Below are 144179 nucleotides of genomic sequence, written 5' to 3'. Positions count from 1 at the left end.
ATAATTGGAGAAGTATTGAACTTATTGAGGAACATAAGAGTGGCGTTCGTATATTTAGATGAAGAAATGATGAAGAAAATAATTACTGCAATGATAAGACCGAGGCTTGAATATGCAACAATACAGTGGGCTCGAACTTAAAGAAACACATAAGGAAACTAGAGAAAGTACAGAGGGCTGCAACAAAATGGTGCCTGACTTAAGAGATTTGACTTATGAAGACAGACTGAAAAGAATGCAACTTCCAACCCTGGAAAACAGAAGAGAAAGGGGAGACCTGATAGCAATATACAGAGTGATGATTGGCATGGAAAAATGGATAGGGAAGATCTGTGTATGTGGAATGAAAGAATGTCGAGAGGGCATGGGAAAAACTAAAATGGCCACTTATAGGAGAGATGTGAAAAATATAGCTTCCCTCATAGAAGGGTGGAAGCATGGAATAGTTTAGACGTGGAAGTGGTCAACGCAAGGAATATTCATGATTTTAAGAAAAAGCTGGACATTAATAGATATGGAGACGGGACAACACGAGCATAGCTCTTTTCCGTATGTTACAATTAGGTAAATACAATTAGGTAAATACACACACACACACACACACACACACACACACACACACACACACCGCTGAGAGAGGACGGCTCTCCGCTGCGGACGGAAGAAGGAAAATACCTATGGTGTTACAGGGCCCGGGTAACTCTAAGTTAGTGTCCTGTTAATGTCCTACTGTCTCTTAGTGTTGAAAGTGAGGATATGGAGAGTGATCCCTGAGAGGAGAGTGTGGGCGGTGATTGTTTTGGCCGTAATCAGCTGACAACAACAAAATGGCGTCTAGGCAAACTAGAGACTTTGAAGGTTTTATTACTACGCCAAAAGGACTGGAGAAATTTGATATGGATGCAAGAATCCAGGCACTGGAAAGTAAGTTTCTAAACATTTTGTCAATAGAAGAAAAACTGGATAGAGTTCTAGCCGAGAATGATTCGTTCAAAAAAGATATCTATTTGTTAACGTTAAAGAGCTATTGAAGGAAAAAGTAGAGATGGAGAAAGAAAACCAACAACTAAGGAAACAATGTGAAGAGATGAAGGCTAAACTCATGGAAATGGAGATAAAATATCCGAAGGGGACTTGAGGAAGGAGGAATGCCTTAATCTAATTGATACCAGGATGAAAGAAGTGAACCATGAACATCAGGAGGTACAAAGGTCGTTTAGGAGATAGTAAAAAGCAGGAAGAGGAAAATAAAGGGATTACAGAGGAAATGGTAAAGGCACTAAAGGAAAATGAGTATGTGGTGAGAGATATTGCTGAAAAGAAAAATGTGTGATCATAATAGGATTGAGGAGGAAACTAACAGGAACTGGCAGGACAGGAGGGATAAGGAAAATGACAGGATTAAGTCTTTACTGAACAAGATCTCTGTGGAAGAAGAGGACCTATATGCTGAGGTAGAAGAAAGTGTGAGATTGGGAGCTTTTGAGGAAGGCAAGAATAGACCATTAAAATTGAAATTAAAGTCTCAGGTGGCAGCGGAGGCCTTGTTGAGGAGGGCTTGGAAACTTAAGGACTCTGAGGAAACCAAAACAATTTACATAAGAAGAAATATGTCACAAGATGAGAGAATGAAAATGAAGGAGCTTGTAACTGAAGTGAAGGAGAGGAATGACGAAAGAACAGAGGAGGAAAAGACCAAGTTTTTGGAGGATGAGAAATGGGAGGCTAAAGAAGTGGTGGATAAAACAGACGGAATAGGCATTACATGGAAGAATGAGACTAGGAATGGAATAAAAGTGACTTACACGAACATAGATGGATTTCTGTCTAAGAGGCTAGAATGTATGGATTACCTAAGAAATAACGAACCGGACATAATGTGTGTAGTGGAAACAAAGCTAAGGCCGAAATAAAGCTAGACTGGTTTGTTGTAAAACACTACAAAGTATGGAGAAATGATAGAAAAATAAAGGAGGTGGTGGTATAATGGTTCTTACTAAGGAAGATCTGATAGTGAAGGAGGTGAACTATAGTAAGAGAAATGAGGAAGTGATAAGTATGCTTATAACAGATGGCAAGAGGGACATTAATATTATAACAGTATACATACCACCCAGAACCAGTGCTTGGGAATATGAACAGTACCAAATGGTGATGAGAAATACTCTAGACAGAATGAAGCAAGAACTCATCAGAAAGGATAGAGTGATGATAGTTGGAGACTTTAATTGCAAAGAAATAGTGTGGGAAGACTACGAAGTGGTGAACGGTGGTGAGTGGGCAGAAGAATTGTTAAAGGTAGCAACAAATAACTTGATGACACAGTGGGTGAGATCACCAACAAGGTGCAGGGGACAAGATGTTGCAGCAAGGTTGGATTTGGTATTTACCAGGGAATCTCTAAAAGAGGAAATTGAACATGAATGTCCCTTGGGAAAAGCGATCATGATGTCCTAAGCTTTGAGCTGGATACAGAATTAAGCACGAATAAGATTGTGGAACGAGGGAGGAAAAATTAAATTATACTAGGGCAAATTATAACCATATAAGGGAGTTCTTTAATGAAATTGACTGGTCCGTGGTATACCAGGAAAGGGATATGCAATTGAAATACGATAAATTTATGGATTTGTATAACTCTGCTGTGAAAAGTTTGTGCCATATCACAGAAAGAGGACTTTAAATAATAAACAGTGGTTTAATAGAAATTGTGAAGAAGCAAAAAGAACAAAGAAAAGGCATGGAAGAAACTTAAGAAAACAGTGATGTATTATCAAGAGAAGTCTACAAAACAGCAAGGAATAGATATGTTGAAGTAAGGAGAACAGCACAGAAGGAATATGAACAGAGGGTGGTGGAAAACTGTGATAGTGACCCAAAAATGTTTTACAAATTCATAAATGGAAAACTAAATAAAGGGAGGCAATAGAAAAGGTAAAAACGGGAAGAAGTATATGAAGATGCTGGAGATATAGCTGAAATTTTGAACGACAACTTTTGCAAAGTGTTTACAAAGGAGGAGCATTTTATGGGAGGAAGGCCTACGGAAATAAAGCAAATGCAGGACATCATGGTTACTAAGGAAGATGTAAGGAAAATTATAAGCAATCTGGATATTAATAAATCAATGGGGCCTGATGGCATATCTGGGAGGTTGCTAAATGAATGTAAGGATCAATTGTTGAACCCCATATTTGATATTGTGGAAACCTCCATACGAACAGGATTAGTCCCGAAAGAGTGGAAAAGAGCTGACATTGTGCCTATATATAAGAATGGTAGTAGAATGGAACCGCTAAATTATAGACCAGTATCGTTGACTAGTATATTGTGCAAGGTATGTGAAGAAGTAATTAAAGCTAAGTGGAGTGAGTATCTAGAAAGTGAAAACATTCTGAGTGAAAGGCAGTTTGGTTTCAGAAAAGGAAGATCGTGTGTATCCAATTTATTATGTTTTTATTCAAGAGTGACTGACATACTACAACATAGAGAGGGATGGGTGGATGCTATCTACCTGGACTTGAGAAAGGCCTTTGATAAAGTACCACACAATAGACTGATGTGGAAACTAAAGATGATTGGAGGAGTAAATGATAAACTAGCAAAATGGATGGAAAATTACTTAATGGGAAGAGAAATGAGAACAGTGGTGAGAGGAAGGAAGTCCGAGTGGAAGAAGGTAACCAGTGGAGTTCCACAAGGGTCAGTGCTGGGTCCCATCATGTTTTTGATTTATGTTAATGATATGCCAGTAGGAATTGACAGTTACATGAACATGTTTGCGGACGATACTAAAATTATGAGGAGAGTAAAGAATGTGGAAGATTGTAACAAGTTACAGGAAGATCTTGATAAAATATATGAGTGGAGTAAGGAGTGGCAGATGGAATTTAATATAGACAAGACCCATGTTATGAAAATGGGAAGAAGTAGATACAGACCAAACAGGGATTACAGGCTGGGTGATGAGAAAATTAAAGAGACCAATGAGGAGAAAGACTTAGGAGTAACCGTGCAAAACACTTGTCACCGGAGAAACACATTAACAAGATTTTTGGAAAACATACAACATGCTTCAAAATATTGGCCTTGCATTCCACTACCTAGATGAAGGAATGATGAAGAAGATATTATGTACCTTAATAAGACCCCAGTTAGAATATGCAGCATGTGTCTGGTCACCGCATATGAAGAAAAATGTGAAGAAGGTGGAAAGGGTACAGAGGCTGGCAACAAGGATGGTACCAGGACTCAGGAGTTAGACTATGAGGAAAGACTGAGGAAGCTGGAGTTGACCACATTATAAGAGAGAAGAACAAGAGGAGACATGATAACTATGTATAAATTGGTGAACAATATTGACATACTGGATAGAGAGTTGATAAAGGTGACCACAAGTAATCATCTCCGAGGACATGGAAAAAAGCTAATAAAGGACATCTGTCTAAATGACGTGAGAAAATACAGTTTCCCGCATCGTAGCATTGATAAGTGGAATAAACTGAGCAGTGATGTCGTTGACACGCTGTGTGTCAACCAGATGAAAGAGAGATATGACAGGAATGGACAAGGAGACAGGACACAGAGAGCTTAGCTCAGGCCCTGTAATACACAAATAGGTAAATACACACACACACACACACACACACACACACACACACACACACACACACAATTAGGTAAATACACACACACACACACACACACAACAAATTTTCTAATCTCTTCTCTCTCTCTCTCTCTCTCCCTTCGTTTTCCTCTCCATTCCTCCCTCCCCTCTTCCTCTCGATAGATAAGCTACATGCGTCCCGCTTGTGTCTAAAATATTAGCAAATGTCACTCTCTCTTTCTCTCTCTCTCTCTTTCTCTCTCTCCGAAGAGAGAAGCGTCCACTTTCCTCTTCGAAGGCGATATAGTGATTAAAAAATAGCAGCATAATACACAAAGACGACAAGTATGACAAGCTTGCACGAGTTTCCCGCGCTCGGGCGCGCGGCACTACCACCCGTATATTATACAGACGGACTTTTTTAACATCCGGCGCGAAGGGGTTAAACATACCACTCAATAAAACTACCTTTATAAATAATATGCCCAAGTTAATCCAGCACTGCATCTTGGAATGGGTCCCCCTCCTGTATAATAATCTTATTGTAGTGTTTGACAAAAGTCCATTCCCTTGACCATCCAGCTTTAGACAAGATGTGGCATATTGGCACAGACATGGCACTGGCCTGAGAGGCTGCAGCCGTGCAGACACTGCTCGCCGTGTATTTGGCAGAGTCAACACCAGAAATGGTAAGCACATGCTTAATCCATCTTGCAACTGTATCTCACAATTTTGTGCATGAGTGGAGAAAAATCACAAGTGATCCACAGATTTTGGACATAGTTGAACATTGTCACTTGAATACTAATGTCAATGAAATTGGTTATTTGTGTTTTGAGGATGTGGAGTATAACTTTAGCTTGACGGAACAAATGATTCTTTCACAGGAAATTTCTTAGTTATTGGAACTTATTGTTGTTAGAAAAAGACAGAGAAAGTCAGATCAGATAATTTCCCCTGTGTTTTTGAGGAAGAAAAAGGATGAGGTTACAGGATGGTACTTAATTTAGAGAAATTAAACAAACACATTTCCTATACACATTTCAAAATGGAAAATTTTGAGCAAGCTATCAGACTTGTAAATAAAGGTGGCTATTTGGCGTCTGTGGATCTAAAACATGCCTATTACTCTGTTAAGATTGCGGAGGAACAACAAAAATATCTTTGTTTTCAATGGCATGGCAAAGTTTATCAGTTCACCTGTCTTCCCAATGGAATTTCAGAAGGTCCTAGACTTTTTACTAAGCTCATAAAACCTATTTTTGCAACTCTAGGAGGAAAAGATTTTACCATCACAAGCTTTATTGATGACACGCTCATTTGTAGTGCTTCTTTTACAGGGTGCTATGATTGCATTTATTCTACTGTTGACTTATTTAGGAAAATGGGCTTTTGTATTAATGTTGAGAAATCTGTGCTAGTGCCCACTAAATGTATTGAATATCTTGGTAATGTCATTGATTCTGAGATAATGATTGTTACCTTACAGGTATGTAGGAAAGAACAAATTCTCCATGGATGTAGACAATTACTAGCTAAGACTTGTGACAAGATCAGAGAAGTGGCCTGGGTGATTGGGCTTCTAGTTGCTGCCATCCCAGCTGTGGAACTTGGGAAGTTACACTATTGTCACTTTGAATCGGCAAAGATAACAGCATTGCGATGGAGTTGTGGGGACTTTGACAAAAAGATGTTGATCACAGATGAAATGAAAAATGATTTGATGTGGTAGATTGAACATGTTGAGACCCAACATAGGCGAATAATTCACCCAGGTCCTGACATTGTTTTATACACAGATGCTTCAGATTTAGGTTGGAGTGGTTGCCTCAATCATCAGTCAATTAATGGACAATGGTTGGCAGAGGAAAAGAGGGTTCACTTTAATGCCTGGGAACTCAAAGCTGTGCTTCTTGCATTAAAATCTTTTGCAAATGAGGTTAGAGGAAAGCACATTAAGGATTTTTGTGACAATACTACAGCAGTAAATTACATTAATGAGATGGGAGGCATTAAGTCTGTGACTTGTAAAAATGTCTGCACTGATATTTGGAAATGGTGTTTGGATTATGATGCATGGGTCACGTGTTCTTATATTCCTAGGAGTGATAATGTTTTGGCTGATACAGCATCTAGGAACTTCAATGAAAGACATGAATGGAAGTTGGATGAGAACATTTTCAGGGATTTATGCCACAGTTTTGGCACACCCAGCATTGATTTATTTGCCTCAAGGCTGAACAGGCAAGTGCCTTGGTTTTGCTCCTGGAGGCCAGACCCAGAAACAAATTATTGTGATGCATTCAGTTTTAATTGGGCAACATTGGGACTTGTTTATATTTCCCCCCCTTTCTCCCTGATTGCTAGATGCCTGCAGAAGTTCAGAGCAGAGGGGGCTAGAGGTTGGATGATTGTTCCATTTTGGACATCCCAGCCTTGGATGGGTACACTTCTCAGGCTGCTCGTAGAATACCCGAGGATCATAATGAGGAGGAAGCAAGTGCTGGTGTGGCCCCTGTCGACGGAAGAACATCCCGTCATGTCCCATACCAGGTTGATGACCTGTCTACTTTCTGGGAAAGCTTGCGAGTATGAGGCGTATCCGAGAAAGGTATGGACCTTATCTTGGCATGATGGAAACCAGGCACTAGGAAACAATATCGATCACATGTCAACAGGTGGGCACAATTTTGTCATAGATGGGATATCGATCCCACTACTCCCACTGTAACTGATGTAAATTTTTTAACTGAAACTTTCTACAGGGGTGTGGCTTACGATTGTGTCAATACAGCGAGGGGAGGCCCTATCCTCGCTGGGGATAGTTGTGGATGGCTGCAGGGCAAGCAACCACCCCCTAGTCAACAGGTTAATGAAGGGAATTTTTAACCTGAGGCCTTCACTGCCTAGGTTTCAGGACACTTGGGATGTCAAGCCTGTTTTGTCAAAATTGAAACAGATGGAACCCTTACAGACTTTCACAGAAGGACCTTACATTGAAACTTGTCATGCTGATGGCACTTACACAAGCTGCCAGAGTTCAGACCCTACATTTGCTAGTGCTAAAGAATATTAGGATAAAGGAAGATGCTATTTCTCTTTGGTTATGGAACAACATTAAACAATGTTGTCCTGGATTTAATGTTCAGTTTGTAAGATTTTTGCCTTACACAAAGGACAAGAGATTATGTTTTGTGTAGGACTTTACGCACATATCTGGAAAAAATGGAACTCCTCCGAAAGGAGACTGAGGAGCAGGATGGAAGACTCTTCATAAGCTTCAAGCCACAAAAATCTGTATCAAGAGATACAGTTGCAAGATGGATTAAGCATGTGCTTACCATTTCTGGTGTTGACTCTGCCAAATACACGGCGAGCAGTGTCTGCACGGCTGCAGCCTCTCAGGCCAGGGCCATGTCTGTGCCAATATGCCACATCTTGTCTAAAGTTGGATGATCAAGGGAATCAACCTTTGTCAAACACTACAATAAGAATATTGTACAGGAGGGGTACACATTCCAAGATGCAATGCTGGACTAACTTGGGCATATTATTTATAAAGGTAATTTTATTGAGTGGTATGTTTAAAAATCGATTTTGAACGGGTTTCAGATACACATATCCCTAAGAACTACTGAGATACGTCACCCACATATCTTTAAAACCTCATGCGAATGCAAAGTTTCAGCAGAATAGTGATTTGCTGATAAGAAATTACTGAAGTACATGAGACTTACCATAGGTCAGTTGAAATGTGCTTCGAGTTTTATGAAGCAAATCACTTCTGCTGAAGGGGAGCATTCACATGCCCTCTGCTCCTCCCCTTCCACGAAGCCAACAGGGGGTTTCTTTTCTTTATTAGGAATCATTAGTCTTGTTTATCATGTGGGTGCTCGTATTCTTCAAAGTCTGTCTGGGAGTGAACAGAGTTTCCCACAAAGATGTGTTGAGATGTGGAAAAGTTTGAGTGAGGAAGTGGTGTCAGCAAAGAGTGTGCATAGTTTTAAAGAAAAATTGACGAAGTACACGAGACTTACCGTAGGTTAGTCGATATGTGCTTCTAATTTTATGAAGCAAATTACGTCTGCTGAAGGAAGCTTTCACATGAGATACACCATGTCACCCCGCGCCGCCAGACTTTAAAGTGTACGACAATTCACATGATAAAAACTTTCTTCACCAATACCGTGGTTAATGTTGTTCATTTCACGTCACTTCATACAATTATGGGTGGGAGAAGAGGGCATGTGATAGTTTCCATCAGCAGACATGATTTGCTTCGTAAAATTAGAAGCACATTTCAACTAACCTACAGTAAGTCTCGTGTACTTCATCAATTTTATTCCAGCAAATCACTTTTCTGCTGAAGTACGCTTTCCCATGAGGTTTTAAAGCCATGTGGATGTCGTACCTTAATATTGTTATTTTCATATTTCTTCTTTATTATGTTAAGAATCCGTGCTTTTAGCTGGTTAAATAAAACTTTGAATAACATCTAGTGTTTATTGAGAAATTATAAACTGATGACATCCAAACTACTTTATGGCACCTTTAACAATTAACTAACTATTCTAATATTGCTTCTTGGAAGGGATCAGTATCTTGGGTTATGGTTTTATCATAATATTTGGCAAATGTTGCCTCCCTAGCTAGCCCAGCCAGCCTTTGCCATGATGTGGGCAACCGGAACTGCCATTGCCCTGGCCTTTGATGCTGCAGCTGGGGGAACACTTCCAGCAGTAAATTTTACAGTATCCACACCAGACATGTGAAACACTGACTTGATTCACCTAGAAACTGTGTCTTTAGAGGCATTTTTATGTGGTTTAATGAAACTAATGAGCGATTTGCTCTCATCTTCAACATTACTTCTTATATGCTTAGTTCTACTGATATACATTTTCAAAGTTTCTAATACACATATTTTTATCCTTTTTGTAAGCTTTCACTTTGATAAACTAAACATTGAAATTTGGTCTGCACTGCTTAATATTGCCTGCTAAACACATACATATAAAATCCTTGCCTATGATGATTTCCTTTAAACTGGAAGTGACGCCCTTTCCATATAAAGCGGAGATACTTGCGGCTGTCTGGATTGACTGGGATCTGAAAATAAGCATCCTGGAGATTGATGGCAGTCATCCAGTCGAGTCTGTGGATGGTGTACATAACCGTCCTCACTATTTCCATCCTGAAGGGAGTGGTAGTCACATAACGATTCAGCATGGATAAATCGATGATTGGGCGAAAGCCTCCTGTATTCTTGGGCACCACAAATAGGTGACTGTAAAAACCTGGTATTGCAAACGTCTCCTCTATTGCTCCCTTTGTCAACAGACGTTGGACCTCAGATTCTAGTGCCTTGCCCTTCTCGGAACCCGGAGGGTAAGAACGAAACCCCAAAGGTGCCAAGGTGACTGGTGGAAGAGATGTGAAAGGAATCTTTTAACTTTCGCGAAGGATGGAGAGAAATTATGCCTCTGCTCCAATTGCCACCCAACTGTCTAGATTCTTGGCCAAACAACCTCCTACTGGAATCTGGGAAGGCGGTTGATTTACTTCCGAAAAAACTTCCCCATCTTCTTAGGGTGAGAAGCAAAAGGAAGACTAGAGGAAGACCTCTGATGTTGCGGTGCTCTTGAACGAGAGGTCGGTGTGGAAACCGAAGTCCGGTGAGAAGTATCACCAGTGGGCGCTGGGTGGGAACCATGATCCACCAGTGGGGTGGCAGTAGCTAGCCTTGGCTTAACCAGAGCCCGAGCTGCTGCTTGCTGGAAAGAAATGGAAGCGGCCTTATCTGCCACTCGAAGTGCTTCTTTAACCTTGTCTTCATTGAAGAGGAAGGCCGAGTCAATAGCTGACTTCCTGAGATCAACCTTGGTAGCAGTCTTAAAAAAAGGGGAAAGGTGAGAGAGAATTGCCTCCCGTCTCATGGCCTTGACATTAGTTAGAGCGAAAGCTGAATCTTGAGCTGTATCCAGCATGGCAAACTGAATGCTACGGAACAGTTGGTCAACTAAGAGCTTCTCCTCCTGATATGGTTGTAAAGAGGAAACCAGTCTGTAAAATGCGCCAATAGCCCAAAACAGAAAATTCTGTGCCTCACGTTGGCGTGCTTAGATACCTTCCAGGCGAGACATATCTGCATGCTGTACCACCACCTGCGGGTCTTTACCCTTAGTGGTGAGGGCGAGGGCTAAGTCTGTGTTGAGTTTGGCCGCTTTCCCAGCAAACTCATGTCTGCTGACCCCATAGATCCTCCTGTACCGGCCAGAAGGGTAGCGAGCAAGTGATGGCCGGGAGCCTTCATTAGCACAACAAAGAGCTTTGTGGCAGCCTGTAGAGAAAAGTCCATTGGCTGTGCCCTACACCATCCTGACTTCCCCTGGGGGCACTGGGCAATGAGATCCTTCCGCATATGCAAGAGCCTCCGGAAAATACTGGGCAATATATTCCATCATGGATTGGAGGGGAAACAGTCTCTCTGTTATCCCTTGTGTCAGCTTCCTCCTCAGAAGAATCTACGCCGCGATCTTCAAAGTATCCTGAAGAGGGGACTCCTGGCAACCCTGGATCTCCTAATGGACCTCGGGTTCTAGTATGCAGAGAAGATCCTGGATCCTGAAGTGATCCTAGAACAGATCCTTTTGCTTCAGGGTGAGGAGCAACAGGGTGAAACTGTTTATGGTGGAAAGAGGCATAGGAGGTGGCGTCTGTACCTGGCACTCCTGTGTGCCTTGTGGACCGAGAAGGGGCGGGAGGCATGGCATGGATCGCACCCCTCTCAAGCTGTGTGGGCCCTAGCGTTGCACAGCTGGACCCTCACCCACGGTCAGTGGGCAGAGGTGCTGTACTGGACACACACGCCTGTTCCTGCCCTGACCCCGTCCTGAAGAAGATCCTACATGTAAAGGATCCAGATCTCACTCCACCTCAGGACAGGATCGCTTGATCCTCCATGGATGATCCTTAGGGGTCCTAGAGTGTTTCCCCCATGGTACAATAACGAGAAACAGGTAGACGCATGAGAGTCTTGAACTCACAGCCCTACTGGTAAGTCTTCTGAAACACTGTTTCTGTGACGTCATCCACTCGCCTAGCCAGCTCTGATTGCAATAGTCTACTACTCAATAAATCATGAATAATTAATATAAAACTTTTTTCTTTTCATGATCCATTACTCATGCAGTTGAAAATTGAATATGATACACATTAGTGATTGAATGTTGATGATATTTCATAGAGATAGACAAGATAAAGACAAGTCAGATAGCCTAGTAGATGTGGCTCAAAAACATTGTTAGTGGATTTTTCAAGCCATATACATTATGCATAATTGTATAATGCACACTGATTTCCTCTGATCCTCTTTGCCTTCATGTACCTTCGTCGTCTTCCTCAGCACCTCACTGTTCTCTCTACATATAAAACTACAAGAGGCTAAAGGCTAATGCACGTATGAGTCTAAAGGCGATCCACACTATACAGGGACGGTCACGCTCTGTTTACTGTGCTGTCACATACTAAATGCATTTCAGTGGGGACCGTAAGCCATTGAAATGCATGTGATATGAATGGACTGTGAGTGCATACCGCTATTTAAACGTGGCAATCCATTCCTTTAGGTTGCATCGGCCCTAAACTATTCACACTTCATATAGGTACTTTATTCTTGAGTGTAAACCCATGGTACAATAACGAGACATCAAAAAGTTATTGTACCATGGTACAGTCAGTAGCCTGTAAGGCTGGCATAGCCTGTAAATTATGGACTAGGTCTAGGCTACTAGTAGAACTAATTTCGTTCATTAAGCATAAGCAGATTATACAATTTCTAATTTGGAGTGTTGAAACTGATCAGATTTAGCCAGTAAATCTAAGTTTCCTTACCTGTATTTTTTGCAGAAAGGCCACTTCCATTATTGTGTCCACAAAATGGCAGATTTTAATCAGGGACTGCCTCAGTTTTTAGATCCCTCCAACTCCTTGGAACTGGGGAACCTAATAACTCATATTTCAAATTGCGCTTAATTTGGGCGGAACTAAAATGTTGCTCACAAATCATGGCATTATTTACGTTTACTGTGTCAGCATGATAGCATTTTTGGAGCCACTGTCTTGCAATGGTCTTGTTATTGGGGAATTTATAATAATTAAAATTACTAGACTTGGCAGGCGTGCGTGCATCCATACATTGCACACGGTCTAGCTTTGTCCATACTAACAATAAGAAATTAATATTAAGGCACATGAAACATACAATCCAAGATCAAATTCTGCCACACGTGTACACTCACTCGAAGATATGGAGTTGTTTACACGACCGAATGACGTCACTGAGTCAGCTGGTGGTTCCAATAATGTTCTCGTGCGTCTACCTATCAAAAAGTTATTGTACCATGGTTTCTCCCCCATGGATCATGTGGAGGGACAGCCTGATCTAATCCTAACTCATCCCCAGGCCTCTCCTACTCCCGGTTACCCCCCTGCCGGCACATCAGCTAGGAGTGACTTCACACTCTGCCTTGCGCTGAAGCCGGGAGGGGGGTTGGTAGCGGACTGCACTGCACCTTGAACTGAGAGCGAGGGGACAGCTGTAAGAGAGGCGGCATTAGGAGTTAACCTGCCCCTTCTACTTCCTTAGACACCATAGCTGATACCATATCAGGGAAGGAAACATGTTTACTGCCTTCCTGAAACCCGAGGAAAGCAGCCAACTCCTTAAAAAAACTTTGACTTATCCCAAGGAGACACTTTGGATCCCGGAATCTGAGAAATCGAATCCTCAGGCCCCACTGATCCAGGTACCGAATCCCTGTCTGATCCTGAAGCCGTGGGTGACAGGACCGTGCCACGAGAATCAGAACATTTGGTAAAAAGCTCCTGAGACTGGCCTGAAGGGTTAGAGGCTTTCTTCCTAGCTTTAAAGTCTCGCCTCTACTGTAAAGTCTGTTGGAACTTAAGGGAACTGAGCACCCGCCTGGGACTCCACTCAGCACACTCCCGACATCTGTCGTTTACATCACAGAAACCATCACGGCAGACAATACATACAAAGTGTGGATTGTTGTGGGCACTCCCAAGGACTCTCCTGCATCCAGACGAAGCACAGACTCTCCTGACAACGTATGAGGCCGAGAAAAAAGGTGATGAAGAGCCCAGCGGTGAGCTGGTGGCATGGCGGGTTGAGTCCTGGCCGCCGCTAACACCAGTCGCCGCTATGGACAAACTCACCATTGCCATAAGAAGGAGAAGGCGACGACAAGCCCTCCTGAACTTCCTGATGGCCAGCCATAAATGCAAACCGGTCCTCATAGAGGAAACAGCTGGGCAAAAAGTGTTCCAGAGCACTGTAACTGAGTCCGCACGCAAGCGCGTCTCAAGAAAGAAATGACGTGGCTGGCTGAGGGAGATGGTGTTGCCGTAACTTACCAGGGGTTACCAGGGTGGAATACGACAAAAGTTTTGAATGTGGAATAGACGGCTGGGTAATAGGGAGCATTGTAAATGCTAATATATAAGAAACAGGTTGTTTGTGAAACAAACGGTATGTTCCATCTGGCTTAAGACGATGGAAAAAATTGACAGAACAGTAAAAACCCAACGGAAATCGTTGAAGACGAGAGAAAAAGTGCTAGTGTGACACTGCCTTAAGTGCTGCCGCCTAGCAGGATCAAGGGATCGCTCGCATGGTAGGTTTGAATATGCTTGGGGGCAGCTCCAGATAGTAGCGAATTCCAGATAGTAGCGATCCGGCTACGCGAGTGATTATGGTATAGATTTAATATAAGATAAATACATTGTTTATTGTATGCATGATATAAATGTACTATATTGCCCAAAATAACAACTTAACCCGCAAAACTTGGGACACGTCGATAGACGATCACGCAAGACTCGGGGCACGTTGACAGACAATTAGGCTTTTTATGGCTATATTTTGGTTGTGAGCTGGCAACATTCATCAGGAGTAAACATATGCTATACGTCACTGTGTCACCAACTTCCACGATGGATGGTGGGAGTGACAGTGATTCACAGTAACCGATTCCGCCACCTCTCCGCGTGCCTTACATCTACACCTTGGGTCTCTCACCATGTTGCAGGGAGACAGCTTTTGAATGAGAGTGGTATCAGAACAGGAGAGAGAGAGAGAGAGAGAGAGAGAGAGAGAGAGAGAGAGAGAGAGAGAGAGAGAGAGAGAGAGAGAGAGAGAGAGAGAGAGAGAGAGAGAGAGAGAGAGAGAGAGAGAGGATACAAGGGGCCTGTTTTCTATCGCTCTAGCCAAGGCCGCTGAACCGGATTGGACACAAGGCCATTTACACCGATGATACCACTTCATTCAACCTGTAATATTTTGGTAACCATAGCATCTAAAGACTTCTGGTTTTTTGCATCGCAAAGAGGAAGAGTTGCTTGTGGGCAGAATACCACTTGTACTCACTTGTTTATTGAATTTCCAAGTGTAATCAATATGTGAATACAGGCTATTTTGTATGTTTCTTGCCAAACTTTTACTTTTGGGACCCATGATCACAGGGTCTTGAGTTCACAAAACTTAAGAAAAAATACACACTGCTGAGGAGCACAGACACATACATGCAGAAAGGATGAACAACGATACACAACAAGGGCTGAATGTTAGGGTGGACACGGGTAGCGGAGCGATTGCTGCACCACCTACCAATGGCTATTCATATCTTAAAAATATTTTCATATTTCGAGGCGTAAATTACATGAAATTTTTCGTTGTATATAAAAAAAAATCGTATGTTGGGGGGTGTTTGTATCTCAAGGTATTATTGTACAGGGACTCCTCACAATTCGACGGGGTTAGGGCAGTTTTTCATCAGTCGAATCAGCACTTACTGGAATCATGAAGCAATTTTTCCCATAAGATACTTAAGAATCAGGGGGGATAGGGACCAACCTCCAGCCTAAAGCCCCTCAAAACATCACTATAACCACTAAAAAACACTAACAGACTAAATCAGTACTATCAAAGGCTTCATTTATATCTAACTTTTTTTATTAAACACATTAAGGTGCTGTACAGTACATGTTTTGGAAATAAGAACACTTGCAGCGATTTTGCGGTACAGGGGATCCTCATGATTCGAGTGTTCAGTTCGAATTATCGCCAATTTGAACTAGGTTAATTAATACCCAATTCTCAAGGTTCAACCGACTGACTCAACAATTCGACATTCATATCTCGTGCGCCACCCACCCAGTCAAATCCGCCGCCACTCCAAATTCGCCGCCAGCCTGCCAGGCAGAAGTGTAAACCAACTTAATCTGCGTCAATCTCGCCCCAGCCGGCGTTCAGACAGGCCACGCTCCACCGTTCCACCTCCTGCCTCCATGCCACTTCAACCATGCCATGCAAAGCCACCTTTAGCCCCCAGCCCTAAGAAGCACAATTTCCTGTCTTTCAAAGATAAGCTTGAGCTTATAAGAAAGTGTGAGGCAGGTAAAACTCACAGTGTCATTGCAGCACAAATGGGTGTCCCTAGATCAACAGTATCAACAATTTGGAAGAACAGGGACATGTACCGCGAGACCGCTACATCATGCAAGTGTTTTTATTTCAAACATGTACTGTACAGTACTCTAATGTGTTTAATAAAAAAAGTTAGATATAAATGAAGCCTTTAATAGTACTGATTTAGTCTAAGTTACTGTTTTTTAGACGTTATAGTGATGGTTTGGGAGGTCTAGGCTGGATGTTGGTCCCTATCCCTCCTAATTCTTAAGTATCCTATGGGAGAAATTGCTTCACGATTTGAATAAAAGATGATTTAACCAAGGAAAAACTGCCCTAACCCCATCGAATTGTGAGGATCCCCTGCACTTGTCCCTGTTCTTCCAAACTGTTGATACTGTTGATCTAGGGACAGCCATTTGTACTGCAATGACACTGTGAGCTATACCTGTCTCACACTTTCTTATAAGCTCAAGCTTATATATATATATATAAATGTATATATATATATATATATATATATATATATATATATATATATATATATATATATATACATACAGTAAGGTCTCGGTTTACGTCAGAGTTACATTCCTGAAACATGACGTAAGTCGATTTTGTACGTAACTCGAGTTTCCGTACATTTCAAAGCATATTATCGAATTTTCAACCAATCATTGTTTATGGTCATTCAGGTAAGTTAAAGGTTATATTGTTATATTATTTACAACTATGTAGGAATATGAAACACAAGCTTGTTTTTGTTGTTGATTAGGGCCACGAACGCGAAGGACTGTAGGTTGCCGAGAGGGATGGACGCCTGAGGCCGCCAGGCGGGTGGGCAGGTCGAATGTTGTGACGCCCACAGGGTGGACAGCTGGGAACGTAGTGCATTGCGGTGGGAGTAGAAGCGTGGGCAGCGGGGCAGGAAATGCAATAGGAAAGGGCAATAGGGATCAGCAGACAGGCGCAGACGGTGCAAGTCAGCTGTGAGTGTCGTGTGGCCCAGGTGAAGGCTCCGGAGTTGTTATTGTTGTGATGGGTGTGCGAGCCCTCAAAGTCGTCAACCTCCCCGTTGTCATGGTAACGGGCTTCCCATTTTCTTCTTCCCTCCCTCACACACAGCTGCTGCCTCCCTTCTCATGTCTTTTAATTATGTCCTCTATTTCTTGTAGCATAATGGTTTTCCTTTTCTTAGCATCACTGCTGTCATTAAGAAGTTTTCTCTTTGGTGCCATTGAGCAAGATACTAAGAACTTGAGTCAGTAAACGCAGAAGTAGGATAACACTCTTCCCAGGGGCGATGGTGTGGTGGAACTGAGGCAGGGTGTTATTGTATTTAAGCGTGAAGCGGGCGGTGTGGCGGGCAACCACCAACAATAACAATAAATCCCGCACTTTACGACTTATAAATTTTCAATTTTTTTAATCTTAAATTGCCTTATAATGGACTGACATAACTACGAGTTTGACGTAACTCGAGACCGACGTAACCCGGGACTTTACTGTATATATATATATATATATATATATATATATATATATATATATATATATATATATATATATATATATACGTATATATTTTTTGTCGTAGCCTAACAGTGAAAAGTAGTTCAGTTGTTGTTGTTTTCGGGCTTCGACGATCTCACAGATCCTATGAGCCTTGGTGGTGGCCTGTGAGGTGATCACAGGTGGGGTAGTTGTCAACACTTCTTCAGGAAGACGCAGGTGAGGCGGAGAACCGCAGCTCAGTGTGAGGAGTGGACGCTCGCCGCCGCCAGCAGGGTGGGCAGATGAAAGGTAGACACACCCAAGGCAACAAGGTGATCACGGAGCACAACATGGTGGGAGTGGAAGCGGGGGCAGTGTTGCTGTTGCGTCAGACATATCAAAAGCTTTTGATAGAGTCTGGCATATAGCTTTGATTTCAAAACTGCCCTCTTACGGCTTCTATCCTTCTCTCTGCAACTTTAGCTCATATTTCCTTTCCGACCGCTCTATTGCTGTTGTGGTAGACGGCTACTGTTCTTCTCCTAAACCTATTAATAGTGGTGTTCCTCAGGGTTCTGTCCTGTCACCCACTCTCTTTCTATTATTCATTAATGACCTTCTTAACCAAACTTCTTGCACTATCCACTCCTACGCTGATGATACCACCCTACATCTTTCCACGTTCTTTCAGAGACGTCCAACCCTTCAGGAAATTAACAGATCACGCGGGACGCCACGGAACGCCTGACTTCCGATCTTTCTAAAATTTCCAATTGGGGCAGAGAAAATCTAGTAGTTTTCAATGCCTCAAAAACTCAATTCCTCCATCTATCAACTCGACACAACCTTCCAGACAACTATCCCCTCTTCTTCAATGACACTCAACTGTCTCCCTCTTCCACAATGAATATCCTCGGTCTGTCCTTTGCTCATAATCTTAACTGGAAACTTCACATCTCATCTCTTGCTAAAACAGCTTCTATGAAATTAGGTGTTCTGAGGCGCCTCTGCCAGTTTTTCTCGCCCCTCCAACTGCTTACTCTATATAAGACCCTTATCCGTCCCTGTAATTAATGACCTTCTTAACCAAACTTCTTGCCCTAGCCACTCCTACGCTGATGATACCACCCTACATCTTTCCACGTTCTTTCAGAGACGTCCAACCCTTCAGGAAATTAACAGATCACGCGGGGACGCCACGGAACGCCTGACTTCCAATCTTTCTAAAATTTCCAATTGGGGCAGAGAAAATCTAGTAGTTTTCAATGCCTCAAAAACTCAATTCCTCCATCTATCAACTCGACACAACCTTCCAGACAACTATCCCCTCTTCTTCAATGACACTCAACTGTCTCCCTCTTCCACAATGAATATCCTCGGTCTGTCCTTTGCTCATAATCTTAACTGGAAACTTCACATCTCATCTCTTGCTAAAACAGCTTCTATGAAATTAGGTGTTCTGAGGTGCCTCCGCCAGTTTTTCTCGCCCCTCCAACTGCTTACTCTGTATAAGAGCCTTATCCGTCCCTGTATGGAGTACTCTTCGCATGTTTGGGGGGGTTCCAGTCACACAACTTTGCTTGATGGGGTGGAATCAAAAGCTCTTCGTCTCATCAACTCCCCTCCTCTGACTAACTGTCTTCAGTCTCTTTCTCAATGCCGAAATGTTACATCCCCTTCTATATTTTATCGCTATTTTCATGGTAACTGTTCTACTGATCTTGCTAACTGCATGCCTCCCCTCCTCCTGCAGCCACGCTGCACAAGGCTTTCTTCTTCCTCTCATCCCTATTCTGTCCAACTCTCTAATGCAAGAGTTAACCAGTACGCTCAATCATTCATCCCTTTCACTGGTAAACTCTGGAACTCCCTCCCTGCATCTGTATTTCCGAATTCCTACAACTTGTCTTCTTTTAAGAGGGAGGTATCGAGGCATTTGCTTCCCTAATTCTGGCTGACAGTTTTGGCACTTTTTGTACTCTTTGGAGAGCCAGCGCTCAAGTGGGCTTTTTCCTAACTTTCTTTTTTTTTTGCCCTCGACTGGCCCTCTTCCCTACGTTAAAAAAAAAAAAAAAAAAAAAAAAAGGAAGTTCGATGGTTTCCTCGACTGTCCTGCACCAGGGACAGTAGGGGTCTGATGATAGACCCAGGCAATGCAGGTGTGCTGTGAGTCTTGTGTGGCCCAGACGGAGGCAGGTGAGTGCTACATCTAGGATGCGGGACTGTTTCCTGACCCAAGGCTGTGGAGATGAGTCACTACAGTAAAGGCCCATAGAGGTGACTCGGAGAGCGGTGTTGAGTGAAGAGTCCCAGGATGAGTGGCAGAGGCGAGATATGAGCCGTTTGGCAGAATAAAGCTGGAGGGGTAGGGGGGTAATGTTTACATGGGTTAAGGCCATCTTGGCAGCAGCATCCACCACCTCATTCCCCTGGATGCCCCTGTGGGAAGGCACCCACTGGTAAGTGATATCCCAGCCAGTGTTCAGGAGATGGAGGAAGGTGCTCTGGATGGAGTGGACGAGGGTTGTGGCGGAGGATGGCTGCCAGGACAGGAGGAGAGAGAGAGATGAGCGGGAGTTGGTGTAAATTACCACCATGGACTTCGGGTGAGAGGTGCAAAGGTAGATGAGGGCCCAGAGAAGGGCAAAGAGCTCCGTGGTAAGGACATCTGTGTACTCAGGAAGCCTCCATGTCTTACAGATAGCTGTACTGGCGTCATATATAGCTGCTGCCGAGGAGGGCAGGGAGGCATCTCCAGCTTTTGGAAGTGGGGTGCTGCTAATCCACTCACAGATGGTTTGTGAGGAAATCCAGGAACGTGGAGAGCAAAATTATGGGAGACGTCCAGTCATGAAGGAAAAGGTGAGTAGGGGTTGACAGGCTGTGGAGGTGGTGGTGGTAAGTGGAGAATGGTTAGGCTGAGCAGGGCATGCACTATTAGTGGCTGACGGGCAGCGGGGAGCCATACAGGAGCTTGCTGATCCACCCCTGAGTTGGAGTGGAGGGTAGAGAGGGGATGGGAAGCAGGTAGGTCCAGTATCCTGTTGTATTGTTGGCACAAGGTCATCCATCTATGGGTGGACAGTGGAGAAACATCATTCTCTGCATGTAGAGAAACAACTCGGGAGGATCTCATGGCCCCCATAAGGATCCTCAAGGCAGCATTCTGAATGGGGTCAAGCTTGAGGAGGTTGGAGTAGGCAGCTGACCCATAGAAGCAGCTGGCATACTGCATTTTGGCCCTGATGGTGGTCTTATAGTAGTGGAGGAGCAGGTCACAACTGGCTCCCCAGCAGATGCCAGCTATTTGCTTCATCACATCCAGGCGTTTGTTGCAAGAGGTACGGAGATAACTGATGTGATTTACCCAGGAGAGGCGAGGGCCATCCAGCCGCAGTCCAAGGAGGGTGTGTGAGGTTGAGTATGGAACAACCTCCCCACTTAAGGTGACAGTAGGTGGAGTTGGAAGCTTTCTCATGGTGAAACACATGAGAGAGCTCTTTAAGGCACTAACTTGTAGCCCCCAGGTTGTCATCCATGCACCCAAGGCGGTGGCAGCCTCCTGCAGGTGGTCCTGAGCCTCGGAAAGTGTGGGTGCTCGACTGACGATGGTAATGTCATTAGCATAGAGGAGAAGGTGAACCTGTAGGTCAGAGAGAAGAACATTGAACAGAAGGGGCCTGAGAATGAATCCCTGAGGTACGCCACGATGAATTCCTTGGGAAGGTGACAGTGATGCACCAACGGCCACTTGGAATGAGCGACCGGTGAGGAAGTCGCGCACCCAGGCAAGGGTGGTGCCAGTGATACCCATGAGTGCCAGCTTGTACAGGATGCCCTCATGTGGTGCTGAATCAAATGCTCCCTCCAGGTCAAGGAAGAGGGCCGTCATGACTTGACACTGGCGGTAAGTGTCACAGATGTGATATCCAGGATACTCCAGTGAGGGTGGAAGCCACACTGCTCCTCTGCTAGCTTGATGTTAGCTTCTAACCACCAGGTGAGGTGGGTGTTGACTAACCTCTCCAGCAGCTTCCCGATGCAGGAGAGGAGGGTGATGGGCCTGTATGCTGAGGGGAGTGTAGGGTCCTTTCCAGGCTTGTGGATGGGGATGAGGATGGCGGGTTTCCAGGTGGATGGAAACTGTCCCGATTGCCAGCTGCTGTTGTATAGTTGTAGGAGGCAGGCATGTAGGGGTGGGGTGAGGTGGCGGATGAAGTCGTATGGGACTTTATCAAGGCATGGCGCCTTACCGGGTTTTAGTGTAGCTAAGACTGAGGAGAGTTCATGAGGCTTGAATGGTTGAGCAAGGGATGGGAGAGCTGGAGAGGAGACTGCAGTTTCAATAACTGAAGTAAGGGTTGGAGGCGGACGAAGAGGAGGAGGTAAACCAATCTTGAGGTGGAAGTGCTCTGACATGATTTTTGCTTTTTCAGGGTCAGCCAGTGGGGTAGAATCATCATCAGAAAATGAGATGTTCTGAGATACCAACTTGCCCTCCATGGAGTGGAGAAAGGACATGGTACGCTTGGGAGAGGAGCGGAAGGAGAGAGTGGAGCAGTGCAGGTCCCATGCATTCCGCTTTGCCTTGAGGATGGTCTTGGCACAGATGGTGTCTAGGCGGCGGTAAGCACGGCCAGCCTGGATAGTGGGGGTCCTACACCACTGATTCCAAGCCTGGCGATGGTCCTGTACTGCCTACGCACAGGCTACATCCCACCAGGGCTTCCCAGGGCGGCGTGGATGACGACGGGTGATGAATGGGAAGGCAGCTGTGCCAGCCTCGGACAGCACCCCAGCAATGGTTGTTGCGGCTTCATCCAGGGGAAGATGTTGGGTGTCCAGTGAGGAGGGAAGCGCAGCCACGTACCAGGACCAGCCACAAGAATTGAGCCTCCAGCGGGGCATGCAGCCAGGTTGGGGTTATGGGAAGACTTGTGGGAGGGAGGCGAAAAAAAGGGAGGTGGTCGCTGCCCATGTAAGGTCCAGTGCGGAAGGTGGAATCCTTGAAGGTAGGGTCTCCAAGGAACAGGTCGAGCACCGAGGCGGCACCAGTATGGGGATGAAACCTGGTCACTAGTCCAGGAGGGCTGAGGAGGGATACATGTGTTAGATCTAGCAAGGCTTGGAAGAGAGCGTTGCCAGAGGTGTTGTGGTGGTGAGGTGGCAGGTCAGGCTCTCAACATGTATGATGGGCGTTAAAGTCCCCCATTATAAGCACTGGAGGCTGCAGGGTGGAGAAGTAGTGCATAAACTCTTGGTGGGCAGCTGCACCCCCAGCAGACTGCCACCGTGAGCCAGCCACCACTAAGTCCAACCTTGGCAGCAACAACCTCCAGACGCCCATCTTGAGACTGAGGAGTAGGGAGAGGCGATGAGACGAGGGAGTCATGGATGGCGAGAAGGAGTCCTCCTCCACGTCCTTGACCACGATCTTTGTGGATGATGATGTATCCCGGAAAGGAGAGGGAAAGATGAGGGGAAGCCAGGTCTCACATATGCTGACCAAAGACGGGAGGGTATCACCTAAATGCGTTTGTAGTTCCTGTGTTTTGGAGAGAAGGGATCGGGCGCTCCACAACATAAAGGAGAGGGCCATTACGGGAAGAGATTAGTCAGGATTGTGGAGACAGAGGGCCAGAGGGTGGTGATAATGTCCGGGAAAGACACTCCTTTCCGGTAGAGGTGGTAGCCATGCCAAAGGAGGTCGAGGATGCTGGGGAGGAGCTCAGATACAGAGGGAGAAGTACTGGCAGTGGCTGTAGGAATGGTGGAGTCCTGGGGTGAAGAGGAGGGTCAAGAAGGTGGAGGTGAGCTAGAATACTGGCCAGGTGCTTGACGAGGGTGATGGTGGGGTGTCTGTGGGTGGCGAGCATTCCTGGGATGATGGTGGACCTCGGCCTCAACTGTTACAGGCAGGAGCCCGGGCTCAGCATCAGGTATTGGGATGGGTGGAGGAGGCTGTACACCCGAACGCCTACCTACATGGGTAGCAGGTGGTGTAGGGATGTGAGGAGTGGGCATGGTGTCCTCTTCCTGGGCGACAGTAGCAGCTTCAATGGGTAGGTCTTGGAGACCAGCAAACCTGTTCCCTGTGGCAACAGAGGCGAAGGAACACCCTGGCTCAACAACCCGAGCAGCCGAGCGGATTGGGATGGTAGGAGCAGGGGTGGCTGTTGTAGGAGTCTGTCGCTGTGGTTAAGGCAACTGCAGGACCCTCAGCTGCTTGTTAATTTCAGGGAGGGGTTTGCCTTCATTCACCAGGCGAGTGTATAGCTGCTGGGCATGGAGGTTGTGGGGGCAATGGAGTGACCGGGGCCCATGGGAACCCCGACACTGGAAACAGTGGAAGGGCTTGTCACATACCTCGTCCTTGTCGCCTTTCCGAGAGGGGTGGGGGCCACTGCAGTGAGCACAGCGGACCGAGGACCTGCAGGTGTTGATGGAGTGCCCTAACATAAGGCACCCTGGGCAGCGCAGGATGGGGAGGAGAATGGAGAGTGGGTAGTACACCAGCTGGTCGATGGCTACCTTGCTGGGTGGGGAACCTCTTGCCTTGAGTCTAAGCCACTTCCCTGTGGCAAAGCATGGCAGGCTGTGGGGTGGAAGCCAGGTAAGTTCCACCACCTCATTGCCCTCCAGGACACAGAAGCTGTCCCGGACCTCCTCAAGGGTGGTGTCGTCCGCCAGGGGCCCCACCTTGGCGTAGTGGTAAAAACCGCTGTCCCGGTCTGCTCTACGGCAGGTAACAGGCCACTCACCTAGGGTGAAGGAGGACGACTGTAGCATGGGGATCTTGGGGAGGTTGTGGGCCCACACCGCCACTATCAGGGACGAGCCATTCCCTAGGGATCGGGTCTCCCCCTCGAGGATGTATTTCCCGAAGGCGGAGTCATGGAGGACACGAGATACCTTGGCCGGGTTGGGGAAGAGACGCCCCCTTCCGTACCTCGGAGCAGGAACGAGGCCTTAACGTACTCATCCAGGGCTTGGGGATGATCCTGGGCAGTGCAGTAGCAGGACCTTTCCGGGCTGTCATCAGGGGGTGTGTCAGGCTGCCCACGCTTGGCCGGAGAGATGGGGTCCCGCATATTTACGTCCTCTTCCATCGTGAGAACTCTTTGTGTCAACTCTCTTCTTTCTCCTATGTTATCTCGAGAGAGAGAGAGAGAGAGAGTGGCCGTCTCACACCGGGACACAAAGGAAGGCAGAGCACCTCAAGCAGCAGGCGAACCAGTGAGCTGTTGCCTTGTACAGGAGAGCGGGGAAGCAAGCAGGCCAGTAGTTCAGTTGTTTGTTTACATTTGTCTAGGACTGCAACGTTCCAAGGCAGAACCTCCAAGCAACAACTGGCCAAGATGAGCAGCTCTGTTGTTTATGAGTGGACAAAGCTGTCTGAAGAGTTTCTCATAAGGAACATTAGAGGCCAAAAATAGCAACGGCTTGCTGGGGGTGAAAGGGCCGCCATGTTTGTTTACAATTGACAAACGCGACAAAGGCTTGTGTGTGACGACCAGCATTGACAATAGTTGATGGAAAAGTGCTATTGTGACGCACAGGGTAGCTTCGGTTTACACTTTTGCCTGGTGGGCTGGCGGCGAATTTGACTGGGTGGGTGGCACGCAAGACATGAAAGTCAAATTGGCAAGTCAGTCAGTCAAACCTAGAGGATTGAGTGTTAACTAACTGAGTTTGAATTGGCGATAATTCAAACTACAAACAGTCGAACCAAAAGGATCCTCTGTACCTGGAACATAATAGATGTTGCGATGGGAAAACACAGGGAAGTGGTGAACAAGGCACACATCTCATTTTTGTAGTTTATACCAAATGTCACAGTGCCAAATTGATTGTATGTGTATTTTATAGCTTGTATAACATTATGAAAGTGTTTTATACCAGTGAGTAATGTTATCATTTTAGAAATTGAGTGAGAACTTTGTCCACAGTTCTTACAGTCAAGCCATCAATAAATTTGTCAGAGGGAAATATTTCTTTTCCTCTACCCTAGGATGATGGCTATGATCAGTAAAAACAAGCCAGCCTATGAGTCACTAGAGAACCTGCATGCAGCTTCATTATTAATCAACCTTAACCAATAATTTAACATTCTACTTTTGATGTGAGTATTGACAAGATATTTACCTAGTTCTCCATAGACCATAAGATTATAAGTAGTCTTCTTAAGAAATGTTAAATGTACAATCCCAATAGCTTTAAATACTTTGTATCCCCAGATCTCACAACCATATGTTATTATAGGCAACACCATTGCATCATATAATTCTAATTGTAAATCAATTGGTAAACTAAATTTTCAACACTTTGCAATCAAACTGTACATTGCTCCTTGCTGTCCTTGCTGACACAGATTTTTCTGACATAACTTAAAATTTCCATTATAGTTCAGAGAGAGAGAGAGAGAGAGAGAGAGAGAGAGAGAGAGAGAGAGAGAGAGAGAGAGAGAGAGAGAGAGAGAGAGAGAGAGAGAGAGAGAGAGAGAGAGAGAGAGAGAGAGGTAATATGGGACGTAAGATTAGTAGTTGGAGTAGAACATGGCAAATGGAGTTTTACTTGAATAAATGTAAGGTAATGGAGTTTAGTAAGAGTGAAAAGAGAATATGATACAACTATAAAATGAATGGTGTCAAATTGGAGATATCAAAAGAGGAGATGGATTTGGGAGTGACTGTTACAGATGACTTGACTCTAGACAAACATATAAATAGAATTGTTAATGATATGATGAATCTATTAAAGAGGGTTAAAGTGGCCTTTATGTATCTTGATGAAAGGATGATTAAGAGGATACTGATTTCTGTGATACGACCGAAATTGGAATATGTGGCAGTCGTGTGGTCTCCTCATAAAAAGAAAAATAATATGAAGTTGGAAAGAGTACAGAAAGCAATTACACAGATGGTTCCAAATTGAAGTACTTTAACCTATGGAGAAAGATTGAGGAAATTGGACATTACTACCTACATTGGAACAGAGAAGGAAAACAGGAGATTTGATACATGTTTATAGAATGGTTAATGGTATGGAGGATGTGGATAAAGAAGAATTTTTACTATTAGACACATGCAGTACAAGAGGACATGGTTTAAAGTTGAAAAAGGGTTTTTGTAGAAGAGATGTCAACAAGTATAGTTTCCCTCACAGAGTTGTGAACAACTGAAATGAACTGAGACTGTGCATACTTTAAAAAAAAAATTTGATAAAAGATATACGTAGAGACAGGACACCATGAGTTTATTCCCCTCCCATAAACCACAACTAGGTAACTACTAGGTAAATACTATGCACACACAAAAATAATGAATAAAAGTAAATAAATAGAAAGTCTGGGTTCCCTTGATGAATGAGGGTTGGGAATCTTATAATAATTTGGCACTGGGAACTATAATCTTAAGCCATGGCTAAGATTTGAAACTATGTGCCTACAGAACCATTAGCTCCCATGCCCATGCTGTACTACCAATGTACCACAGTGGCCCCAAATAAATAAAATAATAAAAATTAAAATAAAGAAATGAACAAAGGTAAAACAAGCATACATATAATAAGACAAACATAGAAATAAATAGACTGAATAAAATGAAAACATTAGTATCCCAAAGGAGAAACAAAGTGCATTACTAACCATCATCAAGGCTGTCAATCAGGGGAGTTATTTCATTCATCCCACAAGGAAGTTTTCTTTGCTTAAGCATGATTTTTTCTTGGAGTTCCTTAGGAGAAGGCATGAACTGATAAAATGAAACAAATAAAGAGTAAACAATAAGCATCCTGGAAAGAGATTTAACATAATAAAAAATGTAAAATCAAGTTAAAACCAAAACCTTTTCTACTGAAAATCTGATACTGTATCATCTTAAAAACTGAGATATACAGATATTTGCCTCTCGTCTCTCGTAACATATTTACAGCGGAGACCCAATACAGGGGATCCTCACAATTTGACAGGGTTAGGGCAGTTTTTCATAGGTCAAATCAGTGTTTATTCAAATCTTGAAGCAATTTTTCCCATAAGATACTTAAGAATTAAGGGGGATAGGGACCAGCCTCCAGCCTACATCCCCCCCTCAAAACATCACTATAACCTCTAAAAAACACTAATTTAGACTAAATCAGTACCATTAAAGTCTTCATTTATATCGCACAGGGTAGCATCAGTTTAAGGGGGTATCACACTGGCCTATGATACACGGAATGCGGACCATGGTTCTTCGTGCTAAACCAGGAACATTATCACACACAAGCTGGCCCGTGTTCTTGCTATGCTAGGCAAATGGCCCAGCAACCAAGACCAAGCCTAATCAAAGCAAACCAAAACAAAACCATGCTGCTTATATCTCAACCTGTGCTTCATGCTGCCATTGCACTTGTATTTCCAGTTATTGAAGAAAAAAGAAAAAGAAAAGGAAACTAGGGAAGAACCAAGAGCTGCACGTCGGCAACTTTTGGAGTTGGGGGATGGTTGCCATGAACCCAAACTATCGATATGATATACATATACAGTAAAGTCCCGGGTTACGTCGGTCTTGAGTTACGCCAAACTCGTAGTTACGTCAGTCCAGTATAAGGCAATTTAAGATTAAAAAAATTGAAAATTTATAAATCGTAAAGCGTGGGATTTATTGTTATTGTTGGTGGTTACCCGTCACACCGCCCGCCTCACGCTTGAATACAATAACACCCTGCCTCAGTTCCACCACACCGTCGCCCCTGGCAAGAGTGTTATCCTACTTCTGCGTTTACTGACTCAAGTTCTTAGTATCTTGCTCAATGGCACCAAAGAGAAAACTCCTTAGTGACAGCAGTGATGCTAAGAAAAGGAAAACCATTACGCTACAAGAAAAAGAGGACGTCATCAAAGACATGAGAAGGGAGGCAGCAGCTGTGTGTGAGGGAGTGAAGAAGAAAATGGGAAGCCCGTTACCATGACAACAGGGAGGTTGACGACCTTGAGGGCTCGCACACCCATCACAACAATAACAACTCTGGAGCCTCGCCTGGGCCACACGACACTCGCAGCTCACTTACACCGTCTGCGCCTGTCTGTTGATCCCTATTGCCCTTTCCTATTGCATTTCCTGCCCCGCTGCCCACGCTTCTACTCCCACCGCACTGCACTACACTCCCAGCTGTCTGCCCTGGGCATCACAACATTCGACCTGCCCACCCTCCTGGCGGCCTCAGGGCCACCCCTCTCGGCAACCTGCAGTCCTTCGCGTTTGTGGCCCTAATCAACAACAAAAGCAAACTTGTGTTTCATATTCCTATATAGTTGTAAATAATATAACAATATAATCTTTAACTTACCTGAATGACCATAAACAATGATTGGTTGAAAACTCGATATGCTTTGAAATGTACGGAAACTCGAGTTACGTACAAAATCGAGTTACGTACAAAATCGACTCACGTCCTGTTTCAGGAACGTAACTGATGTAAACCGAGACCTTACTGTATTTCATCTTCCTAGACTGTTGAAATATTTATATTCAATATATGAAAAATTCAGGCATTTTTTTAGTTTGAATGATAGGATTTTATTACATATCTTGTGTTTATTTTTTCATTGGGATAGCATATGAAGAACCAGAATGGATATGAAGCCATCCCAACTTTGCTCTGCTAATCCCAGGAAAGTTCCAGCTATCTGGAGCGGATGTTCCTCGTTCTGCATATCATAGGCCAGTGTGCTAACCCCTTACATGAATTTACGGCGACTTTGACTGGATGGGTGGTGAGCGATATATGAATGTCGAATTGGCGAGTCAGTCGGTCAAACCTTGAGGATTGGATATTAATTAACTGAGTTCCAATTGGTGATAATTCAAACTGCGAACAGTCAAATCATGAGGATCCCCTGTACTCAAACTTAATTAATTCCAAATAGCTGTTCAAGTACCAAAAAGTTCGACTACTGATACCTATAAATCAGGTAATACATTCTAACCCTAGCAAAACTTTAAGTTCACAAAAATTTCAATGTATCTTTTTATAATTTTAATTTGTACTTAACGTAAGTGAAGGCTGGTGATGGATAACATAGAAGAGGAGGGGAGAAGGATGCGGAGGTGGAGGAAGGTTATTTGTCGGAAGACGAGTCATAATCCATATAAAATGCCTGGTAACTCGGTATGATTCCTGTGAACACTCTATTGGAAGGCTGTGGCTCACTAACACATGCAATCTCACTAGAACCCTTATTCTCATCACTAATAAGCCTTTTTGGTGCCACTGTATGTTTCTAAATGAAAAACTACGCACAGAATGCAGAAGAATGTTGATCTCCCAACCATCGTGAGGCGGTGGGACTAGAGATGTGCACCGCTATCCGGTATGCCACAATACAGCAATACTCTGCTTAACGAACAGGATAGGGAGTGTCAAAGCTGTTCGTAGAGTGAAAATTTGTTAAGCGGACATAATTTTCCCATAGGAAATAATGGAAATTGGGCTGGTCCCCAACATACCACATGGGTTAAAAAAAAAAAATTATATATACATTTCGCAGTGTATTGGGCCACCGGTGTACCACTACTTTTATGATGTCATATGAGTCACTGGAAGTTAGAGGAGCTACGTACAAATTCTCTCACTGATAGCTCCACTGTAATTTGTGCAGGAGCAGATCAAAGTTCACCGCAGTGAGGCAGAGTCTAGCGTATTGCACTAACGCGAGTAACGTGTTAAGCAGCGAAAACACGTTGTCAAGTGGAGCAGAAATACAGGTCAACCTCTTCGTACTGCGGAGCAGGAGAGAGTGAGACAGAAGCAGCCAATACCAGCACCAGGAGCTGGATCCAAGATTCTTTAACAATGTCAGAGCAACCTCCTGCCGCGAAATGGCATCCATGAACGCTTGGAGGGACGATGACAAGGTTGCTATCAGGTTGCTCTGAGGTTGCTGGGAACACCATCTCTCGAGGTGGTGTTACTGTCTTATATATGCATTTATGTTCACAAAACAACATTTTCATTAGCTTTTTACAAACCTTGCCAGCCAAGAAAGGATTGTTTTGTAATGCATAAAGTTAAATCTTACATGGAATACCAAAAGATAAAGCAGAGATGAGATCGGCCACAGATGAGGTGGAGACTCGTGGCTACTCGGCCGCTTCTTCTTCTTCTTGTGACCCTTTTAGCTGTATGTTTCAAAATTGAAAACTTAGCTTTAACCCTTAACTTGAAGGGATGTTTTATGAGTTATCCATCTCCATTACTTGGTAAAAATTAAAAAAGTATGTGAGACTTATTGCAGGTCACTTGAAGTATGTTTGTAATCTTACAGAAAATCACCTCTGCTGGAGGTGAGCTTTCCTATGAGATATGCCACGTCATGCTACACTGACAGACTTCAAAGCCTACGATCACCCACATGACACAAAATTTCAAAATTAATTAGAATAACATATACCCAAAAATAGGGTGGGGAGAGGAGGGCATATGAAGGCTCACCCCCTGCAGAGTTAATTTTCTATTTCAACTCACCTACGGCAAGTCTCGCATACTTTTTAAATTTTACATTATCAAATCCCCTCAGCTGTGGTTGAAATTTCCTATGAAATTTTGAAGCCAGGTGGGTGCTGTGCCTGAAGTGTAACTATACTCTACTTGCTTTGTGCCCAAGCCAAAACAACAAAACAAAAACATACATTATGGACATATACATGAGTTTTATTGTGCTCAAGGAACACGATAATAACAGCAGTATTTGTTCCTTTATGCAGTCCATAACCCCGCAGATGATTTAAGAAATAACTTCATACGACATCCTGTTGGATCCCAAACCACAAAGTAAATAATTGAACATAAAGAACATATATATCATATATACATAAGTGCTGGTGCTCCTTGCTGGACAGTATCAGTGATCAATTTGCAATATAGCATCTTGTAAGAGGTCTGATCCCTTAACAATTTGTTTATCATAGAATTTTGCAAACGTTGCCACCTGAGTCCAACCAGCTTCAGCCATAATTCACTCAATAAGAACCGCCAGAGCCTTTGCCTTTGAAACTGCTGGCAACTTTGCTGCCTGCTGTGAATATAGAGGTAACAATGCCAGCCATGTTCAACACAGCTACAATCCATCTCACTATAGTGTCCTTAGATACAGGTTTGTGACATTTGACAAAACTGATGATTAATTTATTCACTGTCTGTTGCACTTTGGATCTGAGCTTCTCTGTTTGAATGATGTAATTGCGCATGGTTTCACACACACACCCTAAGAATATCGTGGAATTGCTAAATAATAGGTTTCAACAAGTATTTACTACAGAAACAATGTTTGTAAAGCCTCAAAATGTAGAAGGAAATGTGCACATGGATGACATTTAGATACCTAAAAAGGAGTTATATAAAATGTTGGGGGAACTTAAAGATGATAAAGCGATTGGACCACATGAACTTTCGGGCAAATTATTGAAGGAATGTAGAGAAAAATTGATAGATCCATTATATGATATTATAAGGTGCTCATTAGAAACTAGGGAAGTACCGGTAGAATGGAAAATAGCTGAAGTGGTGCCCATTTATAAAGGAGGCAGTAAGGAAGAGCCTCTTAACTATAGACCTGTGTCTTTAACAAGTGTGGTCGGTAAGATTTGTGAGAGGGTGATAAAGAAATATTGGATACGGTTCCTGGAGGATCATAAGTTATTATCGGTTATTATCAATTTGGCTTTAGGAAAGGGAGGTCATGTGTAACAAATCTACTGAGCTCTTATTCGAAAGTGGTTGACAAAATACAAGAGAGAGAGGGATGGATGGACTGTGTATATTTGGATTTAAAAAAAAGCTTTTGACAAGGTACCTCACTTGAGACTGCTATGGAAATTAGAGATTTATGGAGGACTGAAGGGAAAAGTGTTAAAGTGGATGGAAAACTACTTGAGATGGAGGGAGATGAGAACGGTAATAAGGGATGCAAAGTCAGACTGGTTGGTGGCACCAATACTTTTCCTTGTCTATATTAATGATATGCCAGAGGGAGTAAACAGTAATATTAATTTGTTTGCGGATGATGCAAAGTTGTGTAGGTGTGTGAAGAGTAAGGAAGATTGTGAAATTTTACAGGCAGATCTGGATAGAATTTGGGAGTGGAGCAAGAGGTGGGAGATGGAATTTAATCTGAGCAAAAGTCACGTAATGGAGATGGGGAAGAGTGGAAGACGGCCAAGAGAGTCATATAAGATGGGTGAAGGAGTAGTGTTGAAAAAGGTGGAAAAAGAAAAGGATTTGGGAGTGATAATACAAGACCATGAGGCTCATATTGACAAGATGTTTGGTGAAACATATAATTTGATTAGAAATATTGGATAAAGATATGATGAAGAAATTAATTAGTACGGTAATTAGACCAAGATTGGAATATGCTGGGGTGGTTTGGTCCCCTTATAAAAAGAAGCATATAAGGAAGTTGGAGAGATTGCAGAGAAACAAAAATGGTTCCGGAATTGGCAGAAATGAGCTATGAGGAGAGATTAAAAGAAATTAATTTGCTTACTTTGGAACAAAGAAGAGAAAGAGGGGATTTAATACAGGTTTATAAACTGATGAACGGTTTGGATGAAGTGGATAATGAGCAAATGATGTTGAGAGAGGAAAATTTAAATAGAACTACGAGATCACATAGTAAAAAGATAGCCAAGGGAATATGCTTGAAGGATGTGAAGAAATATAGTTTCCCACAGAGATGTGTGGAGATGTGGAATAGTTTGAGTGAGGAGGTGATGTCAGCGAGGAGTGTGCATAGTTTTAAAGGAAAGTTGGATGTGTGTAGATATGGAGACGGGGCCACACGAGTATGATACCCAGGCCCTGTAAAATTACAACTAGGTGAATACACAGGGGCTAACATCCTTATCATTAGCCATAAAAGTAATACTTTGAATGTTAACTTTCTTTTGACCTGCATTGCTTAACACATTCCCTGCAATTGCCAGCGTGGCATACTTGCCCACACTATGATACAAATAAATTGTCATGACAGTACCGGTCAAGCCAGCTAAGTGAGAAGGACAGAGTGTTGTCTGGGAGGAAACTCAAAAGTACTGGCAACCTCAAAGTGTTTGCCAACTGGTGGGCCACATCGCATACTGTGTTTACTGCAGAGGATGATTTCACATAACCTAATAGGACATTGCATTGCTAAGGATTACAGGAGATTGAGAGAGGAATGAGGCAAGAACAGAAATTTTTTTTTGGAAAATAAGAAACGACAGTGTGGAAGTGGTGGACAAAAGAGAGGGAGTAAAAGACCAGACAAAGGAGCAGATAAGGAAGAAAGACATAAGAGTACCATATACTAACATAGACAGCTTCCTATCAAAAAGATTAGAGTGTATGGACCATCTGATAAGGGATAAACCAGATATTATGTGTATAGTGGAGACTAAATTGAGACCGAATATACAAATAGATTGCTTTGGAGGGGGAAATTATAGAATGTGGAGAAAAGATAGAGTGAATAAAAGTGGAGGTGGAATAATTGTGTTAACAAGAAAAGACTTAATAGTGCAAAATGTGTACCTTGGAGGAGATGAGGAGGAAGTGGTGGGTGTGGTGGTGACTGATGGAAGGCAAGATATCAATATTGTAACTGTGTATGTACCACCAAAAACAAATGCATGGTCAAACGATCAGTATAACAGTATGGTGGAAAGCACATTGGAAAGAATGAGAAATGAAGCTGCAAAGAAAGCAAAAATGGTTATAGTTGGAGATTTTAACTGTAAAGATGTCAATTGGGAAAAATTTGAAGTGGGGAATGGTGGAGAATGGGGTGAGCAGCTATTAAATAATGCGGTGGGAAATTTGATGACACAGTGGGTGAGGCATCCAACAAGGGGAAGGAGGGGTGATGCCCCGTCAAGACTGGACTTGATATTCACAGAGGGAGTAATTCTAGAAAATGAAACTGAGCATGAGTGTCCTTTGGGTAAGAGTGATCATGAATTATTGAAATTTGATGTAAAGGTGGGGTTCAGCAAAGATAATGAAGTTGGATACAAGGAGGAATGCCTAAATTTTGCTAAGGGAAGATATAAGGAGTTGAGAAATTATTTTTGAAATGTGGATTCGTCCGAAATGTACCAGAAAACAAACATGCAGTTAAAATATGAAAAATTTATGGAAATATATAGTGAGGCTGCAGAGAACTTTGTGCCAAAATATACTAAGAAAAGCTTAAAGGGAGATCAATGGTTTAACAAAACCTGTGACAAGGCAAAAAGGGAGAAGGAAAAGGCATGGGAAAAAATACAACAGAAATAATGAGGAAGTGGAGAGACAAGCATATAGGAATGTAAGAAATAAATATGTTCAAGTGAGAAGAAGGGCACAACAAGAATTTGAACAGAGAATAGTGGAGAATTGTGAAAGTGGTCCCAAAATGTTTTATAAATTCATTGATAGTAAATTACAGAAAAAAGAAACAGTTGATAAATTAAAGGTTGGAGATTATATATATGAAGATACAAGTGTCATTGTTGAAAAATTGAATGAGAATTTCTGCAAAGTATTCACAGAAGAAACACAATTCAATCGACGGATGTTACCTGTGACAAGATAGATGCAAGAAATTATAGTAACAAAGAGTGACATTGCAAAAGTTTTGAGTCAATTAGATGTTAACAAGGCAATGGGACCAGATGGTGGGTCTGAAAGAATGTTAAAAGAATGTCAAGAGCAGTTGCTAGATCCAATTTTAGATTTAACAAGAACATCTATCAACACGGGTCAGGTGCCAGTAGAATGGAAAAGGGCAAATGTAGTACCAATTTACAAAAGTGGATGTCGCATGGAACCATTGAATTATAGACCTGTTTCATTGACCAGCATTATGTGTAAGATATGTGAAGTGATCAAAAGCAAGTGGTGTGAGTTCCTGGAAAACGAAGAAATACTAAGTGAGAAACAGTTTGGCTTTAGAACAGGGAAATCATGTGTATCAAATTTGCTATGTTTCTACTCAAGAGTGGTCGATATTTTACAAGAGAGGGATGGATGGGTTGATTATATATACTTGGACCTAAAAAAGCATTTGATAAAGTACCACATAACAGATTGATGTGGAAGTTAAGTAGTATCGGAGGAATAAGGGGAAATCTGACGGAGTGGATGAGAAATTATTTGACAGGTAGAGAAATGAGGACGGTAGTGAAGGGTGTGAAGTCAGAGTAGAGGAAGGTAACCAGTGGAGTTCCCCAAGGTTCGGTGCTTGGTCCCATCATGTTCCTGATCTATATAAATGACATGCAAGAGGGAGTGAGAAGTTATATGAATATGTTTGCAGATGATGCAAAGATTATGAGGAGATTGAGGAATATGCATGACTGTAATATACTGCAGAAGGACTTGGACAAAATATATGAATGGAGCAGGATGTGGCAAATGGAATTCAATACCAACAAAAGCTGTGTAATGAGAATGGGTAGAAGTAAATATAGACCACATAAGGACTACCAGCTGGGGGGAAAACTGTAATTGAAGTTAGTGAAGAAAAAGACTTGGGAGTGACTGTAACAGAGTACTCTGTCTCCAGAAAAGCACATTAATAGAATATTTGGAAAAACGTATAGCATGCTCCAAAGTATAGGATGGGCATTTAATTACCTGGACGGGAACATGATAAAGAAAATATTGACCACCCTGATTAGGCCACAGCTGGAATATGCATCAGTAATTTGGTTACCATACATGAAGAAACATGTCAAGAAACTGGAAAGAGTACAGAGGTTAGCAACAAGAATTATACCAGACTTTAACGACGTACCATATGAGGAGAGTTTAAATAGGCTGGAATTAAGCATGTTGGAAGAAAGAAGAGTCAGAGGTGATATGATAACAATGTTCAAAATAGTAAATGGAGTGGACATATTGGATAGGGAGAACCTGATCACGATGGCATCCAGTAATTACCTAAGAGGACACCCAAAGAAAATACTGAAAGATTCCTGCACAAGTGACATAAAGAAGTATAGCTTCCCGTATCAGAGCATTGATGCATGGAACAAACTGAGCGTGGATGTGATGTGTGTGGCGAGTGTCAGTCAAATGAAGGAAAAATTTGGACAAGTGTGGACAAAGAGACAGGACATAGAGAGCTACGGCTTGGGCCCCATAATCACAAATAGGTAAATACACACACACACACACACACATACACACACACAACTCAGTGGGTCAAAGAAGATACTAGGTTTGGAGGAGAGGGAGCATCGTCAAGACTGGACTTGGTCTTTAGTACAGAGCCAATGGTCATTGAGGAGATGAGGGTGGAGTGCCCTTTAGCAAAGAGTGATCATGCAGTTTTGGAGTTCAAGGTGATAGATGAAGAGAAATCTAGAAGAAATGAAGAATATAAAGTGGGAAGATGGAATTATGCCAAGACAGATTTTGGAAACCTAAAGAAATTCTTTCAAGAGACAAATTGGATGAAATTCAAGAGTGCTAAGGAGCAAATGAAAAGTGGAAGGAATTTATAAAAATATACAAAGAAGGTGAGAAAAATTTGTACCAATAAGACAACATAGAGAAGTTGGAAAGCAGGACTGGTTTAACGATAGATGTGAAAAGGCTAGAACAAGAAAAGAGGATGCATGGAAGAGGTGGAGAAGGAAAAGACGGATTAAGCAGTGGGAAAGTTACAAAAGAGCAAGAAATGAATATGTGTTGATTAGAAGAGAAGAAAGAAAGAAACAAGAAAAGGATATAATTGATAAATGTAAAGACCAACCAAGGCATTTTTACAGACATGTGAACAACAACATCAAAAATAGAGAAAGTATTGAAAGTTTAGAAGTAAATGGAGTATGCAGTGAGGATCCCAGGAAATGGCAGAGGCTATGAATGGATGCTTTCGGAAGGTATTCACAAAGGAGACTGCTTTTGACAAACCACTGGTAATGGAACAGAAAGGGATTATGAAGGAGTTTCAAGTAACTGTGGAGGAGATCAAGAATATGATGGGGAGTTTAGAAGTGAGAAAGCTGTGGGACCTGATGGGGTATCAGGATGGATTTTAAGAGAATGCAGGAGCAACTGGCAGAAAAAGTTTGTGAAGTAATTGATGCCTCATTAAGGGAAGGTGTAGTGCCCCAAGACTGGAAAAGAGCTAACATTGTCCCAATTTATAAATCAGGTAACAAGAGAGACCCATTGAACTATAGACCAGTGTCACTTACAAGTGTGGTAGCTAAGATGTGTGAGAGGGTGGTGAAGAATAGATGGACAGACTTCTTGGAGAAAATGACATACTTTGTGAGTGTCAATTTGGTTTTAGAAAAGGGCGTTCATGCACGACAAACCTGATATGTTACTATTCGAGGGTGATAGATGTAATACAGGAAAGAGATGGTTGGGCTGATGGAATATATCTGGATTTAAAAAAGGCCTTTGATAAGGTACCACACCGGAGACTGATCTGGAAACTTGAAATGGTAGGAGGAGTGCATGGCAGTTTACTAAAATGGATGGAAGACTTTTGGTAGGAAGAGAAATGAGAACAATAATTAAGGACAGACCATCAGAATGGGGCTTGGTGGAGAGTGGAGTTCCACAGGGATCAGTGTTGGCACCAGTAATGTTTTGGTCTACATAAATGACATGGTGGATGGAGTGTCCAGTTATGTGAGCCTATTTGCAGACGATGCAAAATTGTTAAGAAAAGTGAGATGTGACAAAGATTGCGAACTACTCCAGGAAGACTTGGACAGAATATGGAAATGGAGCTGTACATGGCAAATGGAGTTCAACACGACAAAATGCAAGAAAATAGAGTTTGGCAAGAGTGAAAGAAGAATCAGGAGTATGTACAAGATAGGAAATGAAGACATAAAACCAGTCATGAAGAAAAGACCTTGGGGTGACAATTACCAATGACCTATCGCCAGAGAGACATATAAACAAAATAATTGGAGAAGTATTGAACTTATTGAGGAACATAAGAGTGGCGTTCGATATTTAGATGAAGAAATGATGAAGAAAATAATTACTGCAATGATAAGACCGAGGCTTGAATATGCAACAATACAGTGGGCTCGAACTTAAAGAAACACATAAGGAAACTAGAGAAAGTACAGAGGGCTGCAACAAAATGGTGCCTGACTTAAGAGATTTGACTTATGAAGACAGACTGAAAAGAATGCAACTTCCGACCCTGGAAAACAGAAGAGAAAGGGGAGACCTGATAGCAATATACAGAGTGATGATTGGCATGGAAAAATGGATAGGGAAGATCTGTGTATGTGGAATGAAAGAATGTCGAGAGGGCATGGGAAAAACTAAAATGGCCACTTATAGGAGAGATGTGAAAAAATATAGTTTCCCTCATAGAAGGGTGGAAGCATGGAATAGTTTAGACGTGGAAGTGGTCAACGCAAGGAATATTCATGATTTTAAGAAAAAGCTGGACATTAATAGATATGGAGACGGGACAACACGAGCATAGCTCTTTTCCCGTATGTTACAATTAGGTAAATACAATTAGGTAAATACACACACACACACAAACACACACACACGGAGGCTTTGAAAAAAAATGAAGAGAGGACAGAAGAGGAGAAGAAAGAGTTTTTCTGGAGAATCTTGGATATGAGACTGAGGAAGTGGTTCATAACCCAGAAAAGTACAGCAAGAAAGGACTAAAGAAACTTACATATGAGCGAAATGTAATGTATTCCAACATAAATGGAGTGATATCGGGGATTTTAGAACTCAACGATTACTTGAGGGACAAGAACCCAGATATTGTGGGTCTTACTGAAACAAAACTGAGAGAGGAGAAGACCTGATGATGGTTGGAGAAGGAAATATAACGTTTGGAAAAGAAATAGAGTAGGTAAGATGGGAGGAGGAGTGATGTTGCTGGTTAAAAAGATATAAAGGTGGATCAAGTGAAAAAGGTATGGGAAAGGCAGAAGTGCTAAAGATCAGAGCAGAAACTAATGAAGGAAAAAGAGGCACTACATAGTGGTGTACGTACCACCTAAGACAAATGCATGGTCAGTACAGGAATATGAAGAAATGATAAGTGATACAGGAACATGTCTGGAAGAAATGTTGGGTGGCTGTGAACGAACTATAATGATGGGAGATTTTAATTGTAAAGAGGTGTGTTGGGAGGACTGGTCAATGGAAGGATCAGAGACAACATGGGAAATACACTATTGACACTGGCAATGGAAAATGTGTTAACTCAGTGGGTCAAAGAAGATACTAGGTTTGGAGGAGAGGGAGCATCGTCAAGACTGGACTTGGTCTTTAGTACAGAGCCAATGGTCATTGAGGAGATGAGGGTGGAGTGCCCTTTAGCAAAGAGTGATCATGCAGTTTTGGAGTTCAAGGTGATAGACGAAGAGAAATCTAGAAGAAATGAAGAATATAAAGTGGGAAGATGGAATTATGCCAAGACAGATTTTGGAAACCTAAAGAAATTCTTTCAAGAGACAAATTGGATGAAATTCAAGAGTGCTAAGGAGCAAATGAAAAGTGGAAGGAATTTATAAAATATACAAAGAAGGTGAGAAAAATTTGTACCAATAAGACAACATAGAGAAGTTGGAAAGCAGGACTGGTTTAACGATAGATGTGAAAAGGCTAGAACAAGAAAAGAGGATGCATGGAAGAGGTGGAGAAGGAAAAGACGGATTAAGCAGTGGGAAAGTTACAAAAGAGCAAGAAATGAATATGTGTTGATTAGAAGAGAAGAAAGAAAGAAACAAGAAAAGGATATAATTGATAAATGTAAAGACCAACCAAGGCTTTTTACAGACATGTGAACAACAACATCAAAAATAGAGAAAGTATTGAAAGTTTAGAAGTAAATGGAGTATGCAGTGAAGATCCCAGGAAATGGCAGAGGCTATGAATGGATGCTTTCGGAAGGTATTCACAAAGGAGACTGCTTTTGACAAACCACTGGTAATGGAACAGAAAGGGATTATGAAGGAGTTTCAAGTAACTGTGGAGGAGATCAAGAACATGATGGGGAGTTTAGAAGTGAGAAAAGCTGTGGGACCTGATGGGGTATCAGGATGGATTTTAAGAGAATGCAGGAGCAATTGGCAGAAAAAGTTTGTGAAGTAATTGATGCCTCATTAAGGGAAGGTGTAGTGCCCCAAGACTGGAAAAGAGCTAACATTGTCCCAATCTATAAATCAGGTAACAAGAGAGACCCATTGAACTATAGACCAGTGTCACTTACAAGTGTGGTAGCTAAGATGTGTGAGAGGGTGGTGAAGACTAGATGGACAGACTTCTTGGAGAAAATGACATACTTTGTGAGTGTCAATTTGGTTTTAGGAAAGGGCGTTCATGCACGACAAACCTGATATGTTACTATTCGAGGGTGATAGATGTAATACAGGAAAGAGATGGTTGGGCTGATGGAATATATCTGGATTTAAAAAAGGCCTTTGATAAGGTACCACACCAGAGACTGATCTGGAAACTTGAAATGGTAGGAGGAGTGCATGGCAGTTTACTAAAATGGATGGAAGACTTTTGGTAGGAAGAGAAATGAGAACAATAATTAAGGACAGACCATCAGAATGGGGATTGGTGGAGAGTGGAGTTCCACAGGGATCAGTGTTGGCACCAGTAATGTTCGCAGTCTACATAAATGACATGGTGGATGGGGTGTCCAGTTATGTGAGCCTATTTGCAGACGATGCAAAATTGTTAAGAAAAGTGAGATGTGACAAAGATTGCGAACTACTCCAGGAAGACTTGGACAGAATATGGAAATGGAGCTGTACATGGCAAATGGAGTTCAACACGACAAAATGCAAGAAAATAGAGTTTGGCAAGAGTGAAAGAAGAATCAGGAGTATGTACAAGATAGGAAATGAAGACATAAAACCAGTCATGAAGAAAAGACCTTGGGGTGACAATTACCAATGACCTATCGCCAGAGAGACATATAAACAAAATAATTGGAGAAGTATTGAACTTATTGAGGAACATAAGAGTGGCGTTCAGATATCTAGATGAAGAAATGATGAAGAAAATAATTACTGCAATGATAAGACCGAGGCTTGAATATGCAACAATACAGTGGGCTCGAACTTAAAGAAACACATAAGGAAACTAGAGAAAGTACAGAGGGCTGCAACAAAATGGTGCCTGACTTAAGAGATTTGACTTATGAAGACAGACTGAAAAGAATGCAACTTCCAACCCTGGAAAACAGAAGAGAAAGGGGAGACCTGATAGCAATATACAGAGTGATGATTGGCATGGAAAAATGGATAGGGAAGATCTGTGTATGTGGAATGGAAGAATGTCGAGAGGGCATGGGAAAAACTAAAATGGCCACTTATAGGAGAGATGTGAAAAATATAGCTTCCTCATAGAAGGGTGGAAGCATGGAATAGTTTAGACGTGGAAGTGGTCAACGCAAGGAATATTCATGATTTTAAGAAAAGCTGGACATTAATAGATATGGAGACGGGACAACACGAGCATAGCTCTTTTCCCGTATGTTACAATTAGGTAAATACAATTAGGTAAATACACACACACACACACACACACGGGACATCGTCGATGGCGGACGTGGTCGCTGAGCTCCAGAGCAATCATCTCTAATTCTACAGTTACCATTGCCTAAGAGTAACCAAGGTGGGAAAGGAGCTGGTAATGTTTGTCCCGTCTCCATATAGTCATGTTAACTGTTGATTAGCAAAATAATGTCCATGGAAGGTAAATATAAACTATAGCCTGCGTTTGAGCCATCAGCTGGTTTGTTTACATCTGCGCAACATGGCGGCCGTGAACTCGAAAGATGAATCAGACTTCACAGGATTTCAAGGAATAATGGAGAAGAGCGCTTATGTGAAGAAAATTCTGGAGTTGGAAGGTAAAATTGAAAACTGTTTGAAAAGTATGGGGCCTGGAAACGAGTTATGACAATGTAATGAAGAGTGTGCCGATATGAAGAAGGAAAATGAAGCACTGAAAGAGGAAGTTAAGCTAATTAAAGTGAATTGCGAAAAATGTGGAGAATCTCTAGGAAAAGTGATGGAGAAGCAGGCTGAATGGAAAAAGTCAGGAAGTGGAAAGAAAGGAGGTAAATTACAAAGTTGCAAGTCTGGAAAAGGAAATCAAAGAGTCTGGGAGAAAACTTTGGGCCTTGCTGAAATTATAGATCAACAGATCATAGAAGAGAAGATTGCTGAGAAAGTGGTGAAGGTTATTAAATCAAATGAGACATTGGTGAGGGAAACTGTAGACAAAAAGAGATGTGTGGTGATATTTGGTGTGGAGGAGGATAAGACACCGAGTAAAATGGAGAGAGAGAAAACATAAAAAGGTGATAAATAATATCATTAATGTGGTGCAGGAGGAGGAAAAGACCTAGTACAAGAAATAGAGGACTTCCATAGAATTGGAAAGTTCACAAGAGAAGGTATGAGGCCAATAAGAATCAAACTTAAGTCACAAAAGGATGTAGATGAATTGGTGGAGAAGTCATGGAGGCTAGCCCAGCAGGAAACAACAAGGAAGATTTGGTTGAGAAGAGATCTCGGTGAAAAGGAAAGAGAAATGTTAAATGAGTTGAGAAAGGAGGCTTTGAAAAAATGAAGAGAGGACAGAAGAGGAGAAGAAAGAGTTTTTCTGGAGAATCTTGGATATGAGACTGAGGAAGTGGTTCATAACCCAGAAAAGTACAGCAAGAAAGGACTAAAGAAACTTACGATGAGCGGAATGTAATGTATTCCAACATAAATGGAGTGATATCGGGATTTTAGAACTCAACGATTACTTGAGGACAAGAACCCAGATATTGTGGGTCTTACTGAAACAAAACTGAGAGAGGAGAAGACCTGATGATGGTTGGAGAAGGAAATATAATGTTTGGAAAAGAAATAGAGTAGGTAAGATGGGAGGAGGAGTGATGTTGCTGGTTAAAAAGATATAAAGGTGGATCAAGTGAAAGAAGGTATGGGAAAGGCAGAAGTGCTAAAGATCAGAGCAGAAACTAATGAAGGAAAAAGAGGCACTACATAGTGGTGTACGTACCACCTAAGACAAATGCATGGTCAGTACAGGAATATGAAGAAATGATAAGTGATACAGGAACATGTCTGGAAGAAATGTTGGGTGGCTGTGAACGAACTATAATGATGGGAGATTTTAATTGTAAAGAGGTGTGTTGGGAGGACTGGTCAATGGAAGGATCAGAGACAACATGGGAAATACACTATTGACACTGGCAATGGAAAATGTGTTAACTCAGTGGGTCAAAGAAGATACTAGGTTTGGAGGAGAGGGAGCATCGTCAAGACTGGACTTGGTCTTTAGTACAGAGCCAATGGTCATTGAGGAGATGAGGGTGGAGTGCCCTTTAGCAAAGAGTGATCATGCAGTTTTGGAGTTCAAGGTGATAGATGAAGAGAAATCTAGAAGAAATGAAGAATATAAAGTGGGAAGATGGAATTATGCCAAGACAGATTTTGGAAACCTAAAGAAATTCTTTCAAGAGACAAATTGGATGAAATTCAAGAGTGCTAAGGAGCAAATGAAAAGTGGAAGGAATTTATAAAAATATACAAAGAAGGTGAGAAAAATTTGTACCAATAAGACAACATAGAGAAGTTGGAAAGCAGGACTGGTTTAACGATAGATGTGAAAAGGCTAGAACAAGAAAAGAGGATGCATGGAAGAGGTGGAGAAGGAAAAGACGGATTAAGCAGTGGAAAGTTACAAAAGAGCAAGAAATGAATATGTGTTGATTAGAAGAGAAGAAAGAAAGAAACAAGAAAAGGATATAATTGATAAATGTAAAGACCAACCAAGGCTTTTTACAGACATGTGAACAACAACATCAAAAATAGAGAAAGTATTGAAAGTTTAGAAGTAAATGGAGTATGCAGTGAAGATCCCAGGAAATGGCAGAGGCTATGAATGGATGCTTTCGGAAGGTATTCACAAAGGAGACTGCTTTTGACAAACCACTGGTAATGGAACAGAAAGGGATTATGAAGGAGTTTCAAGTAACTGTGGAGGAGATCAAGAATATGATGGGGAGTTTAGAAGTGAGAAAAGCTGTGGGACCTGATGGGGTATCAGGATGGATTTTAAGAGAATGCAGGAGCAACTGGCAGAAAAAGTTTGTGAAGTAATTGATGCCTCATTAAGGGAAGGTGTAGTGCCCCAAGACTGGAAAAGAGCTAACATTGTCCCAATCTATAAATCAGGTAACAAGAGAGACCCATTGAACTATAGACCAGTGTCACTTACAAGTGTGGTAGCTAAGATGTGTGAGAGGGTGGTGAAGAATAGATGGACAGACTTCTTGGAGAAAATGACATACTTTGTGAGTGTCAATTTGGTTTTAGAAAGGGCGTTCATGCACGACAAACCTGATATGTTACTATTCGAGGGTGATAGATGTAATACAGGAAAGAGATGGTTGGGCTGATGGAATATATCTGGATTTAAAAAAGGCCTTTGATAAGGTACCACACCGGAGACTGATCTGGAAACTTGAAATGGTAGGAGGAGTGCATGGCAGTTTACTAAAATGGATGGAAGACTTTTGGTAGGAAGAGAAATGAGAACAATAATTAAGGACAGACCATCAGAATGGGGCTTGGTGGAGAGTGGAGTTCCACAGGGATCAGTGTTGGCACCAGTAATGTTCGCGGTCTACATAAATGACATGGTGGATGGGGTGTCCAGTTATGTGAGCCTATTTGCAGACGATGCAAAATTGTTAAGAAAAGTGAGATGTGACAAAGATTGCGAACTACTCCAGGAAGACTTGGACAGAATATGGAAATGGAGCTGTACATGGCAAATGGAGTTCAACACGACAAAATGCAAGAAAATAGAGTTTGGCAAGAGTGAAAGAAGAATCAGGAGTATGTACAAGATAGGAAATGAAGACATAAAACCAGTCATGAAGAAAAAGACCTTGGGGTGACAATTACCAATGACCTATCGCCAGAGAGACATATAAACAAAATAATTGGAGAAGTATTGAACTTATTGAGGAACATAAGAGTGGCGTTCGATATTTAGATGAAGAAATGATGAAGAAAATAATTACTGCAATGATAAGACCGAGGCTTGAATATGCAACAATACAGTGGGCTCCGAACTTAAAGAAACACATAAGGAAACTAGAGAAAGTACAGAGGGCTGCAACAAAATGGTGCCTGACTTAAGAGATTTGACTTATGAAGACAGACTGAAAAGAATGCAACTTCCGACCCTGGAAAACAGAAGAGAAAGGGGAGACCTGATAGCAATATACAGAGTGATGATTGGCATGGAAAAATGGATAGGGAAGATCTGTGTATGTGGAATGAAAGAATGTCGAGAGGGCATGGGAAAAACTAAAATGGCCACTTATAGGAGAGATGTGAAAAATATAGCTTCCTCATAGAAGGGTGGAAGCATGGAATAGTTTAGACGTGGAAGTGGTCAACGCAAGGAATATTCATGATTTTAAGAAAAGCTGGACATTAATAGATATGGAGACGGGACAACACGAGCATAGCTCTTTTCCGTATGTTACAATTAGGTAAATACAATTAGGTAAATACACACACACACACACACACACACACACACACACACACACACACACACACACACACACACTACATGGACAAAGAAATGATGAAGAAACTGATAAGTACTAAAATAAGACCCAGATTGGAATATGCAGGAGTAGTGTGGACCCCTCACAAAAAGAAACATATAAGGAAGCTGGAGAGATTACAAAAAATGGCTACAAGAATGGTCCCAGAATTTGAAGGGATGACATATGAGGAAAGACTAAAGGCTATGGATCTTCCAACATTGGAACAGAGAAGGGAGAGAGGGGATTTCATACAAGTTTATAAATTGATCAACGGAATGGTCCAAGTGGACAATGAGTATCTGATCCTGAGAGAAGAATATGCCAGTCGAAACACAAGATTGCATTGTAAGAAACTGAGGAAGGGAAGATGTCTAAGAGATATTAAAAAGTATAGTTTTCCGCAAAGATGTGTTGAGACGTGAAACAGTTTGAATGAAGAAGTAGTGTCTGCAATGAGTGTACACAGTTTTAAGGAAAGCTTGGATAAGTGTAGATATGGAGACAGGGCCACATGAGCATAAAGCCCAGGCCCTGTAAAACTACAACTAGGTACAACTAGGTAAATACACACACAAACACACACACACGTGTCATTGTCGCAACAACATGAGAAAAGAGCATGGTGTTTTGTCAGGAGGAGAAGCTGGTTCTCGTTGTTCAGGTTGTTAGTGAACTTTTGGTGCTGCAATGAGCATTTTGACAAGAGATTGAGAAAGAATTGAAAGAAGTGGTGAATTGGGTGTCTGGTGGCGGTTTGTTTTAATTTACCCAAGATGGCTGACTCAGCTGATCTGCCGAGTGTACAACTGAAAAAGAGAGATTTGGATACAAGATATTCTGAAATGGTTCTTTGACACACCAGGCAGGATGGACGTGTAGGAGAAGGATGATTATGTGGGATTTGGGAGACATGAAAGAGGTATTGAAAATAGCAAACTGGGGATGTTGGAAAATGTTGTAAGTGACCTGTATAGAAAATTTTGGTATTGAGGAGAATAGAGAGACTGAACGTGAAAGGGAAGGGGTGGAGGAAGATGAGTTGGAAGGAAAGAGGAGGGAAGAATTGGAACAGTGGAGTAAAAAATATGATGCCTCGAGGTTAAGTGTGCAAGAATGCAAAGTCGAGGAGAAAAAAAAAAAAAAAAAAAAAGTAGAAAACAAGGTGTCTGGAGTAAGAGAAAGGATGAGGAGGCAGCAAATCTAAGAGAAATCATGAATAGTCAGTTAAAGGAAAAGGAAGAGGTGATGAAAAGAACAGTGGTCAATGTAATAAAGGAAAAAAGAAGAATTGGTTAGAAACACTGTGAGAAAAAGACATGTGATGGTTTTGATAGAAGATAAGACAAAATGAGGCAGGAACGAGAAAAGGAGAAAGATGTGGCAGGTAAACTGGTGGGAGTTGCTACTAACGAGGCTGATGAGTACCAAGGTGAAATCAAGGAGGTTTCAAGGATTGGAAAATACGAAGAGGGCAAAGCCAGGAAGGAGAATCAAGTTTAAATCTCAGGCACCAGCAGAGGAAGTTTTGAATGGTTCATGGAGGCTTGGAAATTAGGAGGATTATAAGGAAATATGGATAAGTAGAGACATGAACGAGGAGGAAAGAAATAAGACCAGTGACTTATGGAAGCAGGCAAAGGAAAAAACGAATCACGATCAGAGGAGGAGAGGAAGAAGTTTTACTGGAGAGTCAGGGATATGAAACTGATAAAGTGGATGATGATGATTGGGAAACTAGAAGGAGAGAGAAACTAAAAATGGCATACACTAATGTGAATGGGTTATAGTATGTCTGGTAGATATGATATATATATATATATATATATATATATATATATATATATATATATATATATATATATATATATATATATATATATATATATAAATAAGAAAGAAAGGAAGATATACAACGAACTGGCAGCACCAGTAGGGGAAAAAAATAATGAAAGGTCAAAGGAGGAGAAAAAGGCATTTTTTTTTTTTGAGAATTCTAGGAGAAATGATAAGTAAATGGTATATAAGAGAGAAGGAAGAGGCAACAGTGGACCAAGTGTAACTAAAACTGATAAGGGCAAGAAACTAAAAATGATGTATACGAACATAGACGGGGTTCTATCAAGTAAATTATAACTAAAAGATTACATAAAGAAAGAAAAACCAGATATTGTATGCCTGGCTGAAACAAAACTAAATGAGGCAATCAAAATAGACATAGATAACAGACATAACGAATGGAGGAAAGACAAAGGGGGTAAAGGAAGAGGAGTCATGATAATGTTAAGGAAAGAGATGGTGCTAACCCATGTGGAATATGGGGAAGGAAAAGCAAAAGTACTGTATATTAAGATGCATATTAACAAAAAAGAGCTAACAATCATTGGAACATATGTGCCACCAAAAACAAATTCATGGACTAATCAAGAATATAAAGACATGATAGATGACACAATAAGGAGTCTAATGAGTCATTAAAGAAAGGAAAAAAGTGTTATTAGTAGGAGATTTCAACTGTAAAGAAGTGGACTGGGAAAACTATGAAAGTGGTATTGGGGAAAAAGCCTGGGGAGAAAGATTCCTGAACCTAAAGATAGATAATATGATGGGCCAAAGAATACAGGAAAACACAAGATTCAGAAGAAATTACGAGCCAGCAAGATTGGACCTGGTTTTAACAAGGGGTATACAAATGAATGATGATATAGGATATAAGTGCCCATAGGGAAAGAGCGACCATGTAATATTAGAAATAGATATAGAGGAAGGAAAAGAAGATAGAGACAAATCATACAAAGGAGACCGATTAAATTACAGAAAGGCTGATATTGAAAATCTCAAGAACTTTTTAAAATACACTAACTGGGAGGAGATGGAAAACTCTGAGGGGGTGCAAGAGAAATATAACTCATTTTTGGAAATATACAAAACAAAAGTCAGGGAATATGTCACGAAATATAGACCTAAAGAAGAAAGAAAGAAAGATTGGTTTAATGCAAGCGCAAGGTGTGCTATGGCAAAGGAGAAGAGATGGAGCATGGAAAAGGTGGAGGAGAAATAGAAATGCAGTAAATAAGGAAAACTTCAAGACAGCGAAAAATGAATATGTTAAAGTGAGGAAGGAAGAGGAGAGTAACTATGAAAAGGATATTCTCGAAAAATGCAAGGAGCAACTGAAATTGTTCTACAGATTCATCAACAAAAAAATAAGACAAAAAAGAAACAATAGAAAGGTTAAAAGGAGAGAACGGGATGGTGGAAGACCCAAAAAGTATGGCAGAACTATTAAATAGTAAATTTCAGGTCTTTACTAAGGAATCCAAATTTGAAAGGCCACAGGGTAATAGAGAGACAGTCTATATGAAAGAGATTAAAGTAACCAAGTTTGAAATAAGAGAGTTAATGAAGGAACTGGATGAAGAGAAGGCAATGGGACCAGATGAATTCTCAGGCAGAATACTGAAAGAACGTAGGGAAGAACTAGCAAGTCCTATATACATCATAAAATGCTAAAAAAAAAAAATGGAACAGTACCAGTAGAATGGAAAAGAGCTGAGGTGGTTCCCATATATAAGAGCGGAAGGAAGGAAGAACCTTTAAATCACAAACCGGTATCACTAACTAGTGTAATATGTAAGATGTGTGAAAAAGTAATAAAGAAACAAGACAAGAAATTAATATCAAATAGCCAATTTGGTTTTAGAAAAGGTCGGTCGTGTGCAACAAATTTACTGAGTTTCTACTCTAGAATAATTGACAGAGTACAAGAAAGAGAGGGATGGGTTGATTGTATTTATTTGAATTTAAAAAAGGCATTTGACGAAGTGCCAAATGCAAGATTACTATGGAAGTTAGAGGAGAAGGGTGGCTTAAAAGGAAGAACATTGAGATGGATGGAAAATTATTTGAGGGGGAGAGAAATAAGGGCAGTAGTCAAAGTTATGAAGTCCAAGTGGAGAGCAGAAGAAAGCAGAGTGCTGCAGGGATCAGTATTGGCACCAATACTTTTCCTCATTTGTATTAACATGCCAGAAGGAGTGAACAGTTACATAAATCTGTTTGCAAATTATACAAAATTGTGCAGCGCTATAAAGCAAAAAGAGGATTGTGAAATACTGCAGGAAGACCTAAATAAGATATGGGAATGAAGTAAAAAGTGGGAAATGGAATTCAATGTGGACTAAAGCCATGTCATGGAAATGGGAAAGAGTGAAAGATGACCCGTATGAATCTATAAGATGGGAGATGGAGTAGAACTGGAAAAGGTAAAAAAGAAAAGGAATTAGGAGTGATGATGGAAGAAAACAATCAACCAGTAAACCATATTGATAGAATTTTTAGAGAAACATATAATTTGCTAAGGAATATTGGAGTAGCATTTCACTACATGGACAAAGAAATGATGAAGAAATTAATAAGTACTACAATAAGACCCAGATTTGAATATGCAGTAGTAGTGTGGACCCCTCATAAAAAGAAACACATAAGGAAGTTGGAGAGACAACAAAAAATAGCTACAAGAACGGTTCCAGAATTTGAAGGGATGACATATGAGGAGAGACTAAAGGCTATGGATCTACCAACCCTGGAACAAAGGGAGAGAGGGGATCTGATACAAGTTTATAAATTGATCAATGGAATGGACTGATCCTGAGAGAAGAATATGACATTCGAAGCACAAGATTGCATAGTAAAAAGCTGAGAAAGGGAAGATGTCTGAGAGATGTTAAAAAATATAGTTTCCCGCAAAGATGTATTGAGACATGGAACAGTTTGAATGAAGAAGGTGTGTCTGCAATGAGTATGCATGCTTTTGAAGTAAGATTGGATAAGTGTAGATTTGGATACGGGGCCACACGAGCATAAAGCCCAGGCCCTGTAAAACTACAACTAGGTAAATATAACTAGGTAAATACACACATAGAAGCCTGGGGAGAAAGATTCCTGAACCTAATGATAGATAATATGATGGACCAAAGAGTAAAGGAAAACACAAGATTCAGAGAAAATGATGAGCTGGCAAGATTAGACCCGGTTTTTACAAGGGGTATACAAATGAATGATGATATAAGCTATAAGTGCCCATTGGGAAAGTGATCATGTAATAATAGAAATGGATATAGAAGAGGAAAAAGAAGATAGAGATGAATCATGCAAAGGAGATCGATTAAATTATAGAAAGGCTGATACTGAGAATCTCAAGAACTATTTCAAATACGCTAACTGGGAGGAAATAGAAAAAAACTGGGAGATGGAAAACTCTGAGGGGGTGCAAGAGAAATATAACTTATTTTTGGAAATATACAAAACAGGAGTCAGGGAATATGTCACGAAATATAGACCTAAGGAAGAAGGAAAGAAAGATTGGTTTAACGCAAAGTGTGCCATGGCAAAGGAGAAAAGGGATAGAGCATGGAAAAGGTGGAGGAGAAATAGAAATGCAGTAAATAAGGTAAACTTCAAGATAGCAAGAAATGAATATGTTAAAGTGAGGAAGGAAGAGGAGAGGATCTATGAAAAGGACATAGTCGAAAAATGCAAGAAGGAATTGAAATTGTTCTACAGATTCATAAATGGAAAAATAAAACAAAAAAAACAATAGAAAAGTTAAAAGGAGAAAATGGGATGGTGGAAGACCCAAAAAGTATGGAAGAACTGTTAAATAATAAGTTCCAGGAGGTCTTTACTAAGGAATCCAAATTTGAAAGACCAAAGGGTAATAGAGAGATCATCTATATGGAAGAGATTAAAGTAACCAAGCTTAAAATAAAAGAATTAATGAAGGAACTGGATGAAGAAAAGGCAGTGGGACAGGATGAAGTCTCAGGCAGAATACTGAAAGAATGTAGGGAAGAACTAGCAAGTCCTATATACATCATAAAATACTCAATAGAAAATGGAACAGTACCAGTGGAATGGAAAACAGCTGAGGTGGTTCCCATATATAAGAGTGGAGGGAAGGAAAAACCTTTAAATTACAGACCAGCATCACTAACTAGTGTAATATGCAAGATCTGTGAAAGAGTAATAAAGAAACAATGGATCAAGTTCCTTGAAGACAACAAATTACTACCAAATTGCCAATTTGGCTTTAGAAAAGGTCGGTCGTGTGTAACAAATTTACTGAGTTTCTACTCTAGAATAGTTGACAGGATACAAGAGAAAGAGGGATGGGTTGATTGTATTTACTTGGATTTAACCCGTACAGCGTCAGCAGATCTGAGACTTTGTGATTTCGCCAGTGCTGGCCACATCATGGATTTCTGTTTTTTTTTGCTAAACCAGTCTTAAATGATATGAAACAAATGAAAATGACAGTCATTCCTCCCAGAACTGACTGGAAGTGGTATTAATTGGTGCGAGATATTTTGCGCTAAGGTTAGCGACTTAGCAAAGCCTTATGTGACTAGTTTATTCGCTTCCTCGTTTCTCACCAGTCGATCCCCGAGTTGGACACATGCATAATATCGTTCCTGAGTTGAAAGAAAAACAACATGTCATGTTTTGCTGTTTGGGAGTCCTTGTGGATAAAAATAGACATGAGATATCGCGAGGGAGTGTTGCCTTTCACGGTGCAAATATTTTATGAGTAATATGTACTTGTTTTTCCTTATAACAAAGTGATTGGAAAATTCTTATTTATGTCATACAAAGTTTTCATTACCACAATATAACAGTTACCAAAAACAACTGAAATGGTAAGAGTAAGTAATGGAAATTACGCTTTGTTCATATTAGCGGAGTTGAGGCGTCAGTTTCCCGCGCTACACCTAGCTGAAGGCAGCGGGAAACTGCTAAAGTTCAGAATTGTAATAAATAAATACAGGAAGCATTCATGTTAGCAGGGACGAGGAGGCTGCATGAGCAATGTCTACAGTGCATGATGGCAGTATAATGGTAGGTTTTGAGGACGCAATACCTCCGAAAACACAAGAAAGCTCGCCGACGTATCTCATACGTCTCTGATGCCCGGTTCGCTCAGAGTAGCCGACGTATCTCGTACGTCTCTGACGCTGTACGGGTTAAAAAAGGCATTTGATAAAGTGCCACATGCAAGGTTACTGTGGAAATTAGAGAAGGGTGGTTTAAAAGGAAACACATTGAGATGGATGGAAAATTATTTGAGGGGGAGAGAAATAAGGATGGTAGTCAAAGATATGAAGTCCAAGTGGAAAGCAGTAGAAAGCGGAGTGCCGCAGGGGTCAGTATTGGCGCCTATACTTTTCTCATTTATATTAACGACATGCCAGAAGGAGTGAACAGCTACATAAATCTGTTTGCAGATGATACGAAACTGTGCAGAGTTATAAAGCAAAAGGAGGATTGTGAAATACTGCAAGAAGACCTAAATAAGATCTGGGAATAGAGGAAAAAGTAGGAGATGGAATTCAATGTAGACAAAAGCCATGTCATGGAAATGGGAAAGAGTGAAAGACGACCAGTGGGAATCTATAAGATGGGAGATGGAGTAGAACTGGAGAAAGTAAAAAAGGAAAAGGCTTTGGGAGTGACGACGGAAGAAAATAATCAACCGGCAAGCCATATTGATACAATTTTCAGAGAGACATACAATTTGCTAAGGAATATTGGAATAGCATTTCACTACATGGACAAAGAAATGATGAAGAAACTGATAAGACCCAGATTGGAATATGCAGGAGCATTGTGGACCCCTCACAAAAAGAAACACATAAGAAAGCTGGAGAGACTACAAAAATAACTATAAGAATGGTCCCAGAGCTTGAAGGAATGACATATGAGGAGAGACTAAAGGCTTTGGATCTTCCAACATTGGAGCAGAGAAGGGAGAGAGGGGATCTCATACAAGTTTATAAATTGATAAATGGAATGGACTAAGTGGACAATGAGTATCTGATCCTGAGAGAATATGCCAGTCATAGCACAAGATCGCATAGTAAGAAGCTGAGGAAGGGAAGATGTGTAAAAGATATTAAATAGTATAGTTTCTCGCAAAGATGTATTGAGACGTGGAACAGTTTGAATGAAGAAGTAGTGTCTGCAATGAGTGTGCATACTTTCAAAGTAAGATTGGATAAGTGTAGATATGGAGACGAGGCCACACGAGCATAAAGCCCAGGCCCTGATAAACTACAACTAGGTAAATACACACACACACACAGTATATCTGAACATAAAAAAGGCTTTTGATAAAATTCCTCATGGAAGACTACTTTGGAAACTAGAAAACATAGGAGGACTGAGAGAAACTTTGTTAAACTGGATAAGGGATTATTTGAAGGACAGAGACATGAGAACTGTGATCAGAGATACATACTCATCTTGAGGTAAAGTAACAAGTGGAGTACTACAAGGTCAGTGTTAGCTCCCACTATGTTCCAGATTTATGTAAATGACATTCACAATGGGATAAACTGTTACATTAATTTGTTTGCTGAAGATGCAAATCTGCTATGAGTATTGAAAACCCAGGAGGACTATTTACTGTTACAGTAACAAAATGTACGAGTGGAGTAAAAAGTGGAAATTGGATTTCAATGCCTAGAAATGTCATGTAATGGAATTAGGAAAGAGTAAGAGAAGACCAGTATGGAACTAGCTGATAGGAGAGGAACAAATAATGAAGACTAAAGAGGAAAAAGATCTGGGAGTGATTATACAGGAAAAATTTGAACCCAAAAAAACACATAAGTAATAAGATATTTGCATTAGCATATAAAATGTTGACTAATATAAAAATGGTATTTCAATTCATGGACAAAGATATGATGAAAAAAATTATCACAAGCATGATACTTCCAAAACTGGAATATGCAGCAGTGGTGTGGTCACCGAGCTCTAAAAAAAGATGAAAAGATTAGAAGATACGTATTGAGAAGATTGCTACAAAGATAGTGCCAGAACTAAAGGACCTAACATATGAAGAAAGACTGAAGGAAATGGGACTATCAAGCTTACAAGACAGAAGAGAACAAGGAGACCTAATAACAATATATGTACAAGGTAGTCAATGGCATTGAAAAGATAGACAAGGAAGACCTGGTGCTGATGACAGATGAAGACAGAAGGCTAAGAGGAGATATAAAGAAGATTAGGATGAGGCAGTATGTGAAGGATATTGGAAAATACAGTTTCTCATATAGAATGGTGAAAAAGTGGAATGCAGTAAGTGATGAAGTTGTTACAGCATATAATGTGCATAACATTAAAGAAAATAGGATAAATGGAGAAATGGAGACTATGAGCCCCGCTCAAACCCTGTACAATACAACTAGGTAAATACACAGTGGAGACATCGCACAAGACATATGTGTAAAGAACAATTGCAGCACTGGATATACAGCCAACTATTACACACCGCAGACCTGGTGATGTATTGCAGTGGGAGGGGGGACACTAAGCTACTGATCAGTCTGCTAATTTGTATTGAATTGCTTGTATTGAAAAAAATAACAGTAGGGGATAAGAGTATACATGGACCTAAGAGTGAGAGTCAAGCAATAGAAACACTTTTGTAACTATGACAGTTGGGAGGTTGGAGTTATGAAAGGGAAGTTTCTAGCTTTGAAGAGGCAAAAAACAGAAAGCAAAGGATGATATCAATAGAAAAAGAAATTAGGTGTTTGAGGGAGATGATTGCCAGGATACTTGAGAAACAAGATCATCTGTTCACAGAAGGGAGAAAGCTAAAAGGGAAGTGCAGTAAACTAGAGAATATTGTTGAAATGAACAATAACATGAAGAAAACTCTGGATGAAATAAAAAAAGGAAAACAGTGCTCTTAACCCCTTCAATACGGTGACGCCTATGTAGGCATCATGAAGCCCCAGTAGCATATACGGTGACACCTACGTAGGCGTCATATTTCTTTTCTGAGCTTTCTTCAGTTCAGTTGTCCGGTATAGTGTGTTGGATACCAACTACATACGCCGTGCTGTCCTTAAAATCCTAGTGCTCCTCCCACCATCCTTGTCTCCACCAATCACTAAAGATAAGCTACATGCGTCCCGCCTTGTGTCTAAAATTACCCAACGGCATGGACTGTTCCCATCTCTCTCTCTCTTTCTCCATTCCTCCTCCCATCTCCTTTCCTCCTCCCCATCTCCCTTCCCTCCATCCCCTCTCCTCTCGAAGATAAGTTACATGTCCCGCCTTGTAACATTTGTGAAACACACACACACACACACACACACACACACACACTATAAATGATGGGAGATTTTAATTGTAAAGAGGTGTGTTGGGAGGACTGGTCAATGGAAGGATCAGAGACAACATGGGAAATACACTATTGACACTGGCAATGGAAAATGTGTTAACTCAGTGGGTCAAAGAAGATACTAGGTTTGGAGGAGAGGGAGCATCGTCAAGACTGGACTTGGTCTTTAGTACAGAGCCAATGGTCATTGAGGAGATGAGGGTGGAGTGCCCTTTAGCAAAGAGTGATCATGCAGTTTTGGAGTTCAAGGTGATAGATGAAGAGAAATCTAGAAGAAATGAAGAATATAAAGTGGGAAGATGGAATTATGCCAAGACAGATTTTGGAAACCTAAAGAAATTCTTTCAAGAGACAAATTGGATGAAATTCAAGAGTGCTAAGGGAGCAAATGAAAAGTGGAAGGAATTTATAAAAATATACAAAGAAGGTGAGAAAAATTTGTACCAATAAGACAACATAGAGAAGTTGGAAAGCAGGACTGGTTTAACGATAGATGTGAAAAGGCTAGAACAAGAAAAGAGGATGCATGGAAGAGGTGGAGAAGGAAAAGACGGATTAAGCAGTGGGAAAGTTACAAAAGAGCAAGAAATGAATATGTGTTGATTAGAAGAGAAGAAAGAAAGAAACAAGAAAAGGATATAATTGATAAATGTAAAGACCAACCAAGGCTTTTTACAGACATGTGAACAACAACATCAAAAATAGAGAAAGTATTGAAAGTTTAGAAGTAAATGGAGTATGCAGTGAGGATCCCAGGAAATGGCAGAGGCTATGAATGGATGCTTTCGGAAGGTATTCACAAAGGAGACTGCTTTTGACAAACCACTGGTAATGGAACAGAAAGGGATTATGAAGGAGTTTCAAGTAACTGTGGAGGAGATCAAGAACATGATGGGGAGTTTAGAAGTGAGAAAAGCTGTGGGACCTGATGGGGTATCAGGATGGATTTTAAGAGAATGCAGGAGCAACTGGCAGAAAAAGTTTGTGAAGTAATTGATGCCTCATTAAGGGAAGGTGTAGTGCCCCAAGACTGGAAAAGAGCTAACATTGTCCCAATCTATAAATCAGGTAACAAGAGAGACCCATTGAACTATAGACCAGTGTCACTTACAAGTGTGGTAGCTAAGATGTGTGAGAGGGTGGTGAAGAATAGATGGACAGACTTCTTGGAGAAAAATGACATACTTTGTGAGTGTCAATTTGGTTTTAGAAAAGGGCGTTCATGCACGACAAACCTGATATGTTACTATTCGAGGGTGATAGATGTAATACAGGAAAGAGATGGTTGGGCTGATGGAATATATCTGGATTTAAAAAAGGCCTTTGATAAGGTACCACACCGGAGACTGATCTGGAAACTTGAAATGGTAGGAGGAGTGCATGGCAGTTTACTAAAATGGATGGAAGACTTTTGGTAGGAAGAGAAATGAGAACAATAATTAAGGACAGACCATCAGAATGGGGCTTGGTGGAGAGTGGAGTTCCACAGGGATCAGTGTTGGCACCAGTAATGTTCGCGGTCTACATAAATGACATGGTGGATGGGGTGTCCAGTTATGTGAGCCTATTTGCAGACGATGCAAAATTGTTAAGAAAAGTGAGATGTGACAAAGATTGCGAACTACTCCAGGAAGACTTGGACAGAATATGGAAATGGAGCTGTACATGGCAAATGGAGTTCAACACGACAAAATGCAAGAAATTAGAGTTTGGCAAGAGTGAAAGAAGAATCAGGAGTATGTACAAGATAGGAAATGAAGACATAAAACCAGTCATGAAGAAAAAGACCTTGGGGTGACAATTACCAATGACCTATCGCCAGAGAGACATATAAACAAAATAATTGGAGAAGTATTGAACTTATTGAGGAACATAAGAGTGGCGTTCGTATATTTAGATGAAGAAATGATGAAGAAAATAATTACTGCAATGATAAGACCGAGGCTTGAATATGCAACAATACAGTGGGCTCCGAACTTAAAGAAACACATAAGGAAACTAGAGAAAGTACAGAGGGCTGCAACAAAAATGGTGCCTGACTTAAGAGATTTGACTTATGAAGACAGACTGAAAAGAATGCAACTTCCGACCCTGGAAAACAGAAGAGAAAGGGAGACCTGATAGCAATATACAGAGTGATGATTGGCATGGAAAAATGGATAGGGAAGATCTGTGTATGTGGAATGAAAGAATGTCGAGAGGGCATGGGAAAAACTAAAATGGCCACTTATAGGAGAGATGTGAAAAATATAGCTTCCCTCATAGAAGGGTGGAAGCATGGAATAGTTTAGACGTGGAAGTGGTCAACGCAAGGAATATTCATGATTTTAAGAAAAAGCTGGACATTAGTAGATATGGAGACGGGACAGTACGAGCATAGCTCTTTTCCGTATGTTACAATTAGGTAAATACAATTAGGTAAATACACACACACACACACACACACACACACAAAACAACAAATTTTCTAATCTCTCTCTCTCTCTCTCTCTCTCTCCTTCGTTTCCTCTCCTTCCTCCTCCCCTCTTCCTCCCAAAGATAAGCTACATGCGTCCCGCTTGTGTCTAAAATATTAGCAAATGTCACTCTCTCTCTCTCTCTCTTTCTCCGAGAGAGAAGCGTCCACTTCTCTTCGAAGGCGATATAGTGACTAAAAAATAGCAGCATAATACACAAAGACAAGTATGACAAGCTTGCACGAGTTTCCCGCGCTCGGACGCGCGGCACTATCACCCGTATATCATACAGGCGGGCTTTTTTAACATCCGGCGCGAAGGGGTTAAGGACAAGTGTAAGGACTATGAAATGGCACTAGAGGGGCTAAAGGAAAAGGTAGACAGTAATGTGAGGGCAGGAGTGATACTTGAAACAAAGTTGGAAAAGTAGAGGAAGGTATGGAAAAAAGAAGAGGATAAAAAGGTAAACTGAACACAACCGAAAGACTGATTTTGATCTTGATCTTGATGCTACAGGTGGCTTGAGATCACTCCAAAGTCAGGCCTCTGGATTGGCAGCTCCTGCTGAAGACAAACAAAAGACAAGCAGAAAAAAAAGAGCAGTATCCTGTTCACTAATTATCCCTACGTTTAGCGGGAACGAGTTTCGATGGGTGGCAGCTGAGGCGTGGGTGATGTGAACACAGTGCATTTGTTTACATTGTGATCAGCTAATGATTTGATAGATGAGCCTGGACAACAGAAAACTAGAGTGGTCATAATTCATAATGATTGGAAAATCAAATAACGAATAATGAGGCATCGATTACCGAGGGAAACCTGTACAGACTTAGAAAGTATAGTGAAGGAGCTAAAAGATCATTACAAGTTAAAATGAGATCCCAAGCAGGGGTAGAAGATATACTAGTGAGAACCAGAAAGCTGACTGGAAAGACAGAATGTAACAACATTTGGATTGGGAGAGATATGAACCAGGAGGAAAGGAAAAAAGAAAGAGAAGTGAGAAATGAAGCTAAGGAAGAAAATGATAGACAGACAGAGAACAAGATATTTTACTGGAGAATGCTAGACATAAGACTAAGAAAATGGAATATCTGGGAAGGGAGAGAAAGACACTAAGAGTTAGGTATACAAACATAGATGGATTAATATCAAGAATGCTGGAAGTGAGGAACTATATGTTGGAAAAAAGACTGAGGTGGTATGTATAACAGAAACAAAGTTAAGTGAAAACATCCAATTACTTTTTAAAAGAGCAGGGATGTAATATTTGGAGGGCAGACAGAAGGGGAAAAGCAGGAGTAATAATAATGGCTGAAGAGGATATACTCGTATATGAAGAAGTACAATGTGGAGATGGACTGGCAGGGGTTTTAATTATAACAATTACGACCAGTGGGAGGGAAAGAAGAAGAATCATACTAGCATATGTGCCACCAAAGATTAACACATGGAGGCTTGATGTGCACAAGGAAATGCTAAATGAAGTGCTTAAGTGCTTAGACAATATGTTAAGAAAGTACAGAAACATACTACATGTGGGGGATCTTAACTGCAAACATGTAAATTGGGAAGAAATAGAAGTAAATAGTTGCACTGGACAATGGGGAGAAGTGCTACAACTGGAAATGGTAAACGCAATAGACCAGTGGATGAAGGACTATACAAGATATAGAGAATTAGAAGCATCTGTGCTTGATCTTATATTCACAAAAAAAGTCTTGTCCAACCATTAAATATCATAGCTAGATGAGGAAAAGTGATAATGTGGTTTTGGAAGTTGAATTAGAGGATCAGGAAATACTGAAATGTAAAGAGGGGCACAAACATGAAAAATTAAATCATGCCAAGACAAATTCTGAAGGATTAAGTAATTTCTTTGGCAGAATTAATTGGAAAGAAATCACTCAGGGCAAAACAATGCAAAAGAAGTATGAAATCTTTCTATGATAAAATTAAATCGTACTGACCTACAGGGTTAGGCCAATAATCCACACGACTTTGCCATATCTCTCATTACTTCAAAGAAAACAGAACAACAGTTCTCTATTCAATTTGATGCATCTCTTCACTAAAAAAGTGGGAGACAAGAGACAATGATCTCTGTAGGTGATTATGCCATAAATCAATTAAATACAGTAATGGTGCTGGTTATATAAAAATGAAAATGAAATGGATAATTTACAGAAAATTTATTGTTAAGTCTTCCTAAGATACCTGGTGTAAAGAAATATAAGATGAGAGTATTTTATTTCAGTTATTCCCTCAAATTGAATTTATTTATTCAAGATCATGGGATGAAAACACTTTTTTTTTCTTGGTCTGGCTGTACAACACAGAGTAAGGCGGGGAGCAGTGCATCCTTCCATCGTGGTGACCAGATGAGAAGTGAGTAGATTTGCATGTACGTGGTGAATTGATTTCTCCTGTTACGGTTTGTGCCTTGATTTTCTTTATTTTCTTGTCTATATATTATTATTATTATTATATTTATGATGAGTGAATTTAAATGTAGAATAAGGAGTAATGTCTTTCCGCAAGGCTATGCGTTTTTGTTGCCCCCGTTGCATTGTCGGAGCCCACGCTCCTTTTTGTTTACCTCTTCCTCAGCAGGCGCCTCCTGGGATGGATGTTTTGATGGTGTTGGAGAAATGTTGTGGTGATGTCGTGGGTGTAAAGTGTGTTGGTTGTTTGTGCTCCGGTCCTAAAGGTTGGTGGTGTTACCTGTGAGGTTTTTGTGGTATTTATAAGGTCTGGTAAGACCAGCTGTAGTGAAAACAATTGGTGATGTAGAGAGGCGTTTGAGCGGGAAGGACCGAATAGTGGTAGTGATGACTATAAGTGGATCTTGGAGACTTTTCATGGGTTGTGTGGTGTTTTCTTCTTGGTGAAACATCTTTAGGAGGTCATGGCGTCAATTGAGGGAGAGCACAGGTGGGATGTATTTACCTATTTGTGTATTACAGGGCCAGAGCTAAGCTCTCTGTGTCCTGTTTCCTTGGCCACTCCTGTTATATCTCTCTTTCATCTGATTGACACACACTGCGTCAACGACATCACTGCTCAGTTTATTCCACTTATCAATACTACGATGCGGGAAACTGTACTTTCTCACGTCATTTAGACAGATGTCTTTTATTAGTTTTTTTACATGTCCTCGGAGATGATTACTTGTGGTCATCTTTATCAACTGTCTGTCCAATTTGTCAATCTTGTTCACCAATTTATACATAGTTATCATGTCTCCCCTTGTTCTTCTCTCTTCTAATGTGGACAGCCCCAGTTCCCTCAGTCTTTCCTCATAGTCTAACTCTCTGAATCCTGGTACCATCCTTGTTGCCAGCCTCTGTACCCTTTCCACCTTCTTCACATTTTTCTTCATATGCGGTGACCAGACGCAAGCTGCATATTCAAACTAGGGTCTTATTAAAGTGCATAGTATCTTCTTCATCATTCCTTTATCTAGGATTCTAGGTAGTGGAATGCAAGACCAATATTTTGAAGCATGTTATATGTTTTCCAAAATATCTTGTTAATGTGTTTCTCATGTGTGGTAGTGTGGTGGAATGTGATTTTGGGAACATTTTACTTTTGCTCATACTATGTTGAATTAGGAGAGTAGATGGGATATTACTACGGCATTTCTTGATATGTGAAGTTAATGATTAATTTTGAGAGTATTGATTGATTGCAATCCATGTATCCAGCTGTGACCTTGGATCTTATATCAGCTGAGATTTGTGGGTACCCCTGGTCTGGAGTAGTGTTGTCCCCAGGGTTAATTCTTATGAAATTAATATTTTTCTATAATTTGTATGTTTACCATTGATATGTTATTTTTGTATTATTTCATGCATTACCTATATTTTCGTTGTGTAATATACCTATGTTTATTTATGTCTTGGTTTTTAATTATTCCAATTATTCATGTAACTGATCATAACACCAGAGTGAAGCCTTGGGAGATTGTTGGAGGTAAGCAGGGTTATAATAACTGTGTTGTGCAGTGAGTAGAGGCCACAAACGGTTGGGTAGGGTGAGATTTTCTCTTAATATCCAGACCCTTAAAACTCCTGAGACTGGGATAACGTAATCTCGTCTTTGGGAGCAAACCGACCGTGAGTGAAAGCCTTGACACTCTCTTTCCCCTGGGAAAATGCCACCTCAGGTTGAGTGGCACCATCACTTGACCTGATATGCCATATTGTCATACATGTACATGAAACACTTTTATTTGATTTGGTATATAACACTTATTTGTATCACTTGCAATCTACTGAAAGTCAGAATATTCTTAGAACACTGTTTGTTGGTAATACAGTTATTAAAGAACTGTAAATAGCATAGGGTAAGTGTTTTGGTTAGAGATCTAGCAGGAAGGTGAACAACACCTTATGGGTCAGTACAATTTAGTTTTAATATAGATAAATACAATGACGAGATAAAGAAGTATGTCTCCATATAGAGTTAAAGAGAGGAAGCATATATGGTATAATGCTACATGTACAAAAGCTAAGAAGAGCAAGGATGTAGCTTGAAATATATTAAAGAAGCAGTGAAATAAAGAAAATATGAAGCAATATGAAGAGGAAAGAAATACATGTATTAGAATAAGAAGCAAGGAGGAAAGTTTGAAAGGAATGTAGTAAAGGATATATGAAACAACAAAACAAGTGAGTGAACTTATGAATGACAGCAGCCAGATACCACCACGATGGCAGGAAAAAGAAAAATGACTGATGTAGGAAGGGTATTAGGGACAAGTGGTTCACAGAGAAACATTTAGAGAGGATGTGATTTGAAATTACAGGTGGGAAAAAATGCTGCTTACATGAACGATCACTGCACCTCAAAATGGGGCACTGCCCATTCATATGAACAATCACCATCAGTAAAGGGTTAACAAGGGTCACTGAACCTAACATGATTTTGAGGTTAGCTATGTGTTCCATCTTACAAGAATTCACAATACAAGCAATTCAAAAGGAACCTAATAGCAGTGTTCCCACACACACTCACTTGTTCGTTGGCTCTGTATGGCACTGTGAGGAGCATACTGCCAAATGTCTCCTTGAATTTCCTGGCCATCACTTTCTGCTGAGTGAGACTGCAGTGATTCTCAATGGAAAGAATGACTGGATATCTGTTGAAGGACAGGGTTAATTAGATATTGATATCACACACACACACACACACACACACACACACACACACACACACAGAGACACGGTTGAGAGCGGACACACTGGTGCAGTTCCGACGATCAGCTGATCTTCACTACACCTGTTGTATAGTATTTACAGTGGCCTGGGCAGGTAGTGTGGACTCATTTTTTTTTTTTTTTTCTCTCCATGAAATCAATTAGTAAGGAATAATGAGTGAAAAAGATATTCCATCCATATGCAGACATGAGAAAAGAGAAGGGGCCGATGATGACTATGTCGGTGAGGGAGAACGCGTATTCGAAGGGTTCGATACGACGACAACTTCACTACTTAAGAGAGTGTTCAATATTGAATGTAAAATAGATAAACTGATAAAGGAGAAGATGGAAATGAAAGAGAATAAAGAACAGGAAATGGAGTTTATAAGACTGAGAGAAAGGATAAGAAAAGTGGAAGAAAATGAAGCTAGGCTAAGAGCGGAAAACGAAGAACTAAAAAAGGAAGTAGCTAACTACAAGAAGCAGATGGAAGAAAGACTCGGTAAAGCCGAGAAAGAAAAGGAGAAGCTGAAAGATCTAGTAAACAAGGAAGAGGAAAGAGTACAGAAAGTGATTAAGAAAGAAGTACAAGCATGGAGAGTCCAAGATAAGAAAGATAAGGCCGATTTTCAGGAGGTGATTCAAGAACAACTTAAAGAAAAGAAGAAAATATGACAAACAAAATGATAGGAGTCCTCAAGACAAAAGAAAATCTAGTTAGAGAAATTGCAGAAAAAAGAAGAGTGTAGTCGTATTTGGAATAAAAGAAAAAATATAAAATATAGACCAAAAAGAGAAAAAGAAGAAATGAAATCAGTCAAAGACCTACTGAAGAATCTTAATGATGAAGATAGGCAGAACTTGGAAGAGGAAGTAGAAGAAATAAACAGAATGGGACCATATCAAGAAGGAAAAACGAGACCAATTAAAATACTACTAAAATCACAAGCAGCAACAGAAGAAATATTATATAGAACAACAAAACTTAGAGAAACAGAAGGCTGCAAGGATATCTATATAAAGAAAAATAGAAATGAGGAAGAAAGGAAGAGATACAATGAACTGGCAGCAGCAGTAAGGAAAAGAATAATGAAAGGTCAGAAGAGGAGAAGAAGGCATTTTTGGAGAATTCTAGGAGACAGGATAAGGAAATGGTATATAAACGAGAAGGAAGAGAAAAAGTGGAACAAGTTTAACTAAAAATGATAAAGGCAAAAGACTAAAATGATGTATATGAACACAGACGGGTTTTATCAAGTAAATTAGAATTAAGAGATTACATAAGGAAAGAAAATCCAGATATTGTATGCCTGGCTGAAACAAAACTAAATGAGGCAATCATAATAGATTTGGATAATAGGTATAATGTATGGAGAAGAGACAGAGTGGGTAAAGGAGGAGGAGGAGTCATGATAATGTTAAGGAAGGAGATAGTGATCAACCAAGTGGAATGTGGGAAGGAAAAGCAGAAGTATTGTATATTAAGATGCATATTAATAAAAAGAGATAACAATCATTGTAACATATGTGCCACCAAAACAAATTCATGGACCAATCAAGAATATAAAGACATGATAGATGACACAATAAGGAGTCTAATGAGAATCGTTAAAGAAAGGAGAAAAGTGATATTAGTAGGAGATTTCAACTGTAAAGAAGTGGACTGGGAAAATTATGAAAGTGGTATGGGGAAGAAGCCTGGGAGAAAGATTCTTGAACCTAATGATAGACAATATGATGGACCAGAGAGTAAAGGAATGCACAAGATTCAGAGGAAACGACGAGCCGAGATTGGACCTAGTTTTACAAGGGTATACAAATGAATGACGATATAAGATATAAGTGCCCATTGGGAAAGAGTGACCATGCAATATTAGAAATAGATATAGAAGAAGGAAAGGAAGATAGAGACGATTCATACAAAGGAGACCGATTAAATTACAGAAAGGCTGATATTGAGAATCTCAAGAACTATTTTAAAACGTAGACTGGGAGGAGATGGAAAACTCAGAGACAATGCAAGACAAATATAACTTATTTTTGGAAATATACAAAACAGGAGTCAGGAATATGTCCCAAAATATAGACCAAAAGAAGAAGGAAAGAAAGATTGGTTTAATGCAAGGTGTGCTAGGGCAAAGGAGAAAAGAGATGGAGCATGGAAAAGGTGGAGGAGAAATAGGAATCCAACAAACAAGGAAAACTTCAAGGCAGCGAGAAATGAATATGTTAAGGTGAGGAAGGAAGAGGAAAAGAACTTGAAAAGATATTGTCGAAAAATGTAAGGAGCAACCAAAATTGTTCTATAGATTCATAAATGGAAAAATTAGGCAAAAGAAACAATAGAAAGGTTAAAAGGAGAGAACGGGATGGTGGAAGACCCAAAAAGTATGGCAGAACTATTAAATAAAAATTCCAGGAGGTCTTTACTAAAGAATCCAAATTTGAGAGGCCACAGGGTAATAGAGAGACAATCTATATGAAAGAGATTAAAGTAACCAAGCTTGAAATAAAAGAGTTAATGAAGGAACTGGATGAAGAGAAGGCAATGGGACCGGATGAAGTCTCAGGCAGAATACTGAAAGAATGTAGGGAAGAACTAGCAAGTCCTATATACAACATCATAAAATGCTCAATAGAAAATGGAACAGTGCCAGTAGAATGGAAAAGAGCTGAGGTGGTTCCCATATATAAGAGCGGAAGGAAGAAGAACCTTTAAATTACAGACCGATATCACTAACTAGTGTAATATGCAAGATGTGTGAAAGAATAATAAAGAAACAATGGATCGAGTTCCTTGAAGACAACAAATTAATATCAAATAGCCAATTTGGTTTTAGAAAAAGACGGTCTTGTGTAACTAATTTATTGAGTTTCTATTCTAGAATAATTGATAGAGTACAAGAGAGAGAGGATGGGTTGACTGCATCTATTTGGATTTAAAAAAGGCGTTTGACAAAGTGCCACATGCAAGATTACTGTGGAAGTTAGAGGAGAAGGGTGGCTTAAAAGGAAGCACATTGAGATGGATAGAAAATTATTTGAGGGGGAGAGAAATAAGGATGGTAGTTAAAGATATGAAGTCCAAGTGGAGAGCAGTAGAAAGCAGAGTGCCACAGGGGTCAGTATTGGCACCAATACTTTTCCTCATTTATATTAACGACATGCCAGAAGGAGTGAACAGCTACATAAATTTGTTTGCGGATGATACGAAACTGTGCAGAGTTATAAAGCAAAAGGAGGATTGTGAAATACTGCAAGAAGACCTAAATAAGATCTGGGAATGGAGTAAGAAGTGGAAATGGAATTCAATGTGAACAAAAGCCATGTCATGGAAATGGGAAAGAGTGAAAGACGACCTGTGGGAATCTATAAGATGGGAGATGGAGTAGAACTGGAGAAAGTCAAAAGGAAAAGGACTTAGGAGTGACGATGGAAGAAAACAATCAACCAGTAAGCCATATTGATAGAATTTTAGAGAAACATATAATTTGCTAAGGAATATTGGAGTAGCATTTCACTACATGGACAAAGAAATGATGAAGAAATTGATAAATACTATAATAAGACCCAGATTGGAATATGCAGGAGTAGTGTGGACCCTCATAAAAGAAACACATAAGAAAATTGGAGAGGCTACAAAAATGGCTACAAGAATGGTCCCAGAACTTGAAGGGATGACATATGAGGAGAGACTAAAGGCTATGGATCTACCAACCTTGGAACAAAGAAGGAGAGAGGAGACCTGATACAAGTCTATAAATTGATCAACGGAATGGACCAAGTGGATAATGAGAAACTGATCCTGAGAGAAGAATATGACACCAAGCACAAGATCGCATAGTAAAAAGCTGAGAAAGGGAAGATGTCTGAGAGATATAAAAAAATATAGTTTCCCGCAGAGATGTATTGAGACGTGGAACAGTTTAGATGAAGAAGTAGTGTCTGCAACGAGTGTGCACACTTTTAAAGTAAGATTGGATAAGTGTAGATATGGAGACGGGGCCACACGAGCATAAAGCCCAGGCCCTGTAAAACTACAACTAGGTAAATACACCCGGTAGCTCAGTGGTTAGAGGGCTGGCTTCACAAGCCAGAGGACCGGGATTCGATTCCCCGGCCGGGTGGAGATATTAGGGTGTGTCTCCTTTCACGTGTAGCCCATGTTCACCTAGCAGTGAGTAGGTACGGGATGTAAATCGAGGAGTTGTGACCTTGTTGTCCCGGTGTGTGGTGTGTGCCTGGTCTCAGACCTATCCGAAGATCAGAAATAATGAGCTCTGAGCTCGTTCCGTAGGGTAATGTCTGGCTGTCTCGTCAGAGACTGCAGCAGAACAAACAGTGAAACACATAATTTGCTAAGGAATATTGGAGTAGCATTTCACTACATGGACAAAGAAATGATGAAGAAATTGATAAGTACTATAATAAGACCCAGATCGGAATATGCAGGAGTAGTGTGGACCCCTCATAAAAAAAAACACATAAGGAAATTGGAGAGGCTACAAAAAATAGCTACAAGAATGGTTCCAGAATTTGAAGGGATGACATGAGGAGAGACTAAAGGCTATGGATCTACCAACCCTGGAACAAAGAAGGGAGTGAGGAGACCTGATACAAGTTTATAAATTGATCAACAGAATGGACCAAGTGGATAATGAGAAACTGATCCTGAGAGAAGAATATGACATCCAAAGCACAAGATCGTATAGTAAAAAGCTGAGAAAAGGAAGATGTCTGAGAGATATTAAAAAACATAGTTTCCCGCAGAGATGTATTGAGACATGGAACAGTTTAAATGAAGAAGTAGTGTCAGCAACGAGTGTGCACACTTTTAAAGTAAGATTGGATAAGTGTAGATATGGAGACGAGGCCACACGAGCATAAAGCCCAGGCCCTGTAAAACTACAACTAGGTAAATACACACACGAGACGCGGTCGAGGGAGGACGCACTGGCACCATTCCAACAATCAGCTGATCTTCACTACATACCTGTTGTACAGTATTTACAGTGGCCTGGGCAGGTAGTGTGGACTCATTTTTTTTTATGAAATCAATTATTAAGGAATGATGAGTGAAAAAGAGATTCCATCAAAATGCAGACATGAGACTGGAGAAGGAATGAAAGCTATGTTGGTGAGGGAGAGTGCATATTCGAAGGCTTCGAATACGACGAATACTTCACTACTTAAGAGTGTTAAATATTGAACATAAACTAGATAAATTGATAAAGGAGAATATGGAAATGAAAGAGAATGAAGAACGGGAAAAGTTTATAAAACTGAGAGAAAGGATAAAAAAAGTGGAAGAAAACTAAGCTAGGCTAAGAGCGGAAAATGAAGAACTAAAAAGGGAAGTAGCTAACTACAAAAAGCAGATGGAAGAAGGACTCGGTAAAGCCGAGAAAAAAAAAGAGAAGCTGAAAGATCTAGTAAACAAGGAAAAGGAAAGAGTACAGAACGTGATTAAAAGAAAAAGAAGAAAATATGACAAACAAAATGATAGGAGTCCTCAAGACAAAAGAAAATCTAGTTAGAGAAATTGCAGAAAAAAAGAAGAGTGTAGTCATATTTGGAATAAAACCAAAAAATTTATAATATAGACCAAAAAGAGAAAAAGAAGAAATGAAATCAGTCAAAGACCTACTGAAGAATCTAAACGATAAAGATAGGCAGAACTTGGAAGATGGAAGTAGAAGAAATAAACAGAATGGGATCATATCAAGAAGGAAAAACAAGACCAATTAAAATACTACTAAAATCACAAGCAGCAACAGAAGAAATATTATATAGAACAACAAAATTTAGAGAAACAGAAGGCTGCAAGAATATATATATAAAGAAAATAGAAATGAGGAAGAAAGGAAGAGATACAATAAACTGGCAGCAGCAGTAAGGGAAAAAAATAAAGAAAGGTCAGAAGAGGAAAAAAAGGCATTTTTTTGGAGAATTCTAGGAGACAGGATAAGGAAATGGTATATAAATGAGAAGGAAGAGAAAAAAGTGGAACAAGTTTGACTAATATGATAAAGGCAAAAGACTAAAAATGATGTATACGAACATACTGTAGACGGGGTTTTATCAAATAAATTAGAATTAAGAGATTACAAAAGAAAGAAAATCCAGATATTGTATGCCTGGCTGAAACAAAACTAAATAAGGCAATCAAAATAAACTTGGATAATAGGTATAATGTATGGAGGAGAGACAGAGTAGGTAAAGGAGGAGGAGAAGTTATGATAATGTTAAGGAAGGAGATAGTGATAAACCAAGTGGAATGTGGGGAAGGAAAAGCAGAAGTATTGTATGTTAAGATGAATATTAATAAAAAAGAGTTAACAATCATTGTAACATATGTGCCACCAAAAACAAATTCATGGACCAATCAAGAATATAAAGACATGATAGATGACACAATAAGGAGTTTAACGAGAATCGTTAAAGAAAGGAAAAGTTATATTAGTAGGAGATTTAAACTGTAAAGAAGTGGACTGGGAAAATTATGAAAGTGGTATGGGGGAAGAAGCCTGGGAAGAAAGATTCTTGAACCTAATGATAGACAATATGATGGACCAGAGAGTAAAGGAATGCACAAGATTCAGAGGAAACAACGAGCTGGCGAGATTGGACTTAGTTTTTACAAGGGGTATACAGATGAATGATGATATAAGATATAAGTGCCCATTGGGAAAGAGTGATCATGTAATATTAGAAATAGATATAGAAGAGGGAAAGGAAGATAGAGACGATTCATATAAAGGAGACCGATTAAATTACAGAAAGGCTGATATTGAGAATCTCAAGAACTATTTTAAAAACGTAAACTGGGAGGAGATGGAAAACTAAAGAGACGATCCAAGAGAAGTATAACTTATTTTTGGAAATACACAAAACACGAGTCAGGGAATATGTCCCGAAATATAGACCTAATGAAGAAGGAAAGAAAGATTGGTTTAATGCAAGGTGTGCTAGGGCAAAGGAGAAAAGAGATGGAGCATGGAAAAGGTGGAGGAGATATAGAAATCCAGAAAATAAGGAAAACTTCAAGGCAGCGAGAAATGAAGATGTTAAGGTGAGAAAGGAAGAGGAAAAGAACTTCGAAAAGGACATTGTCAAAAAATATAAGGAGCAACCAAAATTGTTCTATAAATTCATAAATGGAAAAATTAGGAAAAGAGAAACAATAGAAAGGTTAAAAGGAGAGAACGGGATGGTGGAAGACCCAAAAAGTATGGCAGAATTAATAAATAATAAATTCCAGGAGGTCTTTACTAAGGAATCTAAATTTGAAAGGCCACAGGGTAATAGAGAGACAGTCTATATGAAAGAGATTAAAGTAAACAAGCTTGAAATAAAAGAATTAATGAAGAAACTGGATGAAGAGAAGGCAATGGGACCAGATGAAGTCTCAGGCAGAATACTGAAAGAATGTAGGGAAGAACTAGTAAGTCCTATATACAGCATCATAAAATGCTCAATAGAAAATGGAACAGTACCAGTAGAATGGAAAAGAGCTGAGGTGGTTCCCATATATAAGAGCGGAAGGAAGGAAGAACCTTTAAATTACAGACTGTTATCACTAACTAGTGTAATATGCAAGATGTGTGAAAGAATAATAAAGAAACAATGGATCGAATTCCTTGAAAACAACAAATTAATATCAAATAGCCAATTTGGTTTTAGAAAAAGACGGTCTTGTGTAACTAATTTATTGAGTTTCTATTCTAGAATAGTTGATAGAGTACAAGAGAGAGAGGGATGGGTTGACTGTATTTATTTGGATTTAAAAAAGGGCGTTTGACAAAGTGCCACATGCAAGATTACTATGGAAGTTAAAGGAGAAGGGTGGCTTAAAAGGAAGCACATTGAGATGGATAGAAAATTATTTGAGGGGGAGAGAAATAAGGACGGTAATTAAAGATATGAAGTCCAAGTGGAGAGCAGTAGAAACCGGAGTGCCACAGGGGTCAGTATTGGCACCAATACTTTTCCTCATTTATATTAACGACATGCCAGAAGGAGTGAACAGCTACATAAATCTGTTTGCAGATGATACAAAACTGTGCAGAGTTATAAAGCAAATAGAGGATTGTGAAATACTGTAAGAAGACCTAAATAAAAAATGGGAATGGAGCAAAAAGTGGGAAATGGAATTCAATGAGAACAAAAGCCATGTCATGGAAATGGGAAAAAGTGAAAGACAACCCATCGGAATCTATAAGATGGGAGATGGAGTAGAACTGGAGAAAGTTAAAAAGGAAAAGGACTTAGGAGTGACGATGGAAGAAAACAATCAACCAGTAAGCAATATTGATAATTTTTAGAGAAACATATAATTTGCTAAGGAATATTGGAGTAGCATTTCACTACATGGACAAAGAAATGATGAAGAAATTGATAAGTACTATAATAAGACCCAGATTGGAATATGCAGGAGTAGTGTGGACCTCTCATAAAAAGAAACACATAAGGAAATTGGAGAGACTACAAAAAATGGCTACAAGAATGGTTCCAGAATTTGAAGGGATGACATATGAGGAGAGACTAAAGGCTATGGATCTACCAACCCTGGAACAAAGAAGGGAGAGAGGAGACCTGATACAAGTTTATAAATTGATCAATGGAATGGACCAAGTGGATAATGAGAAATGATCCTGAGAGAAAAATATGACATCCGAAGCACAAGATCACATAGTAAAAAGCTGAGAAAAGAAAGATGTCTGAGAGATGTTAAAAAACATAGTTTCCCGCAAAGTTGTATTGAAATGTGGAACAGTTTAAATAAAGAAATAGTGTCTGCAACGAGTGTGCATACTTTTAAAGTAAGATTGGATAAGTGTAGATATGGAGACGGGGCCACACGAGCATAAAGCCCCGGCCCTGTAAAACTACAACTAGGTAAATAAACACACACACACACACACACACACACACACACACACACACACACACACACACACACAATCATGGTGACCTATGTACCTCCTAAAACAAATTCTTGGACATTAAGGGAATACGACAATATGATCAAGGATACTTTACAGAGTTTGGAAAGTGTATTATCTGGAAAAAGAAAGATGATACTAGTAGGAGATTTTAATTGTAAGGAGGTGGATTGGGAAAATCTAGTAAGTGGTGTTGGAGAGGAAGCATGGGAGAGAGATTTCTTAATCTAATGATGGAAAATATGATGGAACAGAGGGTGAAAGAAAATACTAGATATAGAGGAGATGATGAACCGGCTAGACTGAATTTGGTGTTAACAAGAGAAGTGTACTTATGTGGAGATATACAATACAAATGTCCTTTGGGAAAGAGTGATCATGTGGTTATGGAAATGCAGATAGCAACAACACAGCGAAGGAAAGATGAGACATACAGGAGTGGTAGATTGAATTATAGAAAGATGGACACAGAAAGTTTGAAAAATTATTTCAGAAAATTAGATTGGGAGGAGATGTTACAAATCAGAGAAGTGCAAAAAAATATGAGATTTTTATGAAATATTATAAAGAAGGAGTTATGAAATTTGTACCAAAGTATAAACCGAGAGAGGAAGGAAGAAAGGATTGTTTTAATGCAACTTGTGTTAAGACTAAAGAAAAGAGAGATGTGGCTTGGAAAAGATGGAAAAAGAGCAGGAATATACTAAATAAGGAGAATTATAGAGTGGCGAGAAATGAGTATGTGAGGGTAAGGAGGGAGGAAGAAAGAAAATTTGAAAAAGATATTGTAGACAAGAGTAAGGAACATCCAAAATTGTTTTACAGGTTCATAAATGGTAAACTTAAAAAGAGAGAGTCCATTGAAAGATTAAAAGGAGAGCAAGGGATAGTAGATGACCCTAAGAATATAGCGGAATTGGCAAGTATTTACTAAAGAAACAATGTTTGTAAAGCCTCAGAATGTACAAGGAAATGTGCACATGGATGACATTAAGATACCTAAAAAGGAGTTATATAAAATGTTGGAGGAACTTAAAGATGATAAAGCGATGGGACCAGATGAAGTTTCAGGAAAATTATTGAAGGAGTGTAGAGAAGAATTGATAGATCCATTATATGATATTATAAGGTGCTCATTAGAAACAGGGGAAGTACCGGTGGAGTGGAAAGAGCTGAAGTGGTGCCCATTTATAAGGGAGGCAGTAAGGAAGAGCCTCTTAACTATAGACCTGTGTCTCTAACAAGTGTGGTCGGTAAGATTTGTGAGAGGGTGATAAAGAAATATTGGATACGGTTCCTGGAGGATCATAAGTTATTATCGGATCATCAATTTGGCTTTAGGAAAGGGAGGTCATGTGTAACAAATCTACTGAGCTTTTATTCAAGAGTGGTTGACAAAATACAAGAGAGAGAGGATGGATGGACTGTGTATATTTGGATTTAAAGAAAGCTTTTGACAAGGTACCTCACATGAGACTACTATGGAAATTAGAGATTTATGGAGGACTGAAAGGAAAAGTGTTAAAGTGGATGGAAAACTACTTGAGATGGAGGGAGATGAGAACGGTAATAAGGGATGCAAAGTCGGACTGGTTGGTGGTGGAGTGGAGTCCCACAAGGCTCAGTGCTGGCACCAATACTTTTCTTTGTATATATTAATGACATTCCAGAGGAGTAAACAGTTATATTAATTTGTTTGGGATGATGCGAAGTTGTGTAGGTATGTGAAGAGTGAAGATTGTGAAATTTTACAGGCAGATCTGGATAAGATTTGGGAGTGGAGCAAGAGGTGGGAAATGGAATTTAATCAGAGCAAAAGTCATGTGATGGAGATGGGGAAGAGTGGAAGAGGGTCATATAAGATGGGTGAAGAAGTAGTGTTGAAAAAGGTGGAAAAGGAAAAGGATTTGGGAGTGATAATACAAGACCATGGGCAGTTTGAGGCTCATATTGATAAGATGTTTGGAGAAACGTATAATTTGATAAGAAATATTGGATTAGCCTTCCATTATATGGATAAAGATATGATGAAGAAATTAATTAGTACGGTAATTAGACCAAGATTGGAATATGCTGGAGTGGTTTGGTCCCCTTATAAAAGAAGCATAAGGAAGTTGGAGAGATTGCAGAGAATGGCAACAAAAATGGTTCCGGAATTGGCAGAAATGACCTATGAGGAGAGATTAAAAGAAATGAATTTGCTTACCTTGGAACAAAGAAGAGAAAGAGGAGATTTAATACATTTATAAACTGTTGAACGACTGGATGAAGTGGATAATGAGCAAATGATGTTGAGAGAGGAAAACTTAAATAGAACTACGAGATCACATAGTAAAAAGATAGCCAAGGGAATATGCTTGAAGGATGTGAAGAAATATAGTTTCCACAAAGATGTGTGGAGGTGTGGAATGGTTAGAGTGAGGAGGTGGTGTCAGCGATGAGTGTGCATAGTTTTAAAGGAAAGTTGGATGTGTGTAGATATGGAGATGGGGCCACAGTATGATACCCAGGCCCTGTAAAATTACAACTACATGAATACAACTAGGTGAATACACACACACACACACACACAGAGACAGACTGTTTATATATCATGTCTATTTGGACCATATGTAATACTTGAGATTCAATGAATATTGATTTTATATATTAGAAAAAGAGGTCAAGGGACTGAGAACAGTAAAGTGGTGCCTTGGAATACGAACTTAATCCGTTCAAAATTTTGTTCTTCTTCCAAAACATTCTTAATCCAAAGCATGAAAATACATATATTCTTATGGAAGAAATTATAATTGTTCCAAACCATAAGACCAAAAGGATTCTATTTTTCACCTAATTTCTTACTGCATACTATTACTGTAAATACTACTACTACTACTACTATATTATGCTATAACAATAGAAGATAAGAAAATAAAGCAAGAAAGTAAGCAAAATGTTATATAATGAAAATTCAACATCTGTGGTCAGAAACAAGCCACCACATCCTGCTCATGACTATCAAGCCAGTACCATACACTTATATAAGCCAATAAGTTTTCTTGATATACTGCACTCATTATGGAAAATAAATCAGGGAAGTAAGCAAACTGTAATATGAAAATCTAACTTCTTCACGGTCAGAAACAAGCATAAACACATCCTCCTCAGCCGAATCACTACGACTCTTATCTAAACCAATAACGAGATAAAAAATAACGATTTCAATAGAGTAAAGAACGTTCATCTAACAAATTTCAGTTTAATATACTACATAAAGTTACACCAAAAGTCCGCATAAGACAACCATGTGAGCGAATTTTCTGGGTTTGAATTTGCTGGTGGGACCAAATGGCAGCTTCACTGTGATTGGCTGGCACCTGTCTCTAGGTTTGAGCTGGATCCAAGATTCTATAACAATGGAATGGCATCCACGAACGCTTGAGGACAGTGATGAGGTTGCTATCAGGTTGTTTTGAGGTTGCTGGGAACACCATCTCTGGAGGTGGTGTTATTTATATATGATGTTCACAAAACAACATTTCTATTACAAAAATGAAAGGATTGTGCATAAAGTGAAATCTATGGAATACCAAAAATACAGCAGAGATGAGATCGCCCAGAGAGGCAGACCACGGCACCGAGACTTTTCTTCTTGTGATTTTAGCTGGTGTTGCTTTCAACATGGTAGATTTATGTTTCCACTGTTGCTGTTATAGTATATCATATCAGATTCATCTCGCTCATGTCATAGGATAAAACTCGTGGCACTGAGGACAGTGAATTAAATGAAATAGTGGTATTTCATTGGTAATTCACTATCACCAGTGCCATGGAGTCAAGGTTATCCTCATGGCATGAGCATATGAATACTAAGATATGATATCCATTATAGCAGGCAATAGAGGAGTGAAAACATAAACATCATGATGAAAGTAACAAGCAAGCAAAAGGGTCACAAGAAGAAGAAGAAGGCAGAGTGGCGAGTCTCCTGCTGTCTGTGTGATCTCATCTCTGCTTTATTTTTGGTATTTCATGTAAGATTTCACTTTATGCATTACAAAACAATTTTCTTGAAGGTTTGAAAAAGCTAATAGAAATGTTGTTTTGTGAACATAAATGCATATAAATAAATAAATGAGAAGACAGTAACACCACCTCAAGAGGTGGTGTTCAGCAACCTCAGAGCAACCTGATAGCAACCTTGTCACCGTCCTCTAAGCGTTCATGGATGCCATTTCGCTGCAGGAGGTTGTTCTGACGTTGTTAAAGAATCTGGATCCAGCTCCAAGAGTGAGAGACAGAGGCAGGAGAGCCAATCACAGCGGCTAAGTTGGTTCATCACCTGGCAAATTCAAACCCAGAAAATTCACAAAAGACATTATGCAGACTTTTCGGTCTAACTTTACATAGACATTAAACCAGAAATTCATTAGCTGAACTTTCGTTAAGAGTATTACTGTATATTTTTTTTAACCCATGTGGTATGTTGGGGACCAGAGAATGCATCCTCCTATTTCCATTATTTCCTATGGGAAAATTACGTCCACTTAATGAAGCTCCATGAACAGTTTTGACATTTCCTGTTCGTTAAGCGGAGTATTGCTGTATTGTCATGTATCATAATATGTTTCTGAACTGCTTACTTGTCCATGGAAATACATGTATATCTTATATCTCACCAAGAAATACATAAAAATTATAAAATATAGCATACTGACATGTGCTCTCATCATCCTCACACTTGGAGAAACACACATAATAATTTTCTTGTAAAGCTGATACATGATTGGCTAAGTGTTCATCATCTTGAAAACAATGGGAATGACAGGTCTCGATGTATGACTGATAACTTCAAGCATAAACAAAGTGTGCGGCATAAAAGAGCGTGGCTTTTGTAAGCGTCAGGTCATGCCTGACTGGCTCTAACGAAGAGCCATGTTCATGCCTGATGGGCTATAAGGGTTAAGGCTTTTAATTCATGAGCTGGATACTCTCTTTCGGATCTTCTAGAATCTTCCATACGTGTCTGTATGTCTCGTGACCATGTGTTCTGCTACGCTAGGCAATGATCTTAATAACTAAAAAATTAATATTATTATAGCACTACAAAACTCCTGAGGCACTGAGGCAGCATGGTGAGCATGCAGTCAGCTGATCACAAATGCTGGCGCAATGTGTTGACCACGTTTGTTATCATTCGACTCCAAAGCAAAGTTCGTTCTCCAATGCAAAATAAACACTATGTTTGTACTCCAAGTTGTTCATATTCAAAAGCATTCGTACTCCAAGGTACCACTGTATATGGTAATGTTGATGGACTTGCATCAGCACAGCTAGAGATAAATTATTATTTGAATGAAAAGGAACCTGATGTGATGTGTCTGGATGAAACCAAACTGAGTAAAAAGAAGATAATATAAATGGAGAAGGAATCATATAAACAAGGGAGGTGTGTAATGCAGGGGAAAAAAAGATAAAAAAGATAACCAATTATGAAACTTTAAATAAATTTTCAAGCTTTATTTCTAAACTAATGGTGGCAGCAGCTGAATCAAAAGGCACTAGTTATAAATTTTGAAATGATGAACACAGAATACAAATCCACAAACTTAGCAATAAACTAATGGAATAATAACAAGTGAAATTTTCCTCCCCACAATGACGTTCGTTTTCACTTAACAGTCCAGCTCACCGGAGAGAGATGGGATCAATGTCCATGGTATTGAGATCTCAATACCATGGACATTGATCCCCATAGATTTCTGCTGCACATACCATTTTATAACATTGGCATCTAATGCAGCATCTTTTCCACTCCTAAAATTTTTTCTTAGTGCATCTTTATCACTTTTACTTGATGATGAATCCCAACAGTATTTAGCAGAATATTCTACCAGCTTATCTTTTGATTTACCATGTAAGACAAAGTTAGTTTAGTCATACCATACTCCTCAAAACACTTGCAACTCTAGCTTTCTCTAATTTTCCTATCAATTCCACCTCTTAAACAGTTAGGGCAGCTCACACTTAAAATTTGTGAGACATAATTTAACTAAGCTCTAAGATATATATTGAAAAAAGCACAAACTTGTTCACTGATACTGGAGTGTCATCTGGACTTGTTTACAGCTGCCTGCTGCAGCAACACTGCTACCTATCAGGCATTTCTGAAAGTGTAAGCATGTTTTGTTAATTAATTTGTTGGCTGTCCAGACTCAAATGACATTAAGATACCTAAAAAGGAGTTATATAAAATGTTGGAGGAACTTAAAGATGATAAAGCGATGGGACCAGATGAAGTTTCAGGAAAATTATTGAAGGAGTGTAGAGAAGAATTGATAGATCCATTATATGATATTATAAGGTGCTCATTAGAAACAGGGGAAGTACCGGTGGAGTGGAAAAGAGCTGAAGTGGTGCCCATTTATAAGGGAGGCAGTAAGGAAGAGCCTCTTAACTATAGACCTGTGTCTCTAACAAGTGTGGTCGGTAAGATTTGTGAGAGGGTGATAAAGAAATATTGGATACGGTTCCTGGAGGATCATAAGTTATTATCGGATCATCAATTTGGCTTTAGGAAAGGGAGGTCATGTGTAACAAATCTGCTGAGCTTTTATTCAAGAGTGGTTGACAAAATACAAGAGAGAGACGGATGGATGGACTGTGTATATTTGGATTTAAAGAAAGCTTTTGACAAGGTACCTCACATGAGACTGCTATGGAAATTAGAGATTTATGGAGGACTGAAAGGAAAAGTGTTAAAGTGGATGGAAAGCTACTTGAGATGGAGGGGAGATGAGAACGGTAATAAGGGATGCAAAGTCGGACTGGTTGGTGGTGGAGTGTGGAGTCCCACAAGGCTCAGTGCTGGCACCAATACTTTTCCTTGTATATATTAATGACATGCCAGAGGGAGTAAACAGTTATATTAATTTGTTTGCGGATGATGCGAAGTTGTGTAGGTATGTGAAGAGTGAAGATTGTGAAATTTTACAGGCAGATCTGGATAAGATTTGGGAGTGGAGCAAGAGGTGGGAAATGGAATTTAATCAGAGCAAAAGTCATGTGATGGAGATGGGGAAGAGTGGAAGAGGGTCATATAAGATGGGTGAAGAAGTAGTGTTGAAAAAGGTGGAAAAGGAAAAGGATTTGGGAGTGATAATACAAGACCATGGGCAGTTTGAGGCTCATATTGATAAGATGTTTGGAGAAACGTATAATTTGATAAGAAATATTGGATTAGCCTTCCATTATATGGATAAAGATATGACGAAGAAATTAATTAGTACGGTAATTAGACCAAGATTGGAATATGCTGGAGTGGTTTGGTCCCCTTATAAAAAGAAGCGTACAAGGAAGTTGGAGAGATTGCAGAGAATGGCAACAAAAATGGTTCCGGAATTGGCAGAAATGACCTATGAGGAGAGATTAAAAGAAATGAATTTGCTTACCTTGGAACAAAGAAGAGAAAGAGGAGATTTAATAAAAATTTATAAACTGTTGAACGCACTGGATGAAGTGGATAATGAGCAAATGATGTTGAGAGAGGAAAACTTAAATAGAACTACGAGATCACATAGTAAAAAGATAGCCAAGGGAATATGCTTGAAGGATGTGAAGAAATATAGTTTCCCACAAAGATGTGTGGAGGTGTGGAATGGTTAGAGTGAGGAGGTGGTGTCAGCGATGAGTGTGCATAGTTTTAAAGGAAAGTTGGATGTGTGTAGATATGGAGATGGGGCCACACGAGTATGATACCCAGGCCCTGTAAAATTACAACTACATGAATACAACTAGGTGAATACACACACACACACACACACAGAGAGACAGACTGTTTATATATCATGTCTATTTGGACCATATGTAATACTTGAGATTCAATGAATATTGATTTTATATATTAGAAAAAGAGGTCAAGGGACTGAGAACAGTAAAGTGGTGCCTTGGAATACGAACTTAATCCGTTCAAAATTTTGTTCTTCTTCCAAAACATTCTTAATCCAAAGCATGAAAATACATATATTCTTATGGAAGAAATTATAATTCGTTCCAAACCACCTCCCAAGACCAAAAGGATTCTATTTTTCACCTAATTTCTTACTTTTTTGCATACTATTACTGTAAATACTACTACTACTACTACTACTATTATGCTATAACAATAGAAGATAAGAAAATAAAGCAAGAAAGTAAGCAAAATGTTATATAATGAAAATTCAACATCTCGTGGTCAGAAACAAGCGTCACCACATCCTGCTCATGTGACTCCATCAAGCCAGTACCATACACTCTTATATAAGCCAATAAGTTTTTCTTTGATATACTGCACTCATTATGGAAAATAAATCAGGGAAGTAAGCAAACTGTAATATGAAAATCTAACTTCTTCACGGTCAGAAACAAGCATAAACACATCCTCCTCAGCCGACTCCATCACTACGCACTCTTATCTAAACCAATAACGAGATAAAAAATAACGATTTCAATAGAGTAAAGAACGTTCATCTAACAAATTTCCAGTTTAATATACTACATAAAGTTACACCAAAAAGTCCGCATAACGTACAACCACGTCCGTTTTAGCGAATTTTCTGGGTTTGAATTTGCTGGGTGAGGGACCAAATGTGGCAGCTTCACTGTGATTGGCTGGCTTTCCACCTGTCTCTAGCGTTCCTGGAGCTGGATCCAAGATTCTATAACAATGCCGCGAAATGGCATCCACGAACGCTTGGAGGGACAGTGATGAGGTTGCTATCAGGTTGTTTTGAGGTTGCTGGGAACACCATCTCTGGAGGTGGTGTTACTTTCTTATATATGCATTTATGTTCACAAAACAACATTTCTATTAGCTTTTTACAAACCTTGCCCACAAGAAAGGATTGTTTTGTAATGCATAAAGTGAAATCTTATATGGAATACCAAAAAAATACAGCAGAGATGAGATCGCCCACAGACGAGGCAGAGACTCACGGCAACTGAGCCACTTCTTCTTCTTGTGACCCTTTTAGCTTGCGTGTTGCTTTCAACATGGTATTAGATTTATGTTTCCACTCCTCTGTTGCCTGCTATAATGTATATCATATCTTAGTATTCATCTCCGCTCATGTCATAGGGATAACCTCAACTCCGTGGCACTGAGTGACAGTGAATTACTAATGAAATACTGTGGTATTTCATTAGTAATTCACTATCACTCAGTGCCATGGAGTCAAGGTTATCCTCATGGCATGAGCATATATGAATACTAAGATATGATATCCATTATAGCAGGCAATAGAGGAGTGAAAACATAAACATCATGATGAAAGTAACAAGCAAGCAAAAGGGTCACAAGAAGAAGAAGAAGCGGCAGAGTGGCCGCGAGTCTCCTGCTTTGTCTGTGGCTCATCTCATCTCTGCTTTATTTTTTGGTATTTCATGTAAGATTTCACTTTATGCATTACAAAACAATCCTTTCTTGGGGGCAAGGTTTGAAAAAAGCTAATAGAAATGTTGTTTTGTGAACATAAATGCATATACAATAAATAAATGTATAAGACAGTAACACCACCTCAAGAGGTGGTGTTCCCAGCAACCTCAGAGCAACCTGATAGCAACCTTGTCACCGTCCCTCTAAGCGTTCATGGATGCCATTTCGCTGCAGGAGGTTGTTCTGACGTTGTTAAAGAATCTTGGATCCAGCTCCAAGAGTGCTAGAGACAGAGGCAGGGAGCCAGCCAATCACAGCGAAGCTACCACGTTCGGTTCATCACCTGGCAAATTCAAACCCAGAAAATTCACAAAAACGTACATTATGCAGACTTTTCGGTCTAACTTTACATAGTACATTAAACCAGAAATTCATTAGCTGAACTTTCGTTAAGCAGAGTATTACTGTATATTTTTTTTAACCCATGTGGTATGTTGGGGACCAGCCCAGAATGCATCCTCCCTATTTCCATTATTTCCTATGGGAAAATTACGTCCACTTAATGAATTTTTGCTCCATGAACAGTTTTGACACCCCCTTTCCTGTTCGTTAAGCGGAGTATTGCTGTATTGTCATGTATCATAATATGTTTCTGAACTGCTTACTTGTCCATGGAAATACATGTATATCTTATATCTCACCAAGAAATACATAAAAATTATAAAATATAGCATACTGACATGTGCTCTCATCATCCTCACACTTGGAGCCCACACACCGACACATAATTTTCTTGTAAAAGCTGATACATGATTGGCTAAGTGTTCATCATCTTGAAAACAATGGGCCAATGACAGGTCTCGATGTATGACTGATAACTTCAAGCATAAACAAAGTGTGCGGCATAAAAGAGCGTGGCTTTTGTAAAGCGTCACGGTCATGCCTGACTGGCTCTAACGTAAGAGCCATGTTCATGCCTGATGGGCTATAAGGGTTAAGGCTTTTAATTCATGAGCTGGATACTCTCTCTTCCCCTCGGATCTTCTAGAATCTTCCATACGTCTGTCTGTATGTCTCGTGACCATGTGTTCTGCTACGCTAGGCAATGATCTTAATAACTAAAAAAAAATTAATATTATTATCCCCAGCACTACAAAACTCCTGAGGCACTGAGGCAGCATGGTGCCCCAGCATGCAGTCAGCTGATCACACAATGCTGCGCGCAATGTGTTGACCACGTTTGTTATCATTCGCACTCCAAAGCAAAGTTCGTTCTCCAATGCAAAATAAACACTATTTTTTTTGTTTGTACTCCAAGTTGTTCATATTCAAAAGCATTCGTACTCCAAGGTACCACTGTATATGGTAATGTTGATGGACTTGCATCAGCACAGCTAGAGATAAATTATTATTTGAATGAAAAGGAACCTGATGTGATGTGTCTGGATGAAACCAAACTGAGTAAAAAGAAGATAATATAAATGGAGAAGGAATCATATAAACAAGGGAGGTGTGTAATGCAGGGGAAAAAAAGATAAAAAAAGATAACCAATTATGAAACTTTTAAATAAATTTTCAAGCTTTATTTCTAAACTAATGGTGGCAGCAGCTGAATCAAAAGGCACTAGTTATAAATTTTGAAATGATGAACACAGAATACAAATCCACAAACTTAGCAATAAACTAATGGAATAATAACAAGTGAAATTTTCCTCCCCACAATGACGTTCGTTTTCACTTAACAGTCCAGCTCACCGGAGAGAGATGGGATCAATGTCCATGGTATTGAGATCTCAATACCATGGACATTGATCCCCATAGATTTCTGCTGCACATACCATTTTATAACATTGGCATCTAATGCAGCATCTTTTCCACTCCTAAAATTTTTTCTTAGTGCATCTTTATCACTTTTACTTGATGATGAATCCCAACAGTATTTAGCAGAATATTCTACCAGCTTATCTTTTGATTTACCATGTAAGACAAAGTTAGTTTAGTCATACCATACTCCTCAAAAACACTTGCAACTCTAGCTCCCTTCTCTAATTTTCCTATCAATTCCACCTCTTAAGCTACAGTTAGGGCAGCTCACACTTAACACCCTTGTGAGACATAATTTAACTAAGCTCTAAGATATATATTGAAAAAAGCACAAACTTGTTCACTGATACTGGAGTGTCATCTGGACTTGTTTACAGCTGCCTGCTGCAGCAACACTGCTACCTATCAGGCATTTCTGAAAGTGCGTGAAGCGCATGTTTTGTTAATTAATTTGTTGGCTGTCCAGACTCAAATTACTATATGGACACTGTCCAAATAAACTGAATTCCAGATAAATGAGTTCCAGATACATGAAGGTTGAGTGTAATTAAAAAAGTGACCTTTTTCTTTTTTTATGTAAGAGGGAAAATGGCCAAAGACCAAAAAAAGACCTATTTAATTGCCAGTTCCCATGCAAGTCAAAGAGTCAGCTGAAAGAAGGAACAAATGATATGGATTAAACAATGGTATAATAAAAAATGTGATATAGCAAGGAAGAACAGAGACTGTGTATGGAATATATGGAGGAAAGAGAAATCAGTTGAGACATGAGATCAGTACAAATTGGCAAAAAATCAATATGTAAGAGTTTGGATGGATGAGAAGAGGAACTTTGAGAAGGTTATAATGGAAAAGTGCAAGGACCAACCAAAATTTGTCAATGGAAAATTGAAAGAAAAGCAACAATTTAAGAAATCTAAAGTTAATGGAACAACCTTTCATGATCCCAAGGAACAAGCTGAAATCATGAATCACTGTTTTGAAGGATTTTTCTACAAGAGTGGGACAAAAAGGAAAGAGGAAAGTTGATTGAAAGAGAGAGTGTGCTAAGGAGTACTTTCCTGGAAAATCAAGACGTTTAAAATTTTCGACAAGACTAGATGTAAGGACCAGACAAGATATCAAACTGGATACTAAAGGAATGTCAGGACGAACTAGGGGGTAAGATAAATACAATTTTGAAATGTTGCCTGAAAGAGGGAATCATTCCATTGGACTGGAAGAGATCACATACAGTAAAGAAGATCTTTTGAATTTATAGACTGGTGTCTCTAATGAGTGTGGTGGGCAAACTGTATGAGAATGTAATTAAAGGTATATGGGTCAAGTATCTGGAAGAACTGAGGATAATATTAGATAATCAAATTGGATTTAGAACTGAAAACTTGGATTCTAAGCATCAAACCTTCTGTGCTTTTACTCCAAAATTATTGATGCAGTTCAGGAAAGAGATAGATGGGCTGATTGTGTATACTTTGATTTAAAAAAAAATGCCTTGATAAAGTACCTCATGAGAAGCTATGTGGAAACTAGAAAAAGTGGGAGGAATGAAAGGAAGATTTCTAACCTAGATGAAGGATTTTCTAAAAGGAAGACAGATGTCTACATTAGTAAAGGGTTGCAGTTCAGAATGGAGAGTGTTACAAGTGGAGTACTCCAAGGCTCAGTATTATTTCTGATCATGTTTTAAGTTTATATCAATGAAATGACTAATGACATGAGAAGCTATGTAAGTTTGTTTGCAGATGATGGAAATATTATTAAGGTGGTGTGCTTAGATGGGCGCGTTATTGGATATCGGGTGGTCTGGTACCACTCTTAAGGACCTCGAAACGCAGATACCTGTATCTGTACCTGTACTTTCACACCAAAAATTTTTCCCTCGATCCGGTACTGCACCTCCAGTACCGTATCCAAAACTATTAAAACGCGCCCAAAAAATCTAGTCCGCACCTCAGAAAATAAAACAAAATACTAGTCAATAATACATCTGAGCTCCATAAATATATACAGGCAACCCCCGTTTAACGAAGGTTCACACAACGAAATTTCGCTACAATGGTTTCATTTTACTACCATCTGCTTGTTTAACGAACACCAAACTCGCTTTAATGAAGGTTTATCCAGGTAATGTTTTCCAAGTTTGAAAGCCCTGCCATATCACGGAAGCCGACAGGCTTTTGAATACACCAGCACCTCTCGTGGACAACACACGCACCACTCACTCCCCCTGTTCAAAACAATAACAATGTCAGCAGCAGCTCATCTTCCCTCGCTCAACTTACCACCAAAACGCCCTGCAATGTCGCCTAGCATTGCTAAGAAGACCAGGAAGTCTCTTACTCTCGAAATGAAGCTGGATATTATTCCCAGACACAAGAGAGGCAAGAAAACTAATAGTATTGCTTGCCACCATCTTGACTACATCTACTGTCTCTACTATTTTCAAGTCAACAGACTCTATTAAGAAGTCTGGTAAGAAAGTATCTTCCTTGCAAACTAAAAGAACCACCTGAACTCGTGACTCTACAATGGATAAAATGGAAAGCCTTGTGGAAATGTGGTACATAAGTTTTGTATGTGATACAATGATGCACCCTTTGTTTACATTCCACAGGTTGCCAGTTAGTGTCTTTCCCATTTCACTCTCCCTCCCTTCATAACTTTAAGATCATCAACATTATAAAGTTGCGTACATACATACATTAGTGTACATTATAATCACTTAAATTAAACTACTTAAATGTTTAATTTCATAATTTTTACTTTCAGTAAACCTTTCACTGTACTATGATGCACTCTCGCTTTGTTTACTCTCAATGGAAGTTCAAGTCAAGGGTTAAACTTGTTATAATCGATTTGCTTAACGAAATTTCGCTTAATGAAGGGTATTTTAGGAATATGACCCCTTCATTAAGCGCAGGGTTGCCTGTATGTGTATGTGTGTATATATATATATATATATATATATATATATATATATATATATATATATATATATATATATACATAACCCTCGGCTATTGCGCTAAATTGGGGCCAAAATAGCCGTGCCATAGCCAAAAAGGCGATAGCTGAATTGAACAACTCAGAGACTATGTTTCATCTTAGCGGGAAGGCGGTTTTGGCCAATGAGTGAGTGCTCGGATATCATATGACGGCATGGCTGGACGCGCGATAGCAGGCATCTGAAATTTTAGCAGCATTTCATGGGTGCGTGATAGCAATAAAACGCCTAAACCTATTAATAGTTGTGTTCCTCAGGGTTCTGTCCTGTCACCCACTCTCTTTCTATTATTCATTAATGACCTTCTTACCCAAACTTCTTGCCCTATCCACTCCTACGCTGATGATACCACTCTGCATCTTTCACGTTCTTTCAGAGACGTCCAACCCTTCAGGAAATTAACAGATCACGCGGGGACGCCACGGAACGCCTGACTTCCGATCTTTCTAAAATTTCCGATTGGGGCAGAGAAAATCTAGTAGTTTTCAATGCCTCAAAAACTCAATTCCTCCATCTATCAACTCGACACAACCTTCCAGACAACTATCCCCTCTTCTTCAATTACACTCAACTGTCTTCCTCTTCCACAATGAATATCCTCGGCCTGTCCTTTGCTTATAATCTTAACTGGAAACTTCACATCTCATCTCTTGCTAAAACAGCTTCTATGAAGTTAGGTGTTCTGAGGCGTCTCCGCCAGTTTTTCTCGCCCCTCCAACTGCTTACTCTGTATAAGGGCCTTATCCGTCCCTGTATGGAGTAGTCTTCGCATGTTTGGGGGAGTTCCAGTGACACAGCTTTGCTTGATAGGGTGGAATCAAAAGCTCTTCGTCTCATCAACTCCCCTCCTCTGACTAACTGTCTTCACTCTCTTTCTCACCGCTGAAATGTTGCATCCCTTTCTATATTTTATCGCTATTTTCATGGTAACTGTTCTACTGATCTTGCTAACTGCATGCCTCCCCTCTTCCTGCGGCCACACTGCACAAGGCTTTCTTTTTTCTCATCCCTATTCTGTCCAACTCTCTAAGGCAAGAGTTAACCAGTACGCTCAATCATTCATCCCTTTCACTGGTAAACTCTGGAGCTCCCTCCCTGCATCTGTATTTCCAAATTCCTACAACTTGTCTTCTTTTAAGAGGGAGGTATCGAGGCATTTGCTCCCCTAATTCTGGCTGACGGTTTTGGCACTTTTTGTACTCTTTGGAGAGCCAGCACTCAAGTGGGCTTTTTTCTAACTTTCTTTTTTTTTGCCCTTGGCTGGCCCTCTTCCCTACTTAAATAAAAAAAAAAAAAAAAAAAAAAAAAAAAAAAAATCCGTTTAGCAAATTTTCCCTCTACAAACAACTTTGACACCCCCTATCCTGTTTGTTAAGCAGAGTATTACAGTATATATATATATATATATATATATATATATATATATATATATATATATATATATATATATATATATATACAGTAATACTCCGCTTAACGAACGTTTGTTTAACGAATTTCTGGTTTAACGTACTATATAAAGTTAGACCAAAAATCTGCATAACATACAACCACATACATTTTAGCGAATTTTCCGGTTTGAATTTGCCGTGTGAGGGACCGAACGCTGTAGTTTTGCTGTGATTGGCTGGCTCCCCACCTCTGTCTGTAGCGTTCCTGGAGCTGGATCCAAGATTCTTTAACAACATCGGAGCAACCTCTTGCAGCAAAATGACATTCATGAACGCTTGGAGGGACAGTGACAAGGTTGCTTTCAGGTTGCTCTGAGGTTGCTGGGAACACCACCTCTGAAGGTGGTGTTACTGTCATATATGCTTTTATGTTCACAAAACAATATTTCTATTAGCTTTTTACAAACCTTGCCCCAAGAAAGGATTGTTTTGTAATGCATTAAGTGAAATCTTACATGGAATACCAAAAAATAAAGTAGAGATGAGATGAGCCACATACAAAGCGGGAGACTCGTGGCCACTCGGCCGCTTCTTCTTGTGACCCTTTTGCTTGCATGTTACTTTCATCATGATGTTTATATTTTCACTCCTCTCTTGCCTGCTATAATGGATATCATATCTAGTATTCATATATGCTCATGCCACGAGGATAACCTTGACTACGTGGCACTGAGTGTTAGTGAATTACTAATGAAATACCGTGGTATTTCATTAATAATTCACTGTCACTCAGTGCCACGGAGTCGAGGTTATCCTCATGGCATGATCGTATATGAATAATAAGATATGATATCCATTATAGCAGGCAATAGAGGAGTGGAAAAAAATATCATTGGGAAAGACAACACGAAGGCTAAAAGGGTCACAAGAAGAAGAAGCAGCCGAGTCGCTGCGAGTCTCCAGCTTCGTCTGTGGCTCATCTCATGTCTGCTTTATTTTTTGGTATTCCATGTAAGATTTCACTTTATGCATTACAAAACAATTCTTTCTTGGGGTCAAGGTTTGTAAAAAGCTATTAGAAATGTTGTTTTGTGAACATAAATGCGAGAATGTGAGAGAATTTGTACGTAGCCCCTCTAACTTCCTATGACTCATATGACATCATAAAAGTAGTGGTAAACTGGTGGTCTAATATGCTGCTAAACGTGTGTATATATATACAGTCAACCCTTGGCTATCGGGACTTCGGCTATCGCATTTTATTGCTATCGCGCACCCATGAAAAGCTGCTAAAATTTCATTATCGCGACCTCAGATGCCTGCTATCGAGTGCCCCGCCATGACGTCATGGAATGTCTGAGCGCTCATTGGCCAAAACCGCCTTCCCACCAAGATCAATTCGGCTATCGCGTTTTCGGCTATGGCGCAGCTATTTTGGCCCCAATTGGGCGCGATAGCCGAGGGGTTAAGTGTATATATATATACACTTAACCCTCGGCTATCGCGGCCAATTGGGGCCGAAATAGCTGCGCCATAGCCTATATATATACACTTAACCCTCAGCTATCGCGCCCAATTGGGGCCGAAATAGCTGCGCCATAGCCAAAAACGCGACAGCCGAATTGATCTTGGCGGGTAGGCGGTTTTGGCCAATGAGCACTCAGATATTCCATTACGTCATGGCTGGGCACGCGATAGCAGGCATCTGAGGTCGCAATAATGAAATTTTAGCAGCTTTTCATGGGTGTGTGATGGCAATAAAACGCGATAGCTGAAGTCACAATAGCCGAGGGTTGACTGTATATATGTATATATATTGTTACGGTTTGCAAACGTAGTACATCACCTGGCTGCGGTTAGCTGCTACAGCACAATAGGCAGTTATTCTGGCAAAATCGCCAACTTTGTTACGGTCAGTACAGTGGGGATTATAAAACACTCCACAGAGTCCCCACTACTATAACTCACAGCCGACGTAACCCTCAGGTTCTTTCAAGGTCACCAACAGTGTATAATTTCCCCCACTGTAAGGGTATCTCCTCAGCAACTCCTTCTCCTCCTGTACCCAACCAAGTAGAATTTCTAAATGGTAGATGCTATGTGTAACAGGGCGAGGCCTTAATACCCCCTAGAGAAACCGCCCACAAGGACAATTCCACCCACTTCTCTATGAAGTATTAATGCCTCTCCACCCGCCTTGTCCACAGACTGTGATAACTCACAGACCGGAACAACGGGCGCGGTATATTATATAACTATACTATCCTACTACAACAATTGCTTACTAACACCTGTTAGACTGACATCCCTGGCCTACTACTACTGCAATATATGATGTGTACAGCACATCCGGTGATGTGGGTGACACCCACTATATACTCGTCGCAGACACGTCTGGCGGACGACACTACGCACTACTGGCCGACATGAAGCCTCTCAGCATTCAATAGTGTGCGTGGCTACTACCACTTCAATACAGTTTACTACTGAAACTATACAAAAGATGGTGGGGGCACATAGCCACCCAACAAAACACACTGGTGACCACAGCCACCAACAGCAACAACGGGACAAAACAATAACGCGTCCCTCCGCGTCGCCACACCCGAGTGGACTAACACACAACAGGAAATGCAGCCCCAACCGGCTACACTTTCCTCAGGACAACAAGCCCGTTGTCCTACACAGCCACGGTCTACCCAGTAGCAAGCCAGCTACTCAACAGGAGGGCACAACTCCAAGACCAATGACTAGCGAGTAATAAGAACAGCCCAGCAACACGTGTCTCCACCCTGTGCCAGAAACCAAGAGCGCACGTGTCTACCTCCGCTGAAGACTGGCTGGTTACTATAAACAGTATACTACTGATACTACACAACAGATGGTGGGGGCACACAGCCGCCCACCAAACACACTGGTGACCACGGCCACCAACAAAACAAACAGGACAAGACGAAACGTGTCTCTCCTCCGCGCCGCCCCACCACGAGTGGACAAACGCACGAGAAATGCAGCCAAACTTACTACACCTCTCCTAGAGCAACAAGCCTGTTGCTCCAACAGTCACGGTCTACCCAGTAGCAAGCCAGCTACTCAACAGGAGGGCACAACTCCCAGACCAATAACTAGCGAGTAACAAGAGAAGCCCAGCAACATGAATCTCCCTAACACTGTGCCAGACTGACGAGAGTGCGTGTCTATCTCCGCTGAAGGCTACCTCTGTACTGAGTCCCGCTCGCAACGAGAAGCATGGAGAGGGAGGCGGGCCGTCTGCTCAATAGAACAGCCCGAGGGGCCCGCGATGGGTGGCCATAGGCTTCACATACAATAATATAATAAATTAAAGGGAATTAAGACGGTGCCCATCACAATATATATATATATATATATATATATATATATATATATATATATATATATATATATATATATATATATATATATATATATATATATATATATATATATATATATATATATATATATATATATATATATATATATATATATATATATATATATATATATATATATATATATATATATATATATATATATATATATATATATATATATATATATATATATATATATATATATATATATATATATATATATATATATATATATTATATATATATATTATTTTTTCAATCCATGTTTTTCTCGCCCCTCCAACTGCTTACTCTGTATAAGGGCCTTATCCGTCCCTGTATGGAGTACTCTTCGCATGTTTGGGTGGTTCCAGTCACACAGCTTTGCTTGATAGGGTGGAATCAAAAGCTCTTCGTCTCATCAACTCCCCTCCTCTGACTAACTGTCTTCACTCTCTTTCTCACCGCCGAAATGTTGCATCCCTTTCTATATTTTATCGCTATTTTCATGGTAACTGTTCTACTGATCTTGCTAACTGCATGCCTCCTCCTCCTCCTGCGGCCACGCTGCACAAGGCTTTCTTCTTCCTCTCATCCCTATTCTGTCCAACTCTCTAATGCAAGAGTTAACCAGTACGCTCAATCATTCATCCCTTTCACTGGTAAACTCTGGAACTCCCTCCCTGCATCTGTATTTCCAAATTCCTACAACTTGTCTTCTTTTAAGAGGAAGGTATTGAGGCATTTGCTCCCCTAATTTTGGCTGACGGTTTTGGCACTTTTTCTACTCTTTGGAGAGCCAGCGCTCAAGTGGGCTTTTTTCTAACTTTCTTTTTTTTTGCCCTTGGCTGGCCCTCTTCCCTACGTAAAAAAAAAAATAAATAAAATAAATAAATAAATAAATGTGGTATGTTGGGGACCAGCCCAGAACGCATCTCCCCCTATTTCCATTATTTCCTATGGGAAAATTACATCCGTTTAACAAATTTTCCCTCTACAAACAACTTTGACACCCCCTATCCTGTTTGTTAAGCAGAGTATTACTGTATATATATATATATATATATATATATATATATATATATATATATATATATATATATATATACTGTATATACATATATATACAGTAATACTCCGCTTAACGAAAGTTTGTTTAAGGAATTTCCGGTTTAACGTATTATATAAGTTAGACCAAAAATCCACATAATGTACAACCACATCCGTTTTAGCGAATTTTCTGGGTTTGAATTTGCCGGGTGAGGGACCGAACACGGTAGTTTCGCTGTGATTGGCTGGCTCCCCGCCTCTGTCTGTAGTGCTCCTGGAGGTGGATCAAAGATCCTTTAACAACGTCAGAGCAACCTCTTGCAGTGAAATGGTATCCATGAACACTTGGAGGGACGGTGACAAGGATGCTCTCAGGTTGCTCTGAGGTTGCTGGGAACACCACCTCTGGAGGTGGTGTTACTGTCTTATATATGCATTTATGTTCACAAAACAACATTTCTATTAGCTTTTAACAAACCTTGCCCCCAAAGAAAGGATTGTTTTGCAATGCATAAAGTGAAATCTTACATGGAATACCAAAAAATAAAGCAGAGATAAGGTGAGCCACAGACGAAGCAGGAGACTTGCAGCCGCTCAGCCGCTTGACCCTTTTGCTTGTGTGTTACTTTCATCATGATGTTTATGTTTTCACTCCTCTCTTGCCTGCTATAATGGATATCATATCTTAGTATTCATATATGCTCATGCCATGAGGATAACCTTGACTCCGTGGCACTGAGTGATGGTGAATTACTAATGAAATACCATGGTATTTCATTAATAATTCACTGTCACTCAGTGCCATAGAGTCGAGGTTATCCTCATGGCATGAGCATATATGAATACTAAGATATGATATCCATTATAGCATGCAATAGATGAGTGGAAACAAATATCATGGGGAAAGACAACATGCAGGCTAAAAGGGTCACAAGAAGAAGAAGAAGCGGCTGAGTCGCCGCGGGTCTCCCACTTCGTCTGTGGCTCATCTCATCTCTACTTTATTTTTAACCTGGCTTCACTTTCTTCCACTTTTTTTATCCGGTCTTTTAAGTTCAGAAACTCTTTCTTCTGTTCATCCTTCTCTTTACTTCTCATACTTTCTCTAATTCAGCTGTCTACTTTTTTTTCCAAAGTGAGGACTCGCCTATGGAGGGCGGTACTTGTCTCATGAAATCCTCTGAATGTAACCTCCCCCTCATTGCCATCATCATCCTTTTCTTGTACTCCTTCCCTATCCTCATACCTGCTTATGGGTGTAAGTTCTTTCCTACTCATGGTGCCTTTCACAACAGTTTCTGGAGGCAATTGCCACACAAGTCACGCATTTCCTCAGGCCTCTGTGTGTGTGTGTGTATGTGTATATTTACCTAGTTATAGTTTTACAGGGCCTGGGCTTTATGCTCGTGTGGCCCTGTCTCCATATCTACACTTATCCAATCTTACTTTAAAAGTATGCACACTTGTTGCAGACAATACTTCTTCATTTAAACTGTTCCACGTCTCAATACATCTTTGCGGGAAACTATATTTTTTAAACATCTCTCAGACATCTTCCTTTTCTCAGCTTTTTACTATGCAATCTTGTGCTTTGGATGTCAAGTTCTTCTCTCAGGATCAGTTTCTCAGTATCCACTTGGTCCATTCCGTTGATCAATTTATAAACTTGTATCAGATCCCCTTCTCTCCCTTCTTTGTTCCAGGGTTGGTAGATCCATAGCCTTTAGTCTCTCCTCATATGTCATCCATTCAAGTTCTGGAACCATTCTTGTAGCCATTTTTTGTAGTCTCTCCAACTTCCTTATGTGATTCTTTTTATGAGGGGTTCACACTACTCCTGCATATTCCAATCTGGGTCTTATTATAGTACTTATCAATTTCTTCACCATTTCTTTGTCCATGTAGTGAAATGCTACTCCAATATTCCTTAGCAAATTATAAGTTTCTCTAAATATTCTATCAATATTGCTTACTGGTTGATTGTCTTTTTCCATCCTCACTCCTAAGTCCTTTTCATTTTTAACTTTCTCTAGTTTTACTCCATCTCCCATCTTATAGATTCCCATGGGTCGTCTTTCACTCTTTCCCATTTCCATGACATGGCTTTTGTTCACATTGAATTCCATTTCCCACTTTTTACTCCATTCCCAGATCTTATTTAGGTCTTCTTGCAGTATTTCAAAATCCTCTTTTTGCTTTATAACTCTGCACAGTTTTGTATCATCTGCAAACAGATTTATGTAGCTGTTCAAACCTTCTGGCATGTCGTTAATATAAATGAGGAAAAGTATTGGTGCCAATACTGACCCCTGTGGCACTCCACTTTCTACTTAGCTCTCCACTTGGACTTCGTATCTTTAACTACCGTCCTTATTTCTCTCCCCTCAAATAATTTTCTATCCATCTCAATGTGCTTCCTTTTAAGCCACCCTTCTTCTCTAACTTCCATAGTCATCTTGCATGTGGCACTTTGTCAAACGCCTTTTTTAAATCCAAATAAATACACTCAACCCATCCCTCTCTCTCTTGTACTCTATCAACTATTCTAGAATAGAAACTCAATAAATTAGTTACACACGACCATCTTTTTCTAAAACCAAATTGGCTATTTGATATTACTTTGTTGTCTTCAAAGGAACTCGATACATTGTTTCTTTATTATTCTTTCACACATCTTACATATTACACTAGTTAGTGATACCGGTCTGTAATTTAAAGGTTCTTCCTTCTTTCTGCTCTTATATATGGGAACCACCTCAGCTCTTTTCCATTCTACTGGTACTGTTCCATTTTCTATTGAGCATTTTATGATGTTGTATATAGGCCTTGCTAGTTTTTCCCTACATTCTTTCAGTATTCTGCCTGAGACCTCATCTGGACCCATTGCCTTCTCTTCATCCAGTTCCTTCATTAACTCTTTTATTTCAAGCTTGGTTACTTTAATCTCTTTCATATAGACTGTTTCTCTATTACCCTGTGGCCTTTCAAATTTGGATTCCTTAGTAAAGACCTCCTGGAATTTATTATTTAATAGTTCTGCCATACTTTTTTTTTTTTTGTGTGTGTGTGTATTTACCTAGTTGTAGTTTGTGTGTATTTACCTAATTGTATTTACCTAATTGTAACATACGGGAAAAGAGCTATGCTCGTGTTGTCCCGTCTCCATATCTATTAATGTCCAGCTTTTTCTTAAAATCATGAATATTCCTTGCGTTGACCACTTCCACGTCTAAACTATTCCATGCTTCCACCCTTCTATGAGGGAAGCTATATTTTTTCACATCTCTCCTATAAGTGGCCATTTTAGTTTTTCCCATGCCCTCTCGACATTCTTTCATTCCACATACACAGATCTTCCCTATCCATTTTTTCCATGTCAATCATCACTCTGTATATTGCTATCAGGTCTCCCCTTTCTTCTGTTTTCCAGGGTCGGAAGTTGCATTCTTTTCAGTCTGTCTTCATAAGTCAAATCTCTTAAGTCAGGCACCATTTTTGTTGCAGCCCTCTGTACTTTCTCTAGTTTCCTTATGTGTTTCTTTAAGTTCGAGCCCACTGTATTGTTGCATATTCAAGCCTCGGTCTTATCATTGCAGTAATTATTTTCTTCATCATTTCTTCATCTAAATATACGAACGCCACTCTTATGTTCCTCAATAAGTTCAATACTTCTCCAATTATTTTGTTTATATGTCTCTCTGGCGATAGGTCATTGGTAATTGTCACCCCAAGGTCTTTTTCTTCATGACTGGTTTTATGTCTTCATTTCCTATCTTGTACATACTCCTGATTCTTCTTTCACTCTTGCCAAACTCTAATTTCTTGCATTTTGTCGTGTTGAACTCCATTTGCCATGTACAGCTCCATTTCCATATTCTGTCCAAGTCTTCCTGGAGTAGTTCGCAATCTTTGTCACATCTCACTTTTCTTAACAATTTTGCATCGTCTGCAAATAGGCTCACATAACTGGACACCCCATCCACCATGTCATTTATGTAGACCGCGAACATTACTGGTGCCAACACTGATCCCTGTGGAACTCCACTCTCCACCAAGCCCCATTCTGATGGTCTGTCCTTAATTATTGTTCTCATTTCTCTTCCTACCAAAAGTCTTCCATCCATTTTAGTAAACTGCCATGCACTCCTCCTACCATTTCAAGTTTCCAGATCAGTCTCCGGTGTGGTACCTTATCAAAGGCCTTTTTTAAATCCAGATATATTCCATCAGCCCAACCATCTCTTTCCTGTATTACATCTATCACCCTCGAATAGTAACATATCAGGTTTGTCGTGCATGAACGCCCTTTTCTAAAACCAAATTGACACTCACAAAGTATGTCATTTTTCTCCAAGAAGTCTGTCCATCTATTCTTCACCACCCTCTCACACATCTTAGCTACCACACTTGTAAGTGACACTGGTCTATAGTTCAATGGGTCTCTCTTGTTACCTGATTTATAGATTGGGACAATGTTAGCTCTTTTCCAGTCTTGGGGCACTACACCTTCCCTTAATGAGGCATCAATTACTTCACAAACTTTTTCTGCCAGTTGCTCCTGCATTCTCTTAAAATCCATCCTGATACCCCATCAGGTCCCACAGCTTTTCTCACTTCTAAACTCCCCATCATGTTCTTGATCTCCTCCACAGTTACTTGAAACTCCTTCATAATCCCTTTCTGTTCCATTACCAGTGGTTTGTCAAAAGCAGTCTCCTTTGTGAATACCTTCCGAAAGCATCCATTCATAGCCTCTGCCATTTCCTGGGATCTTCACTGCATACTCCATTTACTTCTAAACTTTCAATACTTTCTCTATTTTTGATGTTGTTGTTCACATGTCTGTAAAAAGCCTTGGTTGGTCTTTACATTTATCAATTATATCCTTTTCTTGTTTCTTTCTTTCTTCTCTTCTAATCAACACATATTCATTTCTTGCTCTTTTGTAACTTTCCCACTGCTTAATCCGTCTTTTCCTTCTCCACCTCTTCCATGCATCCTCTTTTCTTGTTCTAGCCTTTTCACATCTATCGTTAAACCAGTCCTGCTTTCCAACTTCTCTATGTTGTCTTATTGGTACAAATATTTTCTCACCTTCTTTGTATATTTTATAAATTCCTTCCACTTTTCATTTGCTCCTTAGCACTCTTGAATTTCATCCAATTTGTCTCTTGAAAGAATTTCTTTAGGTTTCCAAAATCTGTCTTGGCATAATTCCATCTTCCCACTTTATATTCTTCATTTCTTCTAGATTTCTCTTCGTCTATCACCTTGAACTCCAAAACTGCATGATCACTCTTTGCTAAAGGGCACTCCACCCTCATCTCCTCAATGACCATTGGCTCTGTACTAAAGACCAAGTCCAGTCTTGACGATGCTCCCTCTCCTCCAAACCTAGTATCTTCTTTGACCCACTGAGTTAACACATTTTCCATTGCCAGTGTCAATAGTGTATTTCCCATGTTGTCTCTGATCCTTCCATTGACCAGTCCTCCCAACACACCTCTTTACAATTAAAATCTCCCATCATTATAGTTCGTTCACAGCCACCCAACATTTCTTCCAGACATGTTCCTGTATCACTTATCATTTCTTCATATTCCTGTACTGACCATGCATTTGTCTTAGGTGGTACGTACACCACTATGTAGTGCCTCTTTTTCCTTCATTAGTTTCTGCTCTGATCTTTAGCACTTCTGCCTTTCCCATACCTTCTTTCACTTGATCCACCTTTATATCTTTTTAACCAGCAACATCACTCCTCCTCCCATCTTACCTACTCTATTTCTTTTCCAAACATTATATTTCCTTCTCCAACCATCATCAGGTCTTCTCCCTCTCTCAGTTTTGTTTCAGTAAGACCCACAATATCTGGGTTCTTGTCCTCAAGTAATCGTTGAGTTCTAAAATCCCGATATCACTCCATTTATGTTGGAATACATTACATTCCGCTCATACGTAAGTTTCTTTAGTCCTTTCTTGCTGTACTTTTCTGGGTTATGAACCACTTCCTCAGTCTCATATCCAAGATTCTCCAGAAAACTCTTTCTTCTCCTCTTCTGTCCTCTCTTCATTTTTTTCAAAGCCTCCTTTCTCAACTCATTTAACATTTCTCTTTCCTTTTCACCGAGATCTCTTCTCAACCAAATCTTCCTTGTTGTTTCCTGCTGGGCTAGCCTCCATGACTTCTCCACCAATTCATCTACATCCTTTTGTGACTTAAGTTTGATTTTTATTGGCCTCATACCTTCTCCTGTGAACTTTCCAATGTGTGTGTGTGTGTGTGTGTGTGTGTGTGCGTGTGTGTGTGTGTGTGTGTATTTACCTATTTGTGTATTACAGGGCCTGAGCTAAGCTCTCTGTGTCCTGTCTCCTTGTCCATTCCTGTCATATCTCTCTTTCATCTGATTGACACACACCGCATCAACGACATCACTGCTCAGTTTATTCCACTTATCAATGCTACGATGCGGGAAACTGTATTTTCTCATGTCATTTAAACAGATGTCTTTTATTAGCTTTTTTCATGTCCTCGGAGATGATTACTTGTGGTCACCTTTATCAACTCTTTGTCCAGTATGTCAATCTTGTTCACCAATTTATACATAGTTATCATGTCTCCTCTTGTTCTTCTCTCTTCTAATGTGGTCAGCCCCAGCTTCCTCAGTCTTTCCTCATAGTCTAACTCCCTGAGTCCTGGTACCATCCTTGTTGCCAGCCTCTGTACCCTTTCCACCTTCTTCACATTTTTCTTCATATGCGGTAACCAGACACGAGCTGCATATTCTAACTGGGGTCTTATTAAGGTACATAATATCTTCTTCATCATTCCTTCATCTAGATAGTGGAATGCAAGGCCAATATTTTGAAGCATGTTATATGTTTTACCAAAAACCTTGTTAATGTGTTTCTCCGATGACAAAGTGTTTTTCATGATTACTTCTTAAGTCTTTCTCCTCATTAGTCTCTTTAATTTTCTCATCACCCAGCCTGTAATCCCTGTTTTGTCTGTATCTACTTCTTCCCATTTTCATAACATGGGTCTTGTCTATATTAAATTCCATCTGCCACTCCTTACTCCACTCACATATTTTATCAATATCTTCCTGTAACTTGTTACAATCTTCCACATTTTTTACTCTCCTCATAATTTTAGTATCGTCCACAAACATGTTCATGTAACTGTCAATTCCTACTGGCATATCATTAACATAAATCAAAAACATGATGGGACCAAGCACTGTCCCTTGTGGAACTCCACTAGTTACCTTCTTCCACTCGGACTTCCTTCCTCTCACCACTGTTCTCATTTCTCTTCCCACTAAGTAATTTTCAATCCATTTTGCTAGTTTATCATTTACTCCTCCAATCTTCTTTAGTTTCCACATCAGTCTATTGTGTGGTACTTTATAAAAGGCCTTTCTCAAGTCCAGGTAGATAGCATCCACCCATCCCTCTCCATGTTGTAGTATGTCAGTCACTCTTGAATAGAAACATAATAAATTGGATACGCACGATCTTCCTTTTCTGAAACCAAACTGTCTTTCACTCAGAATGTTTTCACTTTCTAGATACTAACTCCACTTAGTTTTAATTACTTCTTCACATACCTTGCACAATATACTAGTCAACGGTACTGGTCTATAATTTAGCAGTTCCATTCTACTACCATTCTTATATATAGGCACAATGTCAGCTCTTTTCCACTCTTTCGGGACTAATCCTGTTCATATGGAGGTTTCCACAATATCAAATATGGGGTTCAACAATTGATCCTTACATTCATTTAGCAACCTCCCAGATATGCCATCAGGCCTCATTGATTTATTAATATCCAGATTGCTTATAATTTTCCTTACATCTTTCTTAGTAACTATGATGTCCTGCATTTGCTTTATTTCTGTAGGCCTTCCTCCCACAAAATGCTCCTCCTTTGTAAACACTTTGCAAAAGTTGTCGTTCAAAATTTCAGCTATATCTCCAGCATCCTCATATACTTCTTCCACATTTTTTACCTTTTCTATTGCCTCCCTTATATTTAGTTTTACATTTATGAATTTGTAAAACATTTTTTGGGTCACTATCACAGTTTTCCACTACCCTCTGTTCATATTCCTTCTGTGCTGTTCTCCTTACTTCAACATATCTATTCCTTGCTGTTTTGTAAACTTCTCTTGATAATACATCACTGTTTTTCTTAAGTTTCTTCCATGCCTTTTCTTTGTTCTTTTTTGCTTCTTCACAATTTCTATTAAACCACCGTTTATTATTTAAAGTTCTCTTTCTGTGATATGGCACAAACTTTTTCACAGCAGAGTTATACAAATCCATAAATTTATCGTATTTCAATTGCATATCCCTTTCCTGGTATACCACAGACCAGTCAATTTCATTAAAGAACTCCCTTATATGGTTATAATTTGCGATGATATAATTTAATTTTTCCTCCCTGCGTTCCACAATCTTATTCGTGCTTAATTCCATCCAGCTCAAAGCTTAGGACATCATGATCGCTTTTCCCCAAGGGACATTTATGTTCAATTTCCTCTTTTAGAGATGCCCCTGGTAAATACCAAATCCAACCTTGCTGCAACATCTTGTCCCCTGCACCTTGTTGGTGATCTCACCCACTGTGTCATCAAGTTATTTGTTGCTACCTTTAACAATTCTCTGCCCACTCACCACCGTTCACCACTTCGTAGTCTTCCCACACTATTTCTTTACAATTAAAGTCTCCAACTATCATCACTCTATCCTTTCTGATGAGTTCTTGCTTCATTCTGTCTAGAGTATTTCTCATCACCATTTGGTACTGTTCATATTCCCAAGCACTGGTTCTGGGTGGTATGTATACTGTTATAATATTAATGTCCCTCTTGCCATCTGTTATAAGCATACTTATCACTTCCTCATTTTCCTTACTATAGTTCACCTCCTTCACTATCAGATCTTCCTTAGTAAGAACCATTAAACCACCACATCCTTTATTTTTTCGATCATTTCTCCATACTTTGTAGTGTTTTACAACAAACCAGTCTAGCTTTATTTCGGGCCTTAGCTTTGTTTCCACTACACACATTATGTCCGGTTCGTTATTTCTTAGGTAACCCATACATTCTAGGCTCTTAGACAGAAATCCATCTACATTCATGTAAGTCACTTGTATTCCATTCCTAGTCTATTTCTTCCATGTAATGTCTATTCCGTCTGTTTTATCCACCACTTCTTTAGCCTCCCATTTCTCATCCTCCAAAAAAACTTGGTCATTTCCTCCTCTGTTCTTTCGTCATTCCTCTCTTTCACTTTAGTTACAAGCTCTTTCATTTTCATTCGTTCATCCTGTGACATATTTCTTCTTATGTAAATTGTTTTGGTTTCCTCAGAGGCCTTAAGTTTCCAAGCCCTCCTCAACAAGGCCTCAGCTGCCACCTGAGACTTTAATTTCAATTTTAATGGTCTATTCTTGCCTTTCTCAAAAGCTCCTAATCTTACACTTTCTTCTACCTCAGCATATAGGTCCTCTTCCTCCACAGAGATCTTGTTCAGTAAAGACTTAATCCTGTCATTTTCCTTATCCCTCCTATCCTGCCAGTTCCTGTTAGTTTCCTCCCTCAATCCTATTATGATTACACATTTTTTCTTTTTAGCAATATCTCTCACCACATACTCATTTTCCTTTAGTGCCTTTACCATTTCACTCTGCGTAATCACTTTATTTTCCTCTTCTTGCTTTTTCACTATCTCCCTAAAGGACCTTTGTACCACCTGATGTTCATGGTTCACTTCTTTCATCGTAGCATCAATTAGATTAAGGCATTCCTCCTTCCTCAAGTCCCCTTCGGATATTTTCATCTCCATTTCTAGGAGTTTAGCCTTCATCTCTTCACATTGTTTCCTTAGTTGTTGGTTTTCTTTCCCCATCTCTACTTTTTCCTTCAATAGCTCTTTATTCACTATCGTTAACAAATAGATCTCTTTTCTGAACAAATCATTCTCGGCTATAACTCTATCCAGTTTTTCTTCTATGGACAAAATGTTTAGGAACTTACTTTCTAGTGCCTGAATTCTTGCATCCATATCTAATTTCTCCAGTCCTCTTGGAGTTGTTACAAAACCTTCAAAGTCTCAGGCTTGTCTAGGCGTAGACACCATGTTTGTTATCGTCAGCTGATTACAGCCAAAACAATCACCGCCCACACTCTCCTCTCAGGGACCACTCTCCATATCCCTCTTGAAAAAGCTCACTTTCAACACTATGCGACAGTAGGACATTAACAGGACATTAACTTAGAGGTACCCGGGCCCTGTAACACCATAGGTATTTTCACTTCTTCCGTCCGCACGCAACGACGCCGTCTCTCTCAGCACCATGTGTGTGTGTGTGTGTTTCACTGTTTGATCTGCTGCAGTCTCTGACGAGACAGCCAGACGTTACCCTCAGAGCTCATTATTTCCGATCTTATAGGTCTGAGACCAGGCACACACCACACACAGGGACAACAAGGTCACAACTCCTCGATTTACATCCTCCTACTCACTGCTAGGTGAACAGAGGCTACACGTGAGGAGACACACCCTATCTCCACCGTCATCGAACCCGTCATCTGGCTTGTCGCTCTAACCATTGAGCTGTGTGTGTGTGTGTGTGTGTGTGTGTGTGTGTGTGTGTGTGTGTGTGTGTGTGTGTATTTACCTAATTGTATTTACCTAATTGTAACATACGGAAAAGAGCTATGCTCGTGTTGTCCCGTCTCCATATCTATTAATGTCCAGCTTTTCTTAAAATCATGAATATTCCTTGCGTTGACCACTTCCACGTCTAAACTATTCCATGCTTCCACCCTTCTATGAGGGAAGCTATATTTTTTCACATCTCTCCTATAAGTGGCCATTTTAGTTTTTTCCCATGCCCTCTCGACATTCTTCCATTCCACATACACAGATCTTCCCTATCCATTTTTCCATGCCAATCATCACTCTGTATATTGCTATCAGGTCTCCCCTTTCTCTTCTGTTTTCCAGGGTTGGAAGTTGCATTCTTTTCAGTCTGTCTTCATAAGTCAAATCTCTTAAGTCAGGCACCATTTTGTTGCAGCCCTCTGTACTTTCTCTAGTTTCCTTATGTGTTTCTTTAAGTTCGGAGCCCACTGTATTGTTGCATATTCAAGCCTCGGTCTTATCATTGCAGTAATTATTTTCTTCATCATTTCTTCATCTAGATATACGAACGCCACTCTTATGTTCCTCAATAAGTTCAATACTTCTCCAATTATTTTGTTTATATGTCTCTCTGGCGATAGGTCATTGGTAATTGTCACCCCAAGGTCTTTTTCTTCATGACTGGTTTTATGTCTTCATTTCCTATCTTGTACATACTCCTGATTCTTCTTTCACTCTTGCCAAACTCTATTTTCTTGCATTTTGTCGTGTTGAACTCCATTTGCCATGTACAGCTCCATTTCCATATTCTGTCCAAGTCTTCCTGGAGTAGTTCGCAATCTTTGTCACATCTCACTTTTCTTAACAATTTTGCATCGTCTGCAAATAGGCTCACATAACTGGACACCCCATCCACCATGTCATTTATGTAGACTGCGAACATTACTGGTGCCAACACTGATCCCTGTGGAACTCCACTCTCCACCAATCCCCATTCTGATGGTCTGTCCTTAATTATTGTTCTCATTTCTCTTCCTACCAAAAGTCTTCCATCCATTTTAGTAAACTGCCATGCACTCCTCCTACCATTTCAAGTTTCCAGATCAGTCTCTGGTGTGGTACCTTATCAAAGGCCTTTTTTAAATCCAGATATATTCCATCAGCCCAACCATCTCTTTCCTGTATTACATCTATCACCCTCGAATAGTAACATATCAGGTTTGTCGTGCATGAACGCCCTTTCCTAAAACCAAATTGACACTCACAAAGTATGTCATTTTTCTCCAAGAAGTCTGTCCATCTATTCTTCACCACCCTCTCACACATCTTAGCTACCACACTTGTAAGTGACACTGGTCTATAGTTCAATGGGTCTCTCTTGTTACCTGATTTATAGATTGGGACAATGTTAGCTCTTTTCCAGTCTTGGGGCACTACACCTTCCCTTAATGAGGCATCAATTACTTCACAAACTTTTTCTGCCAATTGCTCCCTGCATTCTCTTAAAATCCATCCTGATACCCCATCAGGTCCCACAGCTTTTCTCACTTCTAAACTCCCCATCATGTTCTTGATCTCCTCCACAGTTACTTGAAACTCCTTCATAATCCCTTTCTGTTCCATTACCAGTGGTTTGTCAAAAGCAGTCTCCTTTGTGAATACCTTCCGAAAGCATCCATTCATAGCCTCTGCCATTTCCTGGGATCTTCACTGCATACTCCATTTACTTCTAAACTTTCAATACTTTCTCTATTTTTGATGTTGTTGTTCACATGTCTGTAAAAAGCCTTGGTTGGTCTTTACATTTATCAATTATATCCTTTTCTTGTTTCTTTCTTTCTTCTCTTCTAATCAACACATATTCATTTCTTGCTCTTTTGTAACTTTCCCACTGCTTAATCCGTCTTTTCCTTCTCCACCTCTTCCATGCATCCTCTTTTCTTGTTCTAGCCTTTTCACATCTATCGTTAAACCAGTCCTGCTTTCCAACTTCTCTATGTTGTCTTATTGGTACAAATTTTTCTCACCTTCTTTGTATATTTTTATAAATTCCTTCCACTTTTCATTTGCTCCTTAGCACTCTTGAATTTCATCCAATTTGTCTCTTGAAAGAATTTCTTTAGGTTTCCAAAATCTGTCTTGGCATAATTCCATCTTCCCACTTTATATTCTTCATTTCTTCTAGATTTCTCTTCGTCTATCACCTTGAACTCCAAAACTGCATGATCACTCTTTGCTAAAGGGCACTCCACCCTCATCTCCTCAATGACCATTGGCTCTGTACTAAAGACCAAGTCCAGTCTTGACGATGCTCCCTCTCCTCCAAACCTAGTATCTTCTTTGACCCACTGAGTTAACACATTTTCCATTGCCAGTGTCAATAGTGTATTTCCCATGTTGTCTCTGATCCTTCCATTGACCAGTCCTCCCAACACACCTCTTTACAATTAAAATCTCCCATCATTATAGTTCGTTCACAGCCACCCAACATTTCTTCCAGACATGTTCCTGTATCACTTATCATTTCTTCATATTCCTGTACTGACCATGCATTTGTCTTAGGTGGTACGTACACCACTATGTAGTGCCTCTTTTTCCTTCATTAGTTTCTGCTCTGATCTTTAGCACTTCTGCCTTTCCCATACCTTTTTCACTTGATCCACCTTTATATCTTTTTAACCAGCAACATCACTCCTCCTCCCATCTTACCTACTCTATTTCTTTTCCAAACATTATATTTCCTTCTCCAACCTTCATCAGGTCTTCTCCTCTCTCAGTTTTGTTTCAGTAAGACCCACAATATCTGGGTTCTTGTCCCTCAAGTAATCGTTGAGTTCTAAAATCCCGATATCACTCCATTTATGTTGGAATACATTACATTTCGCTCATATGTAAGTTTCTTTAGTCCTTTCTTGCTGTACTTTTCTGGGTTATGAACCACTTCCTCAGTCTCATATCCAAGATTCTCCAGAAAACTCTTTCTTCTCTCTTCTGTCCTCTCTTCATTTTTTTCAAAGCCTCCTTTCTCAACTCATTTAACATTTCTCTTTCCTTTTCACCGAGATCTCTTCTCAACCAAATCTTCCTTGTTGTTTCCTGCTGGGCTAGCCTCCATGACTTCTCCACCAATTCATCTACATCCTTTTGTGACTTAAGTTTGATTCTTATTGGCCTCATACCTTCTCTTGTGAACTTTCCAATTCTATGGAAGTCCTCTATTTCTTGTACTAGGTCTTTTCCTCCTCCTGCACCACATTAATGATATTATTTATCACCTTTTTATGTTTTTCTCTCTCCATTTTACTCGGTGTCTTATCCTCCTCCACACCAAATATCACCACACATCTCTTTTGTCTACAGTTTCCCTCACCAATGTCTCATTTGACTTAATAACCTTCACCACTTTCTCAGCTATCTTCTCTTCTATGATCTGTTGATCTATAATTTCAGCAAGGCCCAAAGTTTTCTCCCTGACTCTTTGATTTCCTTTTCCAGACTTGCAACTTTGTAATTTACCTCCTTTCTTTCCACTTCCTGACTTTTTTTCCATTCAGCCTGCTTCTCCATCACTTTTCCTAGAGATTCTCCACATTTTCGCAATTCACTTTAATTAGCTTAACTTCCTCTTTCAGTGCTGCATTTTCCTTCTTCATATCGGCACAGTCTCTCTTTACATTGTCATAACTCGTTTCCAGGCCCTCATACTTTTCAAACAGTTTTTCAATTTTACCTTCTAACTCCAGAATTTTCTTCACATAAGCGCTCTTCTCCATTATTCCTTGAAACCCTGTGAAGTCTGATTCCTCTTTCGAGTTCACGGCCGCCATGTTGCGCAGACGTAAACAAACCAGCTGATGGCTCAAACGCAGGCTACAGTTTATATTTACCTTCACTGGACATTATTTTGCTAATCAACAGTTAACATGACTATATGGAGACGGGACAAACATTACCAGCTCCTTTCCCACCTTGGTTACTCTTAGGTAACTGTAGAATTATAGATGATTGCTCTGGAGCTCAGCGACCACCTCCGCCATCGACGATGTCCCGTGTGTGTGTGTGTGTGTGTGTGTGTGTGTGTGTGTGTGTGTGTGTGGTTTGGTGGGCCGGTGTGCGGATAGATGGGTGGTGTGTATTTGTACAGATAACTCTCAATTTACACGATAGATGCGTTCCAAGAGGCAACGCGTATATCAAAATTCGCGTAAAACAAACATGTAATTTTCATAAGAAACAATAGATATAGGGGATGCAGGATGTGGTCCAAAAAAAATTTTACAAAATACCATATTTTTTTTACTAAATCAACATGTTTTTATTATTTACCATTTTAAATACTAGAAGTGTATTTAAAGTAAAGGGAAAAACAAGAAATAATAAGAGAAAGCAAAAAATAATAAAACAAAAATATATAAACAAAACACTCACTGCGTCACTGCCTTCAACACTCACACCACAGTCAGTCACCATCTTCCTCTGAGCTTTACCACTTTATAAAAAATCCACTTATCAAAAATAACGCCACATGCAGAAGAAGATGAAGTATGTTTTGGGGCCATCTTGGTAAATTATAGGCAAATTGAAGAGATTCCGTCTGTACTCAGTGGTGGCAGACTACAAATGAGGGACAAGAAGAGTGGGAGCTGGATCCAAGATTCTTTAACATCAGAGCAACCTTATGCTGCAAAATGGCATCCATGAACGCTTGGAGGGACGGTGATGAGGTTGCTATCAGGTTGCTGGGTGTTATTGTCTTATGTATGCATTTATGTTCACAAAACAACATTTATATTAGGTTTTTACAAACGTTGTCCCCAAGAAAGAATTGTTCTGTAATGCATAAAGTGAAATCTCACGTGGAATACCAAAAAATAAAGCAGAGATGAGATCGGCCACAGATGAGGCAGAGACTCGCAGCGACTCGGCTGTTTCTTCTTCTTGTGACCCTTTTAGTTGCATGTTGCTTTCACCATGATATTTGTTTCCACTCCTCTATTGCCTGCTATAATGGATATCATATCTTAGTATTCACATACGCTCATGCCATGACCTTTTTAGCTTATGTGTTGCTTTCACCACGATATGTTTCCACTCCTCTATTGCCTGCTACAATGGATATCATATTTTAGTATTCATATATGCTCATGCCATGAGGATAATCTTGACTGCGTGGCATTTCAATTAATATCAATGGGGAAAACTAATTTAAGTTATGAGCAAATTGAGATATGACCTCTGTCACAGAATGAATTAAACTTATAAGTCAAGGTATCAATGCATAAGGAAACAAGAAAGACTGAATAAAGACAAGCTCATATGCCCTCACACATGGAAGCATCATATTAATAGTAAATTATCATACACACTAAATTAAAAATTTTGCAAAAGATAAAAAGGAAAAACTGATTTCTAATGTACAGTGACATTAACTGTAAGGGAGTGACCTGAAAAAAAAAATCTAGATATCTTGACAAAAAAAAATAAATAAATAAATAAAATAAAAAGAACAAAATAAATCCTAGAATATATCAAGGAACAGCGAAGATTCAGGAAGGAAGAACTAAGAAGACCAAATAGTTTTCATTCCAGATTAGAATAAAAACTCCATAAAAGATATAAGTAACTTTAGAAAAGCACATTCAAACAAACTGAAGGAATATTCTGCATAATTCAAATGAGCTGAAATGAAGAGAGTAAACAGTACCAAAGCAAAGTATATTTTTTATCAGTCTTTAATTAAGCAATTAGTAGGTATATCATACCTCATTATTTCACCAGTTGATTATTGAAAACAGTCTAAACTCAGTCTTTTCTAAAAATACACAAATTACAACAAAATATTTTAAAAGTTCTCTCTCTCTCTTACTTGGAGGTAGCAAATGCATGATCCCGAATGGTTTCAATAACATCTGTAAAGTTAATTTTGCTTGTGAAGGTACCACCATGGAAGATCACAGGGTTGTTCTCGGTGCCATCCCAGCAATCCAATTCAATGCATCGACAACCCATACGTAATACTCGGGCATAGGCTTCTAAAGATGAATCACTCCGTAGCTGGTCTCCTGTCAGATACCTGAAAACAAAATAAAAGTACAGTGGTACCTCTAATAACAGACTTTGCAGTAATGAATTTTGCTCAATAACAGATTGGTCAGATATTAACCAATTTTTTTGGACCATAATGGCTTTTTTTTTCCCACAAATCCATAGTTCCCATATGGCTGAGCAGATAAATACACATACATATGATATGATAAACAAGCCCAAAAAGACCTGTGTTTATCAAGTCTTGTATGCTGGATATCATTGTAACTTGTTTGGTTTGTTTACAATTTGCAAAACTTGTAATAAGGTGGAGAGTGGTGACTACTTGCCTGTGGGATCACCTGAGTGACAATCACAGTGAACTGGGGTCCTGGGCTGGTTGGAAGCATGGTCTACCAGTGTGAATTGCTTCTTATGCATTTGTTTGAATTTTGTTGGGGAAGTGAGGGTAAAGACACTGGTGAACTAAGAGAGAGAGAGAGAGAGAGAGAGAGAGAGAGAGAGAGAGAGAGAGAGAGAGAAGAGAGAGAGAGAGAGAGAGAGAGAGAGAGAGAGAGAGAGAGAGAGAGAGAGAGAGAGAGAGAGAGAGAGTCTAGGTTGACAAAAGTGCAGACAAAAATATTTAAGTGTGATGATGCCTCGATGGCACGCCTTTACCTAGCAAGCACTACTTGCTGTCATGTCTATCACAGTAATGGTATCACTGTTGACATGTTTTCTCATTAACTCCTTCTTCAGTCTTTCTCTACACTTTCATAATTCATATAACTTTTGTTTTTCTCTTCTGGCTTCATTTCACAAACGAAAACTCCCCAACCACTTGATTTCTGTCATTATTTACCAGACTTCAGAGGTCTGCAATTTCATTTCTTTCTTCCTTTAACTGAGGGTGATTCAGTATGAAGTGGATTAGGTTTTTTTTTCTTCTAGATAACATAATAAGCAAATTGTTTCCTCAATGCAGTGGCAGAAAGTAAGCATGATGTCTACAACACAGATCTATGAGCGAAGCAGGAAATGGAAATTGGAGTTTAATGCCAAGAAATGTCATATAATGGAACTAAGAAAGAATAGGAGAAGACCAGTATGGAACTATTTGATGGGAGAGAACAAATAATGAAGACTAAAGAGGAAAAAGATCTGGGAGTGGTTATACAAGAAACTCTGAGCCCCGAAAAACATATAAGTAAGATTTTAATCAACGTATAAAATGTTGACTAATATTAGGGTAGCATTTCAGCACTTGGACAATATGATGAAAAAAATCATTATGAGTATGATATGTTCAAAGTTGGAATATGCAGCAGTGGTAGTGTGGTCACCGAGCTTGAAAAAGGATATAAGAAGATTAGAATGAAACCAGAGGATAGCTACAAAGATGGTGCTGGAACTAAAGAACCTATCGTAAGAAGAAAGGCTGAAGGAAATGGGACTGTCAACCATATAAGATAGTAGAGAAAGAGGAGACCTAAAAACAATGCATAAAATATTGTAGTTAATGGCACTGAAAAGAAAGACAAGCAAGACCTGGTGCTGGTGACATAAGAAGCTGGGAGGACAAGAGGACATGCAAAGATGATTTTTTTTTACTAAGGGAAGAGGGCCAGCCAAGGGAAAAAAAATATATATATAAAAAATAAAAAAATAAAAAAAGTTAAAAAAAAGGCCCACTTGAGTGTTGGCTCTCTAAAAAGTGTAAAAAGTGCCAAAACCATCAGCCAGAATTAGGGGAGCAAATGCCTCGATACTTCCCTCATAATAGAAGACAAGTTGTAGGAATTCGGAAATACATAAGCAGGGAGGGAGTTCCAGAGTTTACCAGTGAAAGGGATGAATGATTGAGAGTACTGGTTAACTCTTGCATTAGAGAGTTGGACAGAATAGGGATGAGAGGAAGAAGAAAGCCTTGTGCAGCGAGGCCACAGGAGAAGGGGAAGCATGCAGTTAGCAAGATCAGTAGAACAGTTACCATGAAAATAGCAATAAAAGATAGAAAGGGATGCAACATTTTGGTGGTGAGAAAGAGGCTGAAGACACTTAGTGAGAGGAGGGGAGTTGATGAGACGAAGAGCTTTCGATTCCACCCTATCAAGCAAAACTGTGTGACTGGAACCCCCCCAAACATGCAAAGAGTACTCCATACAGGGACGGATAAGGCCCTTATACAGAGTAAGCAGTTGGAGGGTCGAAAAAAAAATGGCGGAGACGCCTCAGAACACCTAACTTCATATAAGCTGTTTTAGCAAGAGATGAGATGTGAAGTTTCCAGTTAAGATTATGAGTAAAGGACAGACTGATGATATTCATTGTGGAAGAGGGAGACAGTTGAGTGTCATTGAAGAAGAGGGGATAGTTGTCTGGAAGGTTGTGTTGAGTTGATAGATGGAGGAATTGAGTTTTTGAGGTATTGAAAACTACAGTAAGCCCCCGAATTTAGCGAAATCCAGCTTAGCAAAACCCTTATTTAGTGACTGTCTGGAAAAAGGCCAAGCCATCAAGTTTAGCGATTTTCTCTCATATTTAGCGAATGTACCGCGCTACACTGTCCCGCCAGCATATTTACCAAGTCTGGAAGGGTTCATCCCAGGACGAAATTAGAGCCAATCATAGCACGAGCTGACTATGACGTCACCATGATGTCACCAGAGAGCGAGGAAGTGGCGGAAAAATCATACTTACCTGGCACAGGCGACACTGATCATGAAGGCGATACTCTCAGGAAGAGGCTGTGCGCGCGCGCGCGTGTGTGTGTGTGTATTTACCTAGTTATATTTATTTAGTTGTTGTTTACAGGAGGAGGAGTTCAAACTCATGCTGTCCCGTCTCTACATCTACTCTTATCTAACTTTTCCTTAAATCCGTGAATTGTTTTTGCTTCAACCACTTCTTTCTCCAGCCCATTCCAGATCCCCACAATTCTTTGTGAAAAACTGCATTTCGTTATGTCCTTTGTACACACACTCATCTTCACTTTTCTCCCATGTTTCCTCCCACTTCTCATATCCCTCACCACCAGATCATCACGGTCCAACTTCTCACTGCCAGACAGAATCCTATACATAATGATAAGGTCTCCACTCTCCCTTCTTCTTTCCACTGTCGGCAGACTCAATTTTTCCAGTCTCTGCTCATAAGACAGATTCACCAAGGTTTGAGGCAGCTTCGTCGCAGACTCTGAACGCGTTTCAGCTTCCTCTTATCCCTTTCCATTCTTGGAGACCAAAGTACCGCTGCATACTCCAACCTGGGTCTAATCATTGTAACAATCAACTTCCTGATCATCTCTTCATCCATGTAGCAGAATGCAGTTCTTATGTTCCTTACTAAATTGTACGCTTCACCAGATTTCCTCTTTACATGAACCTCTGACGAGAGCCCCTCCGTCACAGTTATTCCCAGATCTCTCTCTTCAGTCTTTATTTCCAATTCCTCATCCCCCATCTTATATCTGTACACTGGTCTCATACTGCTCTTACCAAAAATTCATCACTCCACACTTCTTGATATTAAATTCCATTTGCCACTCTCTGCTCCACTACCAGACCTTGTCTAAGTCCCTCTGCAATGCCTCACAGTCTTCTTTCTTAGTTATTTTTCTCATTAATTTGGCATCATCCGCAAACAAACTCATATAGCTATTCACTCCTTTCATCATATCATTTAGGTAAACAGCAAACCGTAACGGTGCCAAAACTGACCCCTGAGGTACTCCACTACTCACTTCCCTACAAGCTGATTTCCTATCTCTTATTAGTGTTCTCATCTCTCTTCCAGTCAGGAAATCACTGATCCATTCCAAAAGTCTACCCCTTAGCCCACCATGTTCTCTCACTTTCCAGATCAATCTATTATGAGGGACTTTATCAAATGCTTTCTTCAAGTCTAGATAAATTCCATCCACCCATCCCATGTGTGTGTGTGTGTGTGTTTACCTATTTGTTTACCTATTTGTGTATTACAGGGCCCGAGCTAAGCTCTCTGTGTCCTGTCTCCTTGTCCATTCCTGTCATATCTCTCTTTCATCTGATTGACACACACCGCATCAACGACATGACTGCTCAGTTTATTCCACTTATCAGTGCTACGATGCGGGAAACTGTATTTTCTCACATCATTTAGACAGATGTCCTTTATTAGCTTTTTTCCATGTCCTCAGAGATGATTACTTGTGGTCACCTTTATCAACTCTCTATCCAGTATGTCAATCTTGTTCACCAATTTATACATAGTTATCATGTCTCCTCTTGTTCTTCTCTCTTCTAATGTGGTCAGCCCCAGCTTCCTCAGTCTTTCCTCATAGTCTAACTCCCTGAGTCCTGGTACCATCCTTGTTGCCAGCCTTTGTACCCTTTCTACCTTCTTCACATTTTTCTTCATATGTGGTGACCAGACACATGCTGCATATTCTAGCTGGGGTCTTATTAAGGTACATAATATCTTCTTCATCATTCCTTCATCTAGGTAGTGGAATGCAAGGCCAATATTTTGAAGCATGTTGTATGTTTTCCAAAAAATCTTGTTAATGTGTTTCTCCGGTGACAAAGTGTTTTGCACGGTTACTCTAAGTCTTTCTCCTCATTGGTCTCTTTAATTTTCTCATCACCCAGTCTGTAATCCCAGTTTGGTCTGTATCTACTTCTTCCCATTTTCATAACATGGGTCTTGTCTATATTAAATTCCATCTGCCACTCTTTACTCCACTCATATATTTTATCAAGATCTTCCTGTAACTTGTTACAATCTTCCACATTCTTTACTCTCCTCATAATTTTAGTATCGTCCGCAAACATGTTCATATAACTGTCAATTCCTACTGGCATATCATTAACATAAATCAAAAACATGATGGGACCCAGCACTGACCCTTGTGGAACTCCACTGGTTACCTTCTTCCACTCGGACTTCTTTCCTCTCACCACTGTTCTCATTTCTCTTCCCATTAAGTAATTTTCCATCCATTTTGCTAGTTTATCATTTACTCCTCCAGTCATCTTTAGTTTCCACATCAGTCTATTGTGTGGTACTTTATCAAAGGCCTTTCTCAAGTCCAGGTAGATAGCATCCACCCATCCCTCTCTATGTTGTAGTATGTCAGTCACTCTTGAATAAAAACATAATAAATTGGATACACACGATCTTCCTTTTCTGAAACCAAACTGCCTTTCACTCAGAATGTTTTCACTTTCTAGATACTCACTCCACTTAGCTTTAATTACTTCTTCACATACCTTGCACAATATACTAGTCAACGATACTGGTCTATAATTTAGCGGTTCCATTCTACTACCATTCTTATATATAGGCACAATGTCAGCTCTTTTCCACTCTTTCGGGACTAATCCTGTTCGTATGGAGGTTTCCACAATATCAAATATGGGGTTCAACAATTGATCCTTACATTCTTTTAGCAACCTCCCAGATATGCCATCAGGCCCCATTGATTTATTAATATCCAGATTGCTTATAATTTTCCTTACATCTTCCTTAGTAACCATGATGTCCTGCATTTGCTTTATTTCCGTAGGCCTTCCTCCCATAAAATGCTCCTCCTTTGTAAACACTTTGCAAAAGTTGTCGTTCAAAATTTCAGCTATCTCTCCAGCATCTTCATATACTTCTTCCCTGTTTTTTACCTTTTCTATTGCCTCCCTTTTATTTAGTTTTCCATTTATGAATTTGTAAAACATTTTGGGTCACTATCACAGTTTTCCACCACCCTCTGTTCATATTCCTTCTGTGCTGTTCTCCTTACTTCAACATATCTATTCCTTGCTGTTTTGTAGCCTTCCTTGATAATACATCACTGTTTTCTTAAGTTTCTTCCATGCCTTTTCTTTGTTCTTTTTGCTTCTTCACAATTTCTATTAAACCACTGTTTATTATTTAAAGTCCTCTTCTGTAATATGGCACAAACTTTTCACAGCAGAGTTATACAAATCCATAAATTTATCGTATTTCAATTGCATATCTCTTTCCTGGTATACCACGGACCAGTCAATTTCATTAAAGAACTCCCTTATATGGTTATAATTTGCCCTAGTATAATTTAATTTTTCCTCCTGCGTTCCACAATCTTATTCGTGCTTAATTCTGTATCCAGCTCAAAGCTTAGGACATCATGATCGCTTTTCCCCAAGGGACTTTCATGTTCAATTTCCTCTTTTAGAGAGATTCCCCTGGTAAATACCAAATCCAACCTTGCTGCAACATCTTGTCCCCTGCACCTTGTTGGTGATCTCACCCACTGTGTCATCAAGTTATTTGTTGCTACCTTTAACAATTCTTCTGCCCACTCACCACCGTTCACCACTTCGTAGTCTTCCCACACTATTTCTTTGCAATTAAAGTCTCCAACTATCATCACTCTATCCTTTCTGATGAGTTCTTGCTTCATTCTGTCTAGAGTATTTCTCATCACCATTTGGTACTGTTCATATTCCCAAGCACTGGTTCTGGGTGGTATGTATACTGTTATAATATTAATGTCCCTCTTGCCATCTGTTATAAGCATACTTATCACTTCCTCATTTCTCTTACTATAGTTCACCTCCTTCACTATCAGATCTTCCTTAGTAAGAACCATTATACCACCACCTCCTTTATTTTTCTATCATTTCTCCATACTTTGTAGTGTTTTACAACAAACCAGTCTAGCTTTATTTCGGCCTTAGCTTTGTTTCCACTACACACATTATGTCCGGTTCGTTATTTCTTAGGTAATCCATACATTCTAGCCTCTTAGACAGAAATCCATCTATGTTCGTGTAAGTCACTTTTATTCCATTCCTAGTCTCGTTCTTCCATGTAATGCCTATTCCGTCTGTTTTATCCACCACTTCTTTAGCCTCCCATTTCTCATCCTCCAAAAAAACTTGGTCTTTTCCTCCTCTGTTCTTTCGTCATTCCTCTCCTTCACTTCAGATACTAGCTCCTTCATCTTCATTCTCTCATCTTGTGACATATTTCTTCTTATGTAAATTGTTTTGGTTTCCTCAGAGTCCTTAAGTTTCCAAGCCCTCCTCAACAAGGCCTCTGCTGCCACCTGAGACTTTAATTTCAATTTTAATGGTCTATTCTTGCCTTCCTCAAAAGCTCCCAATCTCACACTTTCTTCTACCTCAGCATATAGGTCCTCTTCTTCCACAGAGATCTTGTTCAGTAAAGACTTAATCTTGTCATTTTCCTTATCCCTCCTGTCCTGCCAGTTCCTGTTAGTTTCCTCCCGCAATCCTATTATGATCACACATTTTTTCTTTTCAGCATATCTCTCACCACATACTCATTTTCCTTTAGTGCCTTTACCATTTTCCTCTGCATAATCCCTTTATTTTCCTCTTCCTGCTTTTTTACTATCTCCCTAAACGACCTTTGTACCTCCAGATGTTCATGATTCACTTCTTTCATCCTAGTGTCAATTAGATTAAGACATTCCTCTTTCCTCAAGTCCCCTTCGGATATTTTTATCTCCATTTCCATGAGTTTAGCCTTCATTTCTTCGCATTGTTTCCTTAGTTGTTGGTTTTCTTTCTCCATCTCTACTTTTCCTTCAACAGCTCTTTATTCTCTAGCGTTAACAAGTAGATCTCTTTTTTAAATTAATCATTCTCGGCTAGAACTCTATCGAGTTTTTCTTCTATTGACAAAATGCTTAGGAACTTACTCTCCAGCGCCTGGATTCTTGCATCCATGTCAAGTTTCTGCAGTCCTTTTGGCATAGTAATAAAACCTTAGAAGTCTCTAGTTTGCCTGGACGCCATTTTTGTTGTTGTCAGCTGATTACGGCCAGAGCAATCACCGTCCACACTCCCCTCTCAGGGATCACTCTCCATATCACTCACTTTCAACACTAAGAGACAGTAGGACATTTACGGACACAAAACTTAGAGTTACCCGGGCCCTGTAATACCATAGGTATTTTCTTTCTTCCTGTACGCAGCCGGAGACGAGCCGTCCTCTCTCAACGACGGCGACGGTGTGTGTGTGTGTGTGTGTATTTACCTAGTTGTAGTTTTACAGGGCCTGGGCTTTATGCTCGTGTGGTCCCGTCTCCATATCTACACTTATCCAATTTTTCTTTAAAACTATGTACACTCTTTGCTGATACCACTTCCTCACTCAAACTGTTCCAAGTCTCAACACATCTTTGGGAAACTAAATTTTTAACATCTCTCAGACATCGTCCTTCCTTAGTTTCTTACTATGCGATCTTGTGCTTCTAAAGTCATATTCTTCTCTCAGGATCAGTTTCTCATTATCCACTTCATCCATTCCGTTAATCAATTTATAAACTTGTATCAGATCCCTCTCTCTTCTCTGCTCCAAGGTTGGTAGATCCATTGCCTTTAGTCTCTCCTCATATGCCATCCCTTTAAATTCTGGAACCATTCTTGTAGCCATTTTTGTAGTCTCTAATTTTCTTATGTGTTTCTTTTTGGGGAGTCCACACAACTCCTGCATATTCCAATCTAGGTCTTATTTTAGTACTTATCAATTTCTTCATCATTTCCTTGTCCATATAGTGAAATGCTACTCCAATATTCCTAGCAAATTATACGTCTCTGAAAATTCTATCAATATGGCTAACCGGTTGATTATTTTCTTCCATTGTCACTCCCAAGTCCTTTTCCTTTTTACTTTTCTAGTTCTACTCCATCTCCCATCTTATAGATTCCCACTTGTCGTCTTTCACTTTTTCCCATTTCCATGACATGGCTTTTGTCCACATTGAATTCCATCTCCCATTTTTTGCTCCATTTCCAGATCTTGTTTAAGTCTTCCTGTAGTATTTCACAATCCTCTTTTTGTTTAATGACTCTACACAGTTTCGCATCGTCCGCAAACAGATTTATGTAGCTGTTCACTCCTCTGGCATGTCATTTATATATACGAGAAAAAGTATTGGTGCCAATACTGACCCCTGTGGCACTCCGCTGTCTACTCTTCTCCACTTGGACTTCATATCTTTAACTATCGTCCTTATTTCTCTCCCCCTTAAGTAATTCTTCATCCATCTCAATGTGCTTCCTTTTAAGCCACCCTTCTCCTCTAACTTCCATAGTAATCTTTCATGTGGCACTTTATCAAAAGCCTTTTTTAGATCTAAATAAATACAGTCAACCCATCCTCTCTCTCTTGTACTTTATCAACTATTCTAGAGTAGAAACTCAATAAATTTGTCACACATGACCGACCTTTTCTAAAACCAAATTGGCTATTTGATAATATTTTGTTGTCTTCAAGAAACTCGATCCATTGCTTCTTTATTACTTTTCACACATCTTGCATATTACACTAGTTAGTGATACCGGCCTGTAATTTAAAGGTTCTTCCTTCCTTCCGCTCTTATATATGGGAACCACTTCAGCTCTTTTCCACTCCACTGGCACTGTTCCATTTTCTATTGAGCATTTTATGATGTTGTATATTGGACTTGCTAGTTCTTCCCTACATTCTTTCAGTATTCTGCCTGAGACTTCATCCGGTCCCATTGCCTTTTCCTCATCCAATTCCGTCATCAACTTTTTTATTTCAAGCTTGTTTACTTTAATCTCTTTCATATAGACAGTCTCTCTATTACCCTGTGTGTGTGTGTGTGTGTATTTACCTAGTTGTATTTACCCAGTTGTAGTTTTACAGGGCCTGGGCTTTATGCTCGTGTGGCCCCGTCTCCATATCTACACTTATCCAATCTTACTTTAAAAGTGTGCACACTCGTTGCAGACACTACTTCTTCATCTAAACTGTTCCACGTCTCAATACATCTCTGCGGGAAACTATATTTTTTAATATCTCTCAGACATCTTCCTTTCTCAGCTTTTTACTATGCGATCTTGTGCTTGGTGTCATGTTCTTCTCTTAGGATCAGTTTCTCATTATCCACTTGGTCCATTCCGTTGATCAATTTATAGACTTGTATCAGGTCTCCTCTCTCCTTCTTTGTTCCAAGGTTGGTAGATCCATAGCCTTTAGTCTCTCCTCATATGTCATCCCTTCAAGTTCTGGAACCATTCTTGTAGCCATTTTTGTAGCCTCTCAATTTCCTTATGTGTTTCTTTTTATGAGGGGTCCACACTACTCCTGCATATTCCAATCTGGGTCTTATTATAGTATTTATCAATTTCTTCATCATTTCTTTGTCCATGTAGTGAAATGCTACTCCAATATTCCTCAGCAAATTATATGTTTCTCTAAAATTCTATCAATATGGCTTACTGGTTGATTGTTTTCTTCCATCGTCACTCCTAAGTCCTTTTCCTTTTGACTTTCTCCAGTTCTACTCCATCTCCCATCTTATAGATTTCCACAGGTCGTCTTTCACTCTTTCCCATTTCCATGACATGGCTTTTGTTCACATTGAATTCCATTTCCCACTTCTTACTCCATTCCCAGATCTTATTTAGGTCTTCTTGCAGTATTTCACAATCCTCCTTTTGCTTTATAACTCTGCACAGTTTCGTATCATCCGCAAACAAATTTATGTAGCTGTTCACTCCTTCTGGCATGTCGTTAATATAAATGAGGAAAAGGACTGGTGCCAATACTGACCCCCTGTGGCACTCCGCTTTCTACTGCTCTCCACTTGGACTTCATATCTTTAACTACCGTCCTTATTTCTCTCCCCCTCAAATAATTTTCTATCCATCTCAATGTGCTTCCTTTTAAGCCACCCTTCTCCTCTAACTTCCACAGTAATCTTGCGTGTGGCACTTTGTCAAACGCCTTTTTTAAATCTAAATAGATGCAGTCAACCCATCCCTCTCTCTCTTGTACTATATCAACTATTCTAGAATAGAAATTCAATAAATAAGTTACACAAGACTGTCCTTTTCTAAAACCAAATTGGCTATTTGATATTAATTTGTTGTCTTCAAGGAACTTGATCCATTGTTTCTTTATTATTCTTTCACACATCTTGCATATTACACTAGTTAGTGATACCAGTCTGTAATTTAAAGGTTCTTCTTTCCTTCCGCTCTTATATATGGGAACCACCTCAGCACTTTTCCATTCTACTGGCACTGTTCCATTTTCTATTGAGCATTTTATGATGTTGTATATAGGACTTGCTAGTTCTTCCCTACATTCTTTCAGTATTCTGCCTGAGACTTCATCCGGTCCCATTGCCTTCTCTTCATCCAGTTCCTTCATTAACTCTTTTATTTCAAGCTTGGTTACTTTAATCTCTTTCATATAGATTGTCTCTCTATTACTCTGTGGCCTCTCAAATTTGGATTCTTTAGTAAAGACCTCCTGAATTTTTATTTAACAGTTCTGCCATACTTTTGGGTCTTCCACCATCCTGTTCTCTCCTTTTAACCTTTCTATTGTTTCTTTTGCCTAATTTTTCCATTTATGAATCTATAGAACAATTTTGGTTGCTCCTTACATTTTCGACAATATCTTTTTCAAGTTCTTTTCCTCTTCCTTCCTCACCTTAACATATTCATTTCTCGCTGCCTTGAAGTTTTCCTTGTTTGTTGGATTCCTATTTCTCCTCCACCTTTTCCATGCTCCATCTCTTTTCTCCTATGCCCTAGCACACCTTGCATTAAACCAATCTTTCTTTCCTTCTTCTTTTGGTCTATATTTTGGGACATATTCCTGACTCTTTTTGTATATTTCCAAAAATAAGTTATATTTGTCTTCTTGTCTCTGAGTTTTCCATCTCCTCCCAGTCTACGTTTTAAAATAGTTCTTGAGATTCTCAATATCAGCCTTTCTGTAATTTAATCAGTCTCCTTTGTATGAATCTGTGTGTGTGTGTGTGTGTGTATTTACCTAATTGTATTTACCTAATTGTAACATACGGAAAGAGCTATGCTCGTGTGTCCCGTCTCCATATCTATTAATGTCCAGCTTTTTCTTAAAATCATGAATATTCCTTGCGTTGACCACTTCCACGTCTAAACTATTCCATGCTTCCACCCTTCTATGAGGGAAGCTATATTTTTCACATCTCTCCTATAAGTGGCCATTTTAGTTTTTCCCATGCCCTCTCGACATTCTTTCATTCCACATACACAGATCTTCCCTATCCATTTTTCCATGCCAATCATCACTCTGTATATTGCTATCAGGTCTCCCTTTCTCTTCTGTTTTCCAGGGTCGGAAGTTGCATTCTTTTCAGTCTGTCTTCATAAGTCAAATCTCTTAAGTCAGGCACCATTTTGTTGCAGCCCTCTGTACTTTCTCTAGTTTCCTTATGTGTTTCTTTAAGTTCGAGCCCACTGTATTGTTGCATATTCAAGCCTCGGTCTTATCATTGCAGTAATTATTTTCTTCATCATTTCTTCATCTAAATATACGAACGCCACTCTTATGTTCCTCAATAAGTTCAATACTTCTCCAATTATTTTGTTTATATGTCTCTCTGGCGATAGGTCATTGGTAATTGTCACCCCAAGGTCTTTTTCTTCATGACTGGTTTTATGTCTTCATTTCCTATCTTGTACATACTCCTGATTCTTCTTTCACTCTTGCCAAACTCTATTTTCTTGCATTTTGTCGTGTTGAACTCCATTTGCCATGTACAGCTCCATTTCCATATTCTGTCCAAGTCTTCCTGGAGTAGTTCGCAATCTTTGTCACATCTCACTTTTCTTAACAATTTTGCATCGTCTGCAAATAGGCTCACATAACTGGACACCCCATCCACCATGTCATTTATGTAGACCATAACATTACTGGTGCCAACACTGATCCCTGTGGAACTCCACTCTCCACCAAGCCCCATTCTGATGGTCTGTCCTTAATTATTGTTCTCATTTCTCTTCCTACCAAAAGTCTTCCATCCATTTTAGTAAACTGCCATGCACTCCTCCTACCATTTCAAGTTTCCAGATCAGTCTCCGGTGTGGTACCTTATCAAAGGCCTTTTTTAAATCCAGATATATTCCATCAGCCCAACCATCTCTTTCCTGTATTACATCTATCACCCTCGAATAGTAACATATCAGGTTTGTCGTGCATGAACGCCCTTTTCTAAAACCAAATTGACACTCACAAAGTATGTCATTTTCTCCAAGAAGTCTGTCCATCTATTCTTCACCACCCTCTCACACATCTTAGCTACCACACTTGTAAGTGACACTGGTCTATAGTTCAATGGGTCTCTCTTGTTACCTGATTTATAGATTGGGACAATGTTAGCTCTTTTCCAGTCTTGGGGCACTACACCTTCCCTTAATGAGGCATCAATTACTTCACAAACTTTTTCTGCCAGTTGCTCCTGCATTCTCTTAAAATCCATCCTGATACCCCATCAGGTCCCACAGCTTTTCTCACTTCTAAACTCCCCATCATATTCTTGATCTCCTCCACAGTTACTTGAAACTCCTTCATAATCCCTTTCTGTTCCATTACCAGTGGTTTGTCAAAAGCAGTCTCCTTTGTGAATACCTTCCGAAAGCATCCATTCATAGCCTCTGCCATTTCCTGGGATCTTCACTGCATACTCCATTTACTTCTAAACTTTCAATACTTTCTCTATTTTTGATGTTGTTGTTCACATGTCTGTAAAAAGCCTTGGTTGGTCTTTACATTTATCAATTATATCCTTTTCTTGTTTCTTTCTTTCTTCTCTTCTAATCAACACATATTCATTTCTTGCTCTTTTGTAACTTTCCCACTGCTTAATCCGTCTTTTCCTTCTCCACCTCTTCCATGCATCCTCTTTTCTTGTTCTAGCCTTTTCACATCTATCGTTAAACCAGTCCTGCTTTCCAACTTCTCTATGTTGTCTTATTGGTACAAATTTTTCTCACCTTCTTTGTATATTTTTATAAATTCCTTCCACTTTTCATTTGCTCCTTAGCACTCTTGAATTTCATCCAATTTGTCTCTTGAAAGAATTTCTTTAGGTTTCCAAAATCTGTCTTGGCATAATTCCATCTTCCCACTTTATATTCTTCATTTCTTCTAGATTTCTCTTCATCTATCACCTTGAACTCCAAAACTGCATGATCACTCTTTGCTAAAGGGCACTCCACCCTCATCTCCTCAATGACCATTGGCTCTGTACTAAAGACCAAGTCCAGTCTTGACGATGCTCCCTCTCCTCCAAACCTAGTATCTTCTTTGACCCACTGAGTTAACACATTTTCCATTGCCAGTGTCAATAGTGTATTTCCCATGTTGTCTCTGATCCTTCCATTGACCAGTCCTCCCAACACACCTCTTTACAATTAAAATCTCCCATCATTATAGTTCGTTCACAGCCACCCAACATTTCTTCCAGACATGTTCCTGTATCACTTATCATTTCTTCATATTCCTGTACTGACCATGCATTTGTCTTAGGTGGTACGTACACCACTATGTAGTGCCTCTTTTTCCTTCATTAGTTTCTGCTCTGATCTTTAGCACTTCTGCCTTTCCCATACCTTCTTTCACTTGATCCACCTTTATATCTTTTTAACCAGCAACATCACTCCTCCTCCCATCTTACCTACTCTATTTCTTTTCCAAACATTATATTTCCTTCTCCAACCATCATCAGGTCTTCTCCTCTCTCAGTTTTGTTTCAGTAAGACCCACAATATCTGGGTTCTTGTCCCTCAAGTAATCGTTGAGTTCTAAAATCCCGATATCACTCCATTTATGTTGGAATACATTACATTCGCTCATCGTAAGTTTCTTTAGTCCTTTCTTACTGTACTTTTCTGGGTTATGAACCACTTCCTCAGTCTCATATCCAAGATTCTCCAGAAAACTCTTTCTTCTCCTCTTCTGTCCTCTCTTCATTTTTTTCAAAGCCTCCTTTCTCAACTCATTTAACATTTCTCTTTCCTTTTCACCGAGATCTCTTCTCAACCAAATCTTCCTTGTTGTTTCCTGCTGGGCTAGCCTCCATGACTTCTCCACCAATTCATCTACATCCTTTTGTGACTTAAGTTTGATTCTTATTGGCCTCATACCTTCTCTGTGAACTTTCCAATTCTATGGAAGTCCTCTATTTCTTGTACTAGGTCTTTTCCTCCTCCTGCACCACATTAATGATATTATTTATCACCTTTTTATGTTTTTCTCTCTCCATTTTACTCGGTGTCTTATCCTCCTCCACACCAAATATCACCACACATCTCTTTTGTCTACAGTTTCCCTCACCAATGTCTCATTTGACTTAATAACCTTCACCACTTTCTCAGCAATCTTCTCTTCTATGATCTGTTGATCTATAATTTCAGCAAGGCCCAAAGTTTTCTCCCAGACTCTTTGATTTCCTTTTCCAGACTTGCAACTTTGTAATTTACCTCCTTTCTTTCCACTTCCTGACTTTTTTCCATTCAGCCTGCTTCTCCATCACTTTTCCTAAAGATTCTCCACATTTTCACAATTCACTTTAATTAACTTAACTTCCTCTTTCAGTACTGCATTTTCTTCTTCATTTCAGCGCACTCTTTCATTACATTGTCATAACTCGTTTCCAGGCCCCATACTTTTCAAACAGTTTTCAATTTTACCTTCTAACTCCAGAATTTTCTTCACATAAACGCTCTTCTCCATTATTCCTTGAAATCCTGTGAAGTCTGATTCATCTTTCGAGTTCACGGCCGCCATGTTGCACAGATGTAAACAAACCAGCTGATGGCTCAAACGCAGGCTACAGTTTATATTCACCTTCCTGTGTGTGTGTGTGTGTGTGTGTGTGTGTGTGTGTGTGTTCCCACCTTATTTACTTTAGTGTTGTAGAATTAGTGTGTGTGTGTGTGTGTGTGTGTATTTACCTAATTGTATTTACCTAATTGTAACATACGGAAAAGAGCTATGCTCGTGTTGTCCCGTCTCCATATCTATTAATGTCCAGCTTTTTCTTAAAATCATGAATATTCCTTGCGTTGACCACTTCCACGTCTAAACTATTCCATGCTTCCACCCTTCTATGAGGGAAGCTATATTTTTCACATCTCTCCTATAAGTGGCCATTTTAGTTTTTCCCATGCCCTCTCGACATTCTTTCATTCCACATACACAGATCTTCCCTATCCATTTTTCCATGCCAATCATCACTCTGTATATTGCTATCAGGTCTCCCCTTTCTCTTCTGTTTTCCAGGGTCGGAAGTTGCATTCTTTTCAGTCTGTCTTCATAAGTCAAATCTCTTAAGTCAGGCACCATTTTGTTGCAGCCCTCTGTACTTTCTCTAGTTTCCTTATGTGTTTCTTTAAGTTCGGAGCCCACTGTATTGTTGCATATTCAAGCCTCGGTCTTATCATTGCAGTAATTATTTTCTTCATCATTTCTTCATCTAAATATACGAACGCCACTCTTATGTTCCTCAATAAGTTCAATACTTCTCCAATTATTTTGTTTATATGTCTCTCTGGCGATAGGTCATTGGTAATTGTCACCCCAAGGTCTTTTTCTTCATGACTGGTTTTATGTCTTCATTTCCTATCTTGTACATACTCCTGATTCTTCTTTCACTCTTGCCAAACTCTATTTTCTTGCATTTTGTCGTGTTGAACTCCATTTGCCATGTACAGCTCCATTTCCATATTCTGTCCAAGTCTTCCTGGAGTAGTTCGCAATCTTTGTCACATCTCACTTTTCTTAACAATTTTGCATCGTCTGCAAATAGGCTCACATAACTGGACACCCCATCCACCATGTCATTTATGTAGACCGCGAACATTACTGGTGCCAACACTGATCCCTGTGGAACTCCACTCTCCACCAAGCCCCATTCTGATGGTCTGTCCTTAATTATTGTTCTCATTTCTCTTCCTACCAAAAGTCTTCCATCCATTTTAGTAAACTGCCATGCACTCCTCCTACCATTTCAAGTTTCCAGATCAGTCTCCGTGTGGTACCTTATCAAAGGCCTTTTTAAATCCAGATATATTCCATCAGCCCAACCATCTCTTTCCTGTATTACATCTATCACCCTCGAATAGTAACATATCAGGTTTGTCGTGCATGAACGCCCTTTTCTAAAACCAAATTGACACTCACAAAGTATGTCATTTTTCTCCAAGAAGTCTGTCCATCTATTCTTCACCACCCTCTCACACATCTTAGCTACCACACTTGTAAGTGACACTGGTCTATAGTTCAATGGGTCTCTCTTGTTACCTGATTTATAGATTGGGACAATGTTAGCTCTTTTCCAGTCTTGGGGCACTACACCTTCCCTTAATGAGGCATCAATTACTTCACAAACTTTTTCTGCCAGTTGCTCCTGCATTCTCTTAAAATCCATCCTGATACCCCATCAGGTCCCACAGCTTTTCTCACTTCTAAACTCCCCATCATATTCTTGATCTCCTCCACAGTTACTTGAAACTCCTTCATAATCCCTTTCTGTTCCATTACCAGTGGTTTGTCAAAAGCAGTCTCCTTTGTGAATACCTTCCGAAAGCATCCATTCATAGCCTCTGCCATTTCCTGGGATCTTCACTGCATACTCCATTTACTTCTAAACTTTCAATACTTTCTCTATTTTTGATGTTGTTGTTCACATGTCTGTAAAAAGCCTTGGTTGGTCTTTACATTTATCAATTATATCCTTTTCTTGTTTCTTTCTTTCTTCTCTTCTAATCAACACATATTCATTTCTTGCTCTTTTGTAACTTTCCCACTGCTTAATCCGTCTTTTCCTTCTCCACCTCTTCCATGCATCCTCTTTTCTTGTTCTAGCCTTTTCACATCTATCGTTAAACCAGTCCTGCTTTCCAACTTCTCTATGTTGTCTTATTGGTACAAATTTTTCTCACCTTCTTTGTATATTTTTATAAATTCCTTCCACTTTTCATTTGCTCCTTAGCACTCTTGAATTTCATCCAATTTGTCTCTTGAAAGAATTTCTTTAGGTTTCCAAAATCTGTCTTGGCATAATTCCATCTTCCCACTTTATATTCTTCATTTCTTCTAGATTTCTCTTCATCTATCACCTTGAACTCCAAAACTGCATGATCACTCTTTGCTAAAGGGCACTCCACCCTCATCTCCTCAATGACCATTGGCTCTGTACTAAAGACCAAGTCCAGTCTTGACGATGCTCCCTCTCCTCCAAACCTAGTATCTTCTTTGACCCACTGAGTTAACACATTTTCCATTGCCAGTGTCAATAGTGTATTTCCCCATGTTGTCTCTGATCCTTCCATTGACCAGTCCTCCCAACACACCTCTTTACAATTAAAATCTCCCATCATTATAGTTCGTTCACAGCCACCCAACATTTCTTCCAGACATGTTCCTGTATCACTTATCATTTCTTCATATTCCTGTACTGACCATGCATTTGTCTTAGGTGGTACGTACACCACTATGTAGTGCCTCTTTTTCCTTCATTAGTTTCTGCTCTGATCTTTAGCACTTCTGCCTTTCCCATACCTTCTTTCACTTGATCCACCTTTATATCTTTTTAACCAGCAACATCACTCCTCCTCCCATCTTACCTACTCTATTTCTTTTCCAAACATTATATTTCCTTCTCCAACCATCATCAGGTCTTCTCCTCTCTCAGTTTTGTTTCAGTAAGACCCACAATATCTGGGTTCTTGTCCCTCAAGTAATCGTTGAGTTCTAAAATCCCGATATCACTCCATTTATGTTGGAATACATTACATTCCGCTCATACGTAAGTTTCTTTAGTCCTTTCTTACTGTACTTTTCTGGGTTATGAACCACTTCCTCAGTCTCATATCCAAGATTCTCCAGAAAAACTCTTTCTTCTCCTCTTCTGTCCTCTCTTCATTTTTTTCAAAGCCTCCTTTCTCAACTCATTTAACATTTCTCTTTCCTTTTCACCGAGATCTCTTCTCAACCAAATCTTCCTTGTTGTTTCCTGCTGGGCTAGCCTCCATGACTTCTCCACCAATTCATCTACATCCTTTTGTGACTTAAGTTTGATTCTTATTGGCCTCATACCTTCTCTTGTGAACTTTCCAATTCTATGGAAGTCCTCTATTTCTTGTACTAGGTCTTTTCCTCCTCCTGCACCACATTAATGATATTATTTATCACCTTTTTATGTTTTCTCTCTCTCCATTTTACTCGGTGTCTTATCCTCCTCCACACCAAATATCACCACACATCTCTTTTTGTCTACAGTTTCCCTCACCAATGTCTCATTTGATTTAATAACCTTCACCACTTTCTCAGCAATCTTCTCTTCTATGATCTGTTGATCTATAATTTCAGCAAGGCCCAAAGTTTTCTCCCAGACTCTTTGATTTCCTTTTCCAGACTTGCAACTTTGTAATTTACCTCCTTTCTTTCCACTTCCTGACTTTTTTCCATTCAGCCTGCTTCTCCATCACTTTTCCTAGAGATTCTCCACATTTTTCGCAATTCACTTTAATTAGCTTAACTTCCTCTTTCAGTGCTTCATTTTCCTTCTTCATATCGGCACACTCTTTCATTACATTGTCATAACTCGTTTCCAGGCCCCATACTTTTCAAACAGTTTTTCAATTTTACCTTCCAACTCCAGAATTTTCTTCACATAAGCGCTCTTCTCCATTATTCCTTGAAATCCTGTGAAGTCTGATTCATCTTTCGAGTTCACGGCCGCCATGTTGCGCAGATGTAAACAAACCAGCTGATGGCTCAAACGCAGGCTACAGTTTATATTTACCTTCCTGGACATTATTTTGCTAATCAACAGTTAACATGACTATATGGAGACGGGACAAACATTACCAGCTCCTTTCCCACCTTGGTTACTCTTAGGCAATGGTAACTGTAGAATTAGAGATGATTGCTCTGGAGCTCAGCGACCACATCCGCCATCGACGATGTCCCGTGTGTGTGTGTGTGTGTGTGTGTGTGTGTGTGTGGTGAGAGAGAGAGAGAGAGAGAGAGAGAGAGAGAGAGAGAGAGAGAGAGAGAGAGAGAGATTGTCTCCATAGAAGTGTATAAATCTAAGGCTAATTTAATCAAAGAAACAAAGACTTCCGATATTCAACATGCATATGGTAACATTATTGATAGCTAGTGTAGTGTAGCACAACACTGGAATACAGTGCATAAACAATATTCTCTTGTGAAGGTTGAAAAATCTGCTGGTAACATTTTGCCTTTCTGCCTTCAGGGTCTAATTTTATTCAGTGCTGATGTCTATGTAAGTTGTATATGGGACAATCTCTCTCACTCACTCACTCACTCACTCACTCACTCACTCACTCACTCACTCTCTCTCTCTCTCTCTCTCTCTCTCTCTCTCTCTCTCTCTCTCCCCACACCAACACACACACACACAGCTTCTTCCTGAGAGCACCACCTTTATGATCACAGAGAGCTTTTCTGCCACTTCCTCGCTCTCTGGCGACATCATGGTGACGTCATGGTCAGCTCGCGCTATGATTGGCTCTAATTTCGTCCCGGGATGAATGTTTGGCTGTGACGTCAGCCCCATAGTGCCTCCAGCATTCCCGTTCAACACTTGAGCTATTGTGTGTGTTAATCCAGCATGAGAACTAATTTTTTGTGCTTCTATCCTCGCTGTTTAGCGAGTTTTGCTATCACCATGGCCTCCACTAGTGGTTTGGGGGGTGCTAATTCTTGTGAAGGTGGCGATGTTGCAGCTGTAAATGGGGACTCGAAATGGGGACTTTGGGCAGACGAAAGACTGATTGGTATTTTTCCCTATTTAAAATAGTATTAAAATTTGGCGAAATTCCAATTTAGCGATGGTTTCGGCAGACTAATAGGATCGCAAAATGTGGGGCTTACTGTACTAGATTTTCCCTGCCCCAATTGGAAATCTTAGAGAGATCGGAAGTCAGATGTTCCGAGGCATCCCTGCATTATCTGTTGACTTCCTGAAAGGTTGGTCGTCTCTGAAAGAACGTGGAAAGATGTAGGGTGGTATCATCAGTGTAGGAGTGGATAGGGCAAGAAGTTTGGTTAAGGTCATTAATGAATAATAGAAAGAGAGTGGGTGACAGGACAGAACCCTGAAGAACACCACTATTAATAGATTTAAGAGAAGAACAGTAGCCATCTACCACAGCAGCAATGGAGCCGTTGGAAAGCAAACTTAAGATAAAGTTGCAAAGAGAAGGATAGAAGCCGTAGGAGGGCTGTTTTGAAATCAAAGTTTTATGCCAGACTCTATCAAAAGCTTTTGATATGTCTAACGCTACAGCAAAAGTTTCACCAAAATCTCTAAAAGAGGATGACCAAGACTCAGTAAGGAAAACCAGAAGATCACCAGTAGAGCAACCTTGACGGAAGCCATACTGATGATCAGAGAGAAGATTGTGAAGTGACAGATGTTTGAGAATCTTCCTATTCAGGATAGATTAAAAAACTTTAGACAAGCACCACATTAAAGCTATAGGACGGTAGTTTGAGGGGTTAGAACGGTCATCCTTTTAGGAACAGGCTGAATGTAGGTGAACTTCCAGCAGGAAGGAAAGGTAGAAGTCGATAGACGAAGTTGAAAGAGTTTGGCCAGGCAAGGTACAAGCATGGAAGCACAGTTTTTGAGAACAATAGGAGGGACCCCATCAGGTCCATAAACCTTTCAAGGGTTTTGGCCAGCAAGGGCATGGAAAACATCATTACGAAAAATTTTAATTGTAGACATGAAATAGTCAGAGGGAGGAGGAGAGGGAGGGACAAGCCCAGAATCGTCCAAGGTGGAGTTGTGAGCATAGGTTTGAGAAAAGAGTTCAGCTTTAGAGACAGAAGAGATGGCAGTGGTGCCATCAGGATGAAATAAAGGAGGGAAAGATGAAGAAGTGAAGTTATTAGAGATGTTTCTGGCTAGATGCCAGAAGTCTCGAGGGGAGTTTGAGTTTGAAAGATTTAGACATTTTCTATTTATGAAGGAGTGTTTGGCAAGTTGAAGAACAGACTTGGCATGATTCCAGGCAGAGATATAAAGTGCATGAGATTCAGGAGATGGAAAGCTCAAGTACCTTTTGTGGGCAACCTCTCTATCACGATAGCATGAGAACAGGCTGAGTTAAACCAAGGTTTAGAAGGTTTAGGTTGAGAAAAAGAATGAGGAATGATGTACGCCTCCATGCCAGACACTATCACCTATGTTGTGTGTTCAGAACTAAGAGATGGGTCTCTGACATGGAAGCAATAATCATTCCACGGAAAATCAGCATAATACCTCATCAGGTCCCCCCAGCTGGCAGAGGCAAAACGCCAGAGGCACCTTCGCTTTTGGGGATCCTATGGAGGGATTGAAGAAATAGGACAAGATACAGAAATGAGATTGTGATCGGAGGAACCCAACGGAGATGAAAGGGTGACAGCATAAGCAGAAGGGTTAGAGGTGAGGAAGAGATCAAGAATGTTGGGCGTGTCTCCAAGACGGTCAGGAATACGAGTAGGGTGTTGCACCAGTTGCTCTAGGTCATGGAGGACAGCAAAGTTGAAGGCTAGTTCACCAGGTTGGTCAGTGAAGGGAGAGGAAAGCCAAAGCTGGTAGTAAACATTGAAATCTCCAAGAATGGAAATTTCAGCAAAAGGGTAGAGGGACAGAATGTGCTTCACTTTAAAAGTTAAGTAGTCAAAGAATTTACTATAGTCAGAAGAGTTAGGGGAGAGATAAACAGCACAGATGAATTTAGTTTGAGAGTGACTGTTACGTCGTAGCCAGATGGTGGGAAATTCAGAAGACTCAAGAGCGTGGGCACGAGAGCAAGTTAAATCGTTGCACACATAGACGCAACATCCAGCTTTGGAATGAAAATGAGAATAGAGAAAGTAAGAGGGAACAGAGAAGGGGCTACTGTCAGTTGCCTCAGACAGCTGTGTTTTAGTGTGGAAAAGAAGACGAGGTTTAGTACAGGAGAGGTGGTGTTCCACAGATTGAAAATTAGATATAAGACTGCGAATGTTGCAGAAGTTAATGTAGAAAAAGTTGAGGGAGGTGTCAAGGCACTTGGGGTCTTTAACAGGAGAGGTGTCCGACCTGGGGACATTTTTGGTCCCTTTCCCAGAAGGGGACTCCGAGGCATTATTATTATAGGGTCCCATTTTTCTTTTAAATCTTAATTTGAAGTGAAGGGTGTATGTGTGGTAAGTGCATGTAGTTTTGTGTGAAGAAGGAGAGTTGTCTTTAGAGGTTAGGCTGTGACTGCCCCCTTGAGTTGTGAGACACAAAGGGAAACATTCAGCGAGATCACAACTAGCTTTAATGGAAGGTTCACAGCACCCACTGAACTAGTGCTATTAGATTTCACTGGGATTAAATTATTATTTCTGTAGGTGTCTACTACCTCCTCCTGTTAGGATGAGGCAGTGTGTGAAAGATATTGGAATATAGTTTTCCATATAGAATGGTGGAAAAGTGGAATGCTTTGAATGATGGAACTGTTACAACACAATGTGCATAGCTTTAAATAAAAATGAGATAAGTGGAGATATGGAAAGAGGACACTATGAGCCCCACTCGAACCCTGTACAATACAAGGTAAATAAATACAAACACACACACACACACACACACTCAAAGACAATGCAAGAGAAATAAATATAACTTATTTTTGGAAATATACAAAACAGGAGTCAGGGAATATGTCCCGAAATATAGACCTAAAGAAGAAGGAAAGAAAGATTGGTTTAATGCAAGGTGTGCTAGGGCAAAGGAGAAAAGAGATGGAGCATGGAAAAGGTGGAGGAGAAATAGAAATCCAGCAAATAAGGAAAACTTCAAAGCAGTAAGAAATGAATATGTTAAGATAAGGAAGGAAGAGGAAAAGAACTTTGAAAAAGACATTGTCAAAAAATGTAAGGAGCAACCAAAATTGTTCTAGATTCATAAATGAAAAAATTAGGCAAAAAGAAACAATAGAAAGGTTAAAAGGAGAGAATGGGATGATGGAAGACTCAAAAAGTATGGCAGAACTATTAAATAAAAAATTCCAGGAGGTCTTTACTAAGGAATCCAAATTTGAAAGGCTACAGAGTAATAGAGAGACAATCTATATGAAAGAGACTAAAGTAACCAAGCTTGAAATAAAAGAGTTAATGAAGGAACTGGATGAAGAGAAAGCAATGGGACCAGATGAAGTCTCAGGCAGAATACTGAAAGAATGTAGGGAAGAACTAGCAAGTCCTATATACAACATCATAAAATGCTCAATAGAAAATGGAACGGTACCAGTAGAATGGAAAAGAGCTGAGGTGGTTCCCATATATAAGAGCAAAAGGAAGGAAGAACCTTTAAATTACAGAACTGTATCACTAACTAGTGTAATATGCAAGATGTGTGAAAGAATAATAAAGAAACAATGGATCGAATTCCTTGAAGACAACAAATTAATATCAAATAGCCAATTTGGTTTTAGAAAAAGACAGTCTTGTGTGGCTAATTTATTGAGTTGCTATTCTAGAATAGTTGATAGAGTACACGAGAGAGAGGGATGGGTTGACTGTACTTATTTGGATTTAAAAAAGGCGTTTGACAAAGTGCCACATGCAAGATTATTATGGAAGTTAGAGGAGAAAGGTGGCTTAAAAGGAAGCACATTGAGATGGATAGAAAATTATTTGAGGGGGAGAGAAATAAGGACGGTAGTTAAAGATATGAAGTCCAAGTGGAGAGCAGTAGAAAGCGGAGTGCCACAGGGGTCAGTATTGGCACCAATACTTTTCCTCATTTATATTAACGACATGCCAGAAGGAGTGAACAGCTACATAAATCTGTTTGCAGATGATACGAAACTGTGCAGAGTTATAAAGCAAAAGGAGGATTGTGAAATACTGCAAAAAGACCTAAATAAGATCTGGGAATGGAGTAAAAAGTGGGAAATGGAATTCAATGTGAACAAAAGCCATGTCATGGAAATGGGTGAGTGAAAGACGACCTGTGGGAATCTATAAGATGGGAGATGGTGTAGAACTGGAGAAAGTTAAAAAGGAAAAGGACTTAGGAGTGACGATGGAAGAAAACAATCAACCAGTAAGCCATATTGATAGAATTTTTAGAGAAACATAATTTGCTAAGGAATATTGGAGTAGCATTTCACTACATGGACAAAGAAATGATGAAGAAATTGATAAGTACTATAATAAGACCCAGATTGGAATATGCAGGAGTAGTGTGGACCCCTCATAAAAAGAAACACATAAGGAAATTGAGAGGCTACAAAAATAGCTACAAGAATGGTTCCAGAATTTGAAGGGATGACATATGAGGAGAGACTAAAGGCTATGGATCTACCAACCCTGGAACAAAGAAGGGAGAGAGGAGACCTGATACAAGTTTATAAATTGATCAATGGAATGGACCAAGTGGATAGTGAGAAACTGATCCTGAGAGAAGAATATGACATCCAAGCACAAGATCGCATAGTAAAAAGCTGAGAAAAGGAAGATGTCTGAGAGATATTAAAAAATATAGTTTCCCGCAAAGATGTATTGAGACGTGGAACAGTTTAGATGAAGAAGTAGTGTCTGCAATGAGTGTGCACACTTTTAAAGTAAGATTGGATAAGTGTAGATATGGAGACGGGGCCACACGAGCATAAAGCCCAGGCCCTGTAAAACTACAACTAGGTAAATACAACTAGGTAAATACAACTAGGTAAATACACACAGCTTGGAAAGGTCTAAAGAAAAAGTGGATTTAGGGGTGAAAATTATATAAGGCTTAGCCCCAGACAGGCATATAAATGAAATCATGGGAGAAGTAACAAATCTGCTAAGGAGAATTAAGATGGCCTTCTCATGTTTGGATGCTGATATGATGGAAAAAGTTAATTAGTTCTATGATAAGACCAAGACTGGACTCCTCCTCCTTCTAACATCCATGTCTACAAACAAAATTCTTCGTAATGATGTTTTCCATGCCCTTGCTGGCCTAAACCCTCGGAAGGCTTATGGACCTGATGGGATCCCTCCTATTGTTCTCAAAAACTGTGCTTCTGTGCTTGCACCTTGCCTGGCCAAACTCTTTCAACTTTGTCTATCGACTTGTACCTTTCCTTCCTGCTGGAAGTTCGCCTACATTCAGCCTGTTCCTAAAAAGGGTGACCGTTCTAACCCCTCAAACTACCATCCTATAGCTTTAATCTCTTGCTTGTCTAAAGTTTTTTAATCTATCCTGAATAGGAAGATTCTCAAACATATGTCACTTCACAATCTTCTGTCTGATCGCCAGTATGGCTTCCGTCAAGGTCGCTCTACTGGTGATCTTCTGGCTTTCCTTACTGAGTCTTGGTCATCCTCTTTTAGAAAGTTCGGTGAAACTTTCGCTGTTGCGTTAGACATATCAAAAGCTTTTGATAGAGTCTGGCATAAAGCTTTGATTTCAAAACTGCCCTCCTACGGCTTCTATCCTTCTCTCTGCAACTTTATCTTAAGTTTCCTTTCCGACCGCTCTATTGCTGCTGTGGTAGACAGCTACTGTTCTTCTCCTAAACCTATTAATAGTGGTGTTCCTCAGGGTTCTGTCCTGTCACCCACTCTCTTTCTATTACTCATTAATGACCTTTTTAACCAAACTTCTTGCCCTATCCACTCCTACGTTGATGATACCACCCTACATCTTTCCACGTTCTTTCAGAGACTTCCAACCCTTCAGAAAATCAACAGATCACGCGGGGACGCCACGGAACGCCTGACTTCCGATCTTTCTAAGATTTCCGATTGGGGCAGAGAAAATCTAATAGTTTTCAATGCCTCAAAAACTCAATTCCTCCATCTATCAACTCGACACAACTTTCCAGACAACTATCCCCTCTTCTTCAATGACACTCAACTGTCTTCCTCTTCCACAATGAATATCCTCGGTCTGTCCTTTGCTCATAATCTTAACTGGAAACTTCACATCTCATCTCTTGCTAAAACAGCTTCTATGAAATTAGGTGTTCTGAGGCATCTCCGACAGTTTTTCTCGCTCCTCCAACTGCTTACTCTATATAAGGGCCTTATCCGTCCCTGTATGGAGTACTCTTCGCATGTTTTGGGGGGTTCCAGTCACACAGCTTTGCTTGATAGGGTGGAATCGAAAGCTCTTTGTCTCATCAACTCCCCTCCTCTGACTAACTGTCTTCAGTCTCTTTCTCACCGCCGAAATGTTGCATCCCCTTCTATATTTTATCGCTATTTTCATGGTAACTCTTCTACTTATCTTGCTAACTGCATGCCTCCCCTTCTCCTGCGACCACGCTGCACAAGGCTTTCTTCTTCCTCTCATCCCTATTCTGTCCAACTCTCTAATGCAAGAGTTAACCAGTATGCTCAATCATTCATCCCTTTCACTGGTAAACTCTGGAACTCCCTCCCTGCATCTGTATTTCCGAATTCCTACAACTTGTCTTGTTTTAAGAGGGAGGTATCGAGGCATTTGCTCCCCTAATTCAGGCTGACGGTTTTGGCACTTTTTGAAGTCTTTGGAGAGCCAGCGCTCAAGTGGGCCTTTTTCTAACTTTCTTTTTTTTGCCCTTGGCTGGCCCTCTTCCCTATGTAAAAAAAAAAAAAGTGGCGATCATGTGGTCCCCTCACACTAAGAAGAATATTAGAAAATTGGAGAGTGTGCAAAAGGCAGCCACAAAGTTAGTACCAGAACTGAAGGATTGGACTTACAAGGAGCGGTTGAGAAAACTGGAAATTCCAACACTTGAAAGTAGGAGAGAAAGGGGAGACTTGATAGATATTTATAGAATGGTGAATAACCTGGATAAAGTGGATGGAGAATTTTTTAGCCTGGAAACAAGGGCTACCAGGGGACATGGGAAGAAATTGAAGAAGGTGCAGTGTACGCTGATGATACCATCCTACATCTTTCCACGTTCTTTCAGAGATGACCAACCCTTCAGGAAGTCAACAGATCACGCAGGGACGCCACGGAACGCCTGACTTCTGATCTTTCTAAGATTTCCTATTGGAGCAGAGAAAATCTAGTAGTTTTCAATGCCTCAAAAACTCAATTCCTCCATCTATCAACTCAACACAACCTTCCAGACAACTATCCCCTCTTCTTCAATGACACTCAACTGTCTCCCTCTTCCACAATGAATATCATCGGTCTGTCCTTTGCTCATAATCTTACCTGGAAACTTCGCATCTCATCTCTTGCTAAAACAGCTTCTATGAAGTTAGGTGTTTTGAGGCATCTCTGCCAGTTTTTCTTGCCCCTCCAACTGCTTACTCTATATAAGGGCCTTATCCATCCCTGTATGGAGTACTCTTCACATGTTTGGGGGGGGGTTCGAGTCACACAGCTTTGCTTGATAAGGTGGTATCAAAAGCTCTTCATCTCGTCAACTCCCCTCCTCTCACTAACTGTCTTCAGCCTCTTCTCACCGCCGAAATATTGCATTCCTTTCTATCTTTTATTGCTATTTTCATGGTAACTGTTCTACTGATCTTGCTAACTGCATGCCTCCCCTTCTCCTGCGGCCTCGCTGCACAAGGCTTTCTTCCTCCTCTCATCCCTATTCTGTCCAACTCTCTAATGCAAGAGTTAACCAATACTCTCAATCATTCATCCCTTTCACTGGTAAACTCTGGAACTCCCTCCCTGCATCTGTATTTACGAATTCCTACAACTTGTCTTCTTTTAAGAGGGAGGTGTCGAGGCATTTGCTCCCCTAATTCTGGCTGACGGTTTTGGCACTTTTTACACTTTTTAGAGAGCCAGCACTCAAGTGGGCCTTTTTTTAACTTTTTTTTTTTGCCCTTGGCTGGCCCTCTTCCCTGCATAAAAGAGATATTAAGAAGTACAGTTTCCCTCATAGAGCTGTGGACACCTGGAATGGATTAGATATAGACATCGTAAATGCAATCAGTGTTCACAGTTTCAAAGCTAATATGGACGAAACAAGGTACAGTATAAAGACGGGTCAATATGAGCTGCCGGCCAAAAATCAATGCTATAGAGAAACACCTATTGGTTTAAGAAAGCTGACTGATGATACTATGGATAGGGATTTCTCGGGTTTCTGAGATGAACGAGGAAATACAAGAAGACTTGTAAATGTAGAGAGAGAATTAAGTTATTTGAAGGAGGCGATGTCCAGTCTTATGGACAAACATGACCAACTGGTATCAGAAAACACAGCCTTGAAATTGAGAATAACTGAATGTGAAAAGATCAGTGGAATAAACCAAGAATTAAAAGAGGAGATTTTAGAAATAAGGAAGCAAAATGACACTCTAAAAACCACATGCCAGAACTTGCAGGATAAAGTGCAGCAAGGGGTTACAGACAGGATAGAAGGTGGTCTAGGTAAAAACAAATTGAAAGAACTAAAAAATGAATGGAAACAAGAACAAGAGGAGGAAAAAGTCAAATTTTCAGAAATGGTAAAGAGATAAATTCAAGAGAACACGAAAGTTGCTGTAATCGAGGTTATCAAAGAAAAGGAAAGCATGATGAGGGATGCAGTGGACAAGAAAAAAAGCTTCATGATCTATGGGATGAGAGAAAAGAAAAATCCATATAAATTCACAAGAGAACGTGAAGAAAGGGAAATGGCCAAAACTGTTATCAAAAGGGTAAAAGACAGCACACAAAAATTTTATCAGGTGGTGGAGGAAGTGGTTCAGCTGGGAAGGTAAACTGAAGGAGGTAAGAGACCAATGAAGATGAAAATGAGATCTCAAGTGGCTGTAGAAGAAATAATGGCAAGAAAAGGGAAGTTAGCCAATGATGTTGATCCCAAGGAAATATGGATAAGAAAAGATATGAACTTAAAGGAAAGGGAAAAGGAGAAAGTGCTAAGATGTGAGGCTAAGGAAAAATACGAGAAAATGACAGAGATGGAGAAGAAGAATTTTTACGGGAGGGTTCTGGATATGAGACTAAAGAAGTGGTACTTAAGGAAAAAAGAGGAGGTTGTGGAGGAGGCAATAAATTAAGAGTGACTTATACTAACATAGACGGTTTGTTATCAAGTATGTTGGAAGTTCGGGACTATTTGAAAGAGAAAAAGCAAGATGTTATGTGTATCATTAAAACAAAACTGAAGAATGAGATCCATGTCAACTTTAAAGAGGAAGGATATAATACCTGAAGGAGGGACAGGAAGGATAAAGGGGGAGGAGGAGTGCTAATAATGGTTCGTGATAAGATTTGTGTTGAGGATGTGCAATATGGAGAGGACAAAGTAGAAGCATTGGGAGTAACAATCAGAAGATTTGAAGAAGAGAAAAATTATAGTTACATTTGTTCTACCAAAGACTAATACATGGGGATCAGAAGAGCATAAATATATGCAAAGAGAGACGATAAAGTATCTGAATAACATGATAAGAAGAGATAGAAGAATACTCTTAGTTGGAGACTTCAACTGTAAAAAAATAAACTGGAGAGATGGAAGTAATGGACAATGCTGGGCAGTGGAGTGAGAAAGTGTTACAGATGTCTATGTTTAATACAATGGACCAGTGGGTAGAAGAGTCAACAAGATACAGGGGGAAGAGGAACCATCATTGCTTGACCTAGTCTGGAGTCTCCTCCAATCATACAATACCTTAGTCCAATGGGGAAAAGTGATCATGTGACATTAGAGATGCAAATGCAGGAGGAAGATGAGATAAGATACAGAGAGGACTGTAAAGGAGAGAGATTAGATTATGCAAGAGCAGATTTTGAAAAACTACGGAGTTATTTTGCTGATATTGAGTGGAGTAATATTATGAGCAGGAAGACTGTACAAGAGAAATAAGACATATTCTTAGAGGAATACAATTAAGGAGTAAAAAAATTGTTCTTGTTTATAGAGTTAAGAAAAATACATGCTTGGTACAATGCTAGATGCTTACAAGCAAAACAGACAAAGGGTAAAGCGTGAAACTTTTAAAGCAGGGAAATGACTATAACAGTCGGCAGTACAAAGATACTAGAAATGAATATATTAGAGTAAGGAAGGAGAGAGGAAGAAAGAAAGTTTGAGAAAGATGTAGTGGATAAAAGCAAGGATGAACCCCAACTTTTCTACAAGTTTATAAATGGAAAAACAAAGAATAAGGAAACAATTGAAAAAATAATTGAAGAAGGAGAAACATACCAAACAGAGAAAGAAATGTGTGAAATAATGAATGAGAGCTTCAAAATGGTTTTCACTGAAGATGACTTCCCAGAACCAAATAACCTAATAGAACATTGAATTGCCTAGGATTACAGGTAATTGCAGTTCATAAAGAGGATATCGGAAGATTACCTGACAAGTTGGAAGTCAGGAAAGCAACGAGGCCAGATGGTGTATCAGGCTGGGTGTTAAAAAAAATGTAAAGAGCAATCACTGAAGCTAATTTGGGAAATAATTAAAAGTTCAATAAATGAAGGGAAAGGTCCACTAGAGTGGAAGAGAGCCAATGTAATACCAATATTTAAAGGAGGAAAAGCAACTGAACCACTAAACTACAGACATCTGTCACTTACAAGTATTGTAGGGAAGTTATGTGAAATAATTATCAAAGAAAAATGGGTTAAATCTCTAGAAGAGGAGCAAGTCATATCGAACAGACAATTTGGGTTCAGGACAGGGTGGTCATGTGTATCATATTTATTAAGCTTCTACTCCAGGGTTATTGCAGGACTTGAAAGCAGAGATGGATGGGTAGACACAGTATACCTGGACATTACAAAGGCATTTGATAAAGTCCCTCACGGAAGACTTCTTTGGAAACTATAGGACATAGGAGGAATGCGTGGAACCCTGCTTGACTGGAAAAGAGATTATTTGAAGGATAGAGAAATGAGAACTGTGATGAGAGATACATACTCATCTTCGAGTAAAGTAACTAGCGGGGCACCACAAGGGTCAGTGTTAGCCCCCATTATGTTTCAAGTTTATGTAAACGACTCACATTGGGGTGAATAGCTATATGAATTTATTTGCTGATGATGCAAAGTTGCTAAAAGTTATCAAAAGCAGAGAGGACTGTATACTGCTACAGGAAGATTTAAACAAGATCTATGAATGGAGCAAGAAGTGGAAATTGGAGTTTAATGCCAAGAAATGTCACATAATGGAACTAGAAAAGAGTAAGAGAAGACCAGTATGGAACTATCTGATGGGAGAGGAGCAAATAACTAAGACTAAAGAGGAAAAAGATCTTGGAGTGATCATACAATGTTGACTAATATAAGAGTGGCATTTCATTACATGGATAAAGATATGATGAAAAAAATCATCACAAGCATGTTACGCCCAAGGCTGGAATGTGCGGCAGTGGTATGGTCTCCGAGTTCTAAAAATTATATAAGAAAACTGGAAAGGATACAGAAGATTGCTACAAAGATGGTGCCAGAATTAAAGGACCTCACATATGAAGAACGATTGAAGGAAATGGGACTGCCAACCTTACAGGATAGAAGAGAACGTGGGGACCTAATAACAATGTATAAGATAGTAAATGACATTGAAAAAATAGACAAAGAAGACCTGGTGCTATTGGCAGAAGAGGATGGAAGGACAAGAGGATATGAAAAGAAGATGAGCATGAGGCAGCGTGTGAAGGATGTTGGAAAATACATTTTCCACACAGAACGGTGGAAAAATGGAATGCATTGGATAATGAAATTGTTACAGCACATGGTATGCATAACGTTTGAGAAAAACTAGATAAAAGGAGATATGGAAACAGGACACTATGAGCCTCGCTCGAACCCTGTACAGTACAACTAGATAAACACACACACACACACAGAGAGAGAGAGAGAGAGAGAGAGAGAGAGAGAGAGAGAGAGAGAGAGAGAGAGAGAGAGAGAGAGAGAGAGAGAGAGAGAGAGAGAGAGAGAGAGAGAGAGATTTGAATGAGTTTTCCCTCATTTGAATTTTCTGGATAAGCAAGAAGTTAAGTCTCCTCCTCCTCCTCCTCACCATCATCATCAAACACTTGAAAACAGAGAACAGAGAGAGTGAGCATGACTAGACAGAGGGAGCATGAGCACAAAATGAGAAAAAAGAATGTGAGCAAAAGAGCAAACGGCACGAGCATAAAATGGGGGAAAAAGAAAAAAAAAAAAAAGTACGAGCACACGAGTGAACTACTCTTATTTCTAATTTTTGGCGTTCATGCTCCTCCACTTGCGATTTGGAAGTCAGCTCAGTGCAGAGGAGTGGAGGAGCAGATACAAGAGCGCTCTTGCCCACCTCTGCATAAAGCACAACTGAGCATAATGTGATGGTAATCAAATATGTCAGTTTTACTGTCTATGTTAGACTTACGTATTGTGTGAGGAGGCAATCCAGTAATTGGAAAGTGGCTGAGTCATGTCCTGGATAACATGATTGTTGCGTCGGTCCCAAACTTCATTAGATTTGGAGAACAAGTACTGAAAGAACTGTAGAATCAAGATGAGTAATTGCTGACACTCAGTATAAAAGAAAAATACACAAGTAAACATAAATACATAAATGAACATATAAATGGAATACAGTAAAGTCCCGGGTTACGTCGGTCTCGAGTTACGTCAAACTCGTAGTTACGTCAGTCCACTATAAGGCAATTTAAGATTAAAAAAATTTAAAATTTATAAATCGTAAAGTGCGGGATTTATTGTTATTGTTGGTGGTTGCCCACCACACCGCCTGCCTCACGCTTGAATACAATAACACCCTGCCTCAGTTCCACCACACCGTCGCCTCTGGCAAGAGTGTTATCCTACTTCTGCGTTTACTGACTCAAGTTCTTAGTATCTTGCTCAATGGCACCAAAGAGAAAACTCCTTAGTGACAGCAGTGATGCTAAGAAAAGGAAAACCATTATGCTACAAGAAAAAGAGGACATAATTAAAAGACATGAGAAGGAGGCAGCAGCTGTGTGTGAGGGAGGAAGAAGAAAATGGGAAGCCCGTTACCATGACAACGGGGAGGTTGACGACCTTGAGGGCTCGCACACCCATCACAACAATAACAACTCCGGAGCCCTCGCCTGGGCCACACGACACTCGCAGCTGACTTGCACCGTCTGCGCCTGTCTGCTGATCCCTATTGCCCTTTCCTATTGCATTTCCTGCCCCCGCTGCCCACGCTTCTACTCCCACTGCACTGCACTACGCTCCCAGCTGTCCGCCCTGGGCGTCACAACATTCGACCTGCCCACCCTCCTGGCGGCCTCAGGCATCCACCCCTCTCGGCAACCTGCAGTCCTTTGCATTCGAGGCCCTAATCAACAACAAAAACAAGCTTTTTTTTCATATTCCTACATAGTTGTAAATAATATAACAATATAACCTTTAACTTACCTGAATGACCATAATCAATGATTGGTTGAAAACTTGATAATATGTTTTGAAATGTACGGAAACTCGAGTTACGTACAAAATCGACTTACGTTATGTTTCAGGAACGTAACTCTGACGTAAACCGAGACCTTAATGTATATGATACAAAGGAGTTATAGTACTTGTTAAAAGTTTAGGCCAGGTGTGCATCAGACAGATTCAAATTGTGATAAAACATAAAATCTTACTTCTAATACTTTGTAGGGCACCTTGCACTTCTTCACCTCTCTCACAAGACATGGCAATGATGAAACAAGATCCTGCACCTGTTGGGTGG

General features: G+C 39.9%; 2 protein-coding genes across 2 annotated transcripts; both read right to left on the bottom strand.

Annotated features, from left to right (window-relative positions):
* Positions 1 to 17814: 17814 nt before the first annotated feature.
* LOC123498199 lies at positions 17815 to 21483 on the bottom strand. Its single transcript, XM_045245365.1, has 3 exons — positions 20560 to 21483; positions 19710 to 20377; positions 17815 to 17971 (listed from the first exon to the last, which is right to left on the bottom strand). The coding sequence occupies exons 1-3, from the start codon at positions 21481 to 21483 to the stop codon at positions 17815 to 17817; spliced, it is 1749 nt and encodes a 582-aa protein (XP_045101300.1).
* A 38007-nt stretch (positions 21484 to 59490) lies between these two features.
* On the bottom strand, positions 59491 to 113193 carry LOC123498198 (1-phosphatidylinositol 4,5-bisphosphate phosphodiesterase gamma-1-like). Its single transcript, XM_045245364.1, has 6 exons — positions 112997 to 113193; positions 110038 to 110127; positions 109574 to 109780; positions 63880 to 64003; positions 61585 to 61756; positions 59491 to 59591 (listed from the first exon to the last, which is right to left on the bottom strand). The coding sequence occupies exons 1-6, from the start codon at positions 113191 to 113193 to the stop codon at positions 59491 to 59493; spliced, it is 891 nt and encodes a 296-aa protein (XP_045101299.1).
* Positions 113194 to 144179: the final 30986 nt, after the last annotated feature.

Source organism: Portunus trituberculatus, chromosome 47 (assembly GCF_017591435.1).
Source record: "Portunus trituberculatus isolate SZX2019 chromosome 47, ASM1759143v1, whole genome shotgun sequence".
Lineage (NCBI taxonomy): Eukaryota > Metazoa > Arthropoda > Malacostraca > Decapoda > Portunidae > Portunus > Portunus trituberculatus.
The sequence above is the reverse complement of the archived record's forward strand: the minus strand, read 5'-3'. Positions and strand labels throughout refer to the sequence as shown.

Bases quoted from the DNA above. Each gene is read 5' to 3' on its own strand.
- LOC123498199 (XM_045245365.1), bottom strand. From the start codon at position 21,483: ATGACGGCCCTCTTCCTTGACCTGGAGGGAGCATTTGATTCAGCACCA. The intron at 20,378-20,559 runs GTATGGCTCCCC...ACCATCTGTGAG, and splicing joins GGGTGGATCAGCAAGCTCCT to TGGATTAGCAGCACCCCACT. The intron at 17,972-19,709 runs GTGCAGGACAGT...CTGACGCAACAG, and splicing joins TCAGACCCCTACTGTCCCTG to CAACACTGCCCCCGCTTCCA.
- LOC123498198 (XM_045245364.1), bottom strand. From the start codon at position 113,193: ATGGGGGATGAGGAATTGGAAATAAAGACTGAAGAGAGAGATCTGGGA. The intron at 110,128-112,996 runs GTTGGAGTATGC...GCTTCCAACCAG, and splicing joins GTTACAATGATTAGACCCAG to CCCAGGACCCCAGTTCACTG. The intron at 64,004-109,573 runs GTAAGAGAGAGA...GTCCTTCAACAG, and splicing joins CATGCATTTGCTACCTCCAA to ATATCCAGTCATTCTTTCCA.